This window comes from Gymnoscopelus braueri (assembly GCF_963280865.1).
Source record: "Gymnoscopelus braueri genome assembly, chromosome: 17".
In the NCBI taxonomy this organism is placed as follows: Eukaryota; Metazoa; Chordata; class Actinopteri; order Myctophiformes; family Myctophidae; genus Gymnoscopelus; species Gymnoscopelus braueri.
This window is the reverse complement of record NC_137617.1, coordinates 33,426,101-33,568,614: the sequence shown is the minus strand read 5'-3', so window position 1 is coordinate 33,568,614 and position 142,514 is coordinate 33,426,101. Positions and strand designations below refer to the sequence as shown.

Sequence of the window (142,514 nt, the reverse complement as noted above, 5' to 3'; positions counted from 1 at the left end):
CAAAGCGCAACTCAATGAGGGCTAGACCAGTTGTGCACACGTGCGCGTTCACTTCCACAGCGGTCACTGCCATTGTTTTTCAGCCGGTTGTCTCAGTCACTGCTATAACTACGGAATCTAATTTAAAAATTTGGTTTATTATTAAGAAGATTAGCTACTGTAATTATTGGTATTACGGTTGCAGGCTGCAACAAACTTGTTATCAGAGATTAAATTCGATATCGGTATTTTTGGTTAAGGAGCCAATTCAAATTTAAATACCGTACCCGCTATAACTACTGTACAACATGTTTTGCAATTGCACTTTGCAATTACACGGGTGTGGTTAAAATGATAAGCTAACTGTGTTTCTGGGCTGGTGCGCCTGTTTGATAAGTTACACATGACGTTGTGTGCCATTTTAAATGAAGCATTGATTGTCGCAACCAAACTTCTGACATGAGTTTAGGCCACTGCAGAGTGCAGACTAAATACATGGTAAATGGCACATTTATAGGTATTGCAGCTTTCTCTAATTCTCCATTTACCCAGTGAATCTAACGTGCATACTGTATAATTACCCAGTTAAAAGATAATTAACAGATGAGAAATGTAGACAGGAGGCATCAATCCGCTCTCTTTGCAGGTGAGTGGGAGACATTTAAAATTTGGCTCCAAAAAGAGGGTCATATACTGTACAATAACCCCGGCTCACATGGCCACCCACTATAGTGTCTGTCATTGGGTGTTTCTCATTAGTATGGTGGTCTCTCTCTCCCCCATTCTCAGACACACACACACACACACACACACACACACACACACACACACACACACACACACACACACACACACACACACACACACACACACACACACACACAAACACGCACAGGTGGAATCGTTTAGACATGGTGCCTGAAGAGTGGAAAATTATTAATGCCACTGAGGTAACTGAGAGTGATTGTAAGCACTTGTGCAGAGATAACACATGCCAGTCAAATATTAGATTTAGTATGCATGACACACTCCTACAGCACACTGCAAATCAGTCCTATAATCTGTGTTTATCGCAAGAGCATGTATTACACACATGCAACATTTTCTGGTTAAAACCAAACTTTTTTTTGTTTTTTTGTTTAAGGTGCAGTAAGTGATATATTTTGTTTGTTATATAGATCTATATTCTGATAGCAATCATTGTTATAGTGTTTATTCAGTAACAGGTCTTATGAATACAGGAAAGTGGGAGTTATGACAGAAATGAGCAGACAAAATTGAAAACTGGAACACCATAAAATTAAATCTGATAAATGGACCTCTAAAGATTGGATGAAATTGGTTTATTAAAGAGCTAGGTGTCAGGGCCGCAAAACAACCCGAACTCTAGATGTGAGGGCGGGCCGCACAGCGGCCCGAACTCTAGATGTGAGGGCCACGTAGCGACCCGCACTCTAGATGTGAGGCGGCCCTCACATCTAGTTGTACTGTATATAATGTCAGTGCTTGAGGTTAAAAAATATGTTAATGAAAAAAGTATGAGTTCAACTTTAATGGAAGTTGATGACAAGCAGGAGTTGTTGATAACATGCTTCAAAGCAGCCCACCAGGAGGCTGTCAGTGTGCACAACACATGAATACTTAGTGCTTAGTGCATTAAGCCTGCAGGAACACCATTTTGGTTGGTAAGGGAGCTATTCTCATGCACTGTTTTTTCAAACAGCACCAGGCCTACTTAGGTTTTGCATGTGTTTCGATTCCTCGAGTCACACATAGACATGCACAGATTGTACACACACCCACTTGCATACACATCTGACAGAGCATGTAACAGACTAAAATCAGTTTTCAAACAGATTTTATAGTAAGCAATAGTATGTATCCACCAAAGCGTTTTTTTGTTTTTTTGTTTGTTGTTTTTCCCAGCTGAAAATGCAAGGCACTCTTCTAACACGCTCATCTGGGTGCGCTTGAAGGTGAAGCGATTTTTCAGTGATGAGCACTGCATTCTACCAAAAGTTGTCAACTCTCAGCAATAAAATGCCAAACGTTCACAGCTCAGCACAGAATAGAAATTATGAGTCTCGTCATGCTGCTGGCCTTTCTAGCATAGCGTAAATATTATATGTGGCACTCCCAAAGAAAACAATTCAAAACATAATATGCTGGCTGAGCACAGGGAAAAAAAACACCTTGGTGGACACAACCCCTAAAGATACCCAGATATATATTGAATCTGGTCTACAATCAGGAAAGCTTTTGAAACCAAAAAGTTGTGCAGAAAGATGATTGGATTATTGGAAGGGCTTATAGGTCCTTTCAACACAAGCCATCTCTATTCACCTGTCCTCCTGAATAAATCATTATTCAATTTAAAAGACCTCTCAAACTCTGCTGTGGTCAATTGTACTAATCTCCAGAGTCAATATAATCCAATCCGTCCATGTATCAGGATCAGCAATCCATAATGAATTCAATTTTCGGTACCCTAGCTCAGTGGTTCTCAACCTGTGGGTTGAGAACTGATTATTAGCTTAATGAGCAACATTGTTTTCTCACTCAACAGTAAACAAACCAACATACAGTATAAGTGAATACAGGGTATCTGCACATTTCTAAAGTTACAATGTAATAACTTTTTAATACCAAATTGGCCAAATTGTCAAATAATACGTAAGAAAGAGGCAAACATTGTGAAAATAGCCGATCTACAAGCTCACAACGCCTCGATGCGTTGTGAGCTTGTAGATTTACTATAGGGGCCGGTTATAGCGATGTCACAGGGTCGAGACGCCGTTAAATCAGCCCACTTTCGCCGCCATAGTGAGTGAGTAGATTGACAGCTGCCACAAGTGTAGAGTAGTGTAGTGTAGTCTGTAGTCCTGTGTTTGTTGTCCAGCAAGTAGACGGTGTACATTATTATCTATCTCTAACTTGTCTGTTGCTCTAATTTAGCAATGGTATGACAGTGCTGCATTATCGGATGCAATGCCAAGGTTTCAGACGTTAAATTAAAAAAGTCAAATTGCACACATTTCCAACCTGGAAGAAAAGCTTTGGAGATCAGATGTCGGAGATATCAAAGAAACGTCGTATGGCTTGGCTTGGGTATCTTAAATACAATGAGATTGAGCTAACAGCTAAATTGTGTTTCTCTATGTGTCCAGTCTGAGAAACGTTGTCTAACGTGGGTGGCTCACGGTCACGGTGGCTGAGTAAACAGCCAGGGACTCTTGTCTGTCTGTCAGCAAGTGTTCAGACGTCGGAGATATCAAATAAATGTAGTATGGCTTGGGTGTCAGCTGACGAAATAACATAACCTTCAACAACATTCCCAAACACATATAAGCTCAAACGAGCATGACAGCACACAATCAAAAATATAAACATCTGTTGGAGGTGAGGGCGAGGCGAGCATCAGCGTTACCATGTCGGCTTATTATAAGCGACTTTGGGCTTCTTTTTCTGTAAAGTTGCATGTAAAATTAGAAGTTTTGTGTGGCTTATTTATAAAGTGTACTTGCTTATTTAGGCTTATTTAGGTACTTGCTTATTTAGGCTTTTAAAATTAAAAAAATTAAATAAACCAGTGGTTCTCAAATCTTTTCATGAAAATGTTTTGTGCCAGGGAGCATTTGTGTTGTTAGAATGTTTTAAAAAATATTCCAAATATTATTTATTTTATTGCAATTGTTTTTTTTAATAGCCTATGTACAAGCTCACGTGAGCTTGTAGATCGGCTATTTTCAAGTAGCCGATGTCACTAAGCCACTTCTTTTGGGCTTGTTTTCATAGACCTGGTTGCTTATTTCTCTCGCAAAATATGGCAACACTGATCCCAACAGGTCCGTTGTGCACTTTCTCAATGATCAATGAACAATATAAAATGAATAATAATACTTCGCTATAATAATATTATAAATATATATATAAATAATCAGTACTCAAGATGACTATATTTTATTTCGGTTACACAACTAAGCAACAAGTTCTTTTCAGGTAAAATGAATGATTGTGACTGACTGGGCACTGTCATTACATCTGGTCTAGCACAGATGTAATGACTTTTTTCCAGGTAGCGTGCCTTTGCGTCTGTGTTCAGCTTCTCTCTGTATGGTATCTCTCTGTCACGCATTGGCCGGTCCATCTTCTGTCCTTTACCAATAAATTCGCTGTAGTTCAGGACACGTCGTGACTCGTGGGTAACTGTCAATGTTGTTGATACGAGCTGTTGTTATGGAGCTCACCTAATATGGCCACCGGAACTACTTCCGCCTAAGCTTGGCCACGCCTTTTGCCCGTTCTCTATTGTCACAATATTTATCTGTGGAACCGAGTCAAACTAAATGTAATGCCTCAACTCCTACAATTCCAAGTGCTTGTCAGGGTGGCTGGTCCCCAGTTCAAATATGATCATTTTGGAGGGTCACAGCCTGAAAAGGTTGAGAACCACTGCCCTAGCTAACAGACCGAGAACAGCCAAAGAGTATTTGACACATCCCTACTCGCACACAAAATAAAGATATCATCACTGGTCCCCTTTGATTAACTTGGACAGGCTGGCTGCACTGCGCATCCTAACTCAGTACAATGACAGATATTTGGATCTTGTCTATTCCATAAATCATACATTGAAGACCTTTTTGACAGCTGGGTCAGTTAGGAGGGGCCCTTTGAATCCATGGGGATGAACTATACCGGTACTCTGTACATGTCATCTGACCCCACGCTCATGTGGGCCTACAAACAGACAGGGAGTGCAAACATGAGGGGAATGGTAATGACATAGCAATCAATATAACTTGGGCAAATGTGAACAGAGATGACAACAAATACATGTACTCACACAAAGGCAGTCACACACATGCACAAACATACACAGGGTGACATTAAAGTTGCCTTTGACTTTTAGCAATTAGGTTTGTGGAACGGCTGGCAACTCATGCATTTTTCCGTGAGAATTGGTTATTTCAAACTGAAACGATCCAATCCCACAGCCTCTCATGGGGGACTGTGACATGAATACTGAACACACTCATCTCGATTGCTTGTTGATTCATGCTTCTTCAGATTCATAATTCCTTAATTACTATAATAAGTTCAATGAAGAAAATTCTGACTCTGTGCGAACATACAATACATCTGAGAATCCTAATGGTTTGATTTACATTAGCAGGGGAAGATATGCTAATCCACATTTGTTTGTTATTCAACTGTCCCATTTAGTTTAAAACTGTTATTAAGCCCCGCAAGCTAGTTTTCAGATGATTTATCATCACAAATGACACATTAAGTATTTTGTGTTATATCCAACATAGGTTTGGCCCATTGATTAACTCTCAAGGACCTGCTAATTAGCAAGCAAAGCAGCTCATAAAATCCCCCCTACATTATCATCATTATCCCTCACTTTATATCAATAATAAGTCAGTGCTAATCACCTCTACACAACTCTCCCACTGAATGCAATTAGAGGACATTGGCATTATACTGTATGTAAGTGACATTTGGCTGTGACCTACTGTATGTCACAGCCAAAAGGCTGTAATGAATTATACATATATATAGTATGTGTGTGTCATATATTGTTTTGAGAGAGAGAGAGAGAGAGAGAGAGAGAGAGAGAGAGAGAGAGAGAGAAACACAATATGACAGCAATAGATGAATTATGTGTTATGCTAATTATTATTAGCAAAACACAAAATCACATAAAGCAACAGCTTTGCACTTATACACACAGCATACAACACAAGCAGCAGCTCAGCAAAGAAATACAAAAGGTTATCCAGAGAAAGAAACAAAGAAACAAAGAAAGAACTCACAACCTTGAACACAGCCACAACACAACACAAACACACATAGGCCTGTAAATCCACATCAGTCTTCAATTCCAAATGAGCAATTGGAACTGATGACAGTTATGTCCAAGCACAAAACCTCTAGCTTAAACCTAAAAGGAAATGGCAAACTCACACATAGGATAATTGAAGGGACCAAGAGCCACATATACGCATATACTGTAGCCTGTCACAACTCTACCACCCTACCGCGCTTTTCTAAGTACTCAAAGACACTTTACATGGAAGAGAAAACAGCAAAAGGAAATCAACTTCATTAGGAAAAACATGAAGGAAACACTAAGGAACTAAAATCAATACAAACAGTGGATCAGTGAAACAGGGAGGTATGCAGTTAGCCGCGGTGGGTTTTGAGGGCGGTTTTGAAGGATTGGAGGGAGGGGGCTTCTCTGATAGTAATGGGGAGCGCATTCCACCGGGGTGTGGCAGCAAAAGAAAAAGCCCCAGGTACGGTACGTGCCGTGGTCCTGGGGACCACACAAGGAGGTTGGCATTACCAGGCCTGAGGGAGCAAGAGGGAGCATGACGTTTGAGGAGGTCAAAGAGGTATGGGGGGAGCCAGATTGTTTAGTGCCTCATAGATGGTGAGAAGTATTTTGAAGTGGATTCTTTGTTTGACCGGAAGCCAGTGAAGGTCGTGGAGGACTGGTGTAACACAACATACACACTGTAGATTCACATCAGCATTCAATTCCAGTGCCACAAACAGTCACTGAACATGTTTCATTGCCACCCAGTCATTGGGTCCCAAAATGACAGCAATAGTGCAACAGCTTGAATCACATTAGCATACACACACACAGCATACAGCACAAGCAGCAGCAGCAAAGAAAAAGAAAAGGTTCCTACCTTGAGCAGTCTTCTGCTTGACTTCATCAGTTGGGTAAGTGATAGCCAAGGTCAAACTTTGGAAGAGAGAGAGATAGAGCTCCCCTCTCTCTACTTAGTCCTCGGACAAGCCCTCCAGCGGCGTATCCAGTCATCTCCATCCTCCATACATATCTGGCTAGCTTCGCCGGTACTTTCCTCTCCCGCTGGGAGCTCCCTGTGTCGATGGCAGTGACCGACCAGCCTCATGGAGCACCTGTGCCTTCTCTGCATGATCAAGCAGATGTCATCTGCATAGTCTACTAGGTCTGTTAAGAGTAGTGAAGCCAAGTTCTGGCTCCCCTCCACTGATAGGCTGCATAAGTGGTTATAGTGAAGAGGAAGGGGGCGAGCGAGGGTGTCCTACTGCAACACCCCTGTCAAGCTGTCAAGACCAGAGTAGATACTATAAGCCTTGAATATCTGAAAGAAAGAAAGAAAGAAAGAAAGAAAATTCAACCACAGAGCTACTTGGGGGCCGTCAGCAATGTACTATGTGTGTGTGTGTATATATATATATATATATGCACACACACACACACACACACACACACACACACACACACACACACACACACACACACACACACACACACACACACACACACACACACACACACACACACACACACACACACACACACACACACAGGCCCTCATTTATCAACGCGGTGCATTTTCGGGACTCCCGAACATCTTTTCATGGACAGTGAGGTGTACAAACTTACAGTAGCTTGTCCTATGGTATGGAGTTATGTCATAGAGAGTTATGAAGACTACAACCTGGCTGGGTTAAGGATATAAACCCGACGCTCCAATCTCTTATTAACGTGGCAGCACGGGATCACTGCCGCCCGTCCGAGTCTCACGGGGAATATCCTACATGAATGCTTGTGCACTGCTCAGTATGGGTTAAATAAATTAATATAGCCTACAAACCCCATTCATGGCGATGTGATTGGTATCATAATATGTCATTCATGTAAGCTACAAGCCTACCTACGTGACAAAGATTGTACCGCTACGGATTAAATGAAAGACACAGTTGGGCGTGTGTGTGTGTGTGTGTGTGTGTGTGTGTGTGTGTGTGTGTGTGTGTGTGTGTGTGTGTGTGTGTGAGAGAGAGAGAGAGAGAGAGAGAGAGAGAGAGAGAGAGGCGTGTGCGTGCGTGTGCGTGTGTGTGTGTGTGACTTGACAGGCAGCGAGGCGAGGCGAGCCGGCGAAACTCTTTATTTTCGTTTCTTCATGTCGTAAAATCGGGGTGTTTCCAGAATATTTAAGGGTGTGTTATTTAAATGACGCTCATTTTCAGACGTGAGATTTATCAAAGCTCCGACCTGATATACGCTAGGATCGGCTGTATAGGATCCATTGATAAATGTGACTTCGACGTTGGTGTACGGCCAAATATATGGAAAAATATACGCCGGTTTATACGCTCCGTTGATAAATGAGGGCCACTGTATGTACATACATACATGTGTACACATCAGATTTAACCACAACTAAAGCCACACACACACACACACGTATATAGGGATAGCTTCCCAGACCCACTCTGTAACGATGAGCAACACAGTAACTTAACAATGTTGCAAATACACATGCTGTAAATTATGCCTTCATAGATACAAAATAATAAAGGAACTTATGAGGCTCAACTTCGTGACTGCTTTGAAATGGTGTGTACTTAATTATGATCTATACTAAGACCTTGACCTGTTGATCCAGGTCAACCTGGTATTTTTCATTAACCATATTTTTCCTTAATGCTTTCTGCAATGCATCATTTCATTTAAAAGGCAATCCGCCCACAACCAAGATGACCTCATTTTGAAATATGTATTTATTTATTTTCATAAACAGAAGAAGTATAAGAACGCCTTGTACATAAGTACATAAACTCTGCCAATGCAGTCAGACAATAGGAAAACGGCCAGACCGCGCTTGCGCACGCGCGCACACACACACACACACACACACACACACACACACACACATTACCTTTATGTATATCAAACACAGCTCAATTCAACATACAAACACATTCACTTCACCTCATACAAAAATGTATTAAGCTCTATTTTATGTATGTTCAATGCTAAGCAGCTAAATAGTAGCTAACTCACCTGCTGGCTGGAGAATCCAATCAGTTTGTCATCATGACATTAATTAACTCTTTCAAATGTCATGTCTTTTAGCATTTTTAACTCCTAGGCAGTACTGACAACTCTACTCAACTTCCATGTGGTGGAATGTTACATTACACATCGTTGTTTCACTCTTACTCTTATTACTTTTACTTATAGAAGACCCCTTAACAGACGACGTCACACTGGTTGCAAGCGTCTGTGGCACACAGCACAAGTCAACACACAGAGGGGGTCGGGGTGTGCTGAAACCAGCGCACCCCGAAACAACAGGTTGAGAATTGATTGTATGAAACAATCACCTGTGCATCCAGTCTCAATGTTGGTAAACAAATAATTATAATGACGCTTGGCTTGTGTCAAACAACTGACCTGTCTGTCTCGTGCAGGTGCGGGGGGCGGGGGCCTAGGCTAAGGAGTGTCTAGAAAATAACCTGCATTCACGGTGTGTCTAGCCTCTAGGGGGGAGTGTCTGACAATAACACTTATGTTGTGGCTCAATTCGCTTTTTTAATGAAGGCTATATTTATAATAAATAACAGTTAGGAGAAAGACTTGGTTTAACTGAACAAAGTTTGTTCAATTCTAGGAAACAAAGATAATTCAGTCAAAGACAAAGTAAAATAAGGCAAAATAAGCTATATAAAATAACCCAAGATAAAAGCCACTACTTTTGCTAAACAGTTAAAATCCTTGGGGCCCTATTTTGCGTGGTGTCTTATGCCTTATGACTAATCTTATTAGGTATTTTTTATTATTTTGAAAAACATTTTTAAATTGTGAAAATAGGCAATCTACAGCGACGCACTGTGAGCTTGTATATAATGTAGAGTCAGACAAATGAGATTAGTCATAAGGTATAAGACGCCGTGTAAAATAGGGCCCCTTGGTGTTAATTTAACTCTGAGAGTACAAATGTAATCAAATGGGGTTCATTTGGATAGTTACAAATGGATACTGAGGATTTTACTGTGTCACCATTACGAATGCATCGGCTGCTGTCGCTATTAATGACAATTCTGTGTTGAATTTAAATGACTTGGCTGTATGATCATCATTGCCGTGACCCATGAGAAAAAGGTGTCAAACATTAGCATTGCCTATTGATGATGATGAGGAGCAATGTATGAGGAGGGCTGAAGGCTAAGTGGTCTATGGACTTGGAACAACTCAAAAGTCATACTGCACATTATTCCATACTAGCATACATTGTTTCTCTCCTTGAAATGACTATGATACTGGGACAACATAGTCCTCCCCAGTAACTGTAATTGTATGAAGATTTGCTTTTCATCAAGTTGTTGCTGAAGATATAAGTCATCCTGAACTTTTTTAATTTTTTTACCAAAGTCTAAAGTGAGGTCTTTGAGTATCTGCTTTTGGGCTTTGCCGCTCCAGTGCTTCTGAATGGGCGTCAAAGGTGTAATTTCTTTTCTTTTGAAATGGAGTTTTGGTATTTTGCTCTCAAACGAAATGGTCCTTTCCAAAGACTTGGAAACCAGTTCTGCAGCCTGACATCCCATTTCCTGTCAAATGCCTGAATGAGTGCTTCTGCATTTGGCAGTTTGCAACATTTGATTAACAGCTGGGAAAAAGGCACCTTTCAGCGACAGCCACTTGGAATAGTTACTGTCTGACTACAGGACTAAAAGGAGCATGCCGGATCAAGGGCCTCCTATCAATCATAGGCTACTTCAGCACCACTCATTAATTAGAAACAGTAAACGACTGCAATTACTGTCTGATCACCTCTATTGGCGACAAGATCTAAACGAATTAAAGTGAAGGTTGCTATAGGTGTCACTCCCACTCTTAAGAGTTCATACTTCCGCCAAAATGTTAAGATATCCATGTATATTCCCATATGCGCACTAGTGAATACTGATTACTTCAGGGATCTCCATATATGGGCATGGAAGGGACAAGGACTGACAGATACAGAGATCTCCAGATTGGCGGTGCAACGTAGGCATGAGGGCCGCTATGTGGCCCTGAACTCTTGATGTGAGGGCCGCATAGCGGCCCGAACCTCTAGTGCTCATATTATGGGCATATACTGATTACACCAGGGATCTCCATATATGGGCATTAATGGGGCAAGGAGCCCAGAGGTTGCATTGAAGTGCATTGGATATGCTGGCCATTCATAGGTACTGCAGCTTAAAACAGCCTGGGGCCAGTGTCACGAACGAGCGAAAACGGTTTCGACCAATGGGCTCGACTCAAGAGCTTGCACGCGAGCTTGCGCACGGGGCTGCGCACGGGGTTGCGCATGGAGGTGACGCAAAACGCATCACCTCCGTGACGTAAAACGTGTCACAGAAGCCCAAATAGGCCCCGGACGTCACATTTCTCCCAATTCCCAACCCGGAAGAAGGGAGAGTGAGTAGCCTATGCGCTGTGTGAGCAACTCAATGCAAGTGGATGAGAGGGTATTTCCTGTGCCCTCTCTATTATTTTTAACTCTATGGCAAGGACTGACAGATACAGATATTTCCATATATGGGCATGAAAGGGACAAGGACTGACAGATACAGAGATCTCCATATATGGGCATGAAAGGGACAAGGACTGACAGATACAAAGATCTCCATAAATGGGCGTACCAGTCAGATCGGCAGTGCGACGTAGGTATGAGGGTTGTGTAGCGGCCTCCACTCTAGAACCTCTAGTGCTCATATGGGCATATACCGATGAGAACTATACATCAGGGAACTCTGTATGAGCATACAGGCAGAAAGAGACACATAGAGAATAGAGATCTGCATATATGGGCATAAAAGGGACAGAGACAGACAGACGGCTACAGTTACTATAGTTACCAATTGTTAAAAAGGCCTTGCATTGCTTCCATGTTTGTTTATATCAGGTTGCTATGGTTGCTATGACGTCAGACTAGAATCTGATGTCATGGACATCCATAATTGGGCAGTTCTGACACAAACTCCATATTTGGGGCAAGACTGACATTGAATTCTATATTTGGGCATGAGAGACATCACTGTGACATCACTGTGACATCACTCTGATGACCGGAGCGTTAAGGCGGCAGTATAAAACCAGCAGACCAAGAGTGCCAGGGACAGTATCAAGACACACAACAAATCTAATACATCATACTATCCAGGACTCCAGGAGACTCCATCAGAGTGGACAATCGCAAGACAAACTTGTAGAACTTTCTATACCGTGATCAATAAGTAAATAACGTTCCTGACAGGAGCATCAGTGCTGGTCTCCCACACCTTTAGACCATGCCTCCTCTGTTTGTTTTGTTCATTCTCTGGGGATTTCTTCTCCCCACATCCTATAGCACATCCAACACTCACTTCTGCATTCCGCGAAAGACTGTCACCTACCAGAACGAGCTGAAGATGTTCAGAGAGGAGGGGATCTGGGACTACACCACCATGCTCATGAGAGAGGATTTGGGTCTGCTGCTTCTTGGGTCCAGAGAAGCAATTTTTGCCCTGAATATCGACAACATTGATGATAAGAAAGCTGCAGTTTATTGGCCGGTTACCGAAGCACAACAGAGGGACTGTTCACTCAAGGGAAAAGATGCTGAGGTGGAATGCCGTAACTACATTCGGACGCTGCACACAATGGTCGATGACAAGGGGAATGAACCCAGAATGTATGTTTGTGGAACAAATGCTTTTGAACCCACCTGCGACTATATGATGTATTCTGATGGACAGTTGAGTCTGGAGGGAAAGCTTGAGGATGGGAGGGGGAAGTGTCCCTTTCATCCTTTCCAAAGACACTCTTCCCTCATGGTTGGAACCAATCTGTATTCTGCCACAGCAGTCAACTTCATGGCTTATGAACACAGTTTCACAAGGTTCAGCAGCTCAGACTCATGGGCTCTCCAAACTGTTAGGAGTAGCTCTTGGCTCAGTGACCCCGACTTCATCCACATGGACTTTGTGCGTGAAAGCGTTGGCAGTCCTGATGGTGATGATGATAAGGTCTACTTGTTCTTCACCGAGAATGCAGAGGAATATGACTTCTCCAGCAAACTCATGGTGTCACGGGTGGCTCGTGTCTGCAAGGGGGATATAGGAGGTGCACGGACACTGCATAGGAAATGGACTTCGTTCCAGAAGGCACGTCTGGACTGCTCCATCCCTGAGCACAGCCTCCTGCCTTCCATTGTCCAGGATGTGTTCCTGCTGGAACATGAAAACTGGAATGAGAGCATCTTCTATGCAGTCTTTACACCTCAGTCGAGCTTGTCAGACATGTCTGCAGTGTGTGCATACAGTGTGTCTGCCATTGGAAAAGTTTTCAATGAGGGGAAGTTTAAGTCGCGCGTCGTCTTGAATGGTGAGTCCAAGTGGGTGACGTACAAGGGTGAGCTGCCTGATCCCAGACCAGGAGGTTGCATCAATGATGTTGCTCGACAAAAGGGGATTAATACCTCTTGGGAACTTCCAGACAAAACCCTGGAGTTCATCAGAGATCGGCCCCTCATGGACGAGACTGTTCGGCCGCTCAATAGTGGCCCGCTGGTGGTGAAAAAGGGGCCTTTGTTGACTCGGATTGTAGTGGATAGTGTGTTGGCACTAGATGGTGAGAGATACCCTGTCATGTTCATCGGCACTGAAAACGGCTACATTCAGAAGGCTGTGAACTACGCTGGGGAGATGTTCATTATTGAAGAGATTCAGCTGTATGAGGACCCCAATCCCATCAGGACTCTGCGTCTCTCTTCCACCAAGGGCCAGCTGTATGCAGGATCAGAGTTTGGTGCTGTTCAGATGCCAGTCAGTAACTGCGGTCGCTATGAGTCCTGTGTGGACTGTATCCTGGCCAGAGACCCCTACTGTGCCTGGGACTCCGCCTCTGACCACTGCCGCCTAGTCTCCAGCTTGGCGTCTTCCTCTGACACTGCCATTCAGAGTCTAAAGAAGGGAGACATTTCACAATGTCCTCATCCAGAGCCAGAAGAGCCTGTAGTAGTTGAAGATGTCGCCCTGGTTCCAGGGAACAACATTATGCTGCCTTGCCAGCCAGACTCTAACCTGGCACAGGTCCACTGGCGTTTGTCTGACCAAATACTTCACTCCGACAGCAGCAAATACTACATCTACGGTGGGTTCCTCCTCATTCACGACGTCTCAGAATCAGACGCTGGCTTGTACACCTGTGACTCCTCAGAGCAGGTCAACAAGAGAGGATACAACAGAACCATGGCGGTTTATCGATTAACAACAGCAACTGCAGTGATCATGCGGGTTTATCGATTAACAGCAACTGTAGTGTGTCTTATGGTGGCCGTGGCTCTGCTCTCTCTGTCCCTTGTTATTGTTTTAATGTGGAACCGTTTCAGGGGCACCAGTAAAACCCAGGAGGTACAGAGAACTAAGCCCCTGAATCCCACTCCTGGCAGCAGCACATGCACTGCCAATAATCACACTGTGGATTTAGAAGGGAATTATGTATAAAGTTGTGCACATGACAGGGATATGATCGTACTGTAGCGGTGCAACAGTTAAGGGAATTAATCGATTTAATTTATTATTTAATAAAATAATCGATTAATAATCAATCCCTAATTTGGGCATGTCATTGTAAAGAAATTGGTGAAAAAATATAAATAGTGAAAATGGCCGATCTACAAGCTCACTACCTTTTATATTTTGCAATTTTTAGAAGGCTAGAGGTTCAGGCCTCCTTATATACAAATACAAATATGGGGTTCCACATGGCTCCGTACTCTGATAATGGGTACTGCATATGGCAATGCTTGACCGACATCAAAGTACTGACGTAGCTGACTGAACATCATAGATTGGCTTTGAACTACCATGCAATAACCTGGGTCCAGTGCCTCAGGAATCTTCAACGCTTCTCAGACCATTTAAGGACCCCTTAGCTGGGAGATGAAGCAGGGACCCCCACTACACAACACAATATATTTTATAGTTATATTATGTTTACTCTTTATCTTTTCTATTACTATGTTATTACATTCATGTTATTTCAGACATTTAACCACGAACCCTCCAATCTATAGTAACTAAAGTTGACCTTTGGCACTGTACTTGGTCTGCTCTTTTTTTCCCCCACACCAAATTTCTTCACCAAAATCTTGTGATCTACTAGCTCACAGTGCGTCACACTGCGATGCGTTGTGAGCTTGTAGACCCATATCCACCTTAGATACAGTGTATGTGTGTGTAATTGTGCCCTTGCCTTTGATAGTGACTTTTTCCTTTGACCTTTTGGCGCAAAAGTAGTTTTTCATGGCAGCCTACTGTGATCATTCCAACCCAGTTTCCTGAATATCTAGCCCGTCCAACTCCATTGGAAGGCAGTCGCACACTCATAGCGATGATGCAAGAAAAAATTATTAAATAAAAGTTTTTCGACATAACAAATCTTCTTCAGGGGATTGATGGACATACCAATCAGTCATTCAAGAATCAACTCCGTACACAGTAGGAGAGGCAATCATTGACCCTGTCCCATATGCCAACAAAACATCTACAGAAAGGTGCAATGCATTTAAAAAACATTTTATATTACACAATATATCAAAAACATCTTCATATACTCAGTCTCAGAGTCTCAAATAGAGCATTATCATTACACCTACAATAATATAAGCAGAGATAGTATCTATATGAAAAATGTACTTGTGGGTTGACGTTGGGTCGATGTTGGGTCGACGGTGGACGTCACAAACGTAACATGCCCACATATGGTCAGTATTCTGACACACGGACAGTTATAGGCTGCTATATGCTGGTGTCTCTGATGCTGTCACAATCTGACGTCGTGACCATATATGGAGACTATTCTGGAGCTGGAGAGTGATGGGCTGAGTGGAAAGTCAGTCGGATCAGCGGAACTCTGGCTTCCCAGGTGGGCTCACTAACCACTCAGCTATCGCCGCCCCAAACATATACTCCCCCTGCTCCGACTATGGGAGACCACAAGGGGTAGAAATTGAATCTCACAAATAAATTCAACATTTGGAAGTTTAAAACATTTTGCAAATAAATAAATCTGAGATTTTTCTTTACTCATTTCTATGGAGCTTGTGTTGTATTATCTACAAATTATCTACAGTGTGTTGGGGACCTCGTTTGGTCTTCTCCTACGCACCTGTCGCCTTTGTAGATGTGCAAAAGGCTTTGTATGTATTATCTACAGGAAAATATATTTTATTTGTGTACACATTCAATCAACTTTATTCGCCAAATGTACAAGGTTTGTTTTGGCAGGTCAGCAAAAAAATACATGAATTAGAACAGGGGTCTTCAATGTTTTTCAGGCCAAGGACCCCTTAGCTGAACCACTAAATTGTGTTGCATATACCAAAGGTTCAAATACAGAGGTCTTCTTGGTTGTGGGTGGATTGCCTTTTAAATTGAATGATGCATTGCAGAATGCATTAAGGAAAAATATGGTTTATGAAAAATACCAGGTTGACATCAACAGGTCAAGGTATTAGTATAGATCATACATAAGTTAAATTTACCTTTGAACCCCTTTAGTTTGCCATTCCATATTGCCGTCATTTCAAAGCAGTCACGAAGTTGAGCCTCAAATTATATTTTTTTAATCTATGGAGGCATTACAGCATGTGTATTTGCAACATTGTTAAGTTACTGTATTGCTCATCTTTACAGCGTGGGTCTAGGAAGCTATCCGTGTATGTGTGTGTGTGCGTGTGCGTGTGCGTGTGCGTGTGCGTGTGCGTGTGCGTGTGCATATGTCTGTTTGTCCAGAGCTAATCTTGCAAAACTGCCTGAAGGCAGAATATGTACCAAATTATTATCACATCATGTTTTATATTTTTGAAATACTTAACTTTAATTCTGTAATGGAAGTCAATGGGGCTCAGCCTCAGATTGGGCTGAAGCCTTGCCCAAATTTGGAGTCATGCGTCATAGCCATGCCATTCCCATGTTGATCTTGAGATGCACATGATTAGATTTTTACCTCACTCGCCAGTTGTTTCCCTGGTGCCAGACCCATAATGTTTTCAGAGAAAATCTTATACGGACCAAATTTGAACCACGGCATATCCCTTTTCAATGGGCGGTTTGAGGGCTGTTAAGTACACAAAGAAGGGAAATTGCGGAACTTCTCTGATGTCAGAGTGGTGCTAGTAGTGGTGGGTGGAGAGAGACAGAGAGACTGTGGTGGATGGAGAAAGACAGAGAGATGGAGGTGGATGGAGAGATGTGGACAGAGATGGTGGTGGACCACAGGGTTGGTGTGGAGTTGGAAAATGTATGTCATATTGCCGCTGCTGGGCAGAAACCAAAACAGTGTCTAAAACAGTTACAAAACCTGTGTTCCAATGGATCCAGTCGAGTTCCAAGATTTAAGTCACAAGCTCTTGTTAGCACTTTTCATTAGTTACAACTTACAGTACGTATTTACAAAACATGTATGTAGATGTAAAGGGGTACCATTTATGGAAAGCAAAATAAGACGAAATATGGAGAAACAAGATTTCTTCCCAACAGCGATGATGACGTCATGATAAAATAAAAATAAAGAGCATGAGTGGTAGACAGTAAACAACTTCCACCTGTCTAGACAGGTACCAGTTTAGAAATCAGAAAAAAAGAGAACAGAGACATTAGTGCGTCAGAGGTTTCATGCATTAAAAGATCTGTCAGCATGTGGGAGAACTGATCATCCAAGGAAACAAAATAACAAACATACAACAAATAAACATAATTAAAGATTAAACAAATGGACAAAACACTGGCAGCTTCTGTCACTCCTTATCAAGAGGAAGAGATGTCTGATGATGACGCTTTAAAAATAAATCACCTTGAAGAGAAAGTGAAAATATGTTGACATCAATCAACAAAGTAAATTAATTACATCACTCACATGAGGGGGGGGGGGGTTCTACATAATATAGAAGTATCTATTTGCAAAAGATGTCAAATAATGTCTTGATATCCTGTGATTCCTTGTTCAGGAGGGCAATAAGGTGTGCACAATTCCTATACATGTCAAGCAAACTATTCTGATAAGGGAGTCTTTAGATAAAGGACTTCTTGAATAAAGGGCAAGTATGTTCTATCTATCTGCTCATTGTAAAAGGTCTGTGGTAAGGTGGTAAGTAGCAAAGAGTGTAAGACCTTGGAAAACATAATATATTGAATGGTATACACTACTACGGCATCATTGGAAAAAGCAGGAAAAACATACAGAATTGTCTGATTTGATGAGATTGCACGCACACGTACGCACGCACACGCACGCACACACACACACACACACACACACATTTGATGAGATTGCGCGCGCGCGCGCACACACACACACACACACACACACACACACACACACACACACACACACACACACACACACACACACACACACACACACACACACACACACACACACACACACACACAAGAAAAGTATGGGACTAGGCTAAGCCAGTGGGCTGGGTCTTCAGCCCACTGTCTTCCCAAAGATAATTCCACAGCATGGGGGCAAAACACTTCCAGAGTTAAAATGCGAAAAGTAATCGCCAGCTTCAAGGGAAGTCTATGCTATATCCAATGGAAAGCGTGTTCTAACATCTCCATCTTCTCAAATAACACAGGCAATTTGCATTATCTCTCTGCATTTCTTCTGCATCAACTTAGGCTATGTCACCCATAACTCCATTGCAGCTATCTGTGCTGCACCCTATAACCATTAGGTAGGTTTTATAAGCGGCTGGTCTCGCCACTGTTCCAGCAACTACATTGAGATGTCAACAGACGGTGTCTCAGAGCGTCTGGCAACGCAAGACTAGGTGGGTTTTACCAGTACCACAGCCACAGCTCTACTGTTCTCTGTCAGCTACCCGAAAGCCTATAAGCTAGCTACAGTACAGTACAGTACTAGTTTGTTTCCCCCCCCCAACTACTTCCATCAGCTTCAGGGAAATTCTGAAGTGAAACTTATTTTCGTGTTGTATTATCTTTCATAGCATCACAACAAGTACGGGCTGTTAATGAAACTCCCCACAAAATACTTTGCCCCCCCTCTTGCATAATACTGCAGGCTTTGCATTCATCCTAAGAATAGACATCCACGTTACAGCACAGTGCTGTGCTGCCAGGTCTCTTCTCTACATTCCCAGAGAGACAGATAAACACAATGATCTTCATCTCCTCTTCACATTTCTCTTTTTGTCGTTCCTCCCTCTGAAAATATTTTTCTCTTCCTTGTTGTTGTTGTTCTTCTCCTCCTCCCACATGCATTTCTTTCATCTCCTTGCTCTTGTTTCCCCTCTATGTTAACCCTCGGCAGATGTTTTAGGCTGTCTCAGCCAATACAGAGGCTGTTCTCATATTCAACATGTTTTTTGGTTTGCTCGCTGGTGTTTACAGTTACATAATGGCTCTTTGTAAGTCAAACCCTATTTCTTGACACTAATTAATTACACTTTTTTTTTACGAAGTTGGCTGCACCTGTGCCATAACAATAAACAAAAAACGAATCTCTTTGCAAAGCATAGCTCCTCCAACAGCAGATATATAAAATAGAACATATGAAACTATTTGCAATGAATTTAGCAAAACAAGCTATTATGTGCTCATTAAAGACATACTGTGTTATGATGTAAGCCTAATTAGTTGGATCTGTGGCTTATATTTATTACCCAAAAGTTTTGTCAGCATAATATCACAGGCACAGCACTGACAAGTTTGAATAGTAGTTCAATTAGGTGCAGAGAAAGTTTGTTTGGAACATGTTAGCTTTTCAGAACAAATAATCTGAATGCAGTGGTGGAAAAAGTACTCAAATGTTTTACTTAATAGTGGGGGTCCTTAGGGAGATTTTAGGGTATGTTCGTTCACTTTTGTCTAAAAGCGCCAAATTTGGCACAGGTGTAGCTCAGGGCATACTTAAATGATTTGGCTAGGGCGCCCGCGCCGGTGACCTTTGGGGTCGCCACAGCGTCTGATCCAATATGGCCACCACCTGAACACGCTTTTGCCTCTACATTTGAACCAGATGAGCTACAAATCCAAACTTGGTGTCTATTTCATGTTTTTTGACAATTAGAAATATGATGGAAAAATCATCTTTATGATTGGGTGTGTCTGGACACCTAATTAGCATATTTCCAAGATGGCGGCCATGTAAAAATTAGGTGTACCTTAACTTTTGATACTTTTGGCAAACTATTTTAGGTTTTTTGAGCATCAGAAACCTACTGGAATGATCAGATTTATGATTAAATGTATCTAGAGCACTTTAACTTCCATATTAACAACATAGCCATTATCCACCAAAATGTATTGCACATATATTTTCACACAGATAGAATGTAAAGCTGTATCTTACAGATATATTTCATTGTAACATTAGTAAAAGTAGAGAAAGTCAGTGCTACCCCCCCCCCCCCCCTGTATGGTAGGAAAACTTCTCCATAATTCAGGTTGGACCACCGTCCTCTCCCAGGCCCAGGTGTTAACTTCAGGACGAGCTCAGTCTGCCCTCAATGAGCACCATATAAAACGGACACGCTATGCCCATCAAGTCACTCTCATGTCCCTTCAGATTCTCAAACAAAATGCATACTCTGCCTATTGTGCAGATGTTCTTGGTCCACCTGAGTCATTTGAGATGTGGGACCAACGAGCTCAAGCAGAGTTTCCACAGTTCAAGTACTGGTCCACCATCATGGAGCTAGAGCTACTACTGTGTCGATTCATTCGGTCACTTCGTGAAGGAAACTTCAATTTGTATGTTCAAGTTTGTGATGAACTGTGTGCTTGGTTTCATGTGATGGATCACACAAACTATGCCCGCTGGTTACCTATCCATGTACGAGACATGGTTGAACTACCGGAAAAACATCCGGCAATTTATGAAGAGTTTTTGAAGGGGAATTTTGTAGTGCAACGTTCAGAACACAAGTTCAGCTTGATTGCAAAGGATCAATCACATGAGCAGTCAAACAAAATTCTGCAGTCCTATGGTGGAGCAGCTGGACTCTATGAAAAGCCTGAAGCTCTCACACTATTCATGCTTGCAGGGCCAGACAGTGCCAGGTTGGTGCAAGAGTTTGAAGCTGTGTATAGTAACATCAGCTCACCATCCTCAACTTCTCATCATGAAGAGGCACATAGCTTGCAGGTCAAGTTCATGAAAGATGTCAAATCCTTCACAGCCATTATGGAAAGTCACAGGAATCCTTTTCTATCCGGTTGACAGTGATGTTGTCATTCTTGCAATCCACTTTTTTTATGCATTAAAGATCACAGATCTTTGGATTGGCTTTGGCTGTGGAAAAAGCTACCGAGACATTCCTGTCCATGAAATCCGCAATGCAATGGGTCCTCAGAAGTCACTGGCATTGCCTCTCTTCCATGCGCTGACAGGATGTGATACTACATCAGCCTTCCTTGGCCATGGGAAAAAGAGTGCATGGGCAGCTTGGGAGGCAACACCAGATCTCACAGACACCTTGGTTGCCCTCACCTTGGAGCCTGAGAAGATCAACTCTGATCCTGTTCATATGCAACGTCTGGAGCGTATGGTTGTCATCATGTACAGTAAGAGCTGTGGCTGCAGTAGTGTAGATGAGGCCAGACAGCGGCTTTTCTCAAATGGTACAAAGTCCCTTGAGAACCTTCCTCCCACCCAAGCTGCACTGACTCAGCATGTAAAAAGGGCACTGCTGCAGGCCAGTTTTTATTGGAGTCAGGCAACCTCCGTTAAAACTGAATATTCCCAATTTTGGAATGTGGGGATGGAACAGCTCGACAACAAAGGCTTGGGAACCATACTGGACCCATCTGCCAGATGCCAGTACAGCCTGTGCCATCCTTCTCCGCTGCGGGTGCAAGAAGTCTTGTAGCGGGCGCTGCAAGTGCTTTAAATCTGGGGTCTGTTGCACCTCATTGTGTGGATGTGAGGGTGCATGCACCAACAATGAGGGTCCAGCACACTAACCTGGATGCGCACACTTGGTGCAGCTTTTGTCTAGTTATTGGGGAACAAAAACAACAACAACCCCAACCCCCCCCCCCCCCCCAAAAAAAAAAAAAAAAAAGGGAGAGAAGACAGCCTCCACGTGGCCTCCCCCGCAAGTAGCCAAAGAGCCCTTTAAGCGAAACCAATGTCTTCAAAATGTCACAACCACAGCCCCCCCCCCCCCCCTCCCCACCCCTGACATTTCATATAAACATCAGAAAGGAATCATGCATGTCAGAATTAGTTGAATTAGACCTATTGCACCAGGTTTTACTCATAACAATGGCCAAGTTACGTCCAATGTCTTCAGAATAGCAAAACACCACTTGGAATTATGCAAATTAGGGGTCTAGACACACCCAAAAATAAAAAAGAGCATTCCAACACATTTCTAATTGTCAAAACACATGAAATAGACACCAAGTTTACATTTGTAGCTCATCTGTTTCAAATGTTTGAGACAAAAGCTATTACAAGTGGCGGCCATATTGGATCGGCCGCTGTGGCGACCCCAAAGGTCACCGGCGCGGGCGCCCTAGCCAAATCATTTAAGTATGCCCTGAGCTACACCTGTGCCAAATTTGGCGCTTTTAGACAAAAGTGAACGAAAATATCCCTAAGGGCCCCCACTATAAGTAAAAGTATCAATACTACAATGTAGAAACACTCTGTTACAAGTAAAAGTCCGGTAATCAAAATGTACTTGAGTAAAAGTACAAAAGTATTGGCATCAACATGAACTTAAAGGCCAAAAATGTAAAGCACACATTATGCAGAATGTCCTGTTTCACAAGTTATCATAATGTAAGCAGATCTACAAGCTCACAACGCATCGCATTGCGATGCGTTGTGAGCTTGTAGATCAGCTATTTTCGCTGGTTGGTGGAGACATACAACTGTGATGCTGCATTTATATTAGAAACTGCTTTAATCCTCCCTATTTTGTATTCAGGTGCTTGTATATCTTGGCTAATATGAGTCTGTTGTTGCTTGATTCCAATTAGTAAGCTACCTGTACGGTACAATGAGAAGCCACTCAAGACTGTGTTGGCAATTTGTGATTAAGCTAACATTTATTCTTTTATGTATATAGGCCTATTCAACATAGCTAATTTAATCACCTCTGTCTGCATACAAGGCTGTTCTCCACCTTGAAGCTCTTTAATCAACAGTCTTGTCCTTGAAGGGGAATTAATGAATTGAACTCAGTTTTGTGCCAAGCTTGAATGTAGGGGAGACTGGGGTCAAAAATAACAGGGGGCAAACGTAACACACTCAATAATTCTAATCAGAAACAATCTAGAGGGGTGAGACTTCTTGTGCACATGCTCAGTAGGGTCCTTTCTCTGCCTATGGATAGGACAGAATGGTCATTTAATCTCAGCAGAAGTTCTCAACAAAAACAGATTTTGAGGTGTAAACGTACAGTACATTTTGGAATGTACAGTATTATCCTTCTGCTGTCTAAAGTTTGGATGACAGCTAATTTAAACTAATATATATAGCAAACATGCATTTATGTGTATCATTTAAGTCGGTCAATATTTGTACTCATTACTTTTATAAAACATATTTGCGTGTTGGACTGGTGTTATCAAGTTTATTTTTGTTGCCTTTTTGTGCCTTACCCAGTGGCAGCTAACAGGTAGCCTATGCATTTGTATTGATTTCGAATATCAATCAACGTCTTTTTTTGTGCCTGTACCTGTTCTTTTTCTCCTGTAAAATAAAATAAAAAGTTATTTAAAAAAAGATTATGCATAGGAGGAAAACGGAAATAAATAAGTAGACCTATGTATAGAGCCATTTAATCCATCATTTCCTATTCAAATTTGCAGCGCGAATCCAGAGTGAATGAGTGTTCTGTTGTGACTATTAGCGGATTTAAATAGAACTGCTGCACATATATATATGTAAATTAATAGATCAATGTTCAAACCTAAAGTTTGAATTCAATACCATGCAAAGTCATCATGTCTCTTTGTCACTCTCTTTTATTAAGACCTGGAAAGCATCTGTGTCATTCTATATTTCTTTGGCTATTCAAAAATAGCAGATATACAAGCTCATAGCTTGTATATAGTATATAGTTGCTCTGGATTAAGAGCGTCTGCTAAATGCCTAAATTGTAAATTGTATATGCTATTTTTGAAAAATCTTGAAAATGTGTACAAAAATGTGAACATATTTTGCTCCTGGGGGTCCATGGAACAAAACATTTTGGAGACGGGGGGTCTGTGGCCAAATATATATAATTTTGGGGGTCCTTGACATGAAAAAAATTGAGCAACTGTTTTCAGAAAACTGTTACGATTTAAATTTTAGAAGACATTTTTAGAATCCACCTCAGGTCTTAATGGGTTAATCCATCAATTCCTACTATTCCAGTTGTAGCACTGAAATTATTATGAGTCGAGAGTGAATAAGTGACTTTCTTTAGCTTAGCCATAGCCTACAGTGCTGGATTTAAATAGAACTGCACGTAATTATGTCAATTAATAAATCAATGTTCAAACCTAAAGTTTGAATGCAATACCATGCCAAAGTGGTCATCACGTCTCTCTGCCACTCTTTTAAGTGATGTTGAAGTGTTGACGTCAGGAGGACCGTAGCCTACACAGACCATCATCAGCAGCAAGCGCGGAGGAGAGAGATAACCAGCGCGTCAGGACCATGCACCAGCGTTGCCATGTCGGCTTATTATAAGCTACTTTGGGCTTGTCTTTCTGTAAAGTTGCTTGTAAATATTGGTAGTTGCGGGTTGCGTTTTTTGGGGGTTGTTTCAAAAGTGCAGTTGCTTATTTGGGCTTGTTTCCCAATTTTTTTAAAATTATTATTTAAACCAGTGGTTCTCAAATGTCAAGGAGAGGACCCCCCAAATTAATAGGCTATGTAATTGCCCCCACCCTAACCCCCATCTGAAAACATTTTGTGCCAGGGACTCCCTTACCAAATATGTGTTGTTATAGACTGAGAAATGTTTGAAAAAATATTTCACTTTTTCTCCAAGATTTTTTTTTTAAAATAGCAGATCTACAAGCTCACAACGTGTCGCATCGCGACGCATTGTGAGCTTGTAGATCGGCTATTTTCAAATAGCTGATATACATTTAAATTGCTCATGTGGCCTCTAGTGTCGCTTCTTTTGGGCTTGTTTTCATAGACCTGGTTGCTTATCTCTCTCACTCAATCTGGCAACAATGGTCAGGACCACCATGCACACACAACCTGTGCCGGTGGTGCGCGTCGCTGCTCCGCGCCCGTCCTTCGGCAGTCTTCACAAACTTCTGCATGAAAGATAAGAGCGCGATGGAAAATACATAATACAAGGACATACATTAACTACCTACAGATGCTAACCGGAAGATAAGTTCGTGGGTTATAGGCATAGTTTTAACTGAGGTCAAGTTTAGGAATAAAGTTTGGCTCCATTTCACTGAGATTACGTTTTAGGAATAAGGTTTAGGTTTTTAGGCATAGTTTTACTGAGGTTACGTTTATTAGGAATACCAGGTGGCGACCGTTCCGAGGTCGCCGGATTTTGCCCCGCGGGGCGACTGTGTTTTGGGGCGAGCGTTTTTTTGGGTAATTCGTACAGAACACCCCGAAGCGATGAATAACAAGTCTATTCATCCGAACAGCAGCCCGCCTCGGGCCAGCAGCGGCGGCGGCGGCGGCTCTGGGACCGACGACCAGGAGCTGATCATCACCTCCACGTTCGGCACGCTTCTCTCCGTGGTCTACATCATCGGGGTGTCGGGGAACGTGTACACGCTGGTGGTGATGTGCCACTCCATCCGCTTCGCCACGTCCATGTACATCTCCATCATCAACCTGGCGCTGGCGGACCTGCTCTACCTCTCCACCATCCCGTTCGTGGTGTCCACCTACTTTCTGAGGGACTGGTAATGATTATAATAAAATGATCTTTATTTATAGAGCACCTTTTCAGACATAAATGTAGTTCAAAGTGCTTTACATGATTCAAGTTTAACCCTTTAAGACCTGAGGCGATTCTTTAAAAAAAATCTAAATCCTAACAGTTTTTGGAAAAAAATCTAAACTTTTTTTTTTTCACGATTTTTCAAAAATAGCAGATCTACAAGTTCATAGCGCGGCACTCGGTGCCGCGCTATGAGCTTGTATATCTGCTATTTTTGAATAGCCAAAGACATCTAAAGTGACACAGATGCGTTCCAGGTATTAATGGGTTCATAGAGGTTGACAAAGCAATAAGTTAAAATCTAGTCAAGAGTAAAAATTAAAGAGTGTAATTAAAAGGGGGGAAAAGATCAGTTAAAAAGCAAGGTCATAGAAGTGAGGTTATAGCATGCCTCTTAAAGCCATAAACCGAGGTTGCCTGTCTGCAGTGATATGCAGGGGGAGTAATTGCTCCAAATCCTCGGTGCATCATAGCTACCAAAACCTAAGGCAGCATCACCAGGTCTCTTAATTGCCATTTGTCGATGTGGCTCCGTCAGCAGTCCAGCACCGAGTGACCTGAGGGGGGGGGGGGGGGGCGGCCTGCGACGCACTTCTGCAGGCAATCCGACAAAGTAGGAAGGTGCTAGACCAGAGGTCTTCAACAGGGGGTCCTCAGAGTTAGGCCTACTACAGGGGGTCCGCCAAATCTTTGTATGATTTTTTTTACATTAACCACTTCCAGTGGCGCGGGAGGGGGGGGGCTATGGGGGCTGCAGCCCCCCTGGTGATGGGAGCAGCCCCCCTGGTGATGGGAAGAAAAAAAAAAGTTTTATTTTATTTTATTTTTTATAATATATATATATTTTATGGATCATAGCAGTCTGTTACGGTCATGGATGAACTTCAACCTGGTGTTTACACTGTCTTTCTGCCTTTTTGTGTGGGGAAAAACACAGAAAACCCCCAAAAAATCGCAAAAAAATCGCGCGCCCACGCTTCGCGCGGGCGCGAGGAGTCCCCCCCGACGCACAGCCCCCCTAGGTATTAAGGACTTCCCGCGCGCCTGACCACTTCAACCAAGCATCCCTATTCTGGGGAGAACTTTAACCAAAAATAGCAGATCTACAGTACAAGCAAACCAGTTTGGGTTTTTTTGTTCTCTTGTTTGATCTCCTCTCCTCCTTACCCCCCCCCCCCCTTCTTCTTCCCTTTCTTTTTTTTCTATGGAAATAAGTATATGGGAACTATGCACGAAAACCAATTTCACCCACATTTTTCACTTCTGTAAACCTGTGAAGTGACAATAAAGCTGATTCTGAAGCTCAGTGCGAGGCGTTGTAGATCTGCTATTTTTGGCAAAGAGGTTTGGTGTAGGGGGGGAAAAGAGCAGACCAAGTACAGAGTGAAAGGTCAAGTTTACTTAGTATTGACGGTTTAAGTCTGGAGATCCATATTAACATGAATCCAACATACACTATGAAGCTGCCTATGAAATCTTTGAAAAGAAAAAAAATATATATATATATATTTATACAATATATAGGCTAATGGGGGTCCCTCGCAGTGGTGTGTTCTAGGTTTTTTCGAAGGGCATACTATAATTATTCCCTCCCACATGCGTGGCACGTGCACATTCGCGCGTATGTACTTGCTCGCGTGGGCGCTGAATGAAATAAATTGAATGAAATGAAAATTGAATTGAAGTCTAGATTTTTGCTGCCCCCAGCCCCTCCTCCTGCGTATCAGATACGCTTTCTCGGACGGTTTCTAGATGGCTACGCTTGGCTACAAATTATTTCTGCAGGTCACACTATGTATATAGCCTAACACGGTAGAACACGGTAGAACACACCACTGTGTCCCTGCTTTATCTCTCTCTCAGCCAAGGGGTCCTTGGCCTGAAAAACATTGACCCCTGTGCTATAGACCCTTCAAGACTTCAAAAACAAGTAAAAGAACTTTAAAATCTATCCTAAACTTCACAGGTACTTCGGCGACGCAGGCTGCCGCGTCCTCCTCAGCCTGGACCTGCTGACCATGCACGCCAGCATCTTCACGCTCACGGTGATGTGCGCCGAGCGCTACCTGGCCGTCACCCGGCCGCTGGACACAGTCCGGCGGTCCAAGAGCTACCGCACGGCTCTGGCCTGGGGGGTGTGGCTGGTGTCGCTGGTCCTCACCGTGCCCATGACCGTGATGGTCACCCAGGTCACCAAGAGCACGCCAGACGGGGGCGTGAAGAGGATGTGCGCGCCCACCTGGGCGCCCCTCGCTTACAAGGTATATAGGCTATATAGTACAGTGATGTAAAGTAACTAAGTACATTTACTGAAGTGTAATTTTGAGGTATTTTATACTTTACTGGAGTATTTCCAATTTTCAGTGCTTTTACTTCTATACTCCACTACATCTCAGAGAAAAATGTTATACTTTTTACTCTTTACTCACTACAATTATTTGAAAACTTAATACTAGTTGCTTTGTAGATTTTGATTATTATTACAAAACCCAACCACTTCAGCCCTATACATTTCGGCCATTTGAAAATAGCCGATCTACAAGCTCACAATGCTTCGCGATGCGACCCATTGTGAGCTTGTAGATCTGCTATTTTCAAAAGATTTGTATACATTTGAAAACTTCTGAAACGGGACATTCTGCATAATGAGTACTTTCTACTTTTGGTACTTTAAGTACATTTGAAAACCAATACTCTTGTACTTTTACTCAAGTACATTTTTTAATTCCGGACTTTTACTTGTAACAGAGCACTTCTGCATTGCAGTATTGATACTTTTACTTAAGTAAAAAAAAAAACAAGTTCTTCTTTTTTCCTCCACTGAAGGTATACGTGACCGTGTTGTTTGGCACCAGCATCATGGCACCGGGGCTGGTCATCGGCACCCTGTACATAAAGTTAGCCCGCACGTACTTGGAGTCCCAGCGCAACTCCGTCATAAACAGGGGCGGCAAGAAGAACAAGAAGTCCCCGAAGCAGAAGGTCCTGATCATGATCTTCACCATCGTGCTGGTGTTCTGGGCGTGCTTCCTGCCCTTCTGGATCTGGCAGCTGCTGCCCCTGTACGTCAGCAAGCCGCTGCGCCTGGCCTCGCACACGCACACGTGCATCAACTACCTGGTGGCCAGCCTCACCTACAGCAACAGCTGCATCAACCCGTTCCTCTACACGCTGCTCACCAAGAACTACCGGGAGTACCTGAAGAACAGGCACAAGAGCTTCTACCGCTACACGTCCTCGTTCAAGCAGCGGCCGCCCAGCCTGTACTCCTCCTGGGGGAAGTCGGCGTCCTCCAGCAACCAGTTTGAGTTCAACTCCGAGACCCTGGTCATGGGGACGCTGAAGTGACGGAGGGGAAGACGAGGTTCGCTGTAGGATCCACAACAGGTAACCAAGACCAGACGTTACACAAACTTGTAACCGCTGTGTTCGTGCCTAATTGTGGCATTGACCACCAAATGATTTGACTTCAGGGGTCTTCAATGTTGTTCAGGCCAAGGACCCCCTATAGCTGAGAGAGAGTTGAAGCAGGGACCCCCACTACATTGTGTCGCAGATTAAAAATGTTCATAGATTTCAGGTACATAGACTTGTTTGACATGACCTTTTCTATTAATACGGTATGTTGGATTCATGTTCATGTGTATTTTAAGACAGCTAACCTTTTAAACCCTCAATATTTAGTAAACTTGACCGTTGGCCCTGTACTTGGTCAGCTCTTTTCCCCCTCTACACCAACTTTTTGAAAATAGCAGATCTACAAGCTCACAAAGTCTCGCAGAGAGAGGCGTTGTGAGCTTGTAGATCTGCTATTTTTGGCTAATGTTCCCCATCACACAAAGATTTTGCGGACCCCCTGTAGTTACTCTGAGGACCCCCCGGGGATCCCGGACCCCCTGTTGAAGACCCATGATTTACTTCATAACTGTTATGTTGATTTCTAGCATTCTGTGTTGCAGAATTCCATAGATTCGTAGGCTACTAAAAGAAAATATATATATTTAAATCATGATTCAAACAAATGTCTATAGGTTACAAATACATTCAAATTATAATGACTGTAAACTCACTTTCCCTTCATGGATCAGTAAACTATAAGCTCACCCAGCCACTACTGCGATTCAAAATCAGATAAACATATACATAAAAATGTCCAGTGTTAATTTAAGACTAGTATAGGCTAAATGGAACTACATTTTAGAGACTATAAATAATGATGAATTCATTCCTAAGCCCGTTCAGACTGGCTCCATCTCTCCGTTTTCTTTTGCTGCGTCACTGTCAATTCATCACCTCTGGTCCTGTCCATTACTCTGCCCCCCACGCACGCACGCACGCACGCAAATGGCTTAGCTTGAGCTGAGGATGCCAGTCCAAACAGGTACAGTAGACTGGTCAGTGTTAATTTATCAGTGGTCAGTGGTGGAAAAAGTACTCAATTATGTGAGCTATTTTCAAAAGATTTTGATAAATTGTATACATATGATAGGCTACCTTGTGAAAGATTACTGATGATTGGCAAGAGTCTCAAATTCAAATGAACACAGGTGATTTTGCATATTAATTTCATTCTGCACAGTGCAGAGTGTTCTGCTTGCAAATGTGACAGATTATGCAAATCAGAAAACATAAATGCCTGTGAGGTGTGTGTGTGTGTGTGTGTGTGTGTGTGTGTGTGTGTGTGTGTGTGTGTGTGTGTGTGTGTGTGTGTGTGTGTGTGTGTGTGTCCAATGCATGTGCTGGTTGTGCAGCAACCCTGTCCTATTTAACTGTGCTGTCAATCATTGAGGAAATAGATCACATCAATAGAATTATTTAGGCCTATTCCTTCTGTTCCCGCTTATTGATCAGGGCAAAATTGGTTGATCTAAACATCGCTATTGTGACGATAATGTCGTATTGTGACGTGATCTTGTAGATCGGCTATTTTAGCTATTTTAGGAATAAAAAAGTATACAATAAAGATAAGACTTATGCCATGAATATAACGATATCCAAATTCCAGATGATATCTAGTCTCACATCACAAAATTGATTTTACAGTATATCACCCAGCCCTAAACCTGAGATATGCAGGAGTGGGTCCTGCACTCAGGATGTTTCATATTTGGTCTCTTCATGAGCGATGCTGAGCTGCACCTCATGTTTCATGTAGAGGCCATAACGCCTTCATTCAGATGGCCTCCGGTGCTGGAAGGAAGCTCCTTGGCTCTAATCCCTTCTATTAGGAGTGCTCAGCAGCACCCGTTTCATGTCAGGCCCCCTGCTGTACTAGGACTGCAGCGGTTCTAAAACATTTTCATGTCAAGGACCCCCCTAATTGATAGGTATTTGGCCGTATGCCAGGGACGAGAAGATTTGTGTTGTTAACACATTCATTCCCAGGTATTAATTCATTCATTCATTCCACCACTGCCAGCGGTTTTACCTTATTTTGAGTCTTTTTGACGATCCACAGAATTTTTTTTTTCAACGCGGATGTAAACAATCGATGTTTTGGTGAGAAGACGAGTCTGTCTTCTTTCCACCAAAAAAAACCCCATTGTAACCGCGATCATCCGTTCTGTAGTTATCGGCAGTTGAATATAGCTCGTTTTCACCAAAAACGCAATCTGGGAAAATCCGAAAAAGATAATCTATTTTTATAAATCTGATAACATTGTAGCGGACGGAGTGAAAATGTTTTAGATGACGTCATTTCCGGGCGTATCCTTCTCTCGAAGTCAAGGCATCATTCATAGGTTGGCGAAAAACACCAGTTGACGTAATATTACGTCATTGGCAGTCAAGCGTTGGATTTGAGATGACGTAATATTATGTCCATGGCTTACGTCAATGTGTTAAAAGTTATCAAAATGATTCCAACTTTTTCAAAAACGTTTTGAAAATTGCTGTTCTAAAAGCTCATGTCGCGATTGTACATTGGCTATTTTTGAATAGCTGAAGTATGAAAGAGGGTTAAAGTGGTTAGACTGTTCCTCGTTCCCCTGGATCCCCTCAAGAACTCCTGCAGGGCCCCGGACCCACTGCTATACTGTAAGTCAACTCTGCCTCTTCAGATCCACCTCGGTTCGTACACTCAAACCACCGGTCAGTTTCATAGTTTGATACGGTCAGATGGAACCATCTGGCTGTACCAAATGAATTGATCATTATGCTGCAGCTTTGCCCACGTATAGGCCTACAGTAAAATCCTGAGTGATAGGGTCCGTTTTAAATACACCCAGAGTTAACTGAATACCCTGGATTATGCAGTGTATCCTCTTCTTCAAAAGACACGCACACGGTCACATGTGGAAAAGACGCTAGTTGCAGATTCATTGCATTTTGTTTTCTGATATACATACTGTATCTGTCACATTTCCAAGCAGAAAGTCTGCAGACTGAAATGTATAAAGCATCTGTATTTATATAAAATCTTCTCCTGCATGCACTAAGGAAAGTCAGTAATACTGACCTGGGGAGAAACATCAAGCCACTTCAAAAATGCAATAATAGTCGGGGATGTCCGTTGTCTTCACAGCGATATTTTTTCCTTAACCACTTTCAATCTGACGTCCCTATTTTGGGCATGCCATTGGGTAAAACCTTTCAAGAATTTTCTGGAAAAAAAATCTACAAGCTCACAACGCATTGCGTCGTTGAAGGTATAGGGGTGCCATGCCTTTGGTTGCTTTGTAGGCCAACATCAGTGTTTTGTACTCTGTGCGGGCAGCGAGCCGCTGGGAGATCATTTACGAGTACGACATACATCGTTGTAAGTCAAAGTACATATAAGGCTCAGGTGTGTAAATCCACCCAAGATTATTGAGCCCAGGAAAAGGGAGGTCAGTGACAAAGGAGCTAAGCAGCTTAACTACTTAAACCCTATATACTTATACTTGACCCGAGTCCCCCAGGGTTCTATACTAAGCCCCCTCCTTTTTTCCCCCTCTACACCAAATATCTTCACCAAAAAACATCTACAAGCTTAAGCTTGTAGATCGGCTATTTTCGCCAAATGTTCACTGGTCTGCTGTTTGCTTATCAGGGCGGGCACTTATCACTTTCATGAAATAGGGTCTATTTTCTGTCAATGGGATCAGGGACTCCAAGACACACGGTGTGAATTACTTCATCTAATAGTGTGTCACCACTTGGCCGTGTTTAGCAATAATAGTGTGATAATTTGTCACTCTGAAAAAGCAATTAGACAAGTCTGATATTGATAGGGCCAGTTACATTTCTAAAATGTTCTTATGACTCTGTCAGCTGGTCCGATTACTTCAGGAGTGTGGCCTGACTGGAATCCATGTCTGTGTTTATTGTGGCAGGCAAGTATAATACTATATCAGGTTTAATAGAAATTAAAGGCAAGCATGCTGCACACTCCTGGCAGGGTTTTGGTATTACCAGACAGTGAAAGCTCAGATTAGTTGTCTGTCCTGACGTACGTAGACATGGAATGAGGGACAGCACGAGGTTCAGTGTGTGGGGTTTTTAATAAGTGGGGCCAAGTTAGAGCAGTTAAGTGAGAATGGTTGATGTGTCACTTTCCCTTAAGTACAAAAGAAAGCCGTAATCGAGTTGCTTTCAGCTCTGACATTCTTAAACTGTCATTATGTATGATTCTCCCGTCTGGCTCCCAAACTGTGGCACGAACTCCCCATTGCAATTAGAACCGCTGACTCACTCCCAATCTTCCGCTGTAACCCGAAGACTCACCTCTTCAGACTCCACTTTAGCCAGTAGCACTTGCCCTAGCCTTGATGACCTTGCAGGCTTATGCGAAGGCTAAAATGTCATTTAGATAGCATGCTATGAGGACAGATTCCAGGTGAATTTGTAGACCTGGCATCCTGTAGAGTGTATAGTTTCAATGTACAGATTATAGCTTTTTTTAGATTATACTGTTTAGACTGATGAATCTTGAAAATTTGTGACAAATCTTTGAATATAATTTTAAAGCAAACATCTTTAACTCAAATATTTGCTTCTGGGGGTCCCTGAAACTAAATCTTTTGAGATGTGGGTCCGCGGCCAAATACATATAATTTTGGGGGTCCTTGACATGAAAAGGTTTGAGCTCCACTGATATAGCACCATATGTTTTTCAGAAAACAGTTAGGATTTAGAAGATATTTGTAGAATCGGCCTCAGGTCTTAATGTGTTAAGCTATGTTAAAGAAATTGTACTAATGTAGAGGAGGTGTAAGTTAGTCAATTTATGATATTAATGTTGATCAATACAGAAAAGAAAACCCATTTTGATTATATGAAATACACTGTATGAAATGTCATACATAATGTAGTAAGATGACAAAAGGACAGAACATATAGCAAATAAGTGTGTAATTTCTTGCAAAATGTAAATTTATGTCCCGCCAGTCTTTTCTTCATATCAAAAAAATTAAAACGTTAAAAAAATAAGTTGCAGACCAAAAGATAGTGGCGCATCGCAACATGTTGTGAGACACCGTTGTACAACAAAGTATAAATCAGGCTTTAACATACAGAGGGCTTGCGTTTAGGCCCCAATCCTCTGCACATGAGTTGTCATTACCATTTACCAAAAATTACAATACAGTGGTGGACAAAGTACACTTCCTCAGTACTTGAGTAAAAGTATAGACACTCTGGTCAAATATTATTCAACTACAAGTGAAAGTTGCTCTGTCAAATTTGTAAGTTAATGTACTGGAGTACTGGCTTAAAAAAAAACCTAGTATTCAAAAGTACATGCTCAAACTTTTCTGGATCAGGGCCCACTTGAAAATCTATAAAGCGTTTTTTTTTTCTTCTCCCCCAATTATTTGGGGGGCCACTTGCAATATCCTCAAGCCCCACCAGCGGGCCCGGCCCACAGGCTGAGAACCACTGAACGAATAGTGGATACAATCCTTGAATATTAGTCATTAGTCAACTAAGAATTTCTTTAGTCCACAGATATTCCTACCAAAAGCAGGCAAGGCTGCTCAACACAACTTGAGCATGAAGAAAAAAGTGTCAGAATAAAGAGCCAAGGTGATTGAGGCTGAAATAAATTAATATATTAGGTTTCATATCCTGCCAAGCTGCTCTGTAGATAACAAGAGCATTGATTTGGTGCATCCAGGCCCAGGGTTCGATTTGTACAAAGAACAGAGGGGGTGGGATACTGCTTTGTTCGACAAATGGCTAATCTACAACCTTGGCTTGTAAATCTTGTGAGGTTCGAACAAAAAATCATTTCATCATGATATCAATCACATTTAGTCACTATAACAACTCTAGTGACTGATGGGGGGGGGGGGGGATAGGCTATTGAAAGCAGAGGCATGGAGTTTCGCACCCATTACACCTCAGCAAATCAAACCCTGGGTACGTTTTAGCCAAGTTTCTTCTGTACTTAGTTAAAGAATAGACATGTTATTACAATGTGCATACTAGACATGACATCAAAGTAATGAAGATAATTTACACTGTCATTTTCAATGCGCTAATCACATGATTTCTGAAACCACTGAAACTTACATAATAATATCCAGCCAATAGATATGAAGCAAATATAGTAGTCACTTTGTTGTTGCAAAGTAATTATATTTATATCAATGTTGTGAGCCAAGAAGGAATGAAGTGGGGGTTCTTCGCACATATATTATGACACCTCGTGCCAAAAATACTAAAGATCCAATGATTTCTTAAAGAGCATAATGTGTAAACATCAGCCTTGTGTGAAGTAATTCCACAAGTCAGACTCAGAAAGTAAAAGCTAAGACTCGAATAGTAATAGGAACATTATGCATAACCATTGTGCATAGGTATAACATTAGTAGTCAATGTAATGGCAATTTAATATCAATATGGATGAACCATACTCATTATCCGCACCTTTTGTACAAAGAACAGACACAAAGTTGATCTGCCTTCACTGCAATTCAAACAGATTTAATGAGGAAAGTGAAAGTGTGAAAGAAGTATAGCATGCGATATGACTTGCGATATGACATCCCTTTTCGCCGAAGCATGAATTAGGCATCAGTCGAAGTCCTTGACTGATGTTCTTTCCTCTCAGTGCCAAACAACATGACATTTGAAAGTGTAATCTTGATCAAAGAAACCGGGCGTTCAATCAGAACATAGACATAAGATCATAGAGCATAAGATACATGGGCACCCGCATTGGCCGCTGGATTGTGCGTCAATATCCAGGGCAACATCTGAAGCTTGTCATCGAGTGTTTGTCCACGAGCGCCTCGCTGCGGTAGCAGAGTTCATGTGCAACCTCTTCCAGAGAGAGATAAAGCAACTAGAACAGGGGTCTTCAATGCTTTTTTCAGCCCAAGGACCCCTTGGCTGAGAGAGAGATGAAGCAGGGACCCCCACTACATATTGTATAAAATTGTGTCGCAGATTAAACTTTTTTCATAGATGGCTTCATAGACTTGTTTGACCGCATTTGTGTATTTTCAGACATTTAACCACCAATACTTTGTAAACTTGACCTTTCACTCTGTACTTAAGTCTGCTCTTTCTTCCGTCTACACACCAAACCTCTTTGCCGGAAATAGCAGCGCGAGGCGTTGTGAGCTTGTAGATCTACTATTAAAGGCTAAAGTTCTCAGAAAAGGGACGCTAGGGTTCAAGTGTAAAAAAATTATATCCTGGCTATCACAGAGAGATTTGGTGGCCCCCTGTAGCAACTCTGAGGACCCCCTATGGGTCCCGGACCCCCTGTTAAAGACCTCTGAACTAGAAACTCTGCTGGAATGACAAAACAAACTGCTGCACGTGCTTTTACGTGCACACATCCAAGTGCAGACTAATATATCGGCTGGCTTGACGCATCACTCCATTGAACAGTAGCAGCCAACGTGTATATACGTGTATGTATACGTGTCTACTGTATGGTTCAGCCTCTTGTGTTGTTTTTCCATTGACAAGCATTTGAATGACTAAAGTCAATCATGTTCAACACTGAAATAGGGCTGCAACTATCGATTATCGTCTCAACTGTATTCTATCGATTACGTTTGATTAATCAAATAGTTTTTTTATTTTTTATAATGAACTACATCGATTAGTCTGATTAACCACTTAAGCCCCGTCTTATACTTTGTCGTACAACGGTGTGTCGCAAAAATGTAGATTGCCTATTTTCACAATTTTTGCTAATCAATTATTTTATTAAAATTGGTTTATTTTTTTCATAATCAATTAAATCTATTAGTTTGATTAACTGTTGCACCGCTACACTGAAAGAAACATTACTGATTCAAGTGAAGTAATTTCAATTGGATTTTCACATCACCACCTGAAATAAACATGATATCAAGGGTTTTTGACCGACTGCATTACAACATTTTAAAATATGTCTGTGCTTACCAGATATCTCAAAGTCATATCCCTGTCTGTTGGTCTTGAATAAAACATTGACAGAAACCATAAATATTGGTTCAAAACAAGCCTCACAGGGCAGACACCAACCACTGGATAAAGAGAAGCAGGTGTGAGGAGGCCTAGAGACACGATGCACTCGTCTCTGGATTGTATTTCACCTCCTTCGCATAGACGTCATTCAAAGTAAAACATTAACGAGACAGAAATCACAAATTGTTCTCGGACAAAGAGAGGGTTCTTCTCAGAAGAAAATACCTCCTGGATGTCTGAGTACCGGGGCAAGTGGCAGATTCCGGGATGAAGAGGCGATTTCTGCAGATGATTCAGCAGACCCATGTCGTGTCTTCAAGCAGAAATAGACCACTCTTTCTTCCAAAGTACAAAAGAGTTACGAGGGGAAACACATTATTACTTCTGCCTCTTTCAACAAACCCCGTTTGTCTTAAAGCAACTTCCACTTTGGCTTGAATCAAAAAAGGAGACATATTGTAGAAATGGACGTACTGTACTGTAACGTCTGAGTGTGATGTACCCTGACCAAGCAACTGGTACACAACAACAGGAAACAAAATCAAGGAACACATACAATGGCACCATAAAAAAAGGCTTCATATTATGTGACTGTTTTCTGTGGCACAATTATGAGAAGCAACTCTAGAAATTAAAAGGAAAAACCCAGAGACATGTACACACATGTGCCATGACTGAAAAATGAAATAACACGTAAAAATGGAATGTGCAACAAAATCATTTTACGTCATTTATCGCTCTCCTTTCACAGCCTCCCCTTTACCATTCTATCTCTTGTTTCTTTCATCTTCATCTCTCCTCTCTCCATTTCCAACCCCCCCCCGTCCCCCGCCCACACAAAGCCTTAACACTTTTTTTTCCACAACCCAACCCCCGCCCCTCCCCTCTGCCCGCTCTGTATTTCAGTGCTTATTCTGGCCAGCAGGCGCCGCGGTCACCCGGGTGCGATTCAGGTCAACATGGGGTCAGAGATGCCGTGCGCCGGATCGCAGGTGAAGGCAACGGTGATGGCGTACCGCGTGCCCCACGCCACCTGCTCTACGCGGTGGAGGTTCTCCGAGCCAGAGGAGAAGAAGGAGACTCGCCCTGCAAAGGATTAAGAGAGAAAAGAGGGGTACTTTTTAGGAGGGAAGGGAACGCTTTGGTTCGAGGGTTTGAGGGCTCTTGGGAGGGTTTGTTGTTGCCTCACAAGCAACATGTGAGAAAGATGGAGGGAAAGAAATACATTAGAAACACAGTAAGAGAGTAGGAGAAATGAGAAGCAAAAGCGAAGAAAAAGGGAATTGGGAGATGGAAAGTTTGATACTTGATATGTTTACTCTTACTTTCACTCTTATTCATATTCTTTATTTCATGTAACGTGGGAAGCTTGCACAAAATAATGTCTCCAACTCTTATGTACTTGGTGTAAACTTGTGATGTGACAATACACTGAAGTGGAAGTTATTTAAAAATCCAAACCATCTGACATGAGTTGGCCGTCTGAATAAAAACAAATGCTCATTCTTAGACATAGCTGTCAGCAGAGGCTTTGTGTGGCTGGACCACAGCTAATGAGTTGTTGCTTTTTAACGAGCTAGCCCAGTCCTATATAAAATACAAACCGCAGTTTCTGACAGATGTTTGCATTACTGTTTGTGTAACTCACACACTCACTGTCATACTGTACAATATATTTAGTTAAGGTTTTGAGACTTGTCTTGTGATCTTATGAATATTACAAATAAATAAATACAAAATGCAAGAACTGCGCACCAATTTGTTTGCTCTCCATTCCAGAGGGCAAATGCTATAGTCTGATAATTTGTGTGTTTGTGTGCCCGCATATAAATCCCCCAGGCAGAGTATTCACATGTCAGGGGAACTCAGCACTTGGATGTATATGTAAGTAATGGGATTTTTTACTCTGACAGTGAGAATAGAGGGAATCACTCAGCATGAAAAACGAAAGAATGGAAAGTGAGAAGAATCACTCTGCACATAAACAAAAGAATAAGCAAGCAGGGGCTCATGATGTGTTGTTCTGCTTGCCTTTCAACTCATGTCCAAGAAAAGTTAAGGCATTCTGAAGTACTAGAATTTGTCACACTGCTTTAGATAACTGCTGCACAATAACTTTATTTTTGAAAATAATCCCTCACACTTACATTTCCATTGTTAACTGTGAAAGAAACAGTACATTCAGCACCTTCGGTAGGGCAGATTAGTGCCTATACAATAGAGGGATATAGACTTATCCAATAGGTAAATTGTGTCAGCTTTTTCTCTCATTGTCATTGTATGTACAGTATGTTTGGATGGGTCTATTTAATCCGTGGCCAGGATTCAGTTAGAACCATCTTGTATGGCTTCAAGTCTTTTTAACCATTGGGTTACTACAAGGTCTATGTAAATAGATGCCAAGAATCAAGAGGAAGGTTTATTTGTCACTAGTACTCATACAGGTACAAGAAGCGGCATGCAATTGTGGTACGGTCCGCAATACTGTTCTAACAACAACATAACAATAATAACAACAATAACGATAAATAAAGATATACTAGCAAGATAAAGATAGTTAAAAAGAGCTTATATATACTGTATGTACTTTCGCAAATTTTCGCACATTATTTTGATTCTCTTAGTGAGATTCAGGTGTTATACAGTACTGAATGCTCTGTTCTGGATGCAAAGCTGTTTTTTTCACACAAATGTAATACTAGTATGTAATCAGATGGACAGCTTTGTCACCAATTCTTTACACACTCCACTGTACTGACTCCTACAACTGCTGCCTATATTTCCCCTTTTCCTTTTAGACCTGAGGCCGATTCTAAAAACGCCTTCTAAATCCTGACCACGTTTTCTGATGTTGCTATATACTGTACGTATAGGGATTCCAGGCAGTGCTTAATTTGTAAATGATTAGGTGCCAGAGCTTTTATAAATATATTTTACAATATTATATACAGTATGTATATTTATTTTACATGAAATAATAATTGATTTAACCATAAAATGGCCCCAGATAGCATGGCCAAATAACAGCATAAGGGTCACCGTTTCCAAATCAAATATTGCATTTCATATTCAGAACAATATAAGAACGCTATCATTTATGAACGATTCTGACCTAAATAAAACCCAAAACAAAACTGTCTGTCTGTCTATCTCTATCTCTCCTCTCTCCCCTCTCTCTCTCACCCACCCCCCTCTCTCTCTCTCTCTCTCTCTCTCTTTCCCCCTCTCACTCAGCACATGAGTCACAGAACACAGACATATAGCCAGCTCATTTAACAACACAGACAGACTCTCTCTCTAGTCACTAGAGAGAGTTGCGCATCTGATTCTGCGTAACTGTTATTTACTGACATCAAAAGTATAGTTCCACAATCCATATGTCTTCTCATCAAGTTGTAAACATTGACAACTGTTTTGACGTGAGGGGGAGGCGGGCCTTTACGTTGTTTTGCGGAACTCTCCGCAACTAGCGTAGTGAGGATGGGACTCACGGGCGCAACTTTTCTAACAGCGAATAATAAAGTGGTTATTGTGAAGATTTACTGTATGAACATAGCTCAGTTTAATTTCATCCACAGTCCCTTTCCTTTACAGGAAGGGACACTGAGGGGAAAATGTGCACACTGAATTAATAATAAATATTCTAAATAAAAACGTATTGTATGTGCATTTGAGGTGACGGTACGCCTTCTAGAGGTACCGGAGCGCAGGAGGCAGGTTCCGGAGCCGACCTCCGGCCGGCTCCGGCATCTAAATGGGTTAAATCCCCACATCCGGAAAATGAATTCCAATTTGACTTTCATGGCACCTTACCAGGCCCAAGGGAGACGAGAGTACTTGGCTCAGTAGTTGCTGCACACAGCGATTCATCATGCAGTGTGTCGATACACCTGAGGTTAATGCTACCGCGCAGTGGAAGACGCCCACGCGTTCACATCAATACACATCCCAGTCAATTTATAGGCCCCCACATCGCACATCATAATTAATTAACAGAAAATGAATGCGTATGATGTCTTAGGGGACTGTCAGACGAAGGTCTTTTGGAGTTGGCCATCATAACATAATTGGGAGTTCAAGGTGGTATGCGGGAGGGGAAGGGGGGTTGAATACTCAGGAGTGTTACAGTACGTGTGCGACTCAGTGACTCAGCTTTTTACTCCACTACAATTATTTGTTTATGTTTCTGCATTGTGGTATTGCAACTTTTGCTAAAGTAAAATAAATCAGAGTACTTTTTCCATCACTGTACTTGGTTACGGGCTGGTGTTGCCACACTTAACCTATTAAAACCAGGAAAGCATCTGTGTCATTTTAGATTTTTGCGTTGGCTATTCAAAGATAGCAGATATACAAGCTCACAGCTTGTACATCTGCTATTTTTGAAAAATCTTGAAAGAGTGAGAACTACTGATTTAGGAGGCATTTGTAGAATAGCCTCAGGTCTTAGTGGGTTAAAATCCCTCACAAAAGTGGCAGAGGATGATGGAAGTTTCACGCTGCTCACGGCGCCACGTGCACTAAAAAAGGAATTTCACACTGCTCAAAGCGCCACGTGCACTATAAGGAATTTCACATCGGGTTTTAACATGCAAATCTGCGGAGCATTGAGCATCATTCCAAGTGTCTGGCTTTATTTAATTATTTCTGCATCGGCCCACTTGTGTATGGAAATTGGATACAGGCTGTTTCAGCTGCGTTCCCTTCTGGTACACAGCAAGGGATATATAGGACACACTGTACAATTGTTTTCCTAAATCGATTAATTTTGTTTTCTTTCCATTTCGGATCAGTTGGACCATAAAATAAATCCCCGCCGGGGATGCTGTGGGCGCTGGGGGCGTGTCTTCTCCTCCGCGTCATCAGCGCCCATACCCTAGGTGGGGTTGGCGAAAGGGCCTACTCTGTGTGGAGTTTGCATGTTCTCCCCGTGTCTCCTAGGGTAGTTAATACCCTCACAAAAAACATGTAGTAATCCTGGTCGCTATACCGCCTCCCCCACGACAGCCGGGGCGCCTGATGGAGGGTAAGGGAACTGGTTGGAATAACGTGTTCCTTCCACGCGCTACGTCCTACCGGGGAAACTCTCCCCTGTCAGGTGATAAGAAGGTCAGTTGGCTCTCATGCATTGAAGGAGGCATGAGCTCGGCCCTGGGCTCCCTAGGCTGTGGGGGGCTGGTGTAGCGCTGGTGTAGGGCTGTTGTATCGCCCAGGATCACTTAGAAAATTGGCACCGGGTGAAAATAAAAGGGTTACAAAAATCGTGGGATAAAAATTTAGAAAAAAAAATTATAATAAAAAAAAGTTCCAGGGACCCCCAGAGGCAAAGACTTGAGTTAAAAATGTTTGCTTTCAAAATATATATATTCAAAGATTTGCACAAATAGCAGATCTACAAGCTCGCGAGCTTGTATATCTGCTATGTTTTAATAGCCAATGCAAAAATCTAAAATGACACAGATGCTTTCCCGGTTTTAATGGGTTAAAGGGCAACATCCGACATAAGATAAAACGTCTAAAGTCATTCTTTAAAATGTTTTCCCTCCAGTCAAAACATACATTTTAGACTATGGAACAAAGTCAAGCATTCACATATGTATTTACTTGTAGAGTTCTACTGTTCTTAGATATAGGGTTGGGTCTATGAGGAGAAGGACTGTAGCTAATACACCATTTCTTCTGACAAGCTTCATTGTGTTTTTAATATCGATGATTTTGATTTTAAATGTATATTTCTGCAAGGGCAGCTTTTATGTATGTTTAAATGATCAAATGAAATCAACTGTAATCGATGCAATAACAAATTGATGTCAACACCCGCAGATGGTTCAAGCCCAAGGTATCTGGGACTGTTCCAGAGGCGAGGGAGGGCCACTTAGCCTGTGTCTTGGGGAAGGTCATGTATATATTTGGAGGATTCAACATGCTGACTGAATGCACTAATGACATTTACAAGTTAAGACACCACCTACAATGAACTGGTCCTTTAATTAACACCAGAGGCACTCGGGACACCTACTTCATTATGCCACTCTGCCACCATCATTGGGACAAAGATGTTTGTGTTTGGGGCCCTAGCATACCAGGACAACGACATCAGAGTGTTTGACACAGAGACCAACTGCTGGCTGAGCGTGCCTTCTGCACAGTTTCTTTCAGAGGGACGTGTGGGTCATTCAGCCTTTGCCTATAATGGAGAGCTGTACGTACTTGGTGGCACAAACTTGAACCAGAACTTCAATGATTTTTGGGAAATTCAATCCAGAGACCTTCTCCTGGAAGACGGTTGAGCCCACAGGGAAACGACCGACGGGTTGGATGTGTCTTGGATGTGCTGTTGCATGGTGGGAGACCGCATCATCCTCTTTGGAGGATTTGGATTCACATCGATCACATAGATCTTAGACCTAAGCCCAAGTCTGAAGACATTATGCAAGCTAGAAGCTATTCAGTACGATCTGGAGTTGTTGGGACTCCCACACGACATCAGGTGGGAACTGGCAGCCATGACCAGTGTTGCCAGATTCTGTGAGAGAAACAAGCAACCAGGTCTAGGAAAACCAGCCCAAAAGAAGCGACTATGGGCCACATGATCACTTTAACATATACATCAGCTATTTGAAAATAGCAGATCTACAAGCTCACAACGCGTCGCGATGCGACGTGTTGTGAGCTTGTAGGTCGGCTATTTTCAAATAAAATATCGCGGGGAAATTATAATAAGCAGATCTGGAAACCCTGGCCATGACTAGCAACTGAAAAAATAACATCTGTGCGCTCACTACCAGCGAGCCCACAACACAAGACATGGTTTACTAATGGCATACCTTCCTTGCGCAAGCTGTAGCAATGAATAGAAAGTTTCTAGGTGTGGCAGTTTGTGAAACGATCGTCGATTTGTCATGATGTCATCAATACGACATTAGTTTGCCCAAATAAGGAGTTGGAAACACACACACCGACCCTCCAACTACGGCACTAGACTTGGCCAAAGCCGGGAGGGTTTTAATGCTTAGGTCAGAGATTATAAATTCACAAAAACATATTTGTGATTGACAGATATGAAATCTATTCTGGGATGGAGCTCCTTAGCCAGCTGGCAGCCCGCACAAGCGCTGATTGGTGTATAAGTGGTCTGCAAGATTAGCCCCGGACAAACACACACACATTGGGGGGACTTCATAGATAGGGGACATAGAATCGCTCTTCTAGATGGCTTGCCTGTCTAAACTAGAAAAAGTGCTCCTCGGAGCACTGCCAGACCCCTAGTGGTTGAAATCCTGAATGGCCGGACTTCGCATGACGTGTGTGCAGAGGAAAAGAGGGACAGACAGAGGAAAAGAGGGACAGACAGACCGACCGACCGACAAAGCCTCCTCTAGGCCGACCCCTTGGGTCTGGCAAAGACAGATGCTTTGGGAAAGGGTACAGAGCATACAGGTATGAAAGTGGACTTCATGCAACAGAAGTTTATGAAGAACTGGGAGTGCGAGAGGTAAATGACTGCAAAAGTAGAGACCTTTGTGTTTTAGCCAGACCCAAGGGGTCGGCCTACATGAGGCTTTGTCGGTCGGTCGGTCGGTCTGTCCCTCTTTTCCTGTCCTGTCCCTCTTTTCCTCTGCACACACGTCATGCGAAGTCCGGCCATTCAGATTTCAACCACTAGGGGTCTGGCAGTACCAGGTCTCCTGGTTCCCTTGTTTTTATGGGTTTCTTCATGCACTCATGTTTGAGGCAACATTAACCACTTAATCCCTCTATTCTTAGTAAACTGGACATGAGTTGCCTCTGTACTTGGTTCGCTTTTTTTCCCTCTACGCCGACAATATCTGATCTATAAGCTCAGCTATTTTTAGCCCTCAAACACCTCCACTGGCTTCCGGTTAAGTTCCGCATCACATACAAACTACTCCTCCTCACCTATAAAGCTCTCCATGGCCTAGCCCCAGGGTACCTCTCGGACCTCCTCGACAATTACATCCCAGAGCGGGACCTGAGGTCTTCCGACTCGGGGCTTCTCACCACCCCTCGTAGCAACAGGCGGACCCTTGGCGATAGAGCTTTCAGCGTGGCAGCCCCTGACCTCTGGAACTCTCTCCCAATGTCGCCAGATGCCAACATTGGATTCCTTCAAGTCCGCACTGAAGAGACATTTATTTACCCAGGCTTTTAGCAATTAATTTGTTATTTTGTGTACTGTAAAGCGTCCTTGGGTTTCTGAAAGGCACTATATAAATCCAAGTTATTATTATTATTATTAAATGCTCCCCCCAGAATTGGGATGCTACGGCTACGGCTCAAGTGGTTAAATTGATCATTGGCATGAGATTAGAATTGCCAGTTAAGATACTGAGCTCTCACTCTGGTACCCCTTCCATTACGGTCATTACAGTTTGCACATGACATGATGAAATAAGTATGACTGCTGCCCAAAACTAAATCATCCAAAAATGACATTGCAAAATTACATTGTCACATCACTCCTGAGATCACATTTCATTTTGAGAGGATTGATCCCCCAAAAAAATCATGTTAGATAATAACATGATTATACTCGGTGCCAAGCTATGAGCTTTTTGAATAGCCAAGTATAAAATATGGATAAAGGGGTTAAAATGATTGTGACGCTTAATTGACTAATTTAGCTGGGGACCCCCTGGTACCCCCCCCCCCCTCCAAGGACCCCTGGGCGTCCCCGGAACCCACTTTGAGAACCAATGGTTTAAACACACCAATGCATTCGTTTTCCCTGCAGATGCCATACAGCATGCAAGGTTAATCCCCCCCCCCCCCCCCCCATTAGTTCTCCTGATGGGCCGATGTGCTTCGTTCACGCTTCTGCCCCCACGGCACCATCTGTATCTCTCGCTCCCTCCCTGCTGTATGCACTAACTCTCCATCACGCAGACCCCATCTCCCAGGTATTTCCCCATCTCTAACCACGATCCATCACTCACCCAACCTGTCTTTTCTTGTCCTTTAACACACACTCTTTCCCAAACCGGCAGTCTATTAGTCTGCTGTCCTTTTTGCCAATGTCCCTTCTTCATCATGGTCATCCCTCATTCCCACAGCCTTTTACTGTCTGTCCTCTTTGCAGTGGTGGAGGAAGTACTGATATTTTTTTTACTTGAGTAAAAGTAGTAATACCAGTACCACAATACAAAAATACTGGTATTTATACTGTTACGAATGAAAATTAAGGAAATACTCAAATTAAGTAATCTATGTTACTCAAAATTGTACTAACATTTAACATACAGTACTTGAGTAAATGTTCTTCTTTCCTTTCTTTAATGGAAATAAAATACGAAAACAAATTTCACCCACTTTACTTCTGTAAACCTGTAATTGCTCTTAATGTTTTTCAGTCAAAGTGAAAGAGGTTATTAAGTCTGTGTGTTTATCTATTGGAACCCAGCACTGTTTTTGGAAAAGTAACAGTTTTGGATATACAAGGTTTACCCCCGACAGCGACAATATGCTAATTGCTTACGGCAGTTAAATCCTGAGTTTTAGCCCTCCCGATGAGGAGCACAGAACTGAGTTGGCGGAGATGAATGAGGTGTAATTATAACAGCAGTCAAGACAAAGAGCCATCATTATCTCTGTGAAATAATGATCAGCTCCAGGCATGACGGTCTGACTCTCACGAAGTCAAAACCTTTCAGTCAACCGTCTGAAGTTGCCCTTTATGGGCGAGGAGAGCCGTGTATTCTAGAACAAAAAAACAACAGCAAAAACAAAACCCGGGCTATTGATGAATTATATATGAATGCTGGCTTCCCCTCTCTGTTGACTTTCTTCTCTAAAAAACAGCACATTGCAGAACACTATCACCATGGGTTTGGTACATAAAAGTCAGCTTCGTAAGAGGCAACATTTGATAACTTCTCGTATAGATTTTCAACCATTATACGCAAAAATTTTCAAAAATGTTAAATAGCTACAAGCTTGTTAGAAATGTACAAGCTCTCAACACGTCACAATGAAATGTGGCGCTTTGTGAGCTTGTACTGTAGATCAGCTATTTTTGCTGTATAACACCATTGTGTGATGAAGTATAAAATAGGGCTTGAGTGGTTAACATAATCCAGGTCTGTTGAGGTATATATATATATCTTACCCAAAGTAAGATATAATATATATAATATCTCATTCCATCTGTTCCTCTCTATCTCCCTTCATCTGTCACTACCCCTTCTCGGGTCACTGAGGAAGAGCACTCGTTTGTGAATTCAATTCGCAGGATCCACAGAGTTTGAGATGAGAAACTGTGCAGAAGTCGTGCTCAGCCAGCAGTTGGTCTCTGGGACAAACACTCTGATACAAACATCTTTGTACCGATGATGGTGGCAGAGTGGCATAATGAAGTAGGTGTCCGTGTGCCTGTGGTGTTAATTAAAGACCAGTTTATTGTGGTAGATGTCACTAGTGCGTTCAGTCAGCATGTTGAATCCTCCAAAGATATACATGACTTTTCCCAAGACACAGGCTAAGTGGCTCTCCCTTGCCTCTGCAGCAGTCTCAGATACCTTGGGCTTGAACCAGATGTGGGTCTCAACATCAAATGTATAAAGCACGTTGCAGTACTTTCTGTAGCCCTTAACCACCTTCAAACTGGTGTCCTTACTTTGGACGATCTACAAGCTCTCAAAGCTGAGAATGTAGATCGGCTATCTTCGCCACGTAACACCATTGTACCATGAAAGTATAAAATGGGGCTTAAATGGTTAACAAAATCCAGCTCTGTTGAAGAATGAACCCCCCACAAGGAAGAAAAAATATTTTATTCTAGCCCTTCCTTTCTCTCTTCCTCTGTCTGTCAGTGTCTCTACTTATTCTCTGGGTCACCAAAGACGGGCACTCGCTTGCAATTCAACTGGCGGGGTCCACAGGGTTTGAGATGAGGATGCCCTAGTTCAATCTGTTGTGTGCTGTCGAGTCTAAGTTTGGTGATGCAGGAAAGTTCGGTGGTTTGACAAAGCCTGACTAGAGGGAGACCTGTCAGCAGGCGGACTGCAGCGTTTCCCCATCCTCATTACCATATGTCCTTCAGCAGATGTCAGCACCGTTTACAGGGCCGTTCTGTGGGAAGCGGCGTGTCAAGACTCGGGTCACTCACTGAGCTAACTGACTGGTTTAGAGGCTTGTCTATGGCTGGCACGGAGGGTGTGAAACAGCAGCAGCGGTGAGATAAGGGACCAAACTAATGAGAGAGGGTAAAAAATAAAGAACAGAAAGAGAGGGAGGGGAGGATGGTCGGTCACTGCAAAGGCTACTTGAAAGACTATTTGGCTGATTAAAGCTGGGAGAGCTTTTCAAGCAGAGGGACTACACACAAGTGAATGAGATAAAGAGAGTCATGGAGCGAGGGAAGATAGGGGGAAGAGAGCGAGAGAGAGAAAGAGAGAGAGGGGACAAGATAAGTGGGGATGGATAGGGCAAAGTTAGAAAGGGACAGGATTGCTGTTAGTGAGGTTTAGAGAGAGGAAGTGATACTGTCAGTCAGATGCACCAGGCTCTGAGGCCGTTTCCCATGTTGATTGAACTTTGAAATTTGTCAGAAGCCTAGTTCAAACCAAAGAGATGTGACGAGACAAAACCGTTTTACTTACACCAGATTTATATTCCGTCGTACGATGGTGTCGCATGCAGAAAATAGCCGTTTTACAAGCTCACAACGCGTCGCATCCGTGATGCGTTGTGAGCTTGTAGATTAGCAACTTTCGTTATGCAACACCATCGTACGACAAAGCATAAATTAAGCATTAGAACATTGCGGAGAAAGATTGCAGTGGTCTGAATTTCCCTTGAGGCAACTTGACCGATATGAATCCAAGGAGAAAGAAAAGCAATCAATCAAGTAAAACATGAACAGAGACAGGCAATCTGACTAAATTTTGGGTTTTCTCCTCAGGTGTACTGTAAGTCAAAATTCCCACTACATATTGTATAACATTGTGTTGCAGATTAAACTTTTTCATAGATTTCATAGATTGTTTCACAGCACAATCAGTGCCTATCAGTGTTGTGGAAATTAATGTTTTTTTTTGTTCATGTGTGTTTTCAGACATTTAACCACTTAAAAACTCTTAAAGGTAGGGTAAGTGATTTTCTTTGGTTAAAATAAGTGTTAAATAGCTCTATATTCTGATAGTACTCATTGCTATAGAGTGTTTGTTCAGTAAAAGGAGTCTCCTTGTCTCTCCAGCTCTTTATAAAACAGAAAATGCATTTTCGTTTCAGTTTCAGTTTCATTTCCAATTTTATCCAATCAGGATAGAGAACTCAATCAGATATAGATTAAACAAGTGAATTTGGAAGTGATGACACTAAGAAATGAGCAGGCAAAATTGGAACTGGAACACTATAAAAATGAAGCTTAAAAATGGGTACTTTCTCCTGATTGGCTGAGATTTTGACACCTACCGAAAAATGTATTTTCTGTTTATTAAAGAGCTGGAGAGACAGGGAGACTCCTGTTACTGAACAAACACTCTATTAGCAATGATTACTATCAGAATATAGTGCTTTAACCTTTTAACAAAATACTTTTTGTTTTAACCAAAAAATATCACTTACCCTACCTTTAAGTCAACTTAACCGTTGGCTCTGTACTTGGTCTGCTCTTTTCCCCCCCTACACCAAACCTCCTGTAATAACTCTGAAGACCCTCTAAGGTTCCCGGACCCCCTGTTGAGTTAAGTCAGTGTAACATATATTGTGTCCTGGTATCAAACGTGAATTGAGGAATAAGACTTTTATATTCTATTCTTCGTACTAATAGGATTAAGAATGTTTATTACAGATTAAAATCAAGTGGATTTACCCATAACAATGCCCTAATTCCCTACTCAGTTCAGAATCAGCATTTTATAAACCATAATACAGTTTCTCTAGGTAATACTTTCAGGTAATACTTTCAACACTGGTACTCTTTAGGGTAGTATTTTGTAGGTGGTGGTCACCTGCTCGTGGCTCCACAGTCCGGTTTCCATTGGGGTCCATGAAGATGAATCTTCCTCCGGTAAAGTCAGAGCCATAATCGGATAGGTACAGCAGGGATGTGTAGTCAAAGGAACCGTAAGTCACCTGCGACATGAAGAGACGAGTAGATCAAAAGAACGAAGTTGAGGAATGCAACGTCTGAGTTCAAACCCGACCTTGTTAACTTTCCTCCATGAACTCAAAGTGTGAAATATAGTGAATGACTAATCCTTTTAACAAGGGAGCTGTAGCCAAGAGGCACTAGCAGATATTACCATCTGACTGTGGGCATAAGCAACAAGATCACCAGTTCAGGGCCTGAACTAGTAGGCAGTGTACTATGATCTCGTCACTGTCGGGCAGAAAACGTCTACCTCCATAATTCAACTTTTTATGTATTTCCTAAATGAATGCCCTCCTTCATTGTACGAGTGTCCCACAAAGGTAGCAACAATATCCGATCTACAAGCTTACAGCGTGTTGCATTGCGATGCTTTGTGAGCCTGTAGATCTGTTATTTTCTCTACTTTTCGAGCAAAAAACGTGTAGTGAAAGTGGTTAAGTATTTCTGTGGGTTTCATAAATATTTAACCAATGAAAAGTATTAACAAGAGCTTGTGACAAAGGAATAACTACATTGGACCCATTGGCACACAGGTTCTTTTTTACATTTCCTGAAAATGAACAGCTGTTGACATACAAGGTTTCCGCCTCACATTGATTAAATACATGCTATCTATCCTCCGCCTATCACAACCATCCTGGTGATTGATGTTCAAATCCAAATCAATGAACTTAGTCATCTGAATGATACAGTAAGTGGCTTAGATAATGCAACATTAGACAAAGCTGACAGCTTGAGATGGATCTAGCTTCTAGCCAACGCGCCTAGCCATGCAGCAATAAAATACAATGACAAGGAGTCGAACAGTTAATCGTAAAGAGCGCCTTCATTCTGGTGAAGGAGGACCAGTGAGATTATCGGATGAGGGAAATCGCTGGAACCATCCTCCAAGGTCAACAGAGATGTCTGCGGTGCATTGATTTCTGGGGCTAAAGAACATTGGTTTCCACTGTAACAGTCAGACTCATTACGTTGTCAAGATTATTCCCCACCATGAGTGACGGAAAGGTCACGTTTCCCGCCACCTTATGACTGCACCATGGCACCACATCAGCAATATGATTCATGGAGAAAAATTACCACCAAAGATGTTAGAAGCCATTTACATTTAAATGAGGGCTGGGTTAGCCAATTAGTACCAAAATGGCAGCGGCAGACAGATGGGCGGGAGACTGGGGGCTTTTGGATTAAAATGCACCATCTGTCAAGGGGTAGGAGGAGAGGATGACTTGAGGTAAATTAATATGGCTGAGAAACTCGGGGGAGACGGGACTGTGAACAAAAGCGCAAGCAAACAGGTAATGTTCCAAGAAATTATAGAAGCAAAACAAATATAGATAAATATAATGATCCCCGTGGGCAAATGCAGGTGTCGTAGCAACAACAGCGAGTCCTGAACAAACCAGTGGAGAAATCATACAGGTGTACTGCATGCACTTAATGGAATGTATAAAAATGCTGAGCAGGCCCAGTTTTCTCAACTTTGGATAAGATGGCAAGAAGAAAATATGGAATTGATTATGAAAAAGATTCATTATTGGGGCACGGCTGGCAGGAGCTTTAGTCACTTGCTCAGATTATCCTTTACCATATTCTCCACATGTGGCATATACCCTTTTTTGTCACACACACACACACACACACACACACACACACACACACACACACACACACACACACACACACACACACACACACACACAGCATGGTAATAAAGCTGTGTCGAGAAAGCTGCACTCTATAACTCTATATAGGGATGGAAATAATGATGGGAGAGGTTGAGGAGTAACACTCTAAATGAGATTTACAGTGTGGACTAGTAACATTATCCACATTTATGATCATGAACATCTCTCTCAAAAATGTGCCCGGTCTCCTCTCTTAACCCATTAAGACCTGAGACGATTATTTAAAAAAATCTAAATCCTAACAGTTTTTCAGAAAAAAATATAAAAAAAAAAATTTCACGATTTTTCAAAAATAGCAGATCTACAAGCTCGTATGAGCTTGTATATCTGCTATTTTTGAATAGCCAAAGAAATCTAAAGTGACACAGATGCGTTCCAGGTCTTAATGGGTTAACAAAGCAGAGAACAGATATGAACATGAAAAATCTGGAGATGCTTCACCCGTAATGAACAGGCAATGATGGCAAATGATGTTACTGAACTGTTAACTGTGGACATTTCTGGGGGGTAAGGGTGTAATATAGAGTACTTTGAGTGGCATTCTGCTTCCATCTTGAAAAAATGGCCCTTTAGGCTTAGATGTACCGAACAGACTGTACGTTTCCCTTTTCAAGGATATATAACTTGGCAAACCGAGTAAAATTGATTTCAATGAAACACCCAAGTGTGAAGACTGTGAGAGAATTCCCAGGGGTGCGTGATGTGCCTCAATCAATTCTCAATGACGCCTTTCCCTGCGGCGTTGGTCCATGTTGAGAGCAACGGCTGTGTTGTCTGCACCTGTGTTAATTTTGTCGACTAAAACTATGACGAAAAATGTTCGTCGACTATCTTTTTTCACTGACGAAAACTAGATAAAAACTAACCTATGATGATGACTAATATATACGGACAATTTCCACAACAAATTAAAACTAGACTAAAATGTTAGTGAGGGGGCAGGTGGAGAAGAGATCCAGTAGAAAAAGACAAGTCATTTTAAGTTTGGTTGCGCTCGGGTGTTGCACTTTGAAAACAGCAGCTCTAAGAAAAAATCTATCTAGCTATCTAAGAAAATAGCAGATCTACACGCTCACAATGTGTCACGCTGCGACACGTTGTGAGCTTGTAGATCTGCTATTTTCAGCACGCAGCTAAGTATAAATCAGGCATTACGACGCCACCACGCCCCTGACAAAAATATTTCTTTGTCAACTAAAATCTTATGATATCAACTAAAACTAGACAAAAAACGTATGTATGTATTCAAAAGGCCATGACTAAGACTATATCAAAATTCTCTGTCAAAATCAACACTAGTCGGCATCTGTGCGTTTCGTGCAAGTCCGTTACCTTATCCACGTGTGGGTGCCAGTACTCGTCGTGTGTCATCTTGGCCGAGGTGCTATTGATTCTGGAGAAGAAGGTGGGCTTAGTGAGATACATCAGGGACTGGTCCAAACCAAACGTCTCGGCTATCACTGCCTGGATACGGCCACGCACGTTTCTAAGAAGTAGAAAGCACACACACACACGAAACCTGTCAGGCCACACTCACTACATATGAAACGTAAACATATTGACATTTGACATGTCGAGTCAGATGTGGTGAATGAACAAAGGAACTATTAATACATCTAATAGGCATTGTAGACACTAAGACTGTCATACACCAGGGAAACGTGGGCAAGTGCATGATAACATTATGGGATTTTTTTTTACAGGAGATAACTCCATAATTCTATGCGAATTTATGGAAGATGTGTTGGCTCTTTTGTGGTACCTGAAAGATGCTAGGGGTGTGTGTGTATCCTTAACAGTACATGTTCTCTGTGAGAGCAAAAGAAAATAAATTCTGCTTTCCTATGGAGTTGGAATTTCGATAATAATAATAGTGTGCTCTAACATATAGTTAGACACAATGACCCTTATGTCAATTCCATTTTACACTCTCAGAGTTAAATTAACACTCGGGATTCAGCAGCGTACCCAATGGGTGGTAGCTTCATGGTTTAAACATGGATGGCCGTTAATCAAAGTTAGTCAAGTCAAGTCACCTGTAAAGCTGGAAATCCTCTTGTGTGAATACATCCCCGATCTGTTCCCCAAAGTACCTGTGGTCACATCCCCAACACAGAGCCACAAGCACAGACACAGATGATCACAGACATAGACCATCACAGACACGGACCATCACAGACACAAGACGACCACAGACACAGACGATCACAGACAACAGCAGACACATAAAACAGTCACAAACTCACACAAAGGAAAGACAGTCCCAGACAGGGCAGACGGGAAGAGAACAGAGCAGAACAGAATCATTAGCATACAGCACCACACTGAGCGTGGCACAGCGCAGAGTTATTCAAGTGGGCACGCCAGACGCCACCCAGCCATTCAAACATGGCAGATAGGAAACGTCTGACTGCCCCGACGTTCCCAGACAGAGGAGTGGCATTCATCAACTTTTCAGTTGGAACCAGCTGAACGGTCCTGAAGGATTGCATTTCTGTCCCTGTTCAATGGACTAGGAAGTTTAAAGAAGACAAGCTAGGAGAAATGAATGAATGGAGGGTGCATCGTCAGGAAAGTAGAGAGGGACTAGAGGAGAGACACAGACATTATAGTGAAAGGGGCAAAGACGGGGAGATGGAGAAAGAGCCAAGAGACATGCCAAACAAGGCCATGTATTGCAGCCAGATTTCTCAACTTTTTTAAGGCAGCGACCCCCCAAAATAATCATATTTGAATTGGGGACCCCACTCCACCCTGACAAGCACTTGGAATTGTAGGAGTTGAGGCATTACATTTAGTTTGACTTGGTTCCACAGATAAATATTGTGAAAATATCAGATCTACAAGCTGTGAGCTTGTAGATCGGCTATTTTCAAAATGTTTGCCTCCTTTTTATTTTATTTGACAATTTGGCCAATGTTTCACCAGTTCTTATTATATAGTTTGCTGATTACTTTTGATGCAGTAATGGTATTTTTTCGAGGATGACTTCGCCGTCATCTGGGGCCCCCCCAAAATCATGTGGGGGTCCCGACCCCCAGGTTGAGAACCACTGAGATAGTCCCCCTACTGGATGAAACATTGACTGTGATTGGCTTTGAGCCACACCATCTCTACATGTAACCACCACGTACCAAGTCTGGTTATCCTAGGCCTTATATTATAGATATGAGAGAGAAATGCGCCGGATAAGATCTCGGACTGAATGACAGGCAGAGTGCAAACCTATAGTTCCCCCCAGAGGTCCCGTGGTGGACTAATAAAGTGGGCAAAGAGACAAGAACAACCAGCATCAACAGGAGCCAATGAATAAACTATACTCTTTGTTCAATACATTTGTGTGCTTCATTTGTTACATCAGATTCTAGGGGGCAGTATTCCTGTGGCCACATTTATGTGTTTCATTTGTTACATCAGATCTAGGCAGGGGGGGGGGGGTATTCCTGTGGCCTGTGGGAAGCAAACAAAACTAGTTGTCAAGACACACATTAGTAGAGGAACAGAACAAATGTATACGTGCGTACCTGTAAATGTTAACAAACTGTTTCCCCATCGACAGTGCTCCAGAGTGTAGGTCCAAGATCGAGGCCTGAAGTAAATGGAAAAAAAAAACATGAATTGTCCAAGTACAAATTATTGAAATAACAAATAATAATAGCTGAACTGAAGATAAAAGAGGCCTGACAAAAGGCATTATGAAAACACTTCCATTCCATGGTTTAACTGCTGCAACTTGGCTGTGACCACAACATAGTTTAGTTATTATTCCTGTGAACTTGTCTGGGGGACACTCTATTGTCTTTCACAAGCCAACAAATAAGTGACTTTCTCTGAAGTCCCCTGTGGTTTCACTTCCCTTCATTTTAGTGCGTTAACACTCTACAGTATAAACAACAAATGTATTGGCCGGGGACCAAGCCGGCAGGGGTGGAGTGCAGGGGGTAGGGGCAGATGAGGGTCACCCAGAGAGCATGGACAAGAATGTTACACACTGCCTCTAATGCAGGCGCAGTGGTGGTAAAAGTACTCACATTTCTTACTTAAATAAAAGTATCAATACTGCAATGTAGAAATACTCTGTTAAGTAAAAGTATTGGTATCAAAATATACTTAAAGTACGGCCGTATGTAGGGCTGAAGTGGTTAGTGTATGTTTTGTAATCATAATCAAAATCTACAAAGTAACTAGTAACTAATGTTTTCAATTAATTGTAGTGGAGTAAAAGTGCAATATTTGCCTATGAGCTCTGAGATGTAGTAGAGTAGAAGTAAAAGTATTGAAAATTGGAAATGATCAAGTAAAGTAAAAAATCCTCAACATTTTACTTGAGTAAATGTACTTAGTTACTTTACACCACTGTGCAGCCTTGCAATATGTCATATCGGCCCAGCAATGTGTATTGTATACTGTACCAGCCTGCCCTCTAGTGACAAGAGGGGGCAAATGCAGCTAAAAAGCGGTATAACTGCTTAGAAAAACACACCATCCATGGGAATTTCATAAGGTTATTGGTTTAATACATATTTGCCATAACATTTTTAACAGATGTGTGGTGTATTATTACCTCTCTTCAAACCCTTCACTATTCTGTACCATGATTCTAACTAAACTGTATATTTTACAGACACAGTATACTCACTCCTCCTTCTGACCCAGCAAGAGATAGTCCCCTCTCAGCCAACCTGTGCAAAGGAAGAGCGTTAAAATGAACGTATCAATAATGGAGAGAAAGAAAAGAAAAATAAATTAAGTTCCAGAACAGACTGCAGTCATTTGTATAATAGTGTCTAGACTGTGTACCTTCTCAGTGCTTCAGCCTCCTCCCTCGTCACCACACCATCTGTGACAGCGCGGCCACACTGCTTAGGAGTGCAACCTGGAAGTGTCACAGAACCAAAGATAACACATAACTGATGTAGTCCAATTTAAATGACCACCAGACATTGACCATCATTACCCCTGACTGTGCCCAGTAACTTTCACTTATCTCAGTATCAGCATATCTTCATGGAACAATTAAGATTTCTACCACCAACTTAGAGCAGATACTAGCACTGCATGGTTTTCAACATTAAAGCCATAGGTAGGACTGAGCTTACTTCAACACATTCAGTTTCCCTTCAAAACCAACATTAAATTCATTCTTTTCTTTTTTTTGTAGCTTGTCGCAAAGACAAACAATTCACCCGCTTCATGTCATTTAATTTTGGTCACGTTTCAACAAGAGGCCTCCTGCTAACCAATTAAAAACCGTGAAAGCATCTGTGTCATTAAAAAAAATTGTGTTGGCTATTCAAAAACAGCAGATATACAAGCTCACAGCGCGTCACTTCGCGCTGCGCGCTTGTACATCTGCTATTTTTTAACATTTTTTAAAAATCTTTAAAGTTTGAGAACTACTGTTCTTATTTTTCTTATTTCTCATTTCTAAACTGTTTATATGATGTTCTGCATAGTAGTGTATATCTGTCTGTCATTTAATGTCACTATGAATTGAGTACAAGAGGACCCCAATTGAAAAAAGCCAGTGGCTTTCTTGGGCTTTTTAAAATCCTATTTAGTTGACCTTGTGTCTGAAATGTTCTTTCATGTGCTTTTTGTCTGCAAACTTCTAAATAAAGTATCCAATAAAATCAATCAAAACTGATTTAGAAGGCAATTGTAGAATCGGCCTCAGGTCTTAATAGGCTAAACGCAAGACTATAGCAAACTCACCAGGGTAGCGCTTATAGTTCTCATAGTCAGCGGAGCACGGCACGCTGAAGACTCTGGGCTGCGGAGACACCTGTTCCTTCCACCTGACTAGAGTCTCTGTGACCTCGCTGTCCCCCAGGGTCACGTAGAGCCACGCTCCGAGTCCGCCAATACACACCGCCCCGAGCAGCAGGAGGAACAGAGGGACTCTGGTGCCTCTCCACGCGGACGCTTGCCGCAGAGCGTTCCCCCTGAGAACGAGAGACAGAAAGCATGTGGACCAGCACTTAGGACTGTCATAAACGGTCTGATGTTTGTGATCTAGGGCAGTGGTTCTCAGCCCCCCATGGGACCCGCCTTTGGGTCCCCAGATGACTTGCTCAATGTGCAACATTGTTTTCTCACTCAACAGTAAACAAACCAACATACAGTATAAATGGTAAATGGTGCATTTATATAGCGCTTTTATCCAAAGCGCTTTACATAGATTGTGCATTACATTCACCCATTCACACACACATTCATACACCGATGGCGGAGGAAACCTAGCCTGGTAGACCATCCCCCTTCCGGAAATCTCATTTGCATTTGATTTCAGGAATTGGTCCGGGGTTCATAACATGAACTCTCCTATCAGCGTCCTCGCTCATTGTTCTGTGATTGACAGTGGAGGTTGGCCAATCAGGTGGAACCCAAGTGAACGGAGCCGAGTGCAGCCGACCGAAATGGAATGGCCGCCATTGAAATTCTGTCCGCTGTTTTCGTCTCTCTTTTAAAACTTCAAAACAATCTATTTTGAGGCACGGAATTTACTTTTAAGATATCGTTCGGATAGAATTTAGTTGCTTAACTTCATATATGTGGTCAATTAATCATGACAGAGCCTATTTAAAAATTAAATTTCAGAGAACCGGCAGGGGCGGGCAGTGACACGCATGTATCCGAATAAAGCAACCTATTTTCGGCATGGCCCTTTCAAAAGTCCGCTTGCGTCACGTTGCTCTGGTGGTGCTGTAACAAACTGCTGATTGGCTGAAGGGGAACGAACTGCTGATTGGCTGAAGGGGTTGTCAGTCAACGATATTACTCCCGCCCAGCCCACAGCCAAATTGCCCATACAGGTCTGCAGGCCAGACCAATTCCTGAAATCAAATGCAAATGAGATTTCCGGAAGGGGGTTGGTTTACCAGGCTAGAGGAAACCATGCAAGGCACCAACCTGCTCATCGGGAGCAATTTGGGGTTCAGTGTCTTGCTCAAGGACACTTCGACACAAACTCTGGGGGAGCCCGGGTTTGAGCTGGGAACCTCACGGTTCCCATCCGGCCGCTCTACCCGCCGCTCTACCCGCCACTCTACCCCTGAGCCACTGCCGCCCCGTATAGGTGTATATACAGGCAGGGTATCTGCACATTGATTACTTTTGACCATTAGCGCTTCAAAAGTATTGAACAAACAATAGCCTATATAAACATGGTCAAACATTGGCCAAATTGTCAAACATTACCTAAGGAAGAGGCAGAAAATGTGAAAATAGACGATCTACATGCTCGATATGCTCATGCATGTAGATCGGCTATTTTCACAAGATTTATCTGTGGAACCGAGTGAAACTAAATGTAATGCCTACAATTCCAAGTGCTTGTCGGGGGGGGGTGGGGGGGTCCCCTCCGGAAACCCAAATTGATATATATTTGGCCGCCGACCCCATCTGAAAAGATGTTTTGCGAGGGAGGGACCCCCATTCAAGATTTATAGTATGTTGTTAAAATGTTAAAAAGATTATCCAATTTTTTTTCCAATTTTGTGAAAATGGCACGCTCACAACGTGTGGCATCGCGTTATTTTCAAATAGCTGATGTATATACAGTTAAAGTGGTTAAACTGATGTTGATGCATTTTGCTGGGGACGCCCTCAAGGACCCCACTTTGAGAACCGCTGATCTGGGGGATCACAAAGCTACACCTACTTATCCATTCTCAATGTTAAGATGCATTGTTGTTGTGGTTATAAAAAGGTACCCCTTCAACCACACAATCATAAATCACTGTTTACAACTTATTTACAACTATTACACAGAGAGAGAAAGGAAGAATGACATGAGGGAAACAGAAAGACGAGAGAGAGAGAGAGAGAGAGAGAGTTACTACAGGGGACGTGCCACCATATCTTTGCGTGATAGCAACCTTTTCTCTTTCATTTGTTTTACATTAACCACTTAAAGCCTAGCATCCCTATTTTGGGGGGAACGGGGAACATTAGCCGAAAATAGCAGATCTACAAGCTCAATGCTGTCAAACAAGTCTATGAAATCTATGAAAAAGTTTAATCTGCAACACAATGTTATACAATATGTAGTGGGGGGGGGGTCCCTGCTCCATCTCTCTCCCAGCGAAGGGGTCATTGGGCTGAACAACGTTGAAGACCTGTGGTTTAAGGTTATGGTCACAGCTTGAGAATGGATGTGACATATCCATATCCTAGCTGATCACCATCCCAGTCCCAGAAGAGAATACCCCACCCTGGTCAAACCCTATCCTCCTTAACAACACCACCAAACCCAAAGCCTAAACTTCAAAAAAACAAACAGCACCTAAAAAGAACCATAATAATGCATGTTTAGTGTTTCCCTTCATAGAAGCTATGATATTTGCAACACAGATGATGACTTACCTTTTAATTTTCTTTTCAATCCCATTTGCATCTGGAGCTTTGGGATTTGCTCGTCGCTGCACTGTCATGATAGAGTCCAGCTTGGTACCGTATGCATTAATAATAAACAGTAGGGGGGAAAGAGGCTGATTGTCCCCTGTAGTACAAGCATTCAGTCAAACTAAACGGTGTTGGTACCATGGATGGATGGAATGGATCAAGGAATGATGTTTTACTTCCTGTGTACCGCGTCTCGGCTCCTCCCATTGGTCCATCCATCAGCTCCTCCCATTGGTCCTTCCGTAGAGCAGCTAACGTTTTGATTGGACCACATCATCGACTCGTACTAAAAGTGCATAGCCTGAACAAATACACAGAAACTAGCCTGAGATCATTCAATACCATTTTCGGGGTTCTTGATCCGGTCGGAGCGGAAATAACTTTACGTCATCAAGTGGCCGGAACCAAAGACCGGAACCTCTGGTGCCGTGCACCACCAAAATGATTCCCCTAGTTTAAAATGTGTTTTAGTTTGGTATAATCATTTGGTTTCTTTTGGTATAATTATGTCTGACTTTCTATATTCGTTTCCTAAATAAAATAAACAAATACAAATACAATTTAAAAAAAAAAATTGTCCACTGTGTTACCCCAAACGCTGCACTTAAACTTTATATCACCCCCAAAAATATATAAATGTCACGAAAAATCAATGACAGCATCGATTGCTCTGTGTCATTTTTTAAGGCAAAATGAATCGATCGCCTACACCAAGGATGTAAAGCAGAGCGAAAGCGTAATGAATGCAGTGTTGCCATGTCCGCTTATTATAAGCGACTTCGGGCTTTTTCTGTAAAGTCGCCTGTAAATATTCGTAGTTGCGGGTTGCGTTTTTTTTGGGGGGGGGCTTGTTTCTTAAGTGTAGTTGCTTATTTGGGTTTGTTTCCTAATTGTTGTTTAAACCAGTTGTTCTCAAATATTTTCATGTCAAGGAGTGGACCCCCAAATTAATATGTATTTGTAGACCCAACCTTCTGAAAATATTTTGTGCCAGAGACCCCCATACAAGATTTTGTGGATGTGAACATATTCCTCAATTTTCACTTTTTCCCCAAGATTTTTCTTTGAAAATAGCAGATCTACAAGCTCACAACGCGTCGTTTGGCCTTGTTTTCATAGACCCGGTTGCTTGTTTCTCTCTGAAAACCTGGCAACACGGATGTGAGCAGTGTTTATACACAATTGTGTCACAATGTGAGGTGGTTTATACACATTTAATATAGTATTGTGTCACCATTTCTTGCACCGTCCGTTGCACAGTCTTGTTTAACGATCTACGTATTCCTGGTAACAGTGGTGAGTCCAAGCAATGAATGACATTATGAATGAATGCTGATTGTAAGGTATGTCACTTTATGCAAAGGTGTGTCTGTTTGTGACGCCCCGAAAACAGCAGATCTACAAGCTCACAATGCGTGGCATTGGATAGTGAGCTTGTAGATCGGCAATTTTCAAATGGCCGAAATGTAGATAGGGCTGAAGTGGTCACATCACATGTATGTTTTGTAATAATCAAAATCTACAAAATAACTAGTTTTCAAATAATTGTAGTGGAGTAAAAGTACAATATTTGCCTCTGAGAAGTAATAGAGTAGAAAATCGGACATACTCCAGTAAAGTAAAAAAAATACCTCAAAATTGTACTTACAGTACTTGAGTACATGCACTTAGTTACTTTACACCATGCAACTTATTGTTAGTTTGTAGATTGGCTATTTTCGCCATGCAAAGTATAAACCAATTTAATATCTTCTTATTCAGGCGTGCTGGCTTTGAGATTGATGTGAGGTTGTTGTGAGATTGCCAGCAGCACCAAGTTCAGACAGAAATGACGTTTCCACCACCCTGGCCGAAAGGAAAGAAACTAGTTCACCTGGATCTGAAAGGCGCCCCCCCAAGGATTGAATACCTTCACAAGGTGAGGTCCCTGAAACCAGTGGTGGAAAAAGTACTCATTTTTTGTACTTAAGTAAAAGTATCAATACTGCAATGTAGAAAAACTCTGCTACAAGTAAAAGTCCGGAATTCAAAGTGTACTAGAGTACTCCAGTGAAGTAAAATATACCTCAAAATTGGACTTATGTTCAGCACTTGAGTAAATAGTGTGAGTTAGTATTGATGACATTACACATTTCTGAACAGAGTAGCAGTATATTATCATAACAGAGAGGCCAATCGTGTGTTGGTTTTAAGTCTGACTCTCTCCTGAGTGAGTGAAATGTGTGTTTTATTTTCACCATGTGTCCCCGCAGCTGATCGACTTGTTCTCTCAGCTGGGAGCTGATGGCCTTCTGGTTGAGTATGAGGACATGTTTCCCTATGGAGGGCAGTTGAGCCTGCTGCAGGCCACGGTCCATCCGGCTTACAGGTGATGTATTGTTCGTTGTTTGATTCATAAGTGTGTGTGTGTGCGTGTGTGTGTGTGTGCGATTGCTTGCGTGCGTGTGCAGGTACTGTAGCCTATGTACTGCACACACCCACGGGACAGTATATGACTTGCTGATTGACCCACAATGTGAGCTAATAAAACTGCAATTCTTACCTGGACTGAACTTACTGTGCTCTCTTAAGAGAAAACACTTAATGCAAACCCGCTCACCCCGCCATAAAGATATCATTTGATAAAATGATAGGCTGGTCATTTAATGACCAGCCTCAGGTATAGGGACTGACACTGCTTTGACCTAACTGCTGTCTATTCATTTCTACAGTCACAAGGAGGTCTTGTCCTTACAGGACGTTGCCAAGTCCAGAGGGATGGAGGTCATCCCTCTGGTGCAGACGTTTGGTCACATGGAGGTGAGGCAGGCTCTCAAGACCAAATCAATTACATTTTCGAGCTTTATTGGCATGAGAAGACATACGGTTTACAGTTCCAAAGCAAGTGTCAAAACATACTGAAAACAATTGAACCCATTAAGACCTGAGACCTGATTCTACAAATGCCTTATAAATCAGTAGTTCTCACACTTTCAAGATTAAAAAAAAAAAACCCAGATGTACAAGCTGGCAGCGTGGCACTAAGTGACACGCTGTGAGCTTGTATATCTGCTATTTTTGAAAGCCAACGCAAAAATCTAAAATGACACAGATGCGTTCCCGGTTTTAATGGGTTAAGAAAGAAATGGGGAAAGTATGTACAGTTGGAGGGGGTTCAGCATTGTGTTAAACAGAGCTATGTCACATAGCAACGTTATATACATGTTGTTATATATACAGGGCACAAAGCTTTTTGAAACAAATAGCAGCAATCTAAGCAGTCACTTTTGGGACAACTAGCAGCATTTCCCCAAAACTATTTAAATAGTATACAAAAAGGCCTCAGATTAAAACATTTGTTTAAAGGTAGCAGCTCTGTTTATATGTGCAGTAGGTCTATGTCAGAGGTCCACTCGGTGCAGATAGCGCAGGAATCCCAATGGTTAGTAGTCCTTAGGGTGGTTGTAATCCATTGGCTGACCTTCTTTTATCGCAACTGTACACAGATCTTGCTGTTCACAATCTACAGTATCCATTGTCTAGAAGAGACTACAGAACTGTTCTTAACACTTAAGAACACTTAACACCTGCTGCACCTATCTCTTGCACGCACGCACGTACGTACGCACGCACGCACGCACGCACGCACGCACGCACACACACACACACACACACACACACACACACACACACACACACACACACGCTGCTGTCCTTCCACTCATTCCTTCCTGCTTGCCTTCCTCTTTTACTATTTCCATTCAACAGGAGCTGGGAATGCCACCCATGTCTTTGTCTTTGTTTCCCCGCTGTCGCTGTAGTTTGTGTTGAAGCACCCGTCCATGCCGGGCCTCAGAGAGGTGGGCCACTGTCTGGGCACCCTGAATCCCCACAGAGAGGACGGGCTGAAGCTAGTGGTGGAGATGGTGAGGCAGGTGGTGGAGCTCCATCCAGGCCTCAGCACGCTGCACATCGGAGCGGACGAGGTGAAGAGACTGTTGTTTTTGATCATGAAGACCGGAGTGAAAGAAATAAAAAATCCAATTTAAAAACCATTAAGACCTGAGGCCAATACTACAAATACCTTTTAAATCTCACACTTTCAAGATTTTTCAAAAATAGCAGATGTACAAGCTCGCAGCGCGGCACGAACTGACGCGCTTGCAAGCTTGTATATCTGCTATTTTTGAATAGCCAACGCAAAAATCTAAAGTGACACAGATGCTTTCCCAGTTTAAAATTTTTTTTTTTCCCATTTGTTCGGTGAATTAGCAATTAGCATTGATTAGCACTGTATCTTATTAAGGCTGTATCTTATTGTAATATTATAGCATATAACAACAACCCAATTAAGGCTTAAGGGTCACACTTGACTTATATATCATTAGTGAAGGAGCAACCACTTCTCCCAGAGAACATGGATCGTTTTGGTTATAAACCCACTTGTTTCTATGATGAAAAAGAGCAAGTTAAAATGTGAATATCTTTCCGTGGTTTTGTTTGCTCCGCGGACGCTATTGTTGAATTAGTTTCGGCTTGTTTCGAGTAGGGAAGGATCAGCGGACACGTAAATCCCGCCCACTACATTTGATTGGGTAAAGCGCGGCCTGCTTCCTGATCTGAAGGCACGCCCACGCCCACACAGTGCGTACACGTTATGATGAACCTTCACGACAGATTCCAACGCAGAGCAGAATCTGTTCTTGAGAGATTAGTGAAGGAGTGAAGCGAGGAGGGTCGGCGTCTGTTTGTATCTACACTATTTTCCTGTGCAGCTGAGATCGATAGACACATTCTATGTCCCATGTGTCCCAGGTGTATCTGCTTGGTGAAGGGGAGGAGTCTAAACTCTGGTTGTCCACACCTGGACGTACAGTGGAGCAGCTCTTCCTGGGTCATGTGACCAGGGTGGCCAAGGCCGTCAAGGAGGTATGGCCTGACTTGAACCTTGTCATGTGGGATGACATGCTGAGAGGGATGAACCATGACACTCTCAAAGGTGAGGGGACATGGGTCTTGACTCTTACAGTGGTTTTCAAACCTATTGTGCCCATTTCACACCAATGGGCTGGTCAAAATCTCAAGGCACACTTGTTTTTATAGCAAAAATAGGCAATCTACAAGTCACATCCAGCTTATAGATCTATTTTAGCTATTTTTGAAAATGTGTGTGGAAGAGAAAAAGAAAAGTAATAGGGCGCAAGGTTGAAAGTGGTTAGAATAAAAAAAATTACAGTAAGGAATTTGTAAAGACGTTTTGTACAGTACATACAGACAGTATTGCAATAATAATGTGTGGTTGTCACTGCTCTGTTCGATTCCTGTGTGAAATCTACATGGCTCATTGCATCCTTTGTTTTCTACCTGACAGCTAGTGGTCTAGTAGGTTTGGTCCAGCCCATGTTGTGGGACTACGGCCCTGCTCTGGATGTGGATATGACTGGTAGGAACCCCAGTGTAAACCTTTACATCATATAAAGTTCATTTAACTACTTATACCCTGTATGGTGATGTCCATGTCGTGCGGTGGGGAAGTGGCCGATCTACAACGATCCACAACGCGCCACAACGCGATGCATTATGAGCTTGTACAGCTGTACAAGGCAAGCTCATAATGTAGCAGTAGCTGCAAATCTGCTATTTTCACTATTTTGAAAATGGTTAAATAAAGTGGTGATTAGGTATCAGCAATATGGACTAAATCAAATATCACAAAATCCGAGATTATATCGATTCTCTTATCATAATATCAATATATTGCCCAGCCCTAGAGAAGAGCATGCTCACAGTTAACGGCATCAGATTATACATTTTCACCTGCCTTTTTGGTGCTTGAATGGCATTTTTCAAACTGTGCATAATATATTATTACTGACATATTGACATACATTAATTTGAACCACTCTGGTCTCCACAGTGTCTCTGTTGGAGAAGTACAGCAGTGCCGGTCTGTCAACGTTGTGGGCAGCCAGCTCCTTTAAAGGCTCCACCAGCGTCCACACCAACGTGGCCCTAACCCAGAGGCACGTGGACAACCACCTGCAGTGGCTGAGGGTGGCAGAAGCCATCTCCCCAGCCGTACACCTCCAGGGCATTGCTCTCACCGGCTGGCAAAGGTAAGAATGTACTTAGTAGTTCAAGTAGCAGTTCTGAACTTTACTTTTTCATTTCAAGGATCACTATGCATTAGGCCACGGACCCCCATAACTTTGAAAGTTATGGACCATTACGCTTCCATTTGGTTCCATTTGTACTCACTTACAGTAGTTACCAATCATTTAGCTGGGGACCCCTGGGGGTCCCCGGACCCCACTACGAGAACCACTGCTGTAGTTGTTAATTAGTATATTCAACCATTTAAACCCTATGTACTTTGCTGTTCATCAAATAGCGGGAAAAACATTATCGACCATCGAATGTTAGCCTATTTTCACCAAATGTTAGCCTATTTTTGCCAAATGTTTGCCTATTATGACATGCCCAGAATAGGGTTGCTAGGGTTCATGAGGTTAAACTTTTTTTTGTATTGCACTTTTCAGTGGGTTTTACCTGGCCTAAGTGGTCTGTATTGAACATTTATTTCCCGTCATGCAAGGTACGACCATCTGTCAGTGCTGTGTGAGCTGTTGCCCCTGGCATTGCCATCCCTAGCAGCCTGCCTGCAGACTCTCATCCATGGCCAATTCAGTTCCGAGGTTCAAGCAATTGTGACTGCGAGCCTAGGCGTTTCCTCAGTGGAAGTTGAGAAAATAGAGAGGTGAGAGTCAGCCTGTGATACAATTTGCTGCACTGCTATCATACAATGTAAAAAGATTGATATATGACTGGATTTTGTTCCCTATGCAGCCATGTTGATGACTCATCGTTTCCTGGTGGCAGACTGGCTGCGCTGATTGTAGAGCTTGTATCGATACTAGACTCAAATGATATTTGTGGTTTTGAACACAACATGTGAGTAAAAGAGAAAAAAAGGGCAATGACGTTGTAAGCTAATTTCAGTATCTCTTCCACTACAGCACAGTACATACATAGGTTTAAAGATAGGGTTAGTGATATTTTTGGGTTAAAACAAAAACGTTTTTTTTTGTTAAAGGGTTAAAGCACTATATTCTGATAGTAATCATTGCTATAGTGTTTGTTCAGTAACAGGGCTTTCCCTGTCTCTCCAGCTAATCAATAAAACAGAAAATACATTTTCAGGTGGGTTGCCAAATTTCAGCCAATCAGGAGAGTACCAATTTATCAGCTTCATTTTTATAGTGTTCCAGTTCCAATTTTGTCTGCTCATTTATTTGTGTCATCACTTCCAATTTCACTTGTTTAATCTGTATCCTGTGTCAGTTCTCTCTCCTACTAAAGAGCTGGAGACAGGGAGACCCCTGCTACTGAACAAACTCTATAGCAATGATTACTCTCAGAATATAGATATTTAACACTTATTGTAACCCAAAACATATCACTTACCCTACCTTTAATTGCGTCACCAAAAATCCAAACCAAAAATCTTACTTACAATGGATATACAGTATAATTTTCATGGTAGACCTACACTGCCAAGTGAAGAATTCTGTATGCCTTTGCTACTGTAGGTATGTAAGAGGGTGGCTTTCTCCTTACCACCGACAGAGGAAAACAGTCAGCCCTCTTATCACCATGCAGATTCGAACTCAAGCAACTGAGTAAGCTTGAATCTCTTATTTCCATCCATATCTTCCCATCTATGACTCCTTTCTTTTTTTCAAATTATGCCTAAAAAACAATTCTATTTTCAGGGTGTTGAATGTGTTGGAGCAGAAAGTGAGCACAGTGAGGGAGGAGATGGTACGTCTTTACCCACCCGCCACAGCCCAGGAGTGGATAGAGCAGCACGTGACCCCAGTAGTGGCTCCTATACAGAAGATTGTAGAGGATATCACTGCCTGCCTGCTGGAGATGATGCCCCAAAACAGCCTCCCAGCTCTGGTTGAGCAGCCCAAGTGACCCAGAGGTCAAGGATTGTGAGAATGAGGATAGAAAAAGGTTCAACAAGGGCCATGGGCTTTTACCCTGGTTGATTTTCATCTTTCACAGATGAAATCCAACAGAAGGAACATGCTCCATTGTTTATTCCAAGTGTTCCCTGTGATCTGTAAAAGGCACTCGTATGGAATAATGTAATCAAAGTTTTATTTGATTTATTTTCTGTGCAAATAAAAGCTGATGTGTGCGGTGCATGCAGAAATGACAATGAAACATCGATTACATACCAAACAATTATTATTTTTATTAAGTAAAAAAGACAATTCTCTTACATGTAATAATACAGCCCTGATTCATCAATACTCAAACAGGTGTTTGCCTGAGATTCAGTCTTTGGTTCACAAAAAGGGAAAGACTAACAGTTGGACAAAAAAACTGCAACAGTCAAAAGCACTTCACCGTGCACACATAAATCACCCTTGATTGAGCCATGCAAATCCTTCATGCTTGATTATAGTTTACACAGTCAAATGCATTCATGGAGGATTGGAATAGACAAACATGCAAAAGGTGATTATCAACTGGGTGGTCCAGAAAAACACTGGCGTTCCCTCTGCTGTGGGAAAAACCTAAGCACTTTCAAATGGCTTAAGCACATAAATACTTATTACAGTTCAGTAGGAAGGCACAGTAACTATACAGTAGAAGACACATCTCGGGTGGTAATTGGTCCAGGAATGCTTGCATCAAAATAAACAGTACCAGGTAATCCAAAACTGTCTTTAAAGGGTATTCAGACTTTAGTTTTTTCTTCACTGTGTTGCACCGGTATAGGAAACTGAGGGAATTGCAGGTGTCTGGAGTGCCATGTAACATAAAAACCTGACTGTACACTGTGTTCACTGGCTTTTCATGTAGAAAATATTGTTCTTTTGAGTGCACATGCTTCAGGGTACTATTCCATTTAGTCCCCAAGTAGGCCTTTTATGATATATTGAATAATAGTAATCATGAAATCATGAAAGGCTAACAGTCAGTCAGAGAGATCAAAGTTAATCTGCCTCATCCTCTGTGTCACTGCTATGCTCCAGATCTTCATCCTCGTCTTCCTCCCCTACAAACTCTGCCCCTTCTTGCTCCCAGCGTCGCTGGAGTTCCTCCAGGCCTAGGAAGCGCTTTAGCAATGAACCGACTGCCTCCACATCGCTGATGGACATATGGATTTGGCAAAATATGAAGAAAAGAGTTGGATTCATTATGAACGGATTGTACATACTTATTCTCATAACTATTAAAAATCTAAATATTTTCCCATTACTCTACACATCTAGTACAGAACAAGGGACTTGAGACTTACACTCGACTAACACAAAAATCAGGATTTGTGACTCGACTTGAATTTACATTTTTGTTTGGAGTAAACATGTTAACTAGCTGGGCATTGCCCAACTGTTGTGGACATTTGATAATTATTGGGCAGAGCTGTAGAGACGAGTTTAAAAAATTTGAACACTTGACCTGGATTTGCCTCGAATGACTTGAGACTTGACTTGGACCGAATATGGTTGGGATCCAGAACCGGATCCAACATTGAGCAACCGGAATCGGTTCCATCACATTTGGAACCGTTTAGGTATCGGTCAATCGGACCGTTGAGAGGGAATTGTTAAGGAACAGGAATCGTTAAAATCCTAAAGGATCCCAACCCTAGACCCGAAAGAATTGAAAATGTAAAACATCTCTGGTCTGGTTACCTGCGTCCACCAAGCATAGCAGTGTGTGTCAGAGGGTAGGAGAGACCTGTAGCCAGCCGCAGCACCAGCACATAGCCCGTCCCCAAATAGCGAACCTTCTCCTCCTGGACAGAGACATCTCGCAGATGCGTCAGGTCCAGCACCACTGAGCGATGGATGGAGAAAGATGCATCAGAAATTAATGTTTGGAGAATCAAAAGAATTGATTACATTTCTGTTTGGCTTTTAGGCTTAGTGAACAAAACTTTCACAGGGCAGATATGACAAACAACTTCAATATACAAAGAAATTACTGACTGATATTGAATAACTTTATACTTCTCAAAATAAATATATATAGGGAAAATAGCGACACGTTGTAAGCTTGTAGATCGGCTATTTCCGCGACTTTTCGAAAATATATGAACATTTTGACATGGAAACGATTATGCAAATATAAATGCTCCGATAATTGTGATTAGGCGATTACCGTATGTAAAAATTGTGACAGGCCTACCGCCCAGCGAAAGTCAGCTATTGTCGTCAAGTGACAAGAATTAGATATGAATTATAAGTATGAATTAGGATTTAAAAGTCATCCGTGCTGTAGATGTTATGCCTACTTACAGCACTAACCATCTTCCCGATGTTACTGACCTTTCTCTTGTCCTCTCTTCCACAAGGTCAGGATAAGGGCATACAGACTAAAAGACCTGAGCTCAATCAGGTTCTTGGTTTTGTCAAATACAGCCTCCTCCCACTCCTCCATATTTTGAATGGCCACAAAGATGCAGCCAGTCACGTAGAAGAGTTTCCACGGGATGCTGTCTGTTGGTTCCAAATAAAACACAACAAAACACGTGATGGGTTTGACAGCATCTGACATGGAGTCACCAAACAGGTTCAAACTGAATGTTTCCCTATTTGGGACAATGGTATACTGTGAAACAGTACAGTATATCAGTGCATCATCCTAAACAGGACTATATTGACAGGTGATGATACATGTTGTTTGTGTACCTGAGCTGTAGTATGCAGCAGCCAATCCAATCGATGCTATACCTAAAACCAGATAAAGAACTCTTTTGAGGCAGTACAAGACCAGGGCAAATGAGAGAGAGACACTGACAAGACCATTTTAACCACTCATTTCATGTTCATTACATGTACTGTCTACGAGCAACAGTAGTTATTTGAAAGCCTTGTGAACGCACGTGCACGTACACACACACACACACACACACACACACACACACACACACACAGGCTTAATTTACCAACAAGGAGAGACCAGGATCGGATCCCAGGGGACCTCTTCAAGTGGAGCAGACTTCCACCCTGCTCCTCTACCGTCATGTATCCCATCTGATGAACAGAGAACATCATTTCTTAGCACTGCATCATCCCTCTACACATTGAATATTAGGCCATACTAGAACTAGGGGCATGATTTCCTTTCCCTGGACCGTAACCAGGGTTGGATCAGATCAGATTTCAGACTTTGAAATGTGGCCAGATACTGAATACAAATGACATGGCATTTTTTTTGTAACTTAGAAAATAAGTATCTGAATACTTTGATTACTTTTGACACTGAGGTGACTGGACTGTATGGGTCTGGATTGAGAAAGTCCTGAACACAAATATTTCACACAATTGCCTAATCAAAAATGTAATCAAGTTTCCTTGACAATGTAGTATAATCTAATTACGCGTTCTTCCTGAATATGATCTGGCCTGATTGATGATGTTTTTATTGACAAAAATGCATATAGGTTACTAGCCCTGAAACATGACTGTCATACAAGCGTCATGTGAACCATGGCTAATAGGTTACATGACCATATATTTGTACATCTATCAAAAGGAGGATAAGACAAATGGAACAATTCCAATGTGGTGCTTTGCGTGCAAAGGAGGTGGATGTCAACTGAGTGCCATGTTTGTTTGTTTGTTTTTTGTTTTGGGGAGGGGGTAGCAGACACATACAGAAAAAATAAATCAATAATTAATACAGTCATACAAATGTCTTTAACTCCAGATACTGAAATAATACATAACATGTATGTAATATCACAGCCATTCTAGCTAGGGCTACTGTTCAGTCACCTCTTTGTGTAAGACTAGACTTGATTATGGTTACTTATTTTTTGTAATCTAATTACGAATCTGTAATCTAGTTGGTTTGTAACGGTGTCTAGTTAAACCAACCCTGACTGTAACGTACGTTACAACTACATCCTGACAGACAGTATGATGATGATGATGCTTCTGAATGGATGATGACCAAGTACTGTCTCTATAACAGCTGCTGAAGTCAAAGGGACTTTTAAAACATAATAAATATTTATAGATAAAGCTTCATTTATCCATGAACTTACCTTAAAATCTTCAAATTGTCTTCAGCGACGCGTACTGGTCAGTTTAACAAGAGAAATGTCTGTTAACTTGCATTACAAGGAAGTTGCACATTCCTTGTCACATAACTGCTGTTTGAAGAGGCTGCTACTTCCTCTTGCTTTCACCACCTCTGATTGGACGAAGCCTGGACGTTGCTGGCCAAAAAGGCTAGATCTACAAGATCTTACAAGCCAACAACGCGCACGCATCGCGACCCGTTGTTAGCTTGTAGATTCGTTATTTTTTTGCCCAGCAATTTGCCCTGTGCATTTTTTTATTATATATATTATTTATTATTTTCATATTATAATATTCTATCATAATAAATACAATATTTGTATTATTTTATTGTCATGTCATTATTTCATATTTTACTATTTATTATATTAATTATTATTATTAATTTCATACATAACACCGCGGTTGTGCGCATGCGCCCCCGTCCCATGGCGAGCCGGGGGGGAGACAAGCCCCCAGAACTGCGGTAAAACAGTGAAGCTGCCGTTACCTGGTGGTCAAATCTGAGCTTGCAATAATTCCGCATTTGAACACTACTGCGCATGCCTTTATCGTCTGAAACCCTAGTGCGCATGCTCTATTGGCTCCAATATTGGAGCCGATTCAGAACGTTAGGTACTTCTGCGTGCTTCATGCGCTTGTGAGCAATTTACATTGAAATGAATAGGTGGTGGTGGGGAAGTCCGCCCTCTAAATATTATAACTATGGGGAGAACACAACACAATGGAGTCAGACGTGCTGAAGAAGAAGCTTCATGACATTTATTATCAATAACTCCGACTTATTAACGCATTTTAGTTCGCTAGACTTCGTAACAGTTTCCCGAGATCTATGTAAACTTAAGGCAGTGATGGTAAACCTGCCCTCAGACCATTTAATCTCAGATTCTTCAGAATTTAGCCAAGCTGGATGACTAATAATACTTGAGTTCACCTGTCGTACCAAGTGGCGCTGTGTCCTTTAGCAGTGACTTCTACCTCCATGTCTTTGTCTGAAACCATAATAATAACACTAATACCACAGAAATCAACCGGTGAGTCCAGATTAATATGATCATTGTTTAGATTAAGGCTTATGCTTATTGTTGAACGATCCTAAGTACTACTTGCAATTGAAAGGTTACCTAAGGTTACCAGCAGGATTTTAACTCCCTCCCTATATATATATATATATATATATATATATATATATATATATATATATATATATATATATATATATATATATATATATATATACATATACACACTAAATTCCATTTCTTAATTCTGTCACACACTTATGTTTGATTATTAACATGTTGTCTTATTCTGAAATAAAATGATAGGAGGCTAGATATAAATTCTGGGTGTTCTCTTGGATTTAGTACATACATGTAGCCATTTTTTATTTACTGTAATTGGAGACTGTTGTGTGGTGACCTGTCCAAATATTGTTTGTGGTAAACATGTCCACACATGTCTTATTTTCCCCTCATACAATCATAATGTGATGTAGGCTACTAAGGAGATTTGTGGCTCTTTTATGTTGTCATTGTGTATATAATTACTGTGAGCCATTATATTTTGATGACGGGAAACTACTTTACTCACCATTGTAAAGCTGGTTACCTGCTGTGGCTGTTGATTGGACAGTAGCGTCTGAGCTCTAGTCTAGGGTGGAGTTGCCAAAACAAAACACACACACACAGTGTGTGTGTACAGCGTATATGTATATCGACAGTCATCCTGTCAGCGCTCAGAGAGCACACTTAGGACTGCTGTGTGTCACTGAGGAACTGAACTCTGATTTGTGATGTTCTATTTGTGTGTGGTATCCTATTCACAGACAACCTCAAAGAACGATGGCCGAGGTCAGCATAGCAAAGCGCAAGGAGAAGTGTGAGAATTGCACGAAACAGGTAAAGCTTGTGTGAAATTATGTAATTGCTTTGTGCACGTGTAGCGAAAGTGAAACATTTTGCTTTACGTTTCTGGCTGTAAAATGTTTGTTGATTTTCAGTGCAACAAGAAACAGAGTGAAGATGACGGCATCAGCTCCCTCCAAGAGAAACATGAATCCAATGGAGAGGTATTGACATCTTATTTGTTTTGTTTTGTTTTGTTTTATTTTATATTTCTTCACCTGTTCTGGTAGAAAGGTGTGATATAGTGTTTTTTTGTTTTGTTTTTTACTTGGATGTTGCAGACTTATCACAATGCTCCCATAGGCTTTCTGTTGCACGATTCACGATGCATATCAAAAGTTTATTACATTGGCTACACATAAATAATTAAAACATTGGTTCCTCCACACACCCTGTTGTGTTCTCAGGTGAGTGAAGGGTCTCCGGTGCTGCTAAGTGCCTGTCTGTCCTGTGAGGGCTGTGTGTCAGAGGAGGAGAGCCAGAAGATATCTCAACAGAGCCTGGAGGAGGTGAACCAAGTTCTGGCCCTCAATAAGGTACACTACTAGGACCACACATATATACAGTACCCAGAACAGGCCCCCATTGCTTTATAACAGCAACTATTATTTTGGGGGGGGCACTATAATTGCAGGTCTAATCTGTAATCTGACACAGTGGTTTTGTCAAATTATTTCTCTGAAAGAAGATTCAACTAATGCGACAGAATTTCTGTCTTGTTTTTCGAAAAGGAACAAGTAACTTGAAGCGAGGTTTCTTCATTGCACTTGAAGCCTGGTTTATACTTAAGTTGTGTGCCTGTGTTGCTCATCGCAATAGCAGATCTACAAGCTCACGATACATCACATTGCGACACGTTGTGAGCTTGTAGGTCTGCATTTTCTGGTGCGCGACACGATGCGCAACCAACTATAAATCAGGCATTACACCTGGCACTGTATACCGTTCATGCAGGTTATTTTTCTCTACCATTTTGTTTTTGTCCTCGTCAGAAGTGTGATGTGTCCAAACACAAAGTGTTGGTCGTCTCAGTGTGTCCCCAGTCTCTGCCTTTCTTTGCCGTCAAGTTTGGCCTCGACATTCCAGAGGCCGCCCACAAGCTCTGTGGCTTCCTCAAGAGTCTCGGTAAGCCGCGCGGGTGTGTGTGTGTGTGTGTGTGTGCCAGACAAATATAATATGTGTGTGTGAAAAACGTTACTGTTCCCATTGGTATCTATCGTGGATGCTCAACACTCTTTTTCCCTCTCTGTCCTTTCTCTCTCCCTCTGTCGTTCTCTCTGTGCGTTTCTTCCGTAGGAGTGCAGTATGTATTTGACACCACTCTGGCGGCAGGCTTCAGTATCCTGGAGAGTCAGAGGGAGTTTGTTCAGAGGTACCGCAGGAGGAACCATGACTCCCACGCCTTGCCCATGTTCACCTCATCTTGCCCAGGTAATAATCTGCCTCTTCCCTGTCAGGCCTCTGCTAATGGTCCTGGTACCCTTTCTATTTCCTTCTTTCTTATAAAGAACCGCACTGGTGGTCTGGCTGCTCTGGCCTGTTTAGCCCATTGAATACCGCTGGAAATGAACGTAGATGGTTTTTCAAATCACATCGCTGTTTGTAAGATGATATTGTTAATTAAAACTTTCAGGTGATAGATATACAGACCTTAAAATTCTCTGCTTCTCCAGCTGTATTTTGGTCATCATTAAAATATATTTTCTACAGGGACTATATAATGTGGAGTATACCATGAGTCACAGTCAATGGGCTAAACGTGTCCTTTAATTTCCCACCCCATGTTCACTCTCTGTGCGGGTACATGCCTTCCTATTCTAATATTATACACCATTTATTTGTTCTTATTCGCTCTCTTGTCATACTGCCCCTACGTGTAGCGTGTGGTTGCGGGTCACATATTGTAAAGAGGCTGAGAGAGCTTCTTTTAGTGAGGGGAGAGATAGCAGTGGAGTGCTGTTGGAGAGAGATAGACTGTCGAGCTCGCACCACTCCCTCCACCAGAGATACCAGCAAGAGTGCAGAATGTTCCCTGTCTCTCTTTTGATTTTTTTGTTCATCAACCCTTTGCCTGAAAGCACACATCCATACCCTTAATATTGACCTTGCTCTGTCCATTTTTTTTTTTAAAGATATTGTTTTGGCCTTTATTGATAGTTGATAGTAAGTGGAGATGGTCAGGAAACAGGGAGAGAGAGATGGGGAGAGACATGCTGGAAAGATCGTCGGGAACGGGACTCGAACCCACGATGCGCTGTCAGGCTACATTAGAGCCTAGGTGCCCGGAGCGCGAGGCCAGCGGTCCAGGCCGCTCCGTTTAATATTTGGTATGATTATGCAGTTGTGTATATTCTGTGTTTTTCAGGAATATAGGCTAGTACAGTTTGAGTACACTAGTACACTTCACCATCTTAATTTGTTTTGACTATATTTAAACCTTTACCAAAATGTTACCTTCTAAGACTATTGTGTGCGTGTGCGTGTTCAGGATGGATTCGGTATGCTGAGCGTATCCTGGGCAGTCTGGTCACCCCTCACATCTGCACAGCCAGATCTTCTCAACAGATCATGGGCTGTCTGGTCAAAGACTACTTCTCCAAGCAGCAGGTCAGCATGGATCGTGTGCTTTCATGGTGTATGTATGGTAGGGCTGGGCGATATGTCGATATTATAATGATATTGTGTTACGATACTTTTGAATAGTGTCATATGTTGTCTTATCCTGATTTTAATCACAATTCCTATTTTATGCTTCAATGTTGTTGTTTTTTTTCTTTTTTAAATAGCTAAAATAGCCGATCAACAAGCTAACAAAGATGATTCCGATTCTTGTCATTTCCGAGCAGAAGCTGAGTGCAGAGAAGTTGTACCATGTGGTGGTGGCTCCATGCTTTGATAAGAAGTTGGAGGCAGTCAGAGAGGAATTCTACAACAGTCTGCTGGAGAGCAGGGACGTTGACTGTGTCCTCACCTCAGGTCTGAACCTTATCTCTCCTCATCTCTACCTCATCCTTACACCACTCACCACATCACACGGCCACGCCGCTGGACAAAAACAACACTTAGTGTCAACATGACTAATAAATCATGTCGACTCGCGTTGACCCTATTTTCAGTTAGAAATATGCTACTTTTGTGGAGCATCACGCTATAACGTGACGAAGCACAAACATGTGGTGAATGGTGATGCTGCCGACGTGAGCTAAAAGCAGTTACAATGAATGACTAAGTGATGTATAGTTGCTGTGTCATCATCAGGGTAATCTTCTAAGTATTCAAATTCCTCATCAGATATATTTCAGTACCACAAGTCTATGTTCCCTCAGCTCTGTGTTAACTTCCTCCACTCCTGGTGTCATGACTATACATCCTGTACAGTTGCCTTTTCAGCAGTTACAGTTACAGTATGGCGAACGTATCTAAATTTAAGTAATTTCCATATGAATATAAAGAAAGCAACTGATTTACATATTACTGCCTGTAGTATGTAAATATCTGAAGTTGCCCCTTATCTGTCCTTATCTGCCCTGCCTTTAAGATTAGATAACATTGAATTGTGACATGTTGTGAGCTTGTAGATATGCTGCTCGAAATCGATTATTTTATTAAAACATGTTATAATCAATTACATAAATGAGTTTGGTTAACTGTTGTACCCCTAGCGTACTCTATGCCTCTCTGCTCTCTCAACCATCTGTTTCAGTACATCTCCTTTTCTACCCTTTTCAACAAATCTACAGTCTACAGTCTCCTATTTCCCTTGTCATTTCCTGTTTCCTTCTTAAGCAAGACATGGTTTCTCATTTCACTTCTCATTTCTTTCAGCTAGCACATTATGTCACCCTAACCCGTCCAGTTTCCTGGCGATGCAAATGAAAATGTCCGCTCTGTTGCAGGGGAGATCTTTTACATGATGGAGCAGAGGCATGTGTCCGTGGAGGAGCTGGACTCAGTTCCACTAGATCATGTGTAAGTGGGGTATTACCAACACCACTACTTCTGACCAGTTGTCATGTTCTCTGTCAGAGCATGTATGTGAAGTGCATTGATCACGGCTAAGTAGTGTCTACCTTCTGTATATAGTATGCAGCCCATTTTAGCTCACCCGTTCAACTGAACTTTGCATGAAGTATTCTAGGAGGATAATGCTGTCGTTTTACTGTAGGTACAATCAATGGGATTTATTTAACCAGTAAAAAAATCCTTTTAAGTGGTTTATAACCGATTCCAATTCTAGTTTTAACTTCAAAGTTCCTGTGTCCTGCAGGCTGGGAGAGGCCGGTGATCCTGGGCTGGTGAGACACGAGGGACGTGGCTCCGAAGGCTTTCTAGAACACATTTTCAAACACGCTGCCAAAGAACTATTTGGTCTTGACGTTCATGAGATCACATACAAGACCCTCAGGTGAGAGAGCAGGTGGGGGTGCGATTGTAGGGGATGTACAGAGAGTCGAGACAAAGAATAGAACAGAATAAAAAAATAAAAGAAATTAGACAGTTCAACGCATGCCAGACAACACAGTGGACAATTTGGGTGATTCATTGGCAAATCAGCTAATAAGCTAGTTAAGTAAATTATGCAACATTTACACAATTCAATCCTTGTGTCCACTCAATTGGGTCAGGATCTTGTGATCAAAACATGGCCATGACTGTACAGTATGTATACATTATACACAACATAATCAATGCAAAATACATGATACAGTCATACATTTGGGCTAAAAGTATAACTCATAAAAGTCCTGAGGACTTGTTTCAATTGTGGTCCTATGTAATTCAATTTATCAACATAGCATAAATAGGATTGAAATCTTACGGAGTACTGCTTTAAATTAACCCTGAGAATTTTACTGTGTAGGAACCGTGACTTCCAGGAAGTGAGTCTGGAGCGGGACGGAGAGACACTGCTGCAGTTTGCCGCCGTCTACGGCTTCAGGAACATCCAGACGCTGGTGCATCGCATGAGGAAGGGCCGTGTGCCGTACCAGCTGGTGGAGGTGCTGTCCTGCCCGGGAGGTAACGTGACCATTAGAGACATGGTTAGGGCTGGCACGATTATGACATTTTACATGACGATCAGTTGTCGCTCAAATAATTGCGATTAACGGTTTAATGCTCGCAATGCGTGATGTGTTGTGAGCTTGTAGATCTGCACATATTTCGGCATATTTTTTTAGCTCGTAGATCGACAGCACATATAAAAGCTGGTCATTTGAATGCCCTCTTATCTCTCCTGTGTCCTCAATGCCAGGGTGTCTGAGTGGCCGTGGTCAGGCAGAGAGTGAGGTGGCAGGTCGGGCGGATAAGGCCCTGGTCCAGCAGATGGAAGAGGCGTACAGCAGCCTCCCGGTCCGTCTTCCAGAGCACAATCCCAGCCTGCACACCCTTTATCAAGACTGGCTGGAGGGTCAAGACTCCAAGCAGGCCAACGCCCTCCTGCACACAGAGTACAGGCATCAAAATACACAGCTACACACACAGCCCCCACACATACAGTGGTGAGGTTGTGTGTGTGTGTGTGTGTGTGTGTGTGTGTGTGCGTGTGCGAGAGAGTGAGAATAAGGAGTGCTGGAAACAACACTCATATTCATATTTAGCGGAAACGCGTTCTTCCGTCATAATATGAAGCTAATATTGGTGCCAATATCATTGCCACCGGTGCGTCCATAGACATAAGCTGAGGACCATTAAAAGTTGTCATTCCTCCCTTTGGCCACAGGAGGGCGATGTCTCCTGCAGATTTAACAAACGGCCACTGTCCTGCCAATCAAAGGCTGTAGGGAAATGAGGGCCCTCCACAGTGCAAAGCCACACACATTTACTACAAACTGGGGAGAAAGGAAAAAACCTCAAACAGTGGTTTTGTTGTCGGTGTCATATCTGGGAGCGTAATCATCTCATATAGACTGTTGTACTGAGAATAAAGAAACTGCTGGGTACAAGGTCACGGTAATTCTCCGGTAAAATTTCCTTCAACATTTCTGAGCTACAGGTTGGTTGGTTCTGGTTGTTTGTGGATTGCAACCATCTATGCTAATCTCAACAGAGCAATAATAAGCCACTAATGAAAATCTTTTGAAGTATTTGGTGCAACCGGAGATCAAGGAACTGAATGTACATTTGGGAGCCAGTTGTACTAGAAATCAGACGGTCCAATTTTGACCATGCTAGCCTACCTTAGGTAAATCTGTGTTGTCTTGTATGAATCAGTGTGGAAAGATGACTGCAGTTGAAATGCATGTGATTTCAGTTAGAGCAATCTGACGTACACAATAAAATCCTCAGGGTCAATTTAACTCGAAGTGAACAAATGGAACCAAATTGACCCTTGCGAGTCCAATTGGTTCCATTTGTTCACTCTCTTATTAACGCTGATGATTTTAGTGTATCAGTTAAATAGCAAAAACTGGGGCTGCTGTATGATAGAACAATTTAAAGGTAACTCCCGCTTCTGCACTGCTTTAAATACTATGATTTGACATTGTCAGTTATATGTTTTTACCAATCCAGTGTTTTGTTCTGCCGTCCAAATGAAGAATCCAAAACTCCTCTAAGCGGTACAGGACTCTTTCATTTGTCACTTTTAAAGTTGTATTCTTTTGTCCTTCTCGTTTGACAAAGACGTCCAAACAATTATATTTCTGTTGTTATGCTTTTTGTGTTATATTTCATACATGTCATACATGTTGAGCACTAAACTATTCGAAGAAGTGAACAGCTGTGGTGTCATTTCTAGATGGGAACATGTTGAAATGAAATGCATCTACTGTTAAACATCTGTATGACTCGTATAATATGAAACCACCTTGTCTGAAGGTAAATTTGAAACCAGCCTGTACCCTAAGTCAGGGGTCTTCAAAAGGAACTTTTTTTCCACTAACATTTTTAACCCTAGAATCCCTTTTCTGAGGCGAACATTAGCCGAGAATAGCAGAACTACAAGTTCACAACGCCTTGCACTCCTGTGAGCTTGTAGATCGGCTATTTTTGGCAAAGAGGTTTGGTGTAGAGGGGAGAAGTCTAAGTAAAGAGTGAAAGGTCAAGTTTACTGAGTATTGAGGGTTTAAGTGGTTAAATGTCTAAAAATGCACATTAACAAGAATCCAACATTATACAATATATGTAGTGGGGGTCCCTGCTTCATCTCTATCTCAGCTAAGGGGTCCTTGGGCTGAAAAACTTTGAAGACCCCTGCCCTAAGTCATTTTTGTCAACGATTGGTGAATAGGGTTTTATGACGTATTATAAAGTATGTTGTCAGGGTACATGGTAGAATCCCCAGTGTTAATTGAACTCCGAGAGAGTATACGGTCAGTGTGTAAGCAATCATATCTGCTCTGATGAGCGAGGCCAGGTGAGGCTATTTAGGTGCTGGACAAACGACAAATCAACAGTAGAAAATCACACTGGCACATCACAATACAAAACACAATAACTAATAATAATTACAGTGCAAAATTTAATTAAAAAAAAAAGTAGGTTAATACACAATAGAATAAAAGGATTAGGAATGCTCACAAATCACAAACCCACAAGAGCCTTCAATATATGAAAATATGCTTCTCTCTGTAGGAGTAAACAGTGTCTGTCACCTCTTAGACCTCATGTCCTGTGGCATTAAAGTGCCTAGCTACCGGGGATGTTTCATCATGCATGGTTTCTGATGTTACTTTTATGTTCACAGATTCTGATCTTTAGTTCTCTGTGGTTTTTCCAACGTAACAGACACCACAGGGACGTTTCAAAAGAAACCCCACACATTTTGGTTTTACAAGTAATCCTAGTCACTTTTATATGTTTGCCTGTATGGGGGTGTAGGAAAGAATCACCCTTAATCATGGCATTACAGTTCACACAATTATTGCAAGGAAAATTACCTGGGGACTAAAGTATCTACGTTTTTTTTAAGATACCCTACTTAATCCCAGATATGGCCTGAGGAACTGAAACATGTCTGTTTATCTGCTGCTGCAGTAAATTTAATTAACACTTCTTGAGCTGACAAAGCCTTAGTGCCCCACAAAATGAGGCTTTTAGATACTGTTCCTTTGCATCTACTACTTTTGATTTCCATCTGGACCCTAAACAATTAGGAGCCTGCTCCTGTCTTATAATGTCATGCAGGCACTTTTGGTTGAAGAGTCATTTTATTTTTGTTTGCCATGTTCCTAAGCTCTCTGAGATTTTGAGAATGACTTCTACAAATACAGCCAATGATGTTGATGAAAAGTTAGGATGTTAAAAATAACCAATGGCTATTATTATTGGTCCCTTCTATAAATATGCATCTTAGATGAAGTTACACTGTTCTGAGGTTAGTATTGTCACTATAGGCCAAATGCTTGATAACATCATCTCTACTGATACAGCTTGCTCACCCTCCCCCCCCCCCCCCCCCACCCCCCAGCCCTCAACTCGTTTTAAACAAAGAAATGGAGAATACAGTACTATGACCTGTTTCAAAGTCAGAAATAAACGTAAGCACAAGCAGTATTAAAAGCATGAACAGGTTGTTTCGAGATGTGAATACAAGGAAGTCCTGAAGCGGCCAAGAGAGGTAACAGATCTGAGAGACTTGGAACATAATAATGGTTTGTAAAAGACAAAGATTTCAACATTAAGTCATTCAAGAGGTATAACAGTATGGCGCACGTATATGCACACACGCTCGCTCTCTCTCTCTCTCTCTCTCTCTCTCTCTCTCTCTCTCTCTCTCTCTCTCTCTCTCACCCACACATATACACACACACACACACACACACGACAGTAACCACAGTGATCTGATAAATAAAATACACTTCCTCAGTAGGTCACACTTCACACTGCAGACAGAATGTTCTGTTGTGACTCTGTACTGTCTCAGACTAACAGAGGTCTTGCAGAGGTCCCCGCAGCCCATGTTGAGAGATGGAACCCCACCTGTGGAGCTGCCTTTTGGGAATACTTTGCACACCTGCAGTGGTCATTGGGACGACAGGTGAGTGACTGTGTGCCTGCACTATACACAATGCTCACAGTGTTCAGCTGAACTTTCCCGGTGGGGTTGTTTACATAATGCTGTAGTTTTACCGTACGTACAGTACATCATCACTGATGCCATCAAAATGTCATTATTAGTGTTAGTCAAAAAAGATGATGTGTGTGTGAGTGAGAGAGAGAGAGCTTCGATTATGATTAAAGGAAGATATATGTCACTTCCTTTGCAGTCTGAAACTGTTTTCTTTTAAATTTGTATTGATTTTATTGCAAAAATATACAGAAAATCATGCTGACTTCTGGCACTTTGCACAGTAAGAGCAAGGATTGAACTATTTGTTTCACAAATTAATTTAGGTCCATTTCCACACTCAAATTAACAAATGAATGAACACTGATGGTTTTACTAGGAGAGAGCAGTGTGTTTTTGATTGTGTCTCTCTCTGTAGTCCACAGAAGAGGTTCTCAAAGTGGGGTCGGGGGACTCCCAGTGGTGCTTGAGGTGGTTCTAGGGGGTCCCCATGCAGCTAAATGATTGATATTTAGGAACCAAATCGACACTTACAGGTCTATAACTCAGAGTATACCAAATGGAACCAAATGGACCCTTATACAGATCCATTTCGGTTCCATTTGTACACTCTCAGAGTTAAGGGGATCTGTGGCCTAATGCATTCCAAACTGGGGGTCCTTGAAATTAAAAGAGTTTGAAAATCACTAGTCCACAGTGTCAGCTATTTGTGTTTCTGACAGTTTCCCAGAAGCCTCCTGCCATCACCTCGGTGAGTGTCAACTCATCTGCTCTGATCCATTGCTCCACATCTGTTGCTGAACCAACGGGGCTCTCCCTGAGGGGCCGTTTCCATGACAACCGAGAAGTTGTGTACCTGTCTTTGGGGGAAAATGGAGATAAAAACTACCGTGGCCGAGTTCACGCGTCTCCGAGCAAGAACCATGATGGATGTAGCGTCCGCCTGCGGCTGTCTCAGTTGGCTGTGGATGACACAGACCAGTACATCTGCCACTGGAGTTATTCCTCTACAGAGTCCGACACGTTTCACCGCAGTGGCACAATTTTAATTGTTAGAGGTAAAAAAAACAAAAACAATTTTGTTATATTATAGATATATCAATCGATTGTGTTCTGGCTTGGATCAATGGAACTAACATAGGCCTAGTGTACGGCATGTATTTAAAGTTCCTATTCATCGGTATCAGATCCAATTATTTGGGGGCCCACCCATAGTGGGCCCTGGCCCACAGGTTGGGAATGGTTGTTTTTAGAGAGAGTAAATAATGTTACAGCTTCACCATTCTGGCTCTGCCACACCCACACACTAGAAATCACACACAAAACAGGGCTTAGTTAGAGTTAAGCCTAATCTATACTTCATCGTACACTGAAAACGGATTCAGATTCATTAAAAAAAGTTCACAAAATGTTGAAAATTGCATAAATTGCAGATCTACAAGCTCTTTTCGGCATGCGATGCTGTCATACGATGAAGTATAAACTAGGGCTTAAAGGGATACTTCACTTTCGGGCCGGGGACACATTTAAAAAAAATATTAAAAATAAATGAAAAAAGTTATGGAAAATTCATGGCCCCCTCACGACACGCAGTGTCCTACTAATGTGTGAGGGGGCCATGAATTTTCCATAACTTTTTTCATTTATTTTTAATATTTTTTTTAAATGTGTCCCCGGCCCGAAAGTGAAGTATCCCTTTAAGTGGTTAAATACTTTACGTTTCAAGTAAATCATCTCTCCAACTTTGTGTCATACAGGCCGGCACAGCAGCTGTGGGTCCCATACTGAGAACACGCCCCTTATTGACAACTTCATCTTGGTTGTCCTGAGTGTGACGTCATTCACTGTCATGCTCATCATCTTCATTGGAACACTGCTATGGAGATGCAAAGGGGGCAAGTATTCACTGAGTTAATGATGGAATTAATGATGGAATTCTTATGTATTAAAGGAGCATAGTTCACCCAAAAAAAATCCATATTTTCTATCAATTACACACCCCATGAAGCCTTGAATTCATGGAGAGTTTTTTGTTTTAGTCGCATTCCTGAGCCAATAATTTGATGGTCATCGGTCAATAGGAGACTCAGTAGGAGACTCAAAGAGAGTCAAAGAGTCTCAGACTCTGCCGGACTGCCGGTCATCAAATTATTGGCTTAGGAATGCAACAAAAAACTAAACATCTCCATGAATTCAAGGCTTCATGGGGTGTGTAATTGATAGAAAATATGTGATTTTTTTTAGGGTGAACTACACCTTTAAGTACAATTTGTAATTTACTATATTCACAGGGAATGAAATAAATAATTTGTATAGAGAAAAAAAAGTGTAAAATATAAGAGTGACAAAAAAGTAACTAAGCAACAGCTAAGCTTAACATTCTGACAGTTTAATGCTTGAGAAACTTTGTTATGAGAGGATTTGTCCATAACATGGTCCCTTTATGTCTACAGGTTAAAAAGAACTACACCATGTACAGTACATACCAGCCAGAAATAAACCAAGGCTTGGCCCACAAAGGCATCAACAGATGTCCATAGGCTAGAAGTCCACTGTTCACATACTCAGTCAACACAACAGCTCTCTAAATAGCTGTGATTTTCAGACATATTAACGTAATTCTGAAGGGAGAGAACCTATGTGACAGAATATTCTCAATGTACATTATTCTTGTGGCGTATACCTACATGGAAACGTGCTGAAAGTGTTCATGACTTATAATCTGTTAAACTGTCAAGTCCCCATCATCTGGAGCATAACAGAATGCAGCTGAATGGAAAATTGCAGATGCAGTGTTGTTGAATTGTTGATTTTGGTGTCATTTCCTCTGCTTGTGATGTGAACCTGTATTTGTTCTTTTGTCTCAGTTTTGTCAACCTGTGTCTGATGAAATGAGTCAGACACCACATCCTGCTTTTGATGCATGACATAGCCTACAGTAGAATGCATAATAATTCACAACTTTGCTGGTAGCCTAAGGTAAACATAATAGGCCTGTAATATCATGCAAACTGTAAAGGCATGTTGATGTGATATATGCAGCCAAGCGTTCTAAAACTTGTAAACATGTCAGTTATTCCCTCCATAGGCCTGTATTGTTTATTAAACGTTTGTTTGCATTCAGTTCATTAGTGTGTGTGATCATGAAGTTATTCATAGTGTTTTGAAACCTGTTTCCTCCACTAAAGACTGCTGTGGTTGTATTATTATGTTTATCTAAACCAACAGTGGTGTTAGTGGTTTCCTATATTGCCTAATTTAAGCCACATGGGGGAGAATTATCAGAATGAGTCTACTGTATATGGTCCTTACATCCTACCCAGTGGTGGAAAGTAACTAAGTACATTTACTTAAGTACAATTTTAATGTACTTAATTTACTTTACTGAAGTATTTCCAATTTGTTATACTTTTAATTTTACTCATCTCAGGGTCAAATATTGTACTTTTTACTCCACTACAATTATTAGAAATCTATAGTTCCTTTGTAGATTTGGATTATTATTAGCCTACAAAACATACATTACCCACTTCAGCCCTATTTAAACTTTGGCTATTTTCCAAGTTTTATACATTTGAAACCTGTCAAATGTGACATTCTGCATAATGGATATTTTTGATACTTTAAGTATATTTTGATACCCATATTTTTGTATTTTAAAATTGTAATTCTGGACTTTTACTTCTTCCACATTGCAGTATTGATACTTTGTTTTATCTAAGTAAAAAACTGTGAGTACTTTTACCACCACTGGATACCCCCAGCTATATTACAACATCCTCAGCATCTAAAGACTTGAGCCTGTACAGCGCAGGGCAAGGGCGGAACCATTAAATAATACTTTTGTTCAATGGGGGAACATTCTAGTCGATGCACTGCCTACAACTACTGGTTCTTCGCATTCAATTGAAGATGAATCCAAACTATTTGTGGTAGTTTATGAGTCACATACGTACATGTTTGTACACTGTGTGTAGTGATTGATTTCTCTGCACGTCCCGCCTGTGTGTGGATCATATAAGCTGCTTCAAGTTGTCACCTTGGCTGCTGCTGCTGCTCGCTGTCCCCCCGGTGGTTGTTGTTACACACTTACTCACTGTGTGACAGCAATGTGTGGCTGCTTGACAACAACAACTACACACACAACAAGACTGTAAGACCCCTGCCTAGAAGATGAGCCTCCATACTGCGATCCTCTGCCAGATGAAGATGCTCAAGTTATTGCGTACGTCAGGGAGACGGAGAGGTGCGTGGCTTCATGATGGTAAGTAGCCTATAGTACGTTTCTATTTGTATTTTCAGAGACCAGTTACATATCATCTGCAAGAGGGATCCATTCCATATATAGACCAATGATTCTCGAACTTTAATAAAATTCTAGGTCTCCCCTCAACTCTGGTAGTAATGGGTCCATTTGGTTCCATTGGTATACTGTCAGAGTTACAGACTTGTAATCACAATAATAAAATAAAATTGTGCACAGTATACATTTAGTTAATCGCCTACTGTTTATTTTACACAGTGAAATCCTAACTCTGAGAGTGAACAAATGGATAAATTAACAGTTTACTATGTGTATTTGTTTCTACATTATTTCCAGGTGTTCGTGGGCTGGCAACGTCCGCCTCCACACCCAGGGTGTGTATTGTTGGAGGAGGGCCAGCAGGATTCTACACCGCCCAAGGTCTGATAAAGGTACGGTAGAGTAGAGTGTTGCTACTGTTCAAACATAAACAATGGGAGATCCGGGCACTCAAGGTTAAAAGAGGTAACAGCCTTTATAACAAGGGCAACATGTTTCGACCTGAAGCGGTGAAGCCCTGATGAAGATCGCTTCAGGTCGAAACATGTTGGCGTTGTATTAAATAAAGGCTGTTCCCTCTTTTAACCTCGAGTGCCCGGATCTCCCATCCAGGGGCACCTTTTAATATTTTAACTTTTTTGACTATTGCGTCTCCGGTGAGCACCTGGTTGCCTCGTTCTCATAGACACTTGTATGATTATATTTCTCCAGCTCAACATGGCACTAATGAGACTGAGTGTATGATGCGCGTGCCTTTCTGTATATCAGTGGTTCTCAAAGTGGGGTCCTTGGGGGGGGGCAAAATTATTTGTGTTTGGCCGCAGACCCCCATCTAAAAACATTTTGTTCCATGGATCCCCAGAAGCAAAGATTTGAGTTAAAAATGTTAGCTTTAAAAAATATATAGCCAAAGATTTACACAGATTTTCGTGATTTGCCGTGCTATGAGCTTGTATATCTGCTATTTTTGAATAGCCAAAAGTATAAAATATGGCTAAAATCTCAAATGACACAGATGCTTTCCAGGTCTAAATGGGTTAAAGCTGCAATCCGTAACTTTTATGTCATACCTGGGATTGTTTAGTTTCAATTCAAAAAGTCTATTATTGGCAGTGTGGGGCACTAGTTAACACAATAGCAAACCTTTGATACAAAGTAATCAGAGTAAATCTGTGCTGCTATGCTGAATGTGCCATTGTACTGCAACAAATTGTTGCAGATCTGCTATTTTTGCATTTATGTATTTTTTGTGAAAGTGAAAGTGTGTCCGTTGGTTTTACAAATATTGAACCGATGAAAAGAAGAAGAGCTTGTGACTAAATAATAACTACAGCTTGGATCCATTGGAACACACATTCTTTTTTCTTCATTTTTTTTTTATTTCCTGAAAAGTAACCTCTTTGAACATACAAGGTTTCTAGGTGAACTACAAACACAGAACATTCTGTCCTAATTAACAGCAGATTAGACAAGACGATTGTCTGTTAGCCAGGAAATGACTCACTCAAAATTTCGTGAGTCTCAAAGCAGCAACACATGTCATGATTTTTGGTTCGTGTCATATGGCTGAAATACATTTCCGTTGCATGCAGGCTTGTGATGGTAAATAGCTCCTTGTGGTCAGACCCAGCTGGCTTGTTAAAAGACATGACAAGAAATGTAGGCTTATTATTGGCCAGCTGTGTCTGAAACAGGTCAGCATTTCTTGAATGCAGATAAGAGGAAACTTTATTGATCCCTGAGAGGGCATTTGGTAGATTTCATGAACGTATATTAAATTGATCTCAGGTTAAACATTGCCACCAGTTAAAACCCATTTAGACCTGTTTAACCTATACCTCTTTATACCTTTCAACCATCTGTGTCATTTTAGATGTTGCTATATGTATAGCAACATTCTCTTTTTCCTTTTTCTTTTATGAATGCAAATGTTTATTTTTTTCAGAAAACTGGTAGGATTTAGAAGGCGTTTTTAGAATCGGCCTCATGTCTAAATGGGTTAAAACACTCTGTACCTGTGTTCGCTTTCTCGTCCTCTCAGGCTCGACAAGACATGGAGGTGGACATTTATGAGCGACTTCCTGTCCCCTTTGGCCTGGTCAGGTTTGGGGTGGCCCCTGACCATCCTGAGGTGAAGGTGAGAGTCCCAGCATTCTCTTCAGTTCACACTGATCGTGAAGCAAATACGAGTGAAGGTGGTATGGGCCATTTTAGCCGGAGCAAGTCCTTATAATATTCTCAAATATACGGTAAAATAACGGCTTGTGAGTAAGGCTGGTCAATATATCAACTTGTCCACTATGTTACATCTATAAACGCGCGCAATCTCTGCATGCGTGCAATCTCTGCGTGTGCGCGTGTCCCGCTCACCATGTCCCATGCATATCTCGAGAACAGTCCGACCGATCGACCTCATACTTGGTGTGTGTATAGTATAGCCGAGGACCTGAGGGAGTGAAGTGCCAAGGGGGAAGTCAGTCGGATCGGCGGTAAAAAAAACGGGTAAAATGGGTATTGCATAACCAGAGGGGTATGCGTTCCCAATGGGCATCGGCCTAGTATATTTGAATGAACGATATGAAAAATGTTGTTGATATCGACAAGTCTTCAGGGTTGTCATTGTTGAGCTAAAAAAGTTCAGGGATAATTTGACAAAATCAGGATATATAGAATACTGCATTTAGGTTTAGTCCTTGAATATTGTTTTAGAATGTCATTACGTTTTTTTATGTTTTACTTTCATGTTGACCGTCTTGTTCTCATCTCCTCAGAACGTTATAAACACGTTTACTCAAACAGCGCAGCACGCCCGCTGTAGCTTCTACGGCAGTGTGAACGTGGGACAGGACGTGAGTGTGGAGGAGCTGCAGCAAGCTTACCATGCAGTCGTACTGGTAAGAACCCAAAGAAATAATGTACTGTGTAATGTCATTTAATTCACTTCCTTTTTTCTCATTGCAGATGCAACATTTAGTTTGCAACTCCCACTGAGTGCACAAAAAAAAGAAACAGAAAAGAATATACACAAGGATGATTTTTTGACAAATATAGATTTTAATATTTCAATCTATAAAGAAAATTGAGTCGTATGACATAGTTGGCATAAATTCAGTTAGACTATTGTCTGTAATAGAGATGGTATCATTGTCCATATTATTTGGAGAAAACAACATTGTGTCTATATTGCACTGGGGCCACTGCATCTGTGCATCATGAGACAGAGTTGAAGTTTAAGCAATATAATGGTTGTCAAAGTAATTGTATGTGTGAGTGTGTGTACTGATGTGTACAGTATGTTTTCTCATAGAGCTATGGAGCAGAGGGAAACAGGAGAATGGGCGTGCCAGGAGAAGACCTAGCCGGTGTGTACTCGGCCAAAGATTTTGTGGGCTGGTATAATGGACTACCCGCTAACAGTCAGGTATTCTGTGTAAAATAACATCAAAACAGTATGTCGTTCTTTGCTTGAAATCTTTCGGCAAGTGCCGCTGAGGCCGATTCTACAAATGCCTTCTAAATCAGTAGTTCTCACACTTTCAAGATTTTTCAAAAAAATTCAAAAATAGCTGCTGTGCAACCTCGCAGCACGGCACGAAGTGACGCGTCGTGAGCTTGCATATCTGCTATTTTTTGAATAGCCAACGCAAAAATCAAAAATGACACAGATGCTTTCCAGGTTTTAATGGGTTAAGTATAATATATTAGGCTTTACTATATGTCATCCTGCTGTTTCTAGATTTTTGTTTTTTGTGCAGTTCTCAGCACAATGTACATCGGCTAAATCAGATCTTCTGTTACTGTTTGTCTCTTCCTGTACTTTTTCCATGACGTAATCAAGAAATCATAGTTTTTCTCTCCCTTCCCTGTTCTGTTTAGTTGAGGCCAAATTTAGACAGTGACACGGCAGTTGTTCTCGGGCATGGAAACGTGGCGTTGGATGTAGCGAGAATACTGCTGTCTCCCGTCAGCATTCTAAAGGTAAGAAACACAGACTCTCTGTCTCCTTCAGTATAAAAGCAACGTACACATTATTCACATGGTGGCCATTTTGACCTTACGTCATGCAGTAGCGACTATGACGTGAGAGTAAAATTAGGGTTCGGATCCTCTAGGTAGGATTTGAACAATTCCGGTTCCTTAACGATCCCCTCTTAACGGTCCGATATCTTAAAGGTTCTTAAAGGTTCCCTTTAAATGGACTCCAAATGGACCCTTAGAAGTCTGTAACTCTGAGACTGTACAAATGAAATTTGTACCCTCTCAGAGTTATGGTGGTCCTTGAAATGTTTGAGAACCACCGGTATTGTAATTGTCTAGCAGACGTGAAATCCACATACCAGCTCTGACAGTGTGATGGAACCAATTCCGGTGCCTCAATGTTGGATCCGGTTCCTTCGGTTCCTCCGGTAAAATGGACCGCCTTGTTGTGAATATGCTCGGTTCCTTGTCTTTTTTCTCACATGCCGAAGCATTTCTCGAAACAAATGGAAGGGATGGAGAGTTTTGGAACCTGTAGCAGGAAGCATTTGTGTTTTGAAAAAATGATCCTTTTTGTCCTGCCTGCAGAACACAGATATCACCCAGGATGCCCTGGATGCCCTTGCAGAGAGCAGAGTCAGGAGGGTGCTGCTTGTGGGCAGGAGAGGACCCATACAAATAGCATGTTCAGTTAAGGTGTGTTCCTAAACTATAGGCGGGTCCAATTGTTCAATCAAAATTGTTTTTTTTTGTTGTTTTTTTGTATCTTACCTTGAAATTAGCCTATAGTCAAAAAGTACTGTTTTAGTTTTGGCTACATATAATAATAAAAAAGTCCCAGGTGTTTTTGAGAAGATCAGAGACGCCTTACTTACTGTACCTATACTGTCACATCATATCTTGCCTTTGTTAACTCGCTCTTACTCATCACTGTTGGTGGTCTTTGTGCTTTCTACAGGAGCTTCGGGAGATGGTGAATCTGCCCGGCACCAGACCTGAGATGGTGACTGCCGACTTTGAGGGCGTCGCAGAGGCCCTTAAAGGTGTGACGTGGCACCAACTTTTTCTCGCCAATTTAGTCGTCATGGCAATTGATTCCTCCCCACACACATTTCTGTGTATTGTCACTGCTGTTGTATCCTACTGGATCACCTGCCAGTGAGGAGCCTTCATCCTACTCCTCCTCTTTTCTTAGCTTGGCTCTTCTGCACTGATTTTTGCAGAAGTTACTGAGGTGCCATTTAACATTGTTGTCGTGGGTAAACATTGGGAGGAAAGTGAATTTGACAATGAATGGATGAAATATTACTTTTGTTAATTTATGCCGTTATTTTTTATATTTGATTTGACAATGGCTAATTATCTGAATAATTTGGACTTCAAGGCAAATCTGAAATTGGAAGAAATGCATATTTTTTTTATTATTATTCACACTAAGGGCCTAATTATTTTTTATTTGACAATATTAACTGAAGGATTTGCGTTCTTTAGCACCACACTGCTTTCATAAACATAAGAGGTGGATGTAGTCTTACAAATGGGTTGGGATCAGTGTGTAACACTCTGCAAAGCCTGTGCAAAATATGACATGCAGTATAGGAAGGAAGAAGACAAACTACAGAGTGTAGTTTGTGGTTTCCAGCCGCACAGTGTACGTAGATGCAGTATACTATAGAACCTATAGCCCTAAGCCTTTTCAAGTGGCAGGGTTGACAAAAAAAAGTGAAACTGTCAAACAGTGAAGCTTATTAAGAATGAAGCCTCCCCCCAATCCCCATCCTGTGAGAATGATTCCATTTGTAATTGCTTTAAAATGCTTGAGAAAGGAGTTGGAAAGAGTGTGCTGTAGGAAAGGCTTGGGAGAGTTGCGCAAGTCCCATCCTTCACTAAGACCAAATTCCTACAGTCACTTTTGACCTCGTCCTTGATGGAAGGACATTGCTTTGAACTGCCCAGCACGTTTTGAGTGATTACAGGCATCATTAGCCCTTGAGTATACACCAGATGTTTGCCTTGGACTCACTTGCTCTCTTCCATTCCTTTTATGTTTGTGTTTGAGAGTGCATAAATGTTGGTTCATTCAAGTAAGCGTCCTCCTGTGTTCATCCTGTAAATCTGTATGCTTTTTTTTACAGCATTAAACTGTGAAACCATCTTTTAGTAGTCCAAGCCTAGTTCAACTTCAAACCAAAGATTTGCCACGAGACAAAACCATTTTAAGAAAGACAGATTTTTCCTTTGTTGTTGAGCTGTTTAACCATTTGAGTGACCTCTTGAGCTCTTGAGGTTTGTCGGTGCATGTTTGTTCAAGCAAATGTTATGTAACCCAATCTCACCCGCTTCACATCAGAGGTGCCGAGGCCGAGGAAGCGTCTCACGGAGCTGATGCTGAAGACCGCCCTAGAGACCCCCGGAGAGAAGGAGCAGGAGAGGCGCAGAAAGGCCACCCATGTTTGGGGTTTGCGCTTCTTCCGCAGTCCCCTCGAGGTGCTGCCCTCCTCCGACGACCTCACCAGAGTAGCCAGCATCCGATTGGCCGTCAACAGACTCGAGGTGAGCAGGATTGACCTCTCCAAAAAACGTACCAAAGATCACGAGGCATCGATTATGTACAGATGTGCCTCATCAAATAAAAATAATAAAATAAATTATTTAAAAAAAGCTGGCAAAGTATTGTGCTGTCTCTTCTATAATTGGCAGCCGCCATATATGGGGGAGACGCTGCTGCTTATACCCATAGACTACTGAGTGACATGCTTATTGTATCATGAAGACATATGCTATGATTTTGTGAATGTAACCTTACTGCACCTATAATATTTGTGTCCTTGCATGCTCTCCTTTATGTGGACATAAATAAATTGTTAAAGTGCGTGTGTGTGTGTGTGTGCGTATTTTCAGGGGTCAGGTGAGGGAGCGCGTGCAGTGCCCACAGGCGAGGTCGAGGACGTCGCCTGTGGCTTGATCATCAGTAGCATCGGCTACAAGAGCCTCCCCATCGACTCAACTGTGCCCTTTGACCCCCGCAAGGCCATCGTCCCCAACTCCATGGGCCGTGTCCAGCAGGCCGCAGGTGCTTTGCATTGGTTGTTTAGGAACCAAATGTAATCCTTACTCCTCCTGTCTGTTAGGAGTTAAAAATGACTAAACATAAACCTGAGTGAAATTCTCTCTCTCTCCAGGTCTGTATTGTAGTGGATGGCTGAAAACGGGCCCCACCGGAGTGATTGCCACTACAATGAACAACAGCTTCGATACGGCACGCTCCGTTCTGGATGACATTGACTCAGGAACCCTGGATGTGTCTGCTGCCAAGTCGGGCTCGCAGGGAATCGGTGCCCTGTTTGAGAAGAGAGGTGAATAAGAAGTGCATTGACTCGTTGCTTGTGTGGCCCCTTATCTCTGTTGGTACAGGTGTAAGCAGTCCCTGGTGTCAGTCAGATCATTGAAGAGCAGTTTTTATTTAACCCATTAAGACCTGAGGCCGATTCTAAAAATGTTTTCTAAAATCCTAACAGTGGTGCTCAAACTTGTTCATGTCAAGGACCCCCAAAATGATATTTATTTGGCCGTGGACCCCCATCTCAAAATATTTTGTTCCGGGGACCCCCAGAAGCAAAGATTTGAGTTTAAATATATATATATATATATATTTGAAGATATGCACAACTTTTCATGATTTTTCAAAAATGGCAGATCTACAAGCTCATAGCGCGGCACAAAGTGACACACTATGAGCTTGTATATCTGCTATTTTTGAATAGCCAAAGCATAAAATAATGGTTACAGTGGTTCAAATGACAGATGCTCTCCCGGTCTAAATGGGTTAGTTTTCCTGACCTGTACCAACCAAAGATGGTCTATGATGGAGGCATCATAGACGATCTTAGATTAAAAAGTGCATTTTGAGTTCAATATATAATTAAGTTCTGATCATCATCGTCATTATTTTGTTCATCATCACTTCCAGGTTCATTTGTTTATTCTGTATGAGTTATCTCCCGAGTTTATAGCAATAATTATAATTACTATCAGAATACATCAGAATATAGAGCTATTTAACATTTATTGTTAACTAAACAAAGAAATCCCTTCCAGCACCTTTACATCTAGTCTATGTGGATTGATGAGAACATTTGAGACGAAAAAAAATCTATTGGCTGGAGGGGTCAAGAAAGGTTATAATTTCACATATTGATAGTATTCAAACTTTGCTTTATTGAAGTAGTCATTAGGTCCCATGTTAAGTCCCATGTTCATGGCCACATCAATGGCAGATTATTATTAAGTGGACTCTGGACAGTGAGGCTAGTTCATTCCCTGCTTTAATAAACTGCCGGTCCAAGAATTGAGTCAGTGTCTTCCTGTTTACAACTTTAAACCTTGCTTTTCTGTTCCATTTGGTTAGCTTCTCAGTACCTGTTGGTCTAATGTCTAAAAAATAGGCTAGTTATGCAGCTACAATAAAATAATGTATAGGTGACTGTGGATATATAGATCTCATATTTAAAATGTGATTATTTTGTATCTACTATGGTTTGGGTTTGTAGGAGTGAAGCCGGTGACTTTCTCAGAATGGGAGAAGATTGACAAAGAAGAGACGAAGAGAGGACGGGCAAAGGGGAAACCACGGGAAAAACTGCTGGACGTGGAGGAAATGCTTCGCGTGGCCAGGACATAACGTATAAATAAACCAAGCACAAATGGTTTACAGAACATAAGTGTTTTGTATACTCGGTTAAAAATGTCTGTGCCATGACGCTGACTGAGCATATTGCTGGAGAGTAAAGATACCTGCTTGAAAACTATTCACCACCACTGTCGAAATGACAGTAAAAACAAAACTAAAACACACTTGTCAGTAGGCCTGTCACAATTATTACATAATCGTGTAATCGCATTTTTTTTTTTTTGCATAATCCCTCCAGTGCAGGCCACCTGGAAGAAGACTAGCGGTCCATTTCATATACAGAGACTGGCAGACCACTATGGAGTCTTCAAAGATGTATTCCCCATGGCTTATTTCCTACCTGTTGTCTCACTCCAGGTCACCTATGGCCAGGACAACAGTTCTCAAGTGCATTATGGGAATCATTTCCATGTAAAAAAAAAAGTTCAAATATAATTGGTGGAATTAGCAGATCTACAAGCTCAAAACATGTCGTGATGCGACATGTTTTAAGCTTGTAGAGCGGCTATTTCCAATATATTTTTAAGTATTAAGTTATTAAATTATGCAAGTTATTTGTCATATCTGCCCCGTGCAACTTTTGTTTACAAAGCCTGAAAGCCAAACTCATTTTTATTCATAATGTTCCAATGGTCAACGTCAAACACAATTAACTCGTTAATTGCAATTATTTGAGTGACAAGACAAGTCAAATCTAATAATGGTGACAGCCCTACTTTGTCAGTGGTTGCAGGCCCACACATTCAAACTGGGACTAAAGCTACCAAAGCAGCATCCAATTTTTGGGACCATCCAGATTTTAGAGGCAGAACTTTCAATCTGCAAAAGCACTTAAAGAACTATGTTGATATCTGTGGTACTAGCCTTATAATGAAGTGAAATTCTACCTGCTGTGTATATTTTGAGGAAATGATGTGACTGAAATGTGTTTTTATTTTTATTATTTCATTTATACAAAGATTAAAATGATACTGTTTTTCTGCTACAACCTGTCATAGATAACATATCTTGATCATACCATTGTGACCATTCAACTCTTTGCCATTCTACTGTACAATATTGCACTATACAGTTGTTAATTTTATAGGACATATTAAAAAAATGCCTATGTGCAATACCATGTCTTTAATGATCCATTCTCGTACATTTACTCAAGACATTACTCGAGTCTAGTACAATTAAGGTATTTTTACTTTACTGGAGTATTTCCCATTTAAAATACTTTTACTCCACTACATCTCATTCTTGACCACGCTGGGGGTCCCCCCCCCAGGAGATTTTTAACAGAGTAGATGTAATTTCCAGTATTCTGGTGGATTTGGGGAGTTTGACACTTTTATCAGGCTTTACTTACATTGCATGCTTGAGATTGTTACTTTTAAATAATGTGTAGTTTTTGAAATATTTAACTTTAAGCGCCCAATGCATTGCCAATGGCAATAGACATTTAAAGGAGAAAGAAGTTAGTAGACCCATGGGAGTTGATTGCTCAGATGCTGAGTTTCTTGTGCTAGGATTCGATCCCATGACCTTGTGATCTGAAGTCAAGAGCTCTTCTGACTGAGCTACCCAAAGCACACTAAACTCCGTCCATTGTCATTTCATGAACGTGATGAGTCATTCCCCCAAATTAATTAAAGTCATTTGGCGGTGTCATAAGTGGGCTTATTGTCAGCAACAGCTAAGAACACAGGAGTCTATCCCTGTTACAGCACTAGACCCCAGGGAGCGAGATTGCTCACATGCTGATCGTCATGCATATGCAGGTAGGTTGCTTATTGTGGTCTTGTTTTCCTAGACCTGGTTGCTTATTTCTCTCACAAAATATGGCAACACTGACGTCCGAGTCCATACAACAACGCCGATACGCCGTTCATACGACGTCTACACGACGTCCAGGTCAGACCTCAGTAACCACCAAAAAAAACCCAAAAACAACCAGACATCTTATATGTGTAAAAGTGTCCCTGAACAAGACACTTAAAAGAATAGTTCACCCAAAAATTACTTATTTTCTATCAATTACACACTCCATGAAGCCTTGAATTCATGGAGATTTTTTTGTTTTTGACACATTCCTGAGCACAGACTCAGACATATTGGTTGGATCGGCGGTGCCACGTAGGTGTGAGGGTAGCGCAGCGGCCAGAACCTGAGTCTAGTAGAACATAATCACGATTCAAAGAACCACTTTTAGCACTATTTAGCACCATTTTTGTTTAGTGTGACATATGATCTACAGCCTGTAGATCATGTGTTTACCTGTAGACTACTTTTATTCAACATGAAGTTGATGATCAAAGTGACAGCTTCTGTAACCTAAAGTTTAGGCATTATGTCACATTCCTAATTTGTCAAGTGTTTTGACAGACTTAGTATGACAATAAATGTGGAATATAATCAGACCAAGATGATAAAATCAACCGAAAACTGACTAATACAAAAAATGCTTTATTATATTAACCAGAAGCACATATATATCAACAATAATTCCAAATCTGTGTCGGTATGTGATCCACAGGATGTTAAGACTTCCTGCGTTTCATACTCAATAAATTCCGTAGGTGTGCTCCTTTCCATTCCTGTATCGGTCCAGGTAGCGGAGAGGTTGTCTGTGAGGGTATTTCACTTGTGGAGGATGGTAGATAGGTGGCCTTATAAATTCAAACACTGGCTCCTTCATGTCTGCGAAGAGAACGCAAGTCGAACAGTCAAACCTCTATTTAACTCATTCACTGCCAGGCTTATTTCAAGCTTGTTGATCCATATGCCAAAGGCATTATGGATCAAACGGAGAAAAAAAATTCTCCGTTTATATTTTAACATTGAAGTGGATGGAGAATTAACTTTTTGAAAATCGTTTTCTCCTAGTTCCTTTGAGATAAAAAAGAAAAAAAAAAAGAAAAAAAAAAAAAAAAAAAAAAATTGAAATTGTTTTTTTTTTTAGGTGACGTCAAAAGACGTCATTGGCACTAATGGCACACTGAAAACGGCCGTCAAAAGACGTCATTGGCACTATATGAGTTAAAAAGACTACAGCAGACTCTAATTACAAAATAAATGTATTTATCTTTTCTTTAAAACAGAGCAACCTCAAACTATTAGGAAAATATGTGGAAATATGTGGTGAATAATACTGAGTGATTTGTTTTTGTTGTTTTTTTTATTTATCCCACAATTTTGTAACCCATTTTTTCACCCAGTGCCAATGCCTAAGCTGTAATCCTGGGTGCTACTCTCCCTCTACCAGCCTGGGGAGAGCCCCGAACTGAATGTTTTACTTATCCAGCACTGGAACAGTCAAAAGCAACCCAACAGACTTCACTGGCTGTTCATGAATCAAACACGTTTACTACAAAAACCATGACCATATAAAGTGTGTGTACTGTACCGAGTGTATTGTGAAAGGTGTCGGTAACGGACTCATCCCACTGGCATTGGAAGAAGGCCAGACCAGCTGGAGTCATTGCATCTTGATGCTTCCTGTAGAAGTCCACCGTCTTAAACGTACGCTCTACCAACGAGTGGCTGGACAGGGGGAGAGAAAACATGCCGTCATGTTTGTATGTAGAGGTATATTGCCCAACGTGGCTTACTTCACTTTTCATGCTTATCTAACGTTTATTTATTGTACGAAGTGCATACACATCTTCTCTGCATCACTGCAGAAACTTTCACTGGACCAAACAATACTACAATACCCAGAATACTTTGCTCTAGCTTCACAAAATCCTTCCTCACTTAGTAAGAGGAGACATACACATAATGTGAACATTTAAGAAAGACCCAAGTATAATTTGTGAGTTGGTCTGCCTGCTTCCTTCATGTTCGTTCTGCAGCTATGTTATACAGTCGATGAAACTAAAGTATATGCTGCTACAGCAATAGTACTGTGGATATTATAGACCGGCTGACCACATGCTAAGTGCAACATTTTCATAACCTTCACCCTTGTGTGGTTAGTGTGTTTCTCACCATGGGGATGGCCTGGCGTCTTCCTGGAAGTCGATGGGTGCTTCCTGTTTGAACAGGACGTAGGCATATCGGTGGAAGCCTGTGCCTTTGGCAGGGAAGGGGGCGAGGTAGTCACACAGTACCTCCCCTGACTGCACTGCTCCCCCTGGGATGTTCCCCCTGTAAAGGCACAGTCAATGAAGAGTTCCCCCATCAGTCGGGATGAACCAAATAAAAAAAAGGTAGAACATTGATTCAAATTGGATGGACAACCAGCAACAAACATAATCTGTCCGTGTGGCGCAGGGAAAAGCCCACCACCGCAGAGACTAGGGATTCAAATCCGGCTTGGCTGGGGCATTCTAACAAACAACGGGCCATTGTTAAAGGGTGGGAAGCCAGGCAGGGAGGGCGATCTCTGTCACTGCACTAGAGACTTCCAGAGGTTGGTCGGGACACATGTTCGGCAGGGAAAGGAATTTAGAGGGATAGCGTGTTCCTCCGCATGCGTTTCGCCCTCCCAGTGAAAACCCTCACTGCCAGGGGAAAGCAAGCAGCTGGCGTCTCCATATGTATTGGAGGGGACACGCGGTTGTCAACACCGTCCATCATTACCAACAGTAGGGGTTAGCATTGACAGGGACTACATGTGTGTGAGGGAAAGGAAAAAACTGATTGGGAGAGAAATAAACAACAGCATATCTGCAGAATTGTGTGGCCTAAATGCAGAGAAGGTGCAGGCTGCTCATTTGATCCCCAGCACCAACAGGCAAGTGTATTTCAGTAACTTGTATTTGTGGCTGGTATAAAGGCACACATCAGCTCTGACAAAGTTAAAGGGCTCTCTAAAGGCATGTGTGTGTACATTTGTAGATTGCATGTGGCTGCTGAATCGCTCAAAATGAATCAACTCCAACCACCTGTGTGTGTGTGTGTGTGTATGTGTGTATGTGTGTATGTGTGTGTGTGTGTGTGTGTGTCATTGACAAATAAAGGACTTTGCTTACTTACACTAGCCAGTGCACGTACTCTCCCTCACTGTCCAGCAGATGTTCATCTGGTAAAACAAATAAAAATAATGAAATGTCAATGTCTTTGTGAATCTAACAGTTGTAACCTGGCCATACATCGCCTCCATGTGGATCTTAAATAGAATTGCATAATATGGTGGAAGATCCTTCAGTGACTCATATAACAGAAGGACCTTTCAAAAAGGCTTTAAGGTTTATGTAGAGTGGCGGAGACTCACCTGGACAGGTGAGCAGCAGTGTCCATAGAGAGCCTTCCTCTGCCTCAAAGCTGATCTGGGGAGCAGAGGCAGCCTGCATGGAATAATATTGAGTACAATAAGAGAAGGCAAATTAACAACATGTTTTAAAGAATTACAATGGAGAAACGTCTCTGCATAATTTGCAGACAAAAGGAGGGATGAAATACAGAAGTGAGACATAATATGATGCCATCTAAATATTTAGACGAACAGGAGTAAAACAATAAAACTCCCGTTAACCTACTTCGGTAGGTGTTAGGCGATTCCCATAATAGACTTCAGAACTGTCCTGGCCATAGGTGACCTGGAGGGGGACTACGGGCAGGAAATAGGCCATGGGGAATAGGTCTTTGAAGACCCCATAGTGGTCTGCCAGCCTCTGTATGTGGAATGGGCCGGTGGTTTTCTTCCAGGTGTCCTGAACTCTATCTAGGGGGATCTTGACTGAAAAAGAAAACATAGACAGATTTTGTTTTTAATTATGTTTCTGAATTTAGGAAATAATAGTGGTTGTTCACATTGACTGGAAGCTGAACATGAATTCAGCAGAAAAGGGAAATGTCGTTCTTTTTCGAGACATTTGACTACAAACCACATTACAAATTAATTCAACGGTGGTGAACTATCCACCAGGGAAGATTAAAGATTGTGCGTTTACATTGGTCTGGGCAGACTTACACGTTCGCAGACGGGTTGCCCTCTCCAGCTCCACGTTTTTCTTGTTGGCCTTCACAATGTGGCTCCTCTCCCTCGTCTCTTTAGCCCGAGAAGACCGGCAGCGCGGCAGCCCGATGTCCACCCTCTCCGCACCTGCAAGCAGCACCATACAGTACATAGGGTTGGGATCCTTTAGGATTTCAACGATTCCCGTTCCTTAACGATTCCCTCTTAACGGTTCGACTCCTTAACGGTTCCCTTTAACGATTCCTATAGGGTTCCAATTGGACCCTAACAAGACAGTAACTCTGAAATGAGTGTGTACAAATGGTTGAGACTGTACAAATGACACCAAACCCATTTGTACACTCTCAGAGTTATGCTGGTCCTTGAAATTTTTACGTTTGAGAACCACCGGTATCGTAATTGTACAGCAGACGTGAAGTCCACATATTACCAGCTTCTGACAGAAACAGGTTCCAGAAACGGTTCCAAATGTGACAGAACCGATTCCGGTTCCTCAATGTTGGATCCGGTTCTTCCGATTCCGAGTTCCCAACCCTAACCCTACACGACTGAATATGTGGACAATTTGATCATTAAGATTTGAGTGTGTGAAACCAGTCAATGAATCAATTAAAATCAAATGTATTCCACTACTAGGGAAGATTTGTTTCGCGCAGCCTGTAGCAAAGACACAGAACATACACAACAACAACATACTTTGTATAAACAGAAAAGCTCTTCAAGGAGATGATGTGGAATAATGATCTCAAACATTTAAAAAATACATTAAAAAACGAATGAAACCGTAGAAGAAAACAACGGACTCGTATTCCCGAGATGATGATCAATTCAGAATGATGGTTGTTTTGTAAGCGGGTAAAACACAACGTCCTGATGGCAACAGGGAAAAATGTACCTGCCAAACAAAACATGCCCAGACTCCTGACCTAGAGAAGACAAAATGCTCACAGCTTTCCAGAGGACTTGTTGGACACAAAAATAACTCGGTCACTTTGTTTCATTCCGATAAGGAAAAGATCTCGACAATGCTGTTCAGACTTACGGTGCGTTTTAACAGCGGGCGATTCAGGATAGTATTTTCCGGAAGTGCATTATATGTCTATGAGAGCCGGCAACTACTGGCGATAGGGCGAAGTGGGCGGGGGGGTGATGAAAGATGGATTTTCTTTAGCTTTTGGACGATGTCGCCCGGCGATCACCCGAGAGTCGCCCGCTGTTAAAACGTACTGTGAAGAAAAACTCAGAAGACTCTCAATAAATGATTGATAAAAAGCAAAGAAGGATGACAAGCCTGGCAGCAAAATATGGTGAATTCTCTCCGTTGCCCCCTTCATATCAGCACAGCATTTTGTTATTTTGTGGTGATACATAGGCCTGATCGCAATTATTTGAGATAATCGCAATTATTTTAGCATGATCGTCATAATCGTTTCCATGTTGTTGAGAAAGGTTCATATATCTTGAAACATTTTCAGGAATAGTGGAAATAGACGATCTACAAGCTCACAATGCATCGTGATTCAACGTGTTGCGAGCTTGTAGATCATCTATTTCCACTATTTAGTATTTAGTAACAAATATTTAGAATAAAGTATTGAATATGGCGTATTTTGGCCATAATACATCATTTATTGTGAGTATTACTATTGGCCATTGTCAATCATTTCTCTTGTTTGTGTATTTAAGTTTTTTGTTATATCTGCCCCTTGCAACTTTTGTTTACAAGGCCTAAAAGCGCCACACAATTAAATCGTTAATCTCAATTATTTGTACGACAATTAATCGTCACGTAAAATGTCATAATCGTGACACGCCTAGTGATACATGAGTTGGTTCATACCGTGTTCAGGGTCTTCGTTATCCACATGCTTCCTGTAGGTCTTCCACCACACGTCCTTGTTGTTTTCTTCCTGAGCTTTTCTAAGGTACCGGGTGTAGCTGCGGTACTTCTCCAGCGATTCTAGGTTTGTGGCGTCGATGTCCTCATTGGGCATTGGACCCAGTGGGGGCGCCAAGCGGCACAGGAACGCTGTAATTCATAAACATCATTGTAAAGAAAGATGATGGCAATTAGTCTACGTACGCAATCTAGAACATTGGTTGTCAAACCAATTTAACCACTTTAACCTTTTATACTTTGGCTATTCAAAAATAGCAGATATACAAGCTCATAGTGCGGCACCGAGTGCCGCACTATGAGCTTGTAGATCTGCTATTTTTGAAAAATCTTAAAAGTTGTGCAAACCTTTAAATATATATATATATATTTTCAAAGCGACCATTTGTAACTCAAATCCTTGCTTCTGGGGGTCCCTTGCCTGGAACAAAATATTTTTAGATGGGGGTCCGCGGCCAAATACATAATCATTTTGGGGGTTCTTGACATGAAAAGGTTTGAGAACCACTTATCTAGAAGCTAGCAACCTCAAAATAAAGTTCTGGAGACTTTATATACACAATTAAAATCCTCTGAGTTTATTCATTTGTAGCCTCGTAAGCCAGCCTCTGATCCGTTTGTAACTCTGAGAGTGTACATTTGGTACCATTTATACTGTACACTCTCTGAGTTAACACTGAGAATTTTACTGTGTATAGAGCACTCCATGGTTTTAACTCAGAGCTCAGTGAAGGAAAGGCAGAGACAGTGTTACATTGTGATGTTCAGGAAGTCTCAACCCCAGGCCAGCAGTCCCCCAAAAACACTAAATCAGTAGTTCTCAAAAGGTTTTAATTCCAAAGAACCCCAGTTTGGTGGTATGCATTAAGCCACAAACCCCAATAACTCTGAGGTGTACAAATGGTCCATTTGGTTCCATTGGTCTCAAAAGTTACAGAGTAAGGGTCAACTTGATTCCTTTTCCTAACTATCAATAATTTAGCTGGGAACCCCCTATGGCCACAAGCAACTTAGATGCTTAATGGTATGTGCATAAGTTGCTATACCAACCCTTGACATTATAGCATGTAAGTTGCTATAATGGGACCCCTGGAACCCCCTCACTGCCATAAATACTATTCTCATATCTCACCAATATATCCTGCAAACAGTTTATAAGGATAGTTATCAGATTGAAGGGAAATAACCCAATAAGACCCCATCACCTCACTAAATGACAACTAGTATTGATGCACACACACTGGGTGTTAAAATGAAGGAACAACATTCCGCCAAAACGTGTAATGCATCTAATAAATAAACAGACCCATTCATAACCTGGTGCTATCTATTAATCATCTTACCCGTTGTGCCAAACGCCCTGGCATTAATATTGACCCCTATTACATCTGTCCCAGTTCTTGATGCAAGAGTGCAAACCATGCGCAGCGCCATCTTGGATTATGGATGGAGACTCAGTAGTGTTGCCAGATTCTGCGAGAGAAATAAGCAGCCAGGTCTAGGAAAACAAGCCCAAAAGAAGTGACCACACGCGTCAGCTTTTTTTCTGTGTGTGTGTGTGTGTGGAAAAAGTGAAGATAAAAATGTATGTATTTTTTTAAACATTTTAAAAACACAAATCTGGTACTGGGGTCCCTGGCACAGAATATGTTTTAGATTGGGGGCGGGACCAAATACTGTAAAACCGTCCTTGACATGGAAATGTTTGAGAACCACTGGTTTAAATAATATTAGGAAACAAGCCCCAAATAAGCAACTACACTTTAGAAACGAGCTCCAAAAAAACCTGCAACCAGCAACTACCAATATTTACAAGCGACTTTACAGAAAAACAAGCCCAAAGTCGCTTATAATAAGCAGACGTGGCAACACTGGTGGACAGTGACTGTGTTACGTAGTTACGTTTACGTTCCTCACAGTTACGATTGTTGGTGCGTGACGTGAGACGTCATCAGCGAAGCTCCACCCAAGCCCCCAGAGACCGCGGTGGAACAGTGAAGCTGCCGTTGCCTGGTGGTCAAATCTGAGATTGCAGGACTTCCACGTTTAAAACGCTACTGCGCATGCTTCCATGGTCTGAAACGCTAGTGCGCCTGCTCTATTGGCTCTGATATTGGAGCCAATCCAGGAAGTGGAGGTACTTCTGGGTGCTTCATGGGCTGGTGAGCAACTTTCAATGAAATGGATAGGTGGGGGCGGGACAGTCCGCCCTCTAAATATATTATAACTGTACGAGCTCCACCGATGTTCTCCTGCCTGCTGTATTCATATTTCATACAATCAGATGCTGTAACATGAATGTATTGAATTGGTAAGAGTTGTGTTGTGATTGTTGCATGTTAGTGTGAATGTGTGTACTAGTTTTCACCGCATTCTTAATACATGGTGTTATATTTCAATTGTGTGTGAGTCCTAATAGAGTCCCAGCTAAAGTGTGTTGAAGCTCAGCTAGCATAAGGTTAGCTCATCCTTCCACTTGGATGTGTACATGTACATTATCAGTGGTGGGAAAAGTACTCACATTTTTTTACTTAAGTAAAAGTATCAATACTGCAATGTAGAAATACTCTGTTATAAGTGAAATTCCAGTAAAAGAACAAAGGTATGGGTATCAAAATATACTTAAAGTACCAAAAGTAAAAGTATTCATTATGCAGAATGTCCCATTTCAAATGTATAAAATGTTTAAAAAATATTTGGAATATAGCAGATCTAAGCTCACAATGCATCGTGAGCTTGTAGATAGGCTATTTTCAAATGGTCGAAATGTTCTGGAGTAAAAGCACAATATTTGTATCTGAGATGTAGTGGAGTAGAAGTAAAAGTATAGAAAGTATTGGAAATACTCCAGTAAAGTAAAAGTACCTCAAAATTGTACTTAAGTACATGTAGTTAGTTACTTTCCACCACTGTAGCCTGACTATGGCTGTCACACCTTCTATAAAGCCTGTGTTGTCCATGACTACCAATATCCAGGGCAGCATTTAATTTGTTGAAGTTGAAAATTGTAACGGTAGGTGATGTTGGCAAACATTACTTCTTCATGACTGAAATGTACTGTAGTATCATAGATGTATTTTAGCGATTTTGACATTTGCATAGACACGAAAGTAAAAGTCAGACTCAATAAAAGACATCTATGATGAGTCTTGATCCAAGGCCAGAACTATAGTATCTACTGTGTTCCAACTCTTTTTCCTTTCACAGACAGACCTACTGTATAAAAGGTGTGTTGCAAATCTCTGGGGATACGATGGAGTCACAGAATTCACAGAATTTGTCCTGTGCCATATGCCTGGAGCGCTTCCGCGTCCCCGTCACCATCCCCTGTGGGCACACCTTCTGCCAGCGGTGCATCACCCTCCACTGGGACACCCAGAGCAAGGCGGACGTGGGACCCCTGTGCCCGTGCTGCAACGAGAAGTTCCCCACCAGGCCCACTCTGAAGCGCAACGTGTCCCTGTCGGTGTTGGCCGAGGCTGCGAACAGCTCCTCCGGCTCGTCCTCCTGCCGGGACTCGGTCATGAGGAGCAGCGAGGGAGGGGCGAGAGGAGCCAGACCTCTGTGCGATCGGCACAAGAAGCCGCTGGTGTATTACTGCAAGCAGGACAAGATGTCTGTGTGCTGCGAGTGTGCCATCGCCGAATGCAAGAACCACGAGAAGGTGCTGTTAGAAGCAGAGCGAGCAAATCAAGAGGTACTTCCACATAATCCAAGATTAATAAAACTATGTAGAGGTCGAGAGGGCAGTGTCATAAGAGCTTATGTCCGGGTGGGTGCGTAGGTTTTTTTAAACGTGCCATTTTATGTCATTGCCTGCTTACACCCGCACCATAAACCTTCCAAATTAAGTTCTTGGTTGAAGCTAATCAATGACATGCTTTTGGGTGTACATATAACTATCTGAAGTCTAATGCCTTTTCATTAACCCAGTTGCTACTCACGAGGAAGAGTATGGAGATGGGGAAACTCATGGAAGAGACAGAGCGGAGTATAGTTGAGCTGAATGACAATATCAGCAAAGCCAAGGTAAACCCATTTGCAACACAGCCTCCCATTATGACACGACAGACCAAAGTATGATGATGAGTAGAATGACAAGAGTTTTTAACCCATTAAAGGGATACTTCACTTTCGGGCCGGGGAACATTTAAAAAAAAAAAAAAAATGAACAAAGTAATGGAAAATTCATGGCCCCCTCACGCATTAGAGTGTCCTACTAATGTGTGAGGGGGCCTTTATTTTGCCATAACTTCTTTCATTTTTTTTAATATATATTTTTAATGTTTATTTTATGTGAAAGTGAAGTATCCCTTTAAGACCTGGGACGCATCTGTGTCATTGTTTGATTTGAGCCAAAATCATTTTACACTTGGCTATTCAAAAATAGCAGATACAAGCTCATAGCGTGGCACAGAGTGCCGCACTGAGCTTGTAGATCTGCCATTTTTGAAAAATCGTGAAAATGTGCAAATATTGAATATATATTTTTAAAGCGAACATTTGTAAGTCAAATCTTTGTTTGAGGTCCCTGGAACAAAATGTTTTGAGATGGGAGTCTGCGGCCAAATACATTTTGGGGTCCTTGACATCAAAAAGTTTCAGAACCACTGACATAGCAACATAAGTTTCAAAAAACTGTTAGGACATTTCGTAGAATCGGACCTCAGGCCTTAATGGGTTAAAGTAGTCGTAAGTAAGCACTTCCGTCTCTTACACCCCTCCTCCCACAGGTGACGCTGCAGCAGACGTCAAACTGGGTGAATACTAAGTTCTCCACGCTACTGAAGGTGCTAGCCGACAAGCAAGAAGCTACAGAGCACTTCATTGAAGAGGAAAAACATGCTGCACTTTCTGAAGCAGAAGCTCGAGTAGTTGAACTTAAGGAGAGGGCCCAGAAACTGCAGGAGAGCCAAGAACAGATAGCTGGCCTGCAGCACCTTTCTGACATTCAGCTTATAAAGGTAAACATTTTGAGTCAAAAACAGAATGCATAAAGTACAGCGCTAACCATTTGACTAAGTATTGAGGCTCTAAGTGGTTAACTGCATGAAAGTTTATGGGATTTACTCAACCTCAAATGTAACAGCTTAAACCTGGTAAACATTAGGGAAAGAAAGATGACCCAATGATAAGTTTAAAAACTTTAATTAAAGCCAATAGACAGAAGGATTATTGCCAACATCTTGATAAAGTTGCCGTCACACATTTCTCAGTCATATTGTCAGCGTTCCGTCGGTGTTGGTGCACTCGTTGTTGGTGCACTCGTTGTTGGAGCATGAGTTGTGTTGTGTGAGCCACTCACGTCATGGAGTTCGGTCGTGTTTGACCAGCCACTCACGTCATCGATCAGTTCGGTCGTGTTTGACCAGCCACTCACGTCATCGATCAGCTCGGTCGTGTTTGACCAGCCACTCACGTCATCGATCAGTTCGGTCGTGTTTGACCAGCCACTCACGTCAGCGATCAGTTCGGTCGTGTTTGACCAGCCACTCACGTCATCGATCAGTTCGGTCGTGTTTGACCAGCCACTCACGTCAGCGATCAGTTCGGTCGTGTTTGACCAGCCACTCAGGTCAGCGATCAGTTCGGTCGTGTTTGACCAGCCACTCACGTCATCGATCAGTTCGGTCGTGTTTGACCAGCCACTCACGTCAGCGATCAGTTCGGTCGTGTTTGACCAGCCACTCACGTCATGGATCAGTTCGGTCGTGTTTGACCAGCCACTCACGTCATCGATCAGGTCGGTCGTGTTTGACTCCCCACTCACGTCGTCTATCATCATGGTGTCGTTCAGACTCATCATGGGGGCCTCGGGCAGACTCATCATGAGGGGTTTGGGCAGACTCATCATGTTGCCGTCGTTGGTGGCCCGACGTTTCACGTGAACAATGTCATCGTTTCCCACCTTAGCAACTAAAAAAAAAAGGACTTATGAGAAAACCAATAACTACAGACTTGCCACAGCATTACATTTCTCTAGATTACCTACCCATAACCACCCAGTTGCAATTACTTCCATTAACAGCTCTCTTTAAGAGAGAAAAGTCAAAATCTGATTGTATAAACACTAGGACACAGATATGCTTCAAAGTAACTGGGACAACAAGCAAGCAGCTAGAAGAGCCTTGTTTTTACCTTCAGATCCTGTTATGGCATCGAGTGAGAAACGGAATCCTGTAGACACTGTCGGCACAAGACATTCTGAGTTTTAATACAGCTAATGACTTAAGCTCATTTCTTCACAGGGGAATAGCCAAATTAAGTTAGCGCCAACCAATATTTGTTCATAGCTCTGACCCAAAGCTTGTAAACTAGAGAACCAAGACTGCAAGCAAACTGGGACAGTGGAGATGATTAGCTTCAATGCCCATTTAAGTGCCAAGTATAGGCTCTATGCACAGCAGCCACATTCCTAGGTCTTACCAATTAAAGCAGCACCATGTAATTTTTTTTATGAATAAATGTAATTTTGTCCAATCTGTATGGTAGAGCATTTTAATACAATATAACTTATATAATGACTGATGGTCAAGATTCAATTCATCCCCTGCGCAGGCAGGCTCCATTAGCTCAATGGTAAATATTTCAGCACTTGCACAGGAAACTGGGTTCAAATGGAGGGTAGAAGAGGAAAGTAGCAAAGTGCATCTTTAAGGCTCTCCTTGTAGTCCCCTACACTGGAGCCAATGCCAGACTGAAGCTCCAGGCAGCTTCAGTCTGATAATCAGGCTACCCATAGTGCACAAATGGTACCAAATGGACCCATTTGTACACTCAAGAGTTACACACCCATAAGGGGCCATTTGGAACCCCCTCAAGGAACCATGAGGGTCCCTGGAGTGAGCAAACGTGCACAATGCACCCTGACTCTGTTTGACCAGAACAGAGCCTTAATTAGTATAATTGGCAAGACCTGTGAAGGAACCTAGGAATTTCTTTCCAATATGGCTGCTGTGCATAGAGCCCATTATGATACAGAAACGCTAAAATTGACATCATAAACTCATGCCGAGTCATCACATAGTCAGACTGGAAAAGCTTAAGAAGTAGTTCACCCAAAACACTTATTTTCAATTACACATCCCATGAAGCATTGAATTATTGGAGATTTTTTAGGTTGTCACATTCCTGAGCCAATGATTTGATGATAATAAAGATGCTAATGTATCTGGTAGGAGACACAAGGAAGACTGTGTCTCCTACCGGAGAGACCGCTGGTTATCAAATTGGCTTAGGAATGCGGTAAAACTGAAAAATCTCCATGAATTCAATGCTTCATGGGGTTTGTAACTGATAGAAAATAAGTAAAGTTTTTGGGTGAACTACTCCTTTAAAATGAATTCTCTGGAGCGGTGTATTCAGGTGACATCATAGAACGCTCTCCCAAACTACCAGGACAGAATTATAACATTTCAGAGTTGAAAACTGCTTAGTCTTCCTATGAATCTGCAACAGACCTACAATTTAATAAATGCACATTTGAAATGAACCAAGAAGCTCTTACCTTGGGCAAACCAAAGAGTCAGTGCAACAAGAACAAGTTTGCCAATGCTTGCCATTGTACAAATTAGAAGAAAACAAAATAAGTTAGAAGTGCTGAGGAAGAAGTGTCTGGTAGGAGCTCAGCAGAGGTTTTTAAAGGCTTGCTGGCTAGTCCCACAGCTGTTCATGATCAGCGTTAACGAGTGGAAGAGTTGCTCACCTGTCTGTCATTATTTGGATGGGAAAGTTTTGACTATATTATACAGTTTACTGACTGTTCATATTATGGGTTATATTGGTCAAAACAAATTATTCTCTGTGCTTACAAAAATCAAAAAATAATAATAATAATAATAATTACACAAACTAAAATGTTGGTGAGACTTGTGTGATTTTTGGCTTTGGGACACCGTAGTTAACATCCATGTATCATAGGAATTCAACTGTCAGCAATGGTATGTTTGAAAACTGAAATGTGTTCAGTAATCCAATATCCATGGCAAAAATATATATAAATAAAAGGAACAGAATATCTCTTAGCATAGCTCAACTTTTCATACTGCACATCCCTCTTCATAGGAATCCATGCTGGTAGAGGTTCCACGTTTTGAGGATGTTCCAGTGGACATTACACCCAACCTGCAGGATCGACTAAACGGGGTTACAGATGTTCTGTCACGGGTCTCCAAGCTGGTGTCCGAGGACCTCGAGAAAGCTGTGACTACTGCTGTGGCCCCAGACAAACAAGGTGACCTGGGATTTAGACAGATGTTCCCCCTCAGCCTTATGTTACTGTACCTTAGTCCAGGGGCCTTCAGCAGGGGGCCTTGGACCCCTAGGGGGTCCTCAGAGTTACTACAGGGGGGGCCGCCAAATCTTTGTGTGATTGGAACCTTCTTTTTTTTTTACACTAACCACTACAACCCTAGCATCCCTATTCTGAGGGGAACATTAGCCGAAAATAGCAGATCTACAAGCACACAACGCCTCGCAGTTGTGAGCTTGTAGATCGGCTGTTTTCGTAAAAGAGGTTTGGTGTAGAGGGAAAAAATACCAAAGCCAACTGTCAATTTTACTAAGTGTTGAAGGTTTAAGTGGTTAAATGTCTGAAAACACACATTTAACATGAATTCAATATGTAGTGGGGGTCCCTGCTTCATCTCTCTCACTGCTAAGAGGTCCTTGGCCTGAAAAACATTGAAGACCCCTGTCGTAGTCACAGATTACCCTAAATTACTAGTAGTTCAGTTTAAGTCTCATGCTCGAATTCATGTACTAATGGTACAGTATGTTTTCAGCCCTATTAGTTTAGCCCTAACCATTCCCCCACACTCCAATCTGTAGTTTTCACTTTATTATCCTACCGAGGCCCTGGGTTCTCATGTTGGTCTTGTGGTCTCAGCTTCCCCGCAGGATAAGCGTCCAGTCCTGGCTGTGGTTCCCAGTCCCGCTGCGCCGTGTCACCCTGGTGGCAAGGAGGGCCTCAGTGCTTGTAAGTGCTATCAAACATCACTAAAGTTTCTTTGTATTCCAAATCAGTGAGACTTCAGTCTGTTTATTTACGGCAGTTACACCAAGGTTTTTGACACGGGAGCGGATGTTGGGGGTGAGAGTACCAAGGGTGTTGGAAAGGGAGGAAGTATCAAATAGCCAAAGACTTCCTCCCTTGTGTGTATAAATATCTATTTGCAATAGATATTTACAATTGTTAATGGACTTCACACTCAACGGATCACTGAACAGTTATTAAGATTTGTGAACGACAGACAGACAGACAGACAGAGATTCTTAGATAATATATATTGACTGGGTCTCTAAATTGCATGTGATATAGATGTGCATCATGAGATGAAAACATCACGACCACCAGGCAATAATAGAAGTCCAAGCTGCAGACCCCTGATATCATCCTATCCTTGAATCCGTTGTTTCATTTCATTCTTCATTACAGTCAGATGCTCCTTGACCTTTGACCCTCGCACAGCCAACGGTCACCTGGTGCTGTCGCAGGAACTGCGGCGGGCCGAGCACCTGCCCTCCGGCCCGCGCCCCGTCCCCACCCACGAGGCCCGCTTTGACCACACGTGGCAGGTGCTCTGCTTTCAGGGCTTCACCCATGGACAGCACTACTGGGAGATGGAAGTGTCCAAGCCCTGGGCCTATCTGGGGGTAAACAAGCTCTTCATTTCACTTCATTTAGAAACATAATCACTCAGAAAATATCAACCACTTTCAACTTGGCATATCTATCTCTTTTGGGCGAGTAATCTACAATAAAATAAAAAATGTAAATAATTTCACAAATAGCAGATCTACAAGATACCAACACGTATTGCAACGTGGTTTGAGCTTGTATCTATTTTGTAGCTATTTCCGCCATGTGTCGTACGACAAAGTATAAGGCTTAAATTGGTTAATGAGTGAAAGGTGTGAGGGCTTTTTTGCAGGAAGCAGTGCAATTTAAAACACAAAATAAAACTACAAATATATAAAATTAAATTAAAACATACCAAAATCGAAGAAAAAAATACTATTGCAACAACCTGCCATCTATGTTTAACCAGCATAATTATGTAAAATAAAGTCATTATTTGTTTGTTGTACAAGACTTTGAATACACCCCCACTCCTTTTAATGAATATAATCACGTGACAAAGACAGAAAAGTGTCTTTATTCTAATCTTTATTTTATCGTATTATTCTAACTGTTAATTAATTCAGCACATTATTGAAAGATAATGAGAGGATCAGTTTATTTTCAGTTTCAGTCTATTTTTATTTATAGTGCAACATCACCCCAAGGGGTCTCTGTGCACATCACAACACAAAATACATAGTAGTCAAAAAACACCGTAAAATGCGCCCGCATGGTCAAACAGGTTACCATGCAGTACACAACAATATATATGGATGAATGTTATCAACATTTTATATTGTTATTAATATACATATAATTGTTTTCTTTGTGCCACTCTACTTCCTGCACCGCCTGTGTCCTCAGGTGACGTACGAGGCCATCCCCAGGAAGGAGAAGGGCAAGCGGAGCATGGTGGGCATGAACGAGCTCTCCTGGAGCCTGCAGCTGGACGAGCGGCAGCTGAGCGCCTGGCACAACGGCCGCAAGGAGCCGCTGCCCGGCCACACCCAGCACGGCCGCGTGGGCATGCTGCTGGACTACGAGGCGGGGACGCTGACGTACTACGGGGACGGGCAGACCAGGCTGCACGCCTTCCACTGTGCCTTCACCCAGGAGCTGTTCCCGGCGTGCTGGATAGGCGAGGGCGTCAGCGTCACACTCTGCTCCACATGATCAGACTCGTGAAGTGGGATGCGAAGGAGAGCGTGACGGTTCTTCTGTGATAAAGTGATGGACTGATCTTTGTCGGCTTGCTGTAGAAGGTGCCCCTGACCCAGAGATTTGGGACTGTTTTCTTTTATGCTGTGTTTTATGGCTATTAATCTAACATGTTTGGATTAGGGGGAAAAAAAAATATGATTTTGTATGAAAGGTTAAGGGCATCTTCTTTTAACGACTGGTCAGCTGTTTAGTGTTGCTGTCTGTCACATGGAGTAAAGCAGTAGTCATGAACTCTGACCCTGGAGAGGATTAGGAAAACAAGGTCTTAGTTCACGTCCAGCTCTACCAGATTATTTATTTTTTTAATAACCAAGAATTGGATGATTAGATGAATTGGATGAAAGTTTCCAAATAGAGAAGCAGGGTAAGATTTGCAAACGGATCTACAGACTTCTAAAAGACAAGTCTTTTAGAAAAAACTGTTTCTTTCACCTTTTGATACATGAGCGATAATGGTTTTGAACGTGAATATCCCTATCTTGGCCCCGAAGGACTTGTATTGACCTTTGCTACAGTATGCAAGTTCTGAGCTAGAACTAAAGCTAGCCACCCCGTCCTTTTCTGGAACCCCACTATGGAGAATGATCGAGGAGGCATTACTACTACAGTTACCTTCAAATGGGAGTATGACACAGGTCTTAAGTAAAGCTTAATTTACACTTGATTTGACTTCATCCTGTTGTCCACTTTCAACCCGGTGTCCCTATTTTGGGCATGTCATTGTAGGCGAAAATGTAAAAGAAAATAGCCCATCTGCAAGCTCCCAACACGGCACACATGGCTGGCAAGCTTATGGATCGGCTATTTCCCGCTGTGCCACACCAATGCACACACCATCGTATGATTAAGTATAAAATATGGTGTGAGTGGTTAATCTATCATTTCTGGCATTCTCCCACGTTATTCCCATAGTTGAAACTATAAATACACTAATTGATGTAGCATCTATAAATGAAAAGGGACCACACCTGTTTTGCTTGGGATCTTGCATAGGTGTGCTCAAACCATTTATGCTGACTTGAATCCCAAACCTGTGATGCTGACTGTTGTGATGAAATCTGCTGTATTGAACAGATGTTTTAATGGTATATCAGCCTTTTTAAAATTGGCCACGAGCCCTCGAAAGCATAGCTGTGAGTGACCTGGGAATCTTTTCGGGACATTTGGACATCGGGTCTTTTGGGATGCTGTTGTGGATTTGCACAAGTTGTCCAGGAAGCACAGACAAGGACTACTGAATGTGTGTGGGAAGGGAAAAGCACATTTCGAGGCTGAAGTCTAAAGACGTTTAACCTCGACTCTCCTAATGCCTCTGGAATACATGTTTGTGTTGATGCATCATGTTGAAACTGGACATTCAGTAACAGTAGCCATAACTACGTGCTAGCTAGAGACATACTAGAGAAATGAATAAAGACGGAGACCCACACAAAAATTCCCATGAATCAAGATAAGTTTAATAAAACTCAATCCAATGCATACATGCATTAGTTACGTTTGACATCATGCTTTGTTTTGTCGAGAACACTTTTCTTTACCCCTCATTTCAAAATAAATTACTTGTTAACTAAAAATAAATACATAGGTTTATTAATATGCACACAACTAGGGGAAATGGGGGGGTTGGGGTGGAATGCATAGCGCTCTGTAAGTGCAAAGAATCATCTATCTGCCTTTTGCCACACATACATATATACACATACATATATATGTACATACACACACATATATATATATACATATATATATATATACATACATATATATGTACATACACACATATATATATACATACATATATATGTACATACACACATATATATATATATATATAAATATACATACATATATATATATGTACATACAGTACACACATATATATATATACATATATATATATATATGTACATACACATATATATACATATACATATATATATATATACACATATATATACATATATACAATAGAAGGAAGAAAGTGGACGCTGAGGGGCTCAGATGTCAGTTACAAACATAACCACGAAACACAGAAACAGTGGTAACACAAGTCAAACAAGCTGGTGTTTGTACATGCTTCTGTTAGTGTTATAGTACATACTGTACAGCAGAGTAGAACAGTGAGGAGTGAAGCCATTTCTCAGTTGAGTATCCTCATTTCCGGCAAGCGACGCAGTTGTACAACAAAGTCTAAATGAGCTATGAGTTAAGCAAGGTATTGTTGTGGAAAAGTGACCGTCTGACCATTGTGTGTTCTACATATATATATTCAGGGGAATGACAACCTGCACATTGACATCATCGAGCAACTGCTCTGCACTGCACTCACTCTCTCACACACACATAGAAAAGAGTAAGTTAATCCCTACTAGCATGTCATTACAGGCCCTAGCCACATTCAGTCACTACTAGTCTAATCCCAGATCCAGGATTCACTGCTGGGGCTGTATGCCCTTCTAATCTTTGTGGTCTTCATCAACTAAACATGTCAAAGCCGACAAGACCGCCCAGCAATCAGCTATCTTTATAAAAAGCATTTTTATCATAGATTAGTACTCAGAAAATGTTTTTTTTTTTTTTTCCCTTTACTTTATTTTTTTTATTGACATAGTAAAAGCCTGTACACACAAATAACTTATAGAAAAATAAAACACTGCATTTAGCTTGCTCCTGGACAGGTTAGCAAAGGAATTATTTCAGTCTAGTTTAACGGTTGTAGAAAATTATAAGTGAGCTTCACACCACAGCTAAATCTATAGTCTGGGGTGGCAGTCTGTTTCTGCTTCAGCTAACTTGCAAGGCAACACATTTTGAAACAGCCAACTCATCAGGCTACAAAGTGTAGGCGAACTATATTGAAAATGTCCCTCATATCCTGACAGCTTTGGCCCTAATTACAATCATAACCACTATCGAAAGACTGGTGTTAATACTGTTTACAACTTATATCAGATTGAATCTTTAGGCTTGCCAAATAAGAATAGAATGTAGAAGAAAGAAGAACTGGTGGCTGATTAGGTCATGTTTTTTTTTAAAGCCAAGTGAAAGAAAGAAGGGGAGAGATGGAAAGCATTGAACAATAGGAATGTATATGATACCAACAGGAATGGCTTGGGAGGTGAACTACCAAGGGAGAGGAGACAAAAAAGAATTGAAAAGCGAGACTTTGGCCTTCCAGTTAACGAGATGGGAGGACTCTGATACATTGAGATATAAGATAAGGTGCGATATACAGTAGGTGAAACCGAGGGAGTCATGAGATAGAATAGCTTTACTGGTTCTTCTTGTCTTCAGAGGGAGAGTAGGGAGGAGGCTTGTCCTAGGAGAGAACGGAAAGACAGTTAATGTACGGAGCAGCACAAAGCGTTTTCTCAATGAGCGCACACAATGATCCTTTTTATGCTAATTTATTCATGTCCATCTGAGCTGAAGGCGCCTTGTGTCAACTGAGCTCGCCGAGTATACAGTAGCTGAGCCCTGCTTCACTGAGGCCCTGTCCTTGGATCACTCCTGGGCCAGATTCACTTGCTACACTTTGCCCTTACAGGGGACTTCCGGACAAATGGTTTATCTTTCCCAACCGTAGCCATTGTCTTTATTGATTAGAAATCAATTCAAATGCATCAATTTAGAGTGCTGATGATCACAACTGCACAGTAGACAGTACTGTACACTACTTGGTACTTGGTAGCATAACCCTGTTCCGGTGGAGCAATTAAATACACCACTAAAATGATCACTAAATAATCCCCCAAAACTATTTTAACCATGCTGTTGTGGCTGGTGTTGTGTTCAGTTGATGTTTATGTCTGTGAACAGATAGCGTCACCACGATAGCGTCACAACCACACAAGATGCAGTCACAAGACTTTACAGGTGTGTAGTTCAGATTATAATGCAGGCCAAATTCGAAGATGGGCGTGGTCTGAGCAAGGGCTCCGGAAGTAAGGGGTCAACAGACACTGGCTAGCTGATAACATTCGTTTCCATTAGCATTGCTACAAAATGCTAAAAAGCTTCCGGTGGAAGTTTCTCAGTAACCGTAGGGCCAATTAAAAAAGGGTTTACAACTAATACGACTAGTACGTCATAAAAATGTATTGGTGGCTTGTTCTGCAACGCTACCGTACATACCCGTCTGCGATGGAAATATTTCAGGACATCGCTAGCTTGTGTTCGTTTTGAGGCTAGTTTTGGTGCAAGGTTTGACATTTTTGCCGATGCAAAACTAGGAGGTGAAGTCTCCTGCCAGAAATAATGGTCCGATCATGTGTGCTTAGTTCTCCAATTTGAGAGTCAAGACACTGAGGCACCGTGGTGCCAGGCAGCCTACCTGTGGTAGGTAGACATGTGTGGAAGGGAGCGTGGCGCTGCTGGCACTAGCGGCTGCCTCTGCTGCTTTGGCCTCCGCTGGGGGGGAAGAGAGAGGGAGAGAAAAATGGAGAGTAAGACTCAGGGATTGCAGTAATTATGCATGGTTTTTACAATTAATCCCTGGGACCCACGAGATGACTGGAGCTAATCAGTCTGAGCTAACATGAGAGGGAATGAGGACAAAATAAGAAATTAGAGAGGCAGTGCAGTAACCAGCAGGGAAAGTGGAGCAAGATAAGATAGAGACAGAGAATACGAAAATATAATTCAGTGACAGCAGTTGGAAATCATTTCCATTGCAGTGAGTCTGCGAATGCGGGAATGCCTTAAACATTAGACACTGTCCAACTGATACACCCTTTCATTCACTACCACTTTCCATCTGGCGTCCCTATTTTGGGCACATAGGCAACACATTTCAAGCATTTTCCAAAACATTTCAAAATGTTCAAAAACAGATCTATGCAAGCTCACGACGCCTCTCATCGCAAAATGTGAGCTCGTTAGATCTGTTATTTTCCCTACCCGACGTACGAGACTATAGCCTATTTGAAACCCATTGATACCTGGAACGCATCTGTGTCACTTTAGATGTCTTTGGCTATTCAAAAATAGCAGATATACAAGCTCATAGCGCGGCACCGAGTGCCGCGCTATGAACTTGTAGATCTGCTATTTTTGAAATAAAAAAGAAAAAATATTTTTTTAATTTTTTTCCCCAAAAACTGTTGTCAAAGATTTTTTTAAAGAATCGTCTCAGGTCTTAATGGGTTAAGTGGTTATGTCTCACCTGCGGATGTAGAGGGCAGGTCTGGGTCATGTGGGGGCTGCTGGCCCAGGGGAGCAGAGTATGGAGGAGGAGGCATGTAAGCCGCAGGGCCGTCAAACGCTTGGGGATAGAATCCACCTGAACAAGAGGAACGGGAAGCTTGCAGTTTAGGTTCGATCAATGCAAGGTGCACCAACTCCACAAACATGGATTTGGCCTTGATATTTGGAAATGAGCCTTAGCATAAACATCCAAGTACGTTAAAAAAAAATAAAAAAAGCGTAGCTAAACGGTGAAACTTTTGTGTTAAGAGTGTACCTTGTCCTTGAGGAGGAGCGGGGCTAGCGTAGGTGTAGCCGGGCGGGGGTCCGGCAGGGTACATGCCATTGGCAGGTGGAGGCGGGTAAGTGTAGGCCCCGTTTGCCATGAAAGGGCAGCCACCGAACCCTGGAACCACAGGCTGACCCCTGGATGCTGTAATCCATGAGATGGAGAAAAAAAAAACGCAGATAAAAGAAAATGCTACATTATAAATCACCACGTCAAGGATCCTGAGACAACAGTGCCTTGGAAACTGTACGTTTCATAATGTTATACCTTGAGCTGCGACCTGCAGCATGTACTGGCCAAACTCTATGGCTCCTCCGGCAGCGAACACCAACTTAAACGTGGCAGAGCCCTCCCATCCCCCTTGAACAACAATGAAAAGAAGGAATCCAGTATATAAGTACAATATTGTATGTATTATTATCAGTGTAGGAAAGATAATGACTTATTCTGTAATGCAGTGGTGCTGAACCTTTTCAGGCCGCGACCGACCTAAAATAATCATATTTGAACTGGGGACCCCCCAAAATAATCATAATTGAGTTGAGGCATTACATTTATGTTGACTCGGTTCCACAGATTAATATTGTGAAAATAGCCGATCCACAAGCTCACAAAGCCTCGCGTTGCAAGGCGGTGTGAGCTTGTAGATCAGCTATTTTCACAATTTTGGCCAATGATTGACCGTTTTTTTATGATATCCTTTGTTGATTGCTTTTGATGTAGTAATGGTCTTTCTTCGTTTCATTTGATTTTGGTATTAAAAAGGTCTTAAAAGTCCTTAAATTGTCACTTTACTGTCATCTGGTGGACCCCCCCCCAAAAAAAATCATGTGGGGACCCCCCTGGGGGATCCTGACCCACAGGTTGAGAACCACAGCCGTAACGCTCTGACACACAGACAGACACACACACACACACACCTCCAGGCTCAGCGGTGACCGTGCCTTTGATGTAATTGGCTCCCAACACCGGTTGTTTGACCTCACAGCCCTTCATCAGATAGAAGGGCATCATGAAGGACTTGAATGCATCTCTTCCCTTTGCCTGGAAGATCACCTGCGAGACGGCAACACCATCCTGTCAGCTGTTAAACAACTCAAGCGTCAACTTTTTCCATCACCTTGGGAGATGTGTGGTGGCCCACTCACAATAGATGCATATGCATATAATAAATAATGCTCTCTTAACCCATTAAGACCTGAAGCCGATTCTACAGATGTCTTCTGAATCTGTTTTCTGAAACACTTATGTTGCTATAATATCAGCTTTTTCATGTCAAGGACCCCCAAAATTATATGTATTTGGATGGCGACCCCCATCTCAAACTATTTGGTTCCAGGGACCCACAGAAGAAGTTTTGAATTAAAAATGTTTGCTTTATAAGAATATATATATATATACGTATATTCAAAGATTTGCACACATTGTCACGATTTTTCAAAAATAGCAGATCTACAAGCTCGTAGCGACAGATGCGTTCCAGGTGTTAATGGGTTAAACAACTCAAGCGCCAACTTTTCACCTTGAAGATGTGTGGTGGCCCACTCACAATAGATATATTATATAAATAAATAATGCTCTAAAAGGTAGAACCAAGTATTTATGCTTTATGCTTATTGTTGATGACTTGGTGTCAATGATATCAGGGTTTTTTCCCCCTAAGCTATGGATTCAGGCCTGATTTATTATACTTAAAGTTACGTGGCGGTGCGTGTCATGCGTCAAAAATAGCAGACTGGGCTATTTTTTTTTATGCATGACACAATCATGTGCAACCAAGTGTAAGTCGGGCATTAGCCTCTCACCCTGTAAGGAGTGAGGTAGACACTCCCCTTCTTGCTCTTTCTGAAGGCTTCTGGGAGGTTGTCTGCGTCGGAAAACACCAGCTCCACATTGTCATAGTTCATCAAAACACTGGAGAGGAAAAATATAGCATTTTGCATCGCGTTAGATGCTACATTACGACGGTTAAAATATGAATTTGCCTACACCAGGGGTCTTGAACGTTTCTTCAGGCCAAGGACCCCTTAGCTGAGAGAGAGATGAAGCAGGGACCCCCCCACTACATTGTGTTGCAGATGAAACATTTTCATAGATTTCATAGACAGCTTCATAGACTTCGTTGACAGCACTATCGATTCATGTTAATGTATTTCAGACATTTAACCACTTAAAACTGTCAATACTTAGTAAACTTGACCTTTCACTCTGTACTTTGTCTGCTCTTTTTTCACCCTACACCACCAAATCTCTTTGCCGAAACTAGCCGATCTACATACAAGCTCACAGCGAGGCTATTTCGGCTATTTTCGTCTAAAAGAAATCTCCTCAGAATAGGGATGCTAGGGTTCAAGTGGTTCATGTTAATGAGGACCCCCTACGAGTCCCGGACCCCCTGTTGAAGCCCCCTGGCCTACACTATAAGAATCTGCAATCAGTATAGTGTAACTGTCTTACAAATACTAGTCTAAGCTTCATTTATTTGACCTCTTTAACAGCCAACGCCACGTTTCACAATCGTAAGCACTACGCAGATCATGTGGGTCATTGTGTGCAGACAGTTGTCCAGTTACAAAACCCTCAATGTCTGACCATCACTTATTTCCAGTAAACAGTAGTAAAAGGATTAGGATCATTACATGACAGGTACAGTACTGACACTGGCCTGCTATTGGCCATGGGCGACCTGACATTATATATAGTAGGCCTAATAGGTTTAACTTTATAGGTTCGAGTATGGCATGTTCTGGATCAGGTTCTGTCGCCACTGTATAGATGCAGATTTAGTCTTTATTTTTTCAACTAGACTCAATAATATTCCTATACAACATTATTGTAGCCAATAAGGAGCCAGACATAACCTGATGGTACTGGTGTGCTGGTGACAGAGCTAGCAATGCAACACAACACACTGCAATGACAGGGTCTTGGATGCTGACCAATTAAACACAACACCAAGCGACAGATTATGTTATATTAGTGAACACTTCATCTCCCTGGTGTCCCTATATCCTGGGGCATAGGCGAACATACAAAAAAAAAAAGCTATTTCGTCAGCAAATCTGTATATCACCAGCTAGCCAAGGCGAGAGTAACGTTACATACCTTTCACTGTTGTTGATGATGACGCCGCCGGACTCTGAGTTGTTCATGTTCAGAGCCATGTTGTTGATGATGATGATGATGATGTTGTTGTTATTGTTAGTGTCAGTGTGTGTGTGGGGCAGATGTCTGTACGGTTTAAAACAGAACGTAAAGTGTGTAGTGTTTCAGTGTGTTCAGCAGATGAAGCCGTAGCGTTGTGTTGTTATGGTGCTGATGATGATGACAGCTCTGCCTCTGAGCGGATGATGACGACACTGCACTTCCGCCACGCGTGCGTGCCGTGCGCCCTGCCCACAAAGTGACGTCAGACGTCGTTTGCTAAAAAATAAAAAATATATCTTTTTTTTTTTTTTTTTTTCAGTATTGTAACTGCATTTTGTCCTGTTATTTGTCATTTTAATGTTGATGTTTTATCAATAAAAACATTTAATTATCCTTATTATTTCCTGCTGCCTTGCAATATTATGTGTACGCGACCAGCTTCCCACAGGCCTGCTGCGTTCTTTTTGGCAAGCGACACCCTCGCTGTATAATTAATTGTCATACTAGAAACATTTATGAAGTTTCCATGGATTATGTATCAGTAACTTCGAGTGCAAGACAATGTAACCAGTAACTCCACGTGGTGGCGCTAAAGCTGTGGGTGGTAATGGTTTGGCCTCTTGATGCTTTGATACATTTTCCTGTAGGCCTATGTAGGACTTTTTGTTAAGTTAAAAATAAGCTTTTTGCTAATCCTACCAATTTCGAGCAAACCAAGATGGAAAAGGGTACTTTTTAGAATGTTTGATATTCCATACGGTTTTGAAATGTTATTTATTTATGTATGCACAACTTTCCAAAACTATGTGACATTAATTTACACCAAAAACCAGTAGAAGGTGTGATATTTTTCAGACTTTTTCCACCAACATTTTGACTGTTTAAGTGTTTTAAGTTTAGACAGACAGGGTTGGTCACCTTCTCTATGGATAAAGGTTGCTAGGGTGTCCATTTCAAATGTAGTAGGCTAGTAGCTACTACCTGCATGTTTTCAGAACTCACTTTATACCTTCATAGATTACCATCGTGTTTCAACCAATGGATAATATAAGGGTTTAAACACAATACAATTAACGTTGTTCGTGCAAGTTTTGGGAACTTAAAGTAACTTTGTCTTTGTGATTTTATAGGCCTATATTTAATCACAGATTTCCAAACCATGAATTAATTAAATGCAATAGCAGTGATACCTGGCCCCTCACTACATGTGTGTGAGTTGAAACCTCACTGTAAAAAACGAATTATGTCTTTTTTTTTTCTCATCATCATCTCATCATAGTCATCTATTTTTCTCTCGTGCTTGGAGTCCTCCTGCAGCTCTATTTTACATATCTATTTCTTTCCACTATAGCCCATCATCACACATATCTGAGTCACACTTGTTAGGGTGACTACACAATGAATTTGCATCCTCTACAAGGAAGTGGTCTACTTTTGCTACCGAGCCTCATGGAAAATCATCTTTACTTGAAGTTAATCAATTGACGTTATCTCCCATGATCAAACATGAACTCTAAAATATATTTAACAGTTATCTTTTCAAAATCTTGTATATCTATTATGCATCAATTCAGTCCATCCATCCATCCATCCATCCATCCATCCATCCATCCATACATCCATACGTCTGTCTGTCTGTCTGTCTGTCTGTCTGTCTGTCTGTCTGTCTGTCTGTCTGTCTGTCTGTCTGTCTGTCTGTCTGTCTGTCTGTCTGTCTGTCTGTCTGTCTGTCTGTCTGTCTGTCTGTCTGTCTGTCTGTCTGTCTGTCTGTCTGTCTGTCTGACTGACTGACTGACTGACTGACTGACTGACTGACTGACTACCTGGAAAAAAATACAGGTTGAGTTGAGGATACAAAGGTGAGCACCAATCGCAAAAGGCCAATGCTTCATAGAAGTCAAACACCTGGGGTTGCTAACAATGCAGACCAGATGGACTGCTGTGGGCTGTCTCAGATTACATGTAAGTACACTCCAGTCTCAATTGTTTAAGTGTCATGTGACACCATTTTGATTTGCTCTTGTGTTGTTAATAATGGGAGACATGGAATGGGAGGGAGCCCTGTGAAGTAAGATGGAACGGCACCTTAGAAGCTTTGTAGAATAGATTTAGCATGATAAAAAGGGGCCATGCCTGTGAAAAATATGTTTTGCTTGTTTATCCAAGATCTTTATATGCTCAACTTCGTTCTGGGATCTTGCCCCTGGCCCCCTGATCCTTGAGACTGGTTGTTACTGGGGGTTATGGAGGAAGAGCATATTGTAATTGTTGCAACATCAATTAAATGAGTTCCACTTTTTGTTTTATTGTCCTCAAGATTTGTGTTTAAAACAATTTAACAGGTGTCAAAACTCAGACATATGTGATGCAGATAGACTTTTTGAACACTAGAGGTTGGTGCCACTACGCGGACCTCACATCTACGTCGCACTGCCGATGTAAACCGTGTTTACTGTGCAGCTTTCAGTTGAAGTGAATATAACTGTTTATAATTGTGTTTTTGGAGTCTTATAATCCCATAAGGATTGGGCCTTAAAGGAGAATTTTGGACTAAGGTTTTCTTACCTTTTCTATGATATTATATCTTAGGATGAATGGTACAGTAGAAAAATGTCTCACCCAATTATTATTTTAATAGCTTATTATTATTATTTTTGTGAGATCTGACGTTCATAGTGACAGAACACTGTAAAAAAAAAAAAAAAAAAAACAGAAGTCTCACTAGACGAGATCGAAATCTCGAGATTTCAATCTCGTCTAGTTTTGGTTGCATAGTGTTCTGTCACTATGAACGTCAGATCTAAAAAAATAAATAAACTAGAAAAAGTGCTCCTCGGAGCACAGGTCTCCGCCAGGTCAGGTAGGTTATTTTGGCCTCCTGGTGGCGCTATAATAGGCCAATGTGAAAAGGGTGCCATTTATTCCTAGGCCGTGCATGGCAATCGGACACTGCATGCATGATTTGAAGCATTTTGTTCTAAAAATGTGTTTTGCTAAATTTGACCTGGTGGTGGCGCTATAACAGGCCAATGTTTAAAGGGTGGCATTTGTTCCTCAACGTAGTGCAAATGTGCATTCAAAGTTTGACCACAATCGGACGCTGCGTTCATGATTTGCGGCATTTTGTTCAAAACGGGCCACTTCTGCAAACATGACATGTCAATGTTAGCCAATCAAGATGGAATATGAAAAATCAAACAGATCCGTCTTGATCACGTGACTCTAGAGATCATGTCTACCGATTTGCGTGAAATTTCGATAAAATTTGAAGGCTTAATATCAAAAAAATGTTTTACATAAGTCTGCCTCCTGGTGGCGCTATAAAAAGCAAATGTGAAAAATGCAGGGCAAAGGTTTTTCCTTGGCCTCTAGAGAGTGTGCATACAAAGTTTTACACCGATTGGTGCAGTTATAGGTAAAAACACGAATCGGCCTGTTACAGCGCCACCATGAGGCTGATTTGAACATTTTCAAATGGCATTTCTTCCTCGGCCTAATGGGAATGTGTGTGCAAAATTTCACTGAAATTGCATGCTGTGTTCATGATTTGAGGCATTTTGTTTGAAACGGAGTACTCCTGCAAACTTTGAAAGCCAATTTTTGCCAATCAGGATGGAATATGAAGAATCTGAAATGAGACGTTTAATTTAATGACTATAGAGATACTGTGTACCGATTTGTGGGATTTTTGGCCAAAATCTGTAGGAGTGCTGTCCAAAAATGTGTTTAGCACAAATCGGCCTCCTGGTGGCGCTATAAAAGGCCCATGTGAAAAATTTGGAGCAGAGGTTCTGCTCTGGCATCCAGGGAGTGTGTGTGCACAGTTTCGCTATGATCGAGCCAACGGTGCCAGAGATTAGCTGTACACAAAATGACAGAATGACGGACGGACACACGGACACACACACGGACACACGGACACACGGACACACGGACGGACGGACAGGGGCGAAAACATACTCTCTCGCCATGCCTTTCGGCCTGGCGGAGACAACAAAAAAGCTATCAAAATATGCGATCTAGCGCAAGGCCTATCCGCGCACGTTTTAAGCTGTGGCGGACCCGGGATGGAGTTATGAAAATTTTCTACTGTACCATTCATCCTAAGATATCATAACATCATAGAAAAGGTAAGAAAACCTTAGTCCAAAATTCTCCTTTAATACAAGACATGGAAATAAAATAAATCAAATCAAATCAAATTCATACAGTGGATCATAGTACAGCCATTAGACTGTGCTTTAATTGGTACAGTGCATACTGCATACCATATGCATATAGTATATGTGTCACAGGTAGATTGGCATTCCAGGTAGATTGGAAGTGGAGCGCTTGTTTTTAGGCTCGGGGCGGGGCTGCGATGCGAGGACGACGAGAACACAACATGAATATACATACTTACTGGCCTCAGTGGCGCACTTCGAAAATCATTGGACTCCCCATCCACTACCACTGGGAGTCTGGGTTTGACTCCCGCTCGGGACATTACTTTTTCAAACAACCGCAGACTATTTTTTTTCGCCGATAAAGTATAGTTTTGGACCATGACGGAGGCGCGCTGGCTCAGGAGACCTTGAGGCCAAGGAGTCGCGCCCGAGCGCCTCCAGGCGCGAGTGCCCGCGACGACCGGCCGATGGTCTCCTAGTCGACTAAGCGCCGTCCGAGTTATGTACCGATAGGCACAGAATAGTAAATGATGTTGTGGGGACTGCGTTTTCCCCGCTATGGTTTGCCCCAACTGCCACTCACTGCACTAACATAGCCCGCCAGCCCCGCCTCCTCAGTCTCGCCCCCTTGTTCGCGGGTGTGCGCGCGCGCCGTGCATGTGCGCGTATGCGTGTGTGCGTGCTCGTTTGTGTGCGTGTGCATGCGTGCGTGTGTGGTGTGGGACTCATGTGTGGCTTGCATTGCCCTCTGGCGTTGGTTCTACAGAATTGCCTGGGGGGCGGACGGGCGGTGAAAACAAGCGCTTATTTTCCATTCTACCTGGAATGCCAATCTACCTGTAACATGTGTCACAGGTAGATTGGCATTCCAGGTAGATTGGAAGTGGAGCGCTTGTTTTTAGGCTCGGGGCGGGGCTGCGATGCGAGGACGACGAGAACACAACATGAATGTACATACTTACTGGCCTCAGTGGCGCACTTCGAAAATCATTGGACTCCCCATCCACTACCACTGGGAGTCTGGGTTTGACTCCCGCTCGGGACATTACTTTTTCAAACAACCGCGGACTATTTTTTTTCGCCGATAAAGTATAGTTTTGGACCATGACGGAGGCGCGCCGGCTCAGGAGACCTTGAGGCCAAGGAGTCGCGCCCGAGCGCCTCCAGGCGCGAGTGCCCGCGACGACCGGCCGATGGTCTCCTAGTCGACTAAGCGCCGTCCGAGTTATGTACCGATAGGCACAGAATAGTAAATGATGTTGTGGGGACTGTGTTTTCCCCGCTATGGTTTGCCCCAACTGCCACTCACTGCACTAACATAGCCCGCTAACATAGCCCGCCAGCCCCGCCTCCTCAGTCTCGCCCCCTTGTTCGCGGGTGTGCGCGCGCGCGTGCATGTGCGCGTATGCGTGTGTGCGTGCTCGTTTGTGTGCGTGTGCATGCGTGCGTGTGTGGTGTGGGACTCATGTGTGGCTTGCATTGCCCTCTGGCGTTGGTTCTACAGAATTGCCTGGGGGGCGGACGGGCGGTGAAAACAAGCGCTTATTTTCCATTCTACCTGGAATGCCAATCTACCTGTAACATGTGTCACAGGTAGATTGGCATTCCAGGTAGATTGGAAGTGGAGCGCTTGTTTTTAGGCTCGGGGCGGGGCTGCGATGCGAGGACGACGAGAACACAACATGAATATACATACTTACTGGCCTCAGTGGCGCACTTCGAAAATCATTGGACTCCCCATCCACTACCACTGGGAGTCTGGGTTTGACTCCCGCTCGGGACATTACTTTTTCAAACAACCGCGGACTATTTTTTTTCGCCGATAAAGTATAGTTTTGGACCATGACGGAGGCGCGCCGGCTCAGGAGACCTTGAGGCCAAGGAGTCGCGCCCGAGCGCCTCCAGGCGCGAGTGCCCGCGACGACCGGCCGATGGTCTCCTAGTCGACTAAGCGCCGTCCGAGTTATGTACCGATAGGCACAGAATAGTAAATGATGTTGTGGGGACTGCGTTTTCCCCGCTATGGTTTGCCCCAACTGCCACTCACTGCACTAACATAGCCCGCCAGCCCCGCCTCCTCAGTCTCGCCCCCTTGTTCGCGGGTGTGCGCGCGCGCGCGTGCATGTGCGCGTATGCGTGTGTGCGTGCTCGTTTGTGTGCGTGTGCATGCGTGCGTGTGTGGTGTGGGACTCATGTGTGGCTTGCATTGCCCTCTGGCGTTGGTTCTACAGAATTGCCTGGGGGGCGGACGGGCGGTGAAAACAAGCGCTTATTTTCCATTCTACCTGGAATGCCAATCTACCTGTAACATATGCACGGCTACTTGCCAGAACATAGTTTGTGGTTTGCCTGTGGCCTTCGCTTCTCTTACCAAGGTTTGCATGCGTAAACAAATGAACAGAGGAGGGGAGTATCTGCGGAGAGAGAAAGAAACATGACATTATGCATTGACACACACACAGTCTAGGGCCCCAGATAAAGGAACGGTTACAAGTCAGAGATACCACCTTATAGAGGAAGTGATGACTTCCGGCTGCAGCGTAATAGCACCAGGCTGCATGTGTTACTGCCTCTCTGATTCTTTCCTCGACACTCCTCTTTTGACACACTACGCCTAAACAGAGGACACTCAACTGAACAGCCACTGTAGTCCGCCCGGGGACTGGTTATCATAATACCCATCATAATGTCAACCCAAAGTGGGATTGCAGCCACAAGTGACAATCTACTAGAGCCACCTGATCAGGTATGTACCAGAATGTCCCTTATTTGACAATGCTCAATTGTGCTGATGTTGATGTGTGCAGTTTAGAGCTGTTTTTGTTTGCCACTCATCCAAAGTTGGCTTGAAACACTGGCGGCCTGGCCGGTAATGTGGTAAATATTCTTGGTTTTAAAGTATCATAAGTTAGTCAGTGTAAGCCGGTAGGTCTAAGGTAACAGCAGCTATGATGGAAGTGAGGGATGCTTTGCAACAGCTATCTTTAGGCTGTCGTGACCATGTTTCATCCATTAGTCACTTGCCACATGGAACATGTTCCTCACAGAGGGTGTTTTTACATTTTAACCAAGTTTCAACTTAAAGTTTTATTGTCACATCACAAGTTTACAGGTGTAACTATAGAACACATAATCATAAGAAATGGAAAATGTCAAATAACAAAAAAGAAAAGAGTGTCCTATTTTTCATGTGGGAAGGTTGAGTGGGTGATTTGCCTGATACCCTTTCAGTCAATTTCCTCATCAGCCAAAATGAGGAAGTCCCTTAATAACAAGCTCCATCACTCTGAGAGTCTCCCTGTTATTTGCTTGGTTGATGCACTTTGAAACCCCCAGTTTCTCAAGCTCTGTAGCAACAGCTGTAATCTATACACTGTGGTGAGACTGAGAATGCTGTCAAGGACCTTTCACAGCACACTGTTTAAATCCTGAATGTATACAAAAACCTGTCAGTCTGTCAGTATATACCATATCAGACAGTTGACAGTGTGCACCGTTGTTGTTGGTGAGATTAAACGTTCTATAAGGTGATCTTTAATGATTGTTATTTTAAAAGAAAATTGGTGGTGAAACCGGGATAGCTTGGATTGACTGTTTTAGTTCTGTTGTTACTACATTGTTTCCTGGATTGTGTCACTGTGATAACAAGGCATGTTATAACTCTTTGTTGCAGATGCAAGGCTCCACACCGGCCAGACAGAAACACGTAAAAAATAATTTAACTTACAGCAGTCATACACATTCAAGTGTGATTCAGATATATTAAGTATTTTTTGGTACAGTACAGTTTAATGTCTGAAATGTCATATTTCATATGAGCTTTCAGTAACATGCCCACATAACGATAACTTTCAATAACACACCTGTTTTGCTCTCAGGGTTCGCCCGGTCATGTGCGTAGACTTGGGATGACAAGAAGAAGAGACAGGAAGGTAAGGCCTCACTCTCAAACGAGTAGTTCACCCAAAAAATGACTTATTTTCTATCAATTACACACCCCATGAAGCCTTGAATTCATGGAGATTAGAAAAATAAAACAAAAATCTCCATGAATTCCCCGGCTTCATGGGGTAGTGTAATTGATAGAAAATAAGTCATTTTTTGGGTGAACTACCCCTTTAAGGCCAGTCCACACCAATGCAACTCCTTGCAACTGCCGTTTGGATATAATTGCAAGTAGTTGCAAGAAGTTGCAGTTGCAAAGAGTTGCAAGGAGTTGCATTGGTGTGGACTGGCCATTACATGCTGTTCAAACTAACTGAACTATCGGCCATTATTTAACCACCTAATCTCTATTCTTTGTTGTCCCTCAGGGCTCTATACTAGTGGCCTGTCTGTTTTCCCTCTACATTAAATATCATCGCTGAATAGCAAATTTGCTGAATAGCCGATCTACAAGCAGTGAGCTTGTAGATCTGCTATTTTCTGCAAAAGTTTTCCCGACAATATGGATTCTGGGGTTTAACTGGTTAACTTTCCTGACAACATCACAGTATCGGCAATTATGCAGCTGATGTGTCCCAATTTTTGCTACAGTTCTTTACAGAAGGCTATAATGTGTGTTTTTAACCTTTTTGTTTATATTTTGTATCTTTATTTCATTATAATCCAGTATTAGCTCTTTTATTATCTTGTTTAGATTGCATTGATGTTGTTAGCGCAGTCTTGCGGAACATGCCACACTAACTTGTCTGCTTGTACCTGTATGAGTGAGTGACAAATAAACCCTCTTGGTCCTTGATTCTCTTCAGGATTTGAAGGATGACGAAAACCCAGAGGAGAAAGCCAGAAGACATAAGGAACAGGAGGTATTTTAACCCATTTAGACCTGTTTAACCTATATGTCTTTATACCTTTCAACCCGGGACAGCATCTGTGTCATTTTAGATGGCGCTATATAGCAACATTATTATTATTATTATTTTATTTATAAAAAAATAAAAAAAAGGTTCTCAGAAAACAGTTTTTAGAATTGACCTCAGGTCCAAATGTGTGTGTTCACTGACAAATTGTCATTCCTGTAAATCACTGGGCGTGACTTTAGACTCTGCGTGTCATCTTCTCAATCTGTCTATTTCAGCTGAAACCCTTGTATAAGGAACTGTTGTACACCATCATGCATAAATTGGGGAAACCAGCATCCGCTAAGGTTTTCACAGACGACGAGCTTCGCAAATACATCAGGGAGGTAAAGGCTAGACTGACACACTGAGCTGACCACACATTTCTATCTCACACATGACCCTGCTCCTGCTGTGCACTTGGCTGGGTATGGTTGAAGTTGAGCTGGGCGATATGGATCAAACAAAATATCACAGTATATTTTTTACCTTATACCTCGATATTGATATTTCAACAATAATATCGTATTGTGACGATAATATTGATTGTATTTATGTTTTCAAAAACTTTCAAAAATAGCAGATCTACAAGCTCACAAAGTGTCGAGATACAACGTGCTTGTAGATCAGCAATTCTTTTTGCAAATTTTGGTACAATTTTTGTACAATTTTGAATGGATAAAATAGGGCTACAGTTATCAAAAACCAGGAAAAGACAACACTTGTATGCCATTCAACGACATTACGATATCCATCCCAGACACTAGTCGCATACTGTATCACGATATCAATGTAATATCAATATATTGCCCAGCCCTCAGAAGAAGTTACTCAAATGACTGACAGAGATCGTTGCCAGCTGTTGTTAGACTCTCTGTTCTCTCTCTCTGCCAGGCATTCAGTTTGACAGAGTCAGAACACGGCACTCTAATGGAGAAAGTACAGAACACAGAGGTGAGAACAATCATCTAATCACCTTTCTTTTAAGAGTTTATTTTGTGCTATTCATTGAACAGAGTTAGTGATTATGTTATTTAGACGCCAATGACACCCACGCATGGTTTTACACTTGCTGTTGTATTTGAATACTGGTTTGACTGCCCTGCACAGCCCCCTGTATACTGTCTGATGGCCACGGTGAAGGAAGCCAAAGGTATCCTGGGAAAAGACATCAGTGGTAGGTTCCTTTCCATTCAGTCTCTCGGTCTCCTGCAAGCCAGATCTTTTCCTACAAATGATTGCAATTTAACTTGATTGATTTGTTTGTTGACAAGAATACAGCCCAAATAGGTAACCTCTTCTTTGCTTGAGATTACTATATCGTCAACTCTGACCTTGAAATCCTTTGCATTGCTAAGGGTATGATTGGACACAAAAATAATGGATTCTGCTTTACCAAGGTGTAATTGACAGTTTGTTATAGGAAAGCCAAGTGCGGAGTTCAGAACTGAGGGTTTCCTCAACTTGCATTTTGTCCTCGCCCGATACCAGGAGTTCTGAGTCATCAACGAACAATAACAAATTGCAGTTACAGGCTGCTTTCATGTCGTTAGTGTGTAGGAGGAACAGTAACTCTGAGGAATCTGGTGGGGATGTTGTCATGGCCAGTGGCCTTGGTTGGCTGAAGGGCGTTGAGTTTCTTTTTAGCACATCTTCAGTTTTTACCGATTTAAGTGTACTCATAGTGTGCTTGGATATGATCTATACCACAGAGAACTGAATATGCAAGTTTGTTAAGTTAATTACCATTGCCTAACCCTGTTGGTTAACAAACTTCCCTCACATTCAGTTCTCTACGGTATAGAACATTTTTTTCACTACCATTGCCACCTACCATTACAAATTTACCATTATTAATTAACTTAATGGTGGCAATGGTAGTGAAAAAACTGTTATGATACAGTTTTCCACCAGTTTGTCAGCAAACTGTTGAAACAGTTTGCCACCAGTTTGTCAGCAAACTGTTGAAACAGTTTGCCACCAGTTTGTCAGTAATGAGCGAGCCACCTAATGCTGAGGTTTGTAGTTTTAGTTTGTAGTTTGTTGTTGAAGCCTAATTGTTAGTGCTTCACTATAGAGTAGTGTTTCATTGATCTGTATTTGATTGTGTTGTGACAATAAACTGAGATTTATCATCAGAGGTTTAGCTTTGGGATAAATTACCTTTATCCATAGATTCAGTGGAGTTGCTGCCTATGTCTGAGAGTACATTCAAGTTAATGTTGGATCTCACATAGATGAGGAAGCCATATTTAAAGGGACCACCTTGTTGAGAGCATGAGCTGACAGTGATTGGAGTGTAGAAAAGCGTGGCTGATTTGGTTGCAATCAGCAGAGCTGTGATTGGTGTGGAAAAGTGTGACGCAGGTGCGTATGTCTCCTGTGTCCTGCATAAACTAACTCTAATTCTAATTCTTCATGTTTGATATTCCCATCAAGTACAATGATTCAAATATGTGGCCTGCTTCATGGTTTGATTATTGATAGTTGTATGTAGGATGAATTTATATGATGTATGAGCTGCAGTCATTAACAGTAATCTTTATCTTTATTTATAGAGTTGAGGAGTAGTCCATTGACCTGGCTTGCTTTGGATTATCAAACAAAGCAGAGGTTTCCTCTCAGGTTTGACGTTTCCAACAGACCTTCTGGTGCATTTCCACAGGTTTCAGTGACCCGTACTGTCTGCTAACCATCATGGAGGACGAGAAGGAGAGTCGCACAAGGCGCTCCAGAGCCAAACCCCGTAAAGCTATCGTGAAGGACGTGGTTTCAGATGATAAAATCTTCCATACGGAAGTAAAGAAACAGACTCTAAAGCCTATTTGGAACCAGACCTTCATTATGTGAGTCTGTTGCTTGTTTTATACTCCGAAAATAGCAATACCCAATTGGGTATTGCTGCAATCTACCATTGGGTATCTTTGGCACACAACACTGTTGTATTAACAATTGGGTCTGTGTGTGTGTGTGTGTGTGTGTGTGTGTGTGTGTGTGTGTGTGTGTGTGTGTGTGTGTGTGTGTGTGTGTGTGTGTGTGTGTGTGTGTGTGTGTGTGTGTGTGTGTGTGTGTGTGTGTGTGTGTGTGTGTGTGTGTGTGTGTGTGTGTGTGTGTGTGTGTGTTTCATCTCTGACCACAGAGAATTTGAGGACAGTGCAGGTGCCAGCTTCCATCTAGAGATGTGGTAAGATAATCACACAACTCGTCCTTGTCTGAACTATCTACTACCACATCTTCCCCCACTTTAATATTCATATCAATTGTGGACATTTTAGGGATAAGGATGAAGAGGTGTCTCTTGCACAGAAACTGGAGGAGTTCAACTTTCATAATATAAAGAGGTACTGTGCTCTCTGATCTCTTATACACTCCAGCAAGGAGAAGTACTGCATGTGACCTAGCAGGACATATGGACATTAAAGAAACTCTTACTGTGTTTCTTACCCGTTTTAGATTGATGAAGGATGCCAGAAAGGAGAAGGGCGAGGATGACTTCTTGGGGAATGTTGTCTTAAAGCTACAGGTACAGTAGAACATTTCCCGTTTTTAGCTCTGCTTGTTTTTCTCCACCCTTCTCAACTCTGAATAATCTCTTTCATGTCATTTGTTTATCAGATCTGGTTCATCTAGTATTTGTTTGTTTAACCCATTAAAACTGGGAAACCATCTGTGTCATTTTAGATTTAATAGCTAGATATATATAGCACATTGGCTCTCATACTTTGGCTATTCAAAAATAGCAGATATACAAGCTCATAGCGCGTCACTTCGTGCCGCGCTATGAGCTTGTAGATCTGCTATTTTTGAAAATTTGTGAAAATTTGTGCAAATCTTTTGAATATATATATTTTTAAAGCAAACATTTTTAACTCAAATCTTTGCTTCTGGGGGTCCCTGGCACAAAACATTTGATTTGGAGATGGGGGTCCTCGGTCAAATACATATCATTTTGGGGGTCCTTGGCATGAAAAAGTTTGAGCACCACTGATATAGCAACATCAGATTTTCAGAAAACATTTAGAAGACATTTGTAGAATCGGCCTCAGCTCAGATCTTAAAGGGTTTGTCACTTCACTGTCATTTGGGTTGCTGTACAGTACCAGATTAGTGGGAGTTAATACCAAGTCAAACAATGTCAGTATGTGTAATACAAATAATTACTTATACAAAGCACTATTTGACCTCCTGCTTTGGCGTTCCGAATCTGTCAACCTTCAGGATCTGCACTGTACAGAAGATAACTGGTATGACCTGGAGCCAAAGACAGAGACGTACCCTGACAGGGGCAAGTGCCATCTGAATCTCAAGTTCATCCACAAAGAAGTGAGTTTTAATCCAGTCATTTAACCTGTAACCGTCACCTGGTTTTCATGAGGAGAGTCGATGATGATGAGTTGACAATATATCAATAATGCTTTTACAGAGCAGATCAGAGTATTTTAGATGTAGTGATGGTCAATGCAATGAATTGATGATTGCTGATATATAATGATATTGAATTGCCAGATAGAAATATAGTGATGTATAGACAAGTCGTTACAGCTTTGATAAATTGATTTCACATACATCGAAGCACAAGGTGTTTTTGATGGCAAGACCATAGCACTGGTGGTGTGACATGTCATAACATCAATTAGGACTCACGGTATTCTTGACATTGGTGCCAACTTTTTACTAAAGCATAGTGTTGTTTGATTTTTGAACTGGAACTTTGCCACTGGATTTCAATCATTTCAGTACGGTATGAAGATTTACTTGTCTTCATACTTGAAACTTGCCTAAAATAGGCAATCCAACACACTAAATATTATTGTACAGGAATTCTTTGTCAATATACATTATTGTTCAATATAACATTATTGTTCAAGTTCAGGTTTCAAAGAAATGGACATTAGAGTTGAATATTTATTGATTATTTGCATGCAATTTCTTAAAATATAAAACCACATTGAGGATGTATATACAGTATAAAATACAGGTTTATAAGGGATATGTCTTTTATGTCTTGTGTGACTGACAGAGAGATACAACACTGAGTGCTGGCAGATGTGCCTATGTCAACTACTGTGGAATTCTACAGCAGTTTGTTCAGGCTTACATAGCTACACAACAGGTAAGGGATTGATCTAGTCCTCGTTCTTTATGTGGCACTCATGTAGACACAGTTTTCACATTAAACCTTATTTGATAATAAGATGAACAGTGCATACAACACCCTTCTCTCTCTCTCTCTCTCTCTCTCTCTCTCTCTCTCTCTCTCTCTCTCTCTCTCTCTCTCTCTCTCTCTCTCTCTCTCTCTTCCTCAGGGTTCTGATCCATGGAAGGGGGAGTTGTGCGCTGAGGCACAGGTCCTGTTGGAGCTCTATGCCACTCAGAATGACCTCTCACCTTTCCTGCAGGACTTGGCGTAAGCATCATCTTATATTAAAATTGGCTTAAGGGAGGACGCGGGCAGGCGGACCACGTCGTCGCGCTCGTGTCTCTATGACTCAGGCACTTTCAACGCCAGGTTGAAAGTGCCTAGTCTGTCTGTCGGTTTTATAAATGAATGAACCAATGAAAAGAATGAACAAGAGCTTGTGACTAATGAATCACTACATTGGATGCGGTGGATCACAGGTTCTTTGTTTCCAACGGTATTGGACATACAAGATTTACGACCAACAGCCACGATAAGGGTCTATATCTATAAATAAACAGGTGACACTGTGTGTTATTTTGGTGGTTAGAAAAAAAACTATTCTCCGTAGTGAGCTGTTATCCATCTGTACTCTCTCAGAGTTAAGGTTGATCCTTGATATTAGTCTCACTCAGTGCCCTTTGTTGGTGTGTGTAACCCTGACAGGAAGTGGGTTGCCTACAGTAAGCTGTACCAGACGTTAGAGGTGGACTCCTCTGTGCTTTTCCAGCAGATCACCAGCATAGAGTACCACTGGCGCCAGCAAGAGCTGCCTTACCAGCAGGTAATCATCACATTCATTCATTCATTCATTCATTCATTCATTCATTCATTCATTCATTACCACATGAGCCCTATAGTGCGTTGGTACTCAAACTTGGGGGGGTTCCAGGGGGTCCCCATGCAGCCAAATGTGTTAATATAGCGTCACAATAATTGTAACCACTTTAACCTTTTACACTTTGGCTATTAAAAAATAGCAGATATACATAGCTCATAGCAGCTATGAGCTTGTAGATCTGCTATTTTTGAAAAATCGTGAAAATGTTTGCAAACCTTTGTATATATATATATTTTTAAAGCAAACATTTGTAACTCAAATCTTTGCTTCTGTGGGTCCCTGGAACAAAATATTTGAGATGGGGGTCCGCGACCAAATACATATCATTTTGGGGGGTCCGCGACATGAAAACGTTTGAGAACCACTGCTAAAGGTGCACTGGTTCTCAACGTCGGGTCGAAAAATGGACCCTTAAGGGTCTATAACTCTGACAGTATACAATAGGTTATCTCTGGGACACCGGTCTAAACTGTAAAATCCTCGGTGTTAATTTAACTCTGGGAGTGTACAAATGGAACTGAAACTGAAAACATGAAACTTTGTCCGTCTCTGCTGTGTGCTTAGAAAAAGGAACTTGGGGACTCTTTACATGACTTCCTGCAGTACGGATTACATCTGGTGTCCAAATACAGAGACGTCTTCCCTCAGAGCGCTACTCTTAAACTACAGATATTGCTCAGGTAATGTGTCATTGTTTTTTTTATGTCACCTCTACGTGAATCTATTCTAGGTCTATAGTATCAACCCATAATGGTCAGTAACAAAATGGTCAAATGCACTTTTTTTCAGAATTCTGATGCAGATCTGTAAGACCCAGGCCTTTCAGAAACTGAACCCGGCCCAATTTGAACTCCAGAATGAGGTCACTGATGCTGTGCAGGTTAGTATACTCACCCTATGATCATTTATTATGGGCATTTGATGGAATTTTCTGTTTGGTTTTTGAACCCTAGCATCCCTATTCTGGGGGCGAACATTCAGCGAAAATAGCAGATCTGCAAGCTCTCAGTCTACTGTAGTATAGAGCCCTGGGGGACCCCGGTCAACTAAGTATATAGGGTTTAAGTGGTCAAGTTGCACAGTGAATCTTCTATTGCTAGGGGCCAAGATTTTTCCATTTCTTCCTCAGGAAGGGACACAGGAGTGGTTCACCATCCAGAAGGGTTTGCATCAGCCCATGACTAAGGTAAATGGTCTGGAGGTGCTTCTCGCTTGGTTTTCCTTGGTTTATTTCTGTGTCAAACCTTATTTTTACCTTAGTCTGTGTCATATCCATGTCAATATGCAGGACCTGTCAGAGACTATCAAAGCCCTCCTCAAGTTGACCGAGGAGGTGCAACAAGACATCAAACACAGCAAGGATGTGTGGAATAAAATATTTGTCAGGTACTGTAGGTTGGAGAGAAGTCACATAGGAGACTGGTATTCACTATAGCATAATGTTGTTTTCATGCTCATGCATATGGTGACGTACTGTATGTCTTGTCTTCACAGTACTGTTCAAATGGACCTGTTCACTATCGTCTATCAGAAACTGGAGTCTTTAGTAAGTGCCGAAAGCTAATTAATCATCTTGGTTCACATCTTGCCATCATGTTTTTCTACTTATGTTGATTCTCCCGCTCTCCCCTCCTTCTCTATTCTCTCCCTCTGCAGTTAGCTGAGGAGGTCAGGGACACTTTGTCCTTGCTGGAGGGACAGATGGACCAGGGTCTAGCCAACAGTCTGTTCCCCCTTTACCAGCTTCTGCAGGCCATACACAAAGACAAGGCCTTCTTACAGAAGAGGTTAGACACCTTGAAGTCACCCATTCATGTTCACAGCATATTCTAACAACATTTGGGACAACACAAGATCTAAAACATAAAATAAAATAAAATGCGATTAAATATTTAGATGCTGAAATAAATATGTCTAACTCTTGCAAATGATTTACAAACACTTGGTTCACGTTACAACAGCGCCACAATGGAGACGTTATGTGGGCAGAAATTCTATTTTTGATTGTTTCAGGAATAAGTTAATGGAGCTAACAAACTTTCATGAAGGGTTCAGAGACGCTCTTCCTTATTGGCTGAACAAGGCCTTCAGCACGACCAAGGACAGGGTGGAAAAAGCTGTACTGGTAGACCAGGTAAGGTGCACTCTTTGTGATGTATTCAGCATATAGTTTGTTTAAAACAGTGGTTTGGTATGCATTTGGCCATGGACCCCATCCATTTGGTTTCAAACTATCAATAATTTAGCTGGGAACCCCCTGGGACCACCTCAAGGACCCCTGGGAGACCCCACTTCGAGAACCCCTGCCCTGGTTTAAAAGTGCCACTTTGCCACATTTTTTTAAGAATCCTATTGATCTGTTGTGAGAAAGACATGAAAATCAGACACAAAACTGTCCATTGCATGTGATGTCAAAGGCCTCTAGGAAAAGCCCTGCCAGCCTCGGTGAAATGCACTCTGCTTTCCGCCAGATTATGCGTTTTGCATTGGCTGGCAGGTACAGTACCTCCTGAGTAATTGTTTTCTCCCTATTAACTTCTAACCCCATCCATAATCCTAATTCCAATGTTTCAATATTCATGTTCAACGCAGCTGCAACCGCTGCAGACTGGGGCAGTGCCCGTCAAACACAGCTCATCAGCAGTAGACCTGGTGACGTGCATGCAGCCCATCTGCAAGATGTGGGAGCAGCTCTCCTGGCCTGACCCAGAAGAAGCCTTCATGCTAATGGTCAAGATAACTGAGGTAGTGTAGGCTACTGTACTGCATATCACCCACTGTAATGGGTATTTTCACTGTGACATTTTTCATGTGTCTGTCTTTTCAGGATGTGTGCAAGATCATGGCAACGTACTGCCATATTCTAAAGGAGAGGGTCAGGACACTGTCTAAGACCTCGGACCCCGGCAGTGCCATCAACATGGTGAGCGGAGGCATGGATAGAGACCTGCCAGCCTGTTCTGTATCCAAACACGTATCCTGTGCTTCCGAAAGCAGTAAACCACCAAATGTCCCCCCTCTGTCTGCAGCTGTGCGTGGTGGTAAATGACCTGGAATATTTGCGGTTGTTCGTGGACCGTCTTGACACCCAGCTGAACTGGGCGGGGCTTCAGGAGCGCACTCGTACAGTGATCGCAGAGAGCCAGTTCCACAACACGCTGCCCTCGCAGCTGGAGCAGGCCCAGTCACTCCTCAGACGAGAGATCCGCTCTGCTCTGAACACCCTGGGGAAACAGGTGGGTGAATAGACATTATACAAACCAAGTGTTATTTTATACTTCGTTGCACAACGATCGCACTTTTGTGACGAAAAGAGAGCTGAGCCAGAAGGCAAAGCTCTCGATATACAGAGCAATCTTCTTTCCTACTCTCACCTATGGTCATGAAGTGTGGGTCTTGACCGAAGAAGAATAAGATCGCGAATACACGCGGACGAAATGAGTTTTCTTAGACGGGTGGCCGGCCTCTCTCTTAGAGATAGGGTGAGAAGTTCAGTCATCCGTGAGAGACTCTAGAGTAGAACTGCTGCTCCTTGACTTGGAAAGGAGCCAGCTTAGGTAGTTCGGGCATCTAGTACGGATGCCTCCCGAGCGTCTCCCTAGGGAGGTCTTCGCTGCACGTCCCACAGGGAAGAGGCCCCCTGGCAGACCAAGGACCAGATGGGGGGATTATATCTCCACACTGGCCTTGGAACGCCTCGGGATCCCCCATGTTACTCTGGAAAGGGAAGACTAGAAATCTCTGTTGGAACTGTTACCCCCGCGACCCGATTCCGGATAAGCGGTTGGAGATGGATGGATGGATGGATGGATGAATGCACACCGATATCATGAAAAAAATTATGACAATAGCCGATATACAACCTCACAAGTCAACAACATCG

The 142,514-nt window shown here is 42.0% G+C and overlaps 11 protein-coding genes across 12 annotated transcripts in view; 7 read left to right on the top strand and 4 right to left on the bottom strand.

Moving 5' to 3' along the window:
* Nucleotides 1-12,108: 12,108 nt before the first annotated feature.
* On the top strand, nt 12,109-14,304 carry LOC308105094 (semaphorin-4E-like; the record flags this gene model as incomplete). The annotated part of the gene is made up of 1 exon (XM_080455726.1): nt 12,109-14,304. One exon carries the CDS (start codon nt 12,109-12,111, stop codon nt 14,302-14,304), a length of 2,196 nt encoding a protein of 731 aa, XP_080311852.1.
* Nucleotides 14,305-25,432: 11,128 nt separating this feature from the next.
* Nucleotides 25,433-29,111, top strand: LOC308105093 (urotensin-2 receptor; the record flags this gene model as incomplete). Its single annotated transcript, XM_080455725.1, has 3 exons — nt 25,433-25,725; nt 27,730-28,024; nt 28,590-29,111. 3 exons carry the CDS (start codon nt 25,433-25,435, stop codon nt 29,109-29,111), a joined length of 1,110 nt encoding a protein of 369 aa, XP_080311851.1.
* Nucleotides 29,112-35,642: 6,531 nt separating this feature from the next.
* ogfod3 (2-oxoglutarate and iron dependent oxygenase domain containing 3) lies at nt 35,643-60,516 on the bottom strand. Its single transcript, XM_080454650.1, has 9 exons — nt 60,321-60,516; nt 57,669-57,898; nt 56,754-56,829; nt 56,593-56,635; nt 55,478-55,542; nt 53,990-54,046; nt 53,286-53,439; nt 50,123-50,246; nt 35,643-38,237 (listed from the first exon to the last, which is right to left on the bottom strand). Exons 1-9 carry the CDS (start codon nt 60,386-60,388, stop codon nt 38,101-38,103), a joined length of 954 nt encoding a protein of 317 aa, XP_080310776.1. The 5' UTR covers nt 60,389-60,516; the 3' UTR covers nt 35,643-38,100.
* A 1,003-nt stretch (nt 60,517-61,519) lies between these two features.
* On the top strand, nt 61,520-68,569 carry LOC308104641 (hexosaminidase D-like). Its single transcript, XM_080455101.1, has 12 exons — nt 61,520-61,655; nt 62,121-62,277; nt 62,612-62,727; nt 63,071-63,158; nt 64,160-64,324; nt 65,154-65,337; nt 65,710-65,781; nt 66,256-66,454; nt 66,934-67,095; nt 67,185-67,289; nt 67,928-68,017; nt 68,111-68,569. The coding sequence occupies exons 2-12, from the start codon at nt 62,188-62,190 to the stop codon at nt 68,316-68,318; spliced, it is 1,479 nt and encodes a 492-aa protein (XP_080311227.1). The 5' UTR covers nt 61,520-61,655; nt 62,121-62,187; the 3' UTR covers nt 68,319-68,569.
* A 526-nt stretch (nt 68,570-69,095) lies between these two features.
* On the bottom strand, nt 69,096-72,549 carry cybc1 (cytochrome b-245 chaperone 1). The gene is made up of 6 exons (XM_080455104.1): nt 72,412-72,549; nt 71,308-71,395; nt 71,051-71,092; nt 70,688-70,858; nt 70,052-70,196; nt 69,096-69,503 (listed from the first exon to the last, which is right to left on the bottom strand). Exons 2-6 carry the CDS (start codon nt 71,393-71,395, stop codon nt 69,350-69,352), a joined length of 600 nt encoding a protein of 199 aa, XP_080311230.1. The 5' UTR covers nt 72,412-72,549; the 3' UTR covers nt 69,096-69,349.
* Nucleotides 72,550-73,163: 614 nt separating this feature from the next.
* narf (nuclear prelamin A recognition factor) lies at nt 73,164-81,073 on the top strand. The gene is made up of 12 exons (XM_080455922.1): nt 73,164-73,482; nt 74,277-74,349; nt 74,451-74,519; nt 74,763-74,891; nt 75,348-75,480; nt 75,652-75,786; nt 76,844-76,962; nt 77,202-77,331; nt 78,252-78,324; nt 78,623-78,760; nt 79,217-79,374; nt 79,610-81,073. The coding sequence occupies exons 2-12, from the start codon at nt 74,293-74,295 to the stop codon at nt 79,858-79,860; spliced, it is 1,392 nt and encodes a 463-aa protein (XP_080312048.1). The 5' UTR covers nt 73,164-73,482; nt 74,277-74,292; the 3' UTR covers nt 79,861-81,073.
* Nucleotides 81,074-81,209: 136 nt separating this feature from the next.
* Nucleotides 81,210-97,422, top strand: fdxr (ferredoxin reductase). The gene is made up of 15 exons (XM_080455921.1): nt 81,210-83,335; nt 84,088-84,423; nt 85,123-85,260; nt 85,819-87,629; nt 87,966-88,060; nt 89,710-89,805; nt 90,440-90,562; nt 90,976-91,089; nt 91,545-91,646; nt 92,235-92,342; nt 92,605-92,689; nt 93,997-94,199; nt 94,548-94,719; nt 94,829-95,002; nt 96,197-97,422. The coding sequence occupies exons 4-15, from the start codon at nt 87,539-87,541 to the stop codon at nt 96,325-96,327; spliced, it is 1,494 nt and encodes a 497-aa protein (XP_080312047.1). The 5' UTR covers nt 81,210-83,335; nt 84,088-84,423; nt 85,123-85,260; nt 85,819-87,538; the 3' UTR covers nt 96,328-97,422.
* Nucleotides 97,423-98,771: 1,349 nt separating this feature from the next.
* Nucleotides 98,772-105,597, bottom strand: mrpl38 (mitochondrial ribosomal protein L38). Its single transcript, XM_080455967.1, has 9 exons — nt 105,485-105,597; nt 104,085-104,273; nt 102,239-102,370; nt 101,805-102,004; nt 101,540-101,612; nt 101,302-101,347; nt 100,312-100,470; nt 99,728-99,864; nt 98,772-99,021 (listed from the first exon to the last, which is right to left on the bottom strand). The coding sequence occupies exons 1-9, from the start codon at nt 105,573-105,575 to the stop codon at nt 98,885-98,887; spliced, it is 1,164 nt and encodes a 387-aa protein (XP_080312093.1). The 5' UTR covers nt 105,576-105,597; the 3' UTR covers nt 98,772-98,884.
* Nucleotides 105,598-106,367: 770 nt separating this feature from the next.
* Nucleotides 106,368-116,728, top strand: trim65 (tripartite motif containing 65). The gene is made up of 8 exons (XM_080454689.1): nt 106,368-106,452; nt 107,349-107,838; nt 108,075-108,170; nt 108,875-109,105; nt 112,206-112,374; nt 113,029-113,118; nt 113,578-113,795; nt 114,628-116,728. Exons 2-8 carry the CDS (start codon nt 107,395-107,397, stop codon nt 114,934-114,936), a joined length of 1,557 nt encoding a protein of 518 aa, XP_080310815.1. The 5' UTR covers nt 106,368-106,452; nt 107,349-107,394; the 3' UTR covers nt 114,937-116,728.
* Nucleotides 116,729-116,876: 148 nt separating this feature from the next.
* Nucleotides 116,877-123,783, bottom strand: wbp2 (WW domain binding protein 2). Of its 2 annotated transcripts, none has more exons than XM_080456396.1 (8): nt 123,563-123,783; nt 122,263-122,371; nt 121,378-121,513; nt 120,725-120,817; nt 120,446-120,601; nt 120,149-120,265; nt 119,318-119,394; nt 116,877-118,303 (listed from the first exon to the last, which is right to left on the bottom strand). In XM_080456396.1, the coding sequence occupies exons 1-8, from the start codon at nt 123,619-123,621 to the stop codon at nt 118,256-118,258; spliced, it is 795 nt and encodes a 264-aa protein (XP_080312522.1). In that variant the 5' UTR covers nt 123,622-123,783; the 3' UTR covers nt 116,877-118,255. The 2 variants fall into 2 exon arrangements, with proteins under 2 accessions (XP_080312522.1, XP_080312523.1); XM_080456397.1 differs by having other exon boundaries at nt 120,149-120,267; nt 120,454-120,601.
* Nucleotides 123,784-130,346: 6,563 nt separating this feature from the next.
* Nucleotides 130,347-142,514, top strand: part of unc13d (unc-13 homolog D (C. elegans)) — a 15,085-nt gene continuing 2,917 nt past the window's right edge. Inside the window, exons 1-25 of the mRNA XM_080454256.1 lie at nt 130,347-130,516; nt 131,444-131,476; nt 131,649-131,702; nt 132,522-132,578; nt 132,851-132,958; nt 133,506-133,565; nt 133,722-133,788; nt 135,277-135,457; nt 135,751-135,795; nt 135,887-135,952; nt 136,065-136,134; nt 136,830-136,934; nt 137,632-137,724; nt 137,918-138,018; nt 138,457-138,574; nt 139,196-139,311; nt 139,421-139,511; nt 139,761-139,817; nt 139,920-140,017; nt 140,126-140,177; nt 140,288-140,418; nt 140,645-140,765; nt 141,224-141,376; nt 141,459-141,554; nt 141,661-141,867. Of these exons, the coding sequence (XP_080310382.1) occupies nt 130,457-130,516; nt 131,444-131,476; nt 131,649-131,702; nt 132,522-132,578; nt 132,851-132,958; nt 133,506-133,565; nt 133,722-133,788; nt 135,277-135,457; nt 135,751-135,795; nt 135,887-135,952; nt 136,065-136,134; nt 136,830-136,934; nt 137,632-137,724; nt 137,918-138,018; nt 138,457-138,574; nt 139,196-139,311; nt 139,421-139,511; nt 139,761-139,817; nt 139,920-140,017; nt 140,126-140,177; nt 140,288-140,418; nt 140,645-140,765; nt 141,224-141,376; nt 141,459-141,554; nt 141,661-141,867 (2,340 nt within the window). The 5' untranslated portion in view covers nt 130,347-130,456. The remainder of the gene's footprint in view (nt 130,517-131,443; nt 131,477-131,648; nt 131,703-132,521; nt 132,579-132,850; nt 132,959-133,505; nt 133,566-133,721; nt 133,789-135,276; nt 135,458-135,750; nt 135,796-135,886; nt 135,953-136,064; nt 136,135-136,829; nt 136,935-137,631; nt 137,725-137,917; nt 138,019-138,456; nt 138,575-139,195; nt 139,312-139,420; nt 139,512-139,760; nt 139,818-139,919; nt 140,018-140,125; nt 140,178-140,287; nt 140,419-140,644; nt 140,766-141,223; nt 141,377-141,458; nt 141,555-141,660; nt 141,868-142,514) is intronic.

Excerpts from the sequence above, each read along its gene's own strand:
- ogfod3 (XM_080454650.1), bottom strand. The coding sequence starts at position 60,388 with ATGACAGTGCAGCGACGAGCAAATCCCAAAGCTCCAGATGCAAATGGG. Across the intron at positions 56,830-57,668 it reads GAACTATAAGCGCTACCCTG|GTTGCACTCCTAAGCAGTGT; the intron begins GTGAGTTTGCTA and ends TGACACTTCCAG. Across the intron at positions 38,238-50,122 it reads GACTGTGGAGCCACGAGCAG|GGCGAGTCTCCTTCTTCTCC; the intron begins GTGACCACCACC and ends AATCCTTTGCAG.
- LOC308104641 (XM_080455101.1), top strand. The coding sequence starts at position 62,188 with ATGACGTTTCCACCACCCTGGCCGAAAGGAAAGAAACTAGTTCACCTG. Across the intron at positions 65,338-65,709 it reads GAACCATGACACTCTCAAAG|CTAGTGGTCTAGTAGGTTTG; the intron begins GTGAGGGGACAT and ends TCTACCTGACAG. Across the intron at positions 68,018-68,110 it reads ATTCGAACTCAAGCAACTGA|GGTGTTGAATGTGTTGGAGC; the intron begins GTAAGCTTGAAT and ends TTCTATTTTCAG.
- cybc1 (XM_080455104.1), bottom strand. The coding sequence starts at position 71,395 with ATGGGATACATGACGGTAGAGGAGCAGGGTGGAAGTCTGCTCCACTTG. Across the intron at positions 71,093-71,307 it reads ATCCTGGTCTCTCCTTGTTG|GTATAGCATCGATTGGATTG; the intron begins GTAAATTAAGCC and ends ATCTGGTTTTAG. Across the intron at positions 70,859-71,050 it reads TGCTGCATACTACAGCTCAG|ACAGCATCCCGTGGAAACTC; the intron begins GTACACAAACAA and ends TGGAACCAACAG.
- narf (XM_080455922.1), top strand. The coding sequence starts at position 74,293 with ATGGCCGAGGTCAGCATAGCAAAGCGCAAGGAGAAGTGTGAGAATTGC. Across the intron at positions 76,963-77,201 it reads ACTACTTCTCCAAGCAGCAG|AAGCTGAGTGCAGAGAAGTT; the intron begins GTCAGCATGGAT and ends ATTTCCGAGCAG. Across the intron at positions 79,375-79,609 it reads GGTGCTGTCCTGCCCGGGAG|GGTGTCTGAGTGGCCGTGGT; the intron begins GTAACGTGACCA and ends CCTCAATGCCAG.
- fdxr (XM_080455921.1), top strand. The coding sequence starts at position 87,539 with ATGAGCCTCCATACTGCGATCCTCTGCCAGATGAAGATGCTCAAGTTA. Across the intron at positions 89,806-90,439 it reads CTGACCATCCTGAGGTGAAG|AACGTTATAAACACGTTTAC; the intron begins GTGAGAGTCCCA and ends TCATCTCCTCAG. Across the intron at positions 92,690-93,996 it reads CGTCGCAGAGGCCCTTAAAG|AGGTGCCGAGGCCGAGGAAG; the intron begins GTGTGACGTGGC and ends GCTTCACATCAG.
- mrpl38 (XM_080455967.1), bottom strand. The coding sequence starts at position 105,575 with ATGGCGCTGCGCATGGTTTGCACTCTTGCATCAAGAACTGGGACAGAT. Across the intron at positions 104,274-105,484 it reads CAGGGCGTTTGGCACAACGG|CGTTCCTGTGCCGCTTGGCG; the intron begins GTAAGATGATTA and ends TATGAATTACAG. Across the intron at positions 101,613-101,804 it reads ATCGCCTAACACCTACCGAA|GCTGCCTCTGCTCCCCAGAT; the intron begins GTAGGTTAACGG and ends TATTCCATGCAG.
- trim65 (XM_080454689.1), top strand. The coding sequence starts at position 107,395 with ATGGAGTCACAGAATTCACAGAATTTGTCCTGTGCCATATGCCTGGAG. Across the intron at positions 109,106-112,205 it reads CTGACATTCAGCTTATAAAG|GAATCCATGCTGGTAGAGGT; the intron begins GTAAACATTTTG and ends CCCTCTTCATAG. Across the intron at positions 113,796-114,627 it reads AGCCCTGGGCCTATCTGGGG|GTGACGTACGAGGCCATCCC; the intron begins GTAAACAAGCTC and ends CTGTGTCCTCAG.
- wbp2 (XM_080456396.1), bottom strand. The coding sequence starts at position 123,621 with ATGGCTCTGAACATGAACAACTCAGAGTCCGGCGGCGTCATCATCAAC. Across the intron at positions 120,602-120,724 it reads GCTGCAGGTCGCAGCTCAAG|CATCCAGGGGTCAGCCTGTG; the intron begins GTATAACATTAT and ends CATGGATTACAG. Across the intron at positions 119,395-120,148 it reads CCTGCCCTCTACATCCGCAG|CGGAGGCCAAAGCAGCAGAG; the intron begins GTGAGACATAAC and ends CTTCCCCCCCAG.